Below are 142,110 nucleotides of genomic sequence, written 5' to 3' on the forward strand. Positions count from 1 at the left end.
CCGGGCCGGGCTGCAGGCGGCGCGGGCACGGCCGGGCGCGGGGCTCGCGGGGACTTTCACCTGCTCGGCGCGCAGCGCGGGGGCGGCCCGGCGGCGGGCGGGGCCTCGGCGCCCCGCGGGAGGAGCCGGCCCGGGCCCGCCCCGCAGGAGGAGCCGCTCGCCCGCGGCCGATCCGGCGTCTCCGTGACAGGCAACCCGCGCCGCCGCCGCCGCCGCCGCCGCCGCCGGCTTTTCTTCCTCGTCCCGGGCCGTCCTCGCCACTGCTCCGGGGCCGGCGCCGCGCCCAGTCCCGCTCGGGGCCGCGCGCCCTCCGTCCCCTCCCCCGGCCGGGCGCCGCGCCGCCCACTCCCGCCGCGCCTCGCGCGCCGCCCTCCTCGCCGGCAGGAATTGCGCGGCCACAGCGCCGCTCGGGTCGCCCGCATCCGCGCCGCCCGGCCCTCGGCGCCGCTTCGTGTCCCGGCTCCCGCGGCCCCGGTGCGGCCAGGGCGTCCCCAGCCCGGCGCCCCTCACTCAGCCCGTGCTTCCTCCACGCGCCGTCGCGCCCGCCTCCCGCCTCCCCTCCCCGGGGTCTCGCCAGCCCCTTCCTGCCGCCGCCGCCTCCGGAGGAACGGGTCCACCGCGGGTCACCATGCCCAGCAAAACCAAGTACAACCTTGTGGATGATGGGCACGACCTGCGGATCCCCTTGCACAACGAGGACGCCTTCCAGCACGGCATCTGCTTCGAGGCCAAGGTGAGGGGGCCACGGTGAGGTCCTGCGCGGGAGGGGGCACGTCTGAGTGGATGGGATGCACAGCCATCCTGGACGCAGAGCTGATGGGTTAGGCTGATTTGGGGGCCTTTCTGTCAGGGAGGGTGACTTCCCCTTCTCAGTATAGAATTCCGCGGGCTCCTGCCCAGAACTGCCAAAGAGCACCTGCAAAGTTTGAGCGGCATTGCTTTACCCCCCTCCGCCCACCTGCAGACTCCCCCATCCTTGCCCGCCTGAGACTGATGGAGTTACTTCCCGGGTCCCTCTTTCTGAGGAGGAGAAGCTGGTGAGTGAGCACAGCCTGGATGTGGTTCTTCAGAATAGGTTTAGGGAAGCCCTGGTGTTATTTACCTGCTGGGATCCCATGGGAGAGGTGCTTTCAGGAAGGTCTTTTAAACGGGGAAATTCCCGCTTCCTGATGGAGGAAAATAATACAGGGGTGTGTTTTTCGATTCCAGGTAATCAGGTCTAGGTGTCAGAGTCACTTCCTAAATGCCTGATTTGCCACGACTCTTGCAAGTGCCGGTCGTTGAAAGGTGGTGGGGAGTGAAAGCTGCCCATTTGCTAATTTTTTTTAAAATTTTTTTTTATTAAGTTATTGATAGGTTACAATCTTGTGAAATTTCAATTGTACATTAATGTTTGTCAGTCATGTTGTAGGTGCACCACTTCACCCTTTGTGCCCATCCCCCACCCCACCTTTCCCCTGGTATCCACTAAACTATTCTTGGTCCATAGTTTTAAATTCCTCATATGAGTGGAGTCATACACAGATTATCTTTCTCTCGCTGGCTTATTTCACTTAACATAATCCTCTCAAGGTCCATCCATGTTATTGCAAATGGAATGATTTTGTTCTGTTTGCAGCTGAGTAGTATTCCATTGTATATATGTACCACGTCTTCTTTATCCATTCGTCTGTTGATGGGCACTTAGGTTGCTTCCACGTCTTGGCTATTGTAAACAGTGCTGCAATAAACATTGGGGTGCACAGGACTTTTGGGATTGCTGACTTCAGGCTCTTTGGATAAATACCCAGTAGTGGGATGGCTGGATCTTATGGTAGTTCTATTTTTAGTTTTTTGAGGAATCTCCATACTGTTTTCCATAGTGGCTGCACCAGTTTGCATTCCCACCAGCAGTGTATGAGGGTTCCTTTTTCTCCGCAACCTCTCCAACATTTGTTACTATTAGTTTTAGATACTTTTGTCATTCTAACGGGTGTAAGGTGATATCTTAGTGTAGTTTTGATTTGCATTTCCCTGATGATCAGCGATGATGAGCATCTTTTCATGTGCCTATTGGCCATCAGTATATCTTCTTTGGAGAACTGTCTGTTCATGTCTCCAGCCCATTTTTTGATTGGGTTGTTTGATGTTTTGTGGTTGAGTTGCGAGAGTTCTTTATATATTAAGGATCTTAAGCCTTTGTCAGATATATGACTTGCAAATATTTTTTCCCAGTTAGTGGGTTGTTTTTTTGTTTCAATCCTGTTTTCATTTGCCTTGAAGAAGCTCTTTAATCTGATGAAGTCCCATTTGTTTATTCTTTCTATTGTTTCCCTTCTCTGAGAAGGCATGGTGTCCGAAAAGATCCTTTTAATACTGATGTTAAAGAGTGTACTGCCTACGTTTTCTTCCAGAAGCCTTATGGTTTCAGGTCTCACCTTTAGGTCTTTAATCCATTTTGAGTTTATTTTGGTGAATGGTGAAAAAGAATGGTCAATTTTCATTCTTTTCCATGTGGCTTTCCAGTATTCCCAGCACCATTTGTTGAAAAGACTTTCTCTTCTCCATTGTATGCCCTCAGCTCCTTTGTCAAAGATAAGCTGTCCATAGATGTGTGGTTTTATTTCTGGGCTTTCAGTTCTGTTCCATTGATCTGTGCACTTGTTTTTGTACCAGTACCATGCTGTTTTGATTACTGTAGCTTTGTAGTATGTTTTGAAGTCAAGGATTGTGATGCCTCCCGTTTTGTTCTTTTTTCTCAGGATTGCTTTAGAAATTCGGGGTCTTTTGTTGCCCCCTATGAATTTTAGGATTCTTTGTTCTAATTCTGTAAAGAATGTCATTGGGATTCTGATTGGGATGGCGTTGAATCTGTAGATTGCTTTAGGTAGAATGGACATTTTAACTATGTTTATTCTTCCAATCCATGTACATGGAATGTCTTTCCATCTCCTTATGTCGTCATCCAATTCTCTCAGAAAGGCCTTGTAATTTTCATTATATAGGTCCTTCACTTCCTTAGTTAAATTTACCCCAAGGTATTTTATTCCTTTTGTTGCGATTGTGAATGGTATTGTATTCTGGAGTTCTTTTTCTGTTGGTTCAGTACTGGAGTATAGAAATGCTACTGATTTATGCAAATTGATTTTATACCCTGCAACTTTGCTGTAGTTGTTGATTACTTCTAAGAGTTTTTCAATGGATTCTTTGGGGTTTTCTATATATAAGATCATGTCGTCTGCAAACAGCGAGAGTTTCACTTCTTCCCTCCCTATTTGGATTCCTTTTATTCCTTTTTCTTGCCTGATTGCTCTGGCCAGGACCTCCAGTACTATGTTAAATAAGAGTGGTGATAGAGGGCATCCTTGTCTCGTTCCTGTTTTCAGGGGGATGGGCTTCAGTTTTTGCCCATTGAGTATGATGTTGGCTATGGGTTTGTCATATATGGCCTTTATTATGTTGAGGTAGTTTCCTTCTATGCCCATTTTGGTCAGAGTTTTTATCATAAATGGCTGTTGGATCTTGTCAAATGCCTTCTCTGAATCTATTGAGATGATCATGTGGTTTGTATTCCTCAGTTTGTTGATGTGGTGTATCACATTGATCGATTTGCGGATGTTGAACCATCCCTGTGTCCGTGGTATGAATCCCACCTGATCCCGATGTATGATTCTTTTGATGAATTGCTGAATTCTGGTTGCCAAAATTTTGTTTAGAATTTTTGCATCTATGTGCATCAGTGATATTGGCCTATAGTTCTCTTTTTTCGTGATGTCCTTGTCAGGTTTTGGTATCAGCGTGATGTTGGCCTCATAGAATGTGTTAGGAAGTGTTCCATCTTCCCTAATTTTTTGGAATAGCTTGAAAAGGATGGGTATTAAATCCTCTCTGAAAGTTTGGTAGAATTCCCCAGGAAAGCCATCTGGTCCTGGGGTTTTATTCTTGGGGATGTTTTTGATTGCTGTTTCAATCTCTTTCCTTGTGATTGGTCTGTTCAAATTGTCTGCCTCTTCTTGAGTGAGCTTTGGGAGATTGTAGGAGTCCAAGAATTTATCCATTTCCTCTAGGTTATCCATTCTGTTGGCATATAGTTTTTTGTAGTATTCTCTTATAATCTGTTGTATTTCTGCAGAGTCTGTTGTTATTTCTCCTCGTTCATTTCTGATTTTGTTTATTTGAGCTTTCTCCCTTTTTTTCTTTGTGAGTCTGGCTAGTGGTTTGTCAATTTTATTTATCTTCTCAAAAAACCAGGTCTTTGTTTCATTTATCCTTTCTACTGCCTTTTTCGTTTCAATAGTATTTATTTCTGCTCTGATTTTTATTATTTCTCTCCTTCTGCTGACTTTGGGCTTCATTTGTTCTTTTTTCTCTAGTTCAGTTAGATGTGCTTTAAGGTTGCTTATTTGGGATTTTTCTTGTTTGTTAAGATGTGCCTGTATTGCGATGAATTTTCCTCTTAATACAGCTTTTGCTGTATCCCATATGAATTGGTATGGCATGCTATCATTTTCACTTGTTTCCAGGTATTTTTTGATTTCTTCTTTAATTTCTTCAATGATCCATTGCTTGTTCAGTAGTGTGTTGTTTAGTCTCCACATCTTTGTGGCTTTCTCAGCTTTTTTCTTGTAATTAATTTCTAGCCTTATAGCACTATGATCTGAGAAGATGCTTGTTATTATTTCAACTTTTTTAAATTTGTAGAGGCTTGCCTTGTTTCCCAACATATGGTCTGTCCTAGAGAATGTTCCATGTGCACTTGAGAAGAATGTGTATTCAGCTCCTTCAGGGTGGAGTGATCTATATATGTCTATTAAGTCCAACTGTTTTAGTTTTTCATTCAGCTCCACTATTTCCTTGTTGATTTTCTGTCTGGATGATCTGTCCGTTGATGTGAGTGGGGTGTTGGGGTCCCCTCCTATTATTGTGTTGTTTTTAACATCTTCCTTTAGGTCTGTTAATAGTTGCTTTAGGAATCTTGGTGCTCCTGTGTTGGGTGCATAGATATTTATAAGCGTTATTTCTTCTTGATGAAGTGTCCCTTTGATCATTATATATTGTCCCTCTGTGTCTCTCTTTACCTGTCTTATTTTGAAATCCACTTGGTCTGATATGAGAATTGCAACACCTGCCTTTTTTTCCTTGCTATTTGCTTGAAGTGTTGTCCTCCACCCCTTCACCCTGAGTCTGTGTTTGTCCTTGGGGCTGAGGTGTGTTTCCTGGAGGCAACAAATTGTTGGATCTTGTTCTTTAATCCATTTTGCCACTCTGTGTCTTTTTATTGGAGAGTTCAATCCGTTCACATTGAGAGCGATTATTGATGCATGTGGACTTAATGCTGTCAATCTGTCGCTCATTATCTTGTTTTCCTGTGTTTCTTTTCCTGTGTGCTTTAGACTACCCATTTAATACTGCAATTTCTTATGCTGGGTTTCTTAGATTTTTCCTTATCTATGATTTGTGACTCTGTTCTGTACTTTATTTTAGTGTCTACCTTGAAGTTTGTATCTAGAATCTCGTGTATAATATAGTCTATTCTCTGGTGGTCTCTTACTTACTTGACCAATACTGATTTAGACCCTTTGCTCTTCCCCTCCTAAATAATTATTTTCATTTTTTATTCCAACTTGTCTTATTAGTTTGTAGTTAGAGTGCTAAGATCGTCCTTGTTTTGGTAGTTTCCTTATTTTTGCCCTAATGCTATAGTTGAATATTTGCTATCCTGTTCTGGTTCTATCCATCGGTCTCCCTCGTCTGTGGCTTGTGTCCCCTTTCTCCCTTTTTTCTTTTTTCAAGTATGAGAGCCTTCTTGAGGATTTCTTGTAATGGAGGGCTTTTAGTTACAAATTCCCTTAAATTTGTTTGTCTGGAAAAGATTTAATTTCTCCCTCATATCTGAAGGAAATTCTTGCTGGATAGAGTATTCTTGGCTGAAGGATTTTATCCTTTAAAGCTTTGAATATATCACTCCATTCTCTCCTAGCTTGTAGGGTTTCTGTAGAGAAATCCGCTGACAGTGTGATAGGGGCTCCTTTATAGGTTATTGTCTTTTTTTTCTTTACTTCCCTGAGTATTCTTTCCTTATCATTCCTACTTGCCAACTTTACTATTATGTGCCTTGTGGTGGGTCTTTTTACATTGACAAATCTAGGAGATCTAAAACCCTCCTCTACACACATTTCTCCATTGATCCCTAGATTTGGGAAGTTCTCTTCAATAATTTCGTTAAGCACACTTTCTGCTCCATTTTCCTTTTCCATATTCTTGGGAATTCCTATGATCCTTATGTTCTTACTCCTCATTGAATCCATTATCTCTTGGAGATTTTCCCCATTTTTTTAAATTCTTAGTTCTCTTTCTTCCTCTGTCTGGCGCCATTCAGCCTGTCTGTCCTCGATTCTGCTGATTTGCTCCTCTCTGTGGTCTACACGGGCGTTCAGGGAATCTGTATTCTGTTTTATCTGGTCCATTGTGTTTTTCATCTCAAGTAATTCTGTTTGATTCTTCTTTATGATTTCAATCTCTTTTGTGAAGTAACTCCAGAACTCGGCTTGTTTCTCTATCTTTCTCTCTACCTCATTGAGTTTTTTGATTATAGCTGCTCTGAATTCATTATCACTTAGTTTACCTAATTCCAAGTCCTCAGGACTTAATTGTGTGTTTTTATTGTTTTCCTTCTGGTCTGGGGCTTTTATAAATTGCTGGATGGTAGAGGAGAGGTTTTTTCTCATGGTGGTAGAATTCAGTTGCAGTTACAGCCTGTCGCCACTAGATGGGGGTCGAGAGCGGCGTGTTAGCTCTCCGCCTTGGGGCAAGATGGCTGCGCCCACTGGCTTTGCTGGGGGGGAGGGGCTGTTACTCACACGCGCCGGTCTGGGTTCAGATCAGTTCTGTTCTCTGGTCTCCCAAGGCCCTTGATTTATAGGGTCCCCGTGGACGGAAGCTTCCCCGCCCCCCATCAGCGGGTCTCCACTGAATCAGCGGCAGGAGTCCTGGATGATCCCCCGGTCCCGCGGCCCCTGCCCCGCTCCTTCCCGACCCACGCCGCAGCGATCGCAGACTCTAGGGGACAGAGCGATGTTCTCTCCTACCGTTCCAGCGCCTCTGAAGGTGTAAAGCTAGGTTTATGATCCCCGCCTTCTTGGTATTGTAGGTCTCTAACGAGCTGGCATTATGTTTATTTTCTGAAATTCAGTTCTTCCAATCTTTTGTTGTATTTTGGAGGGGAGAGAATCCCGGGTCAGCTCACCCCGACATTTTGCTCCACCCCGTAGCTCTATTTGCCATTTGCTAGTTTTGTGGCGCAATGTTGTTAGGGAACCGGTGCTGGAGAATTTAGCAGGGATGACTGGAATTTTCAGCGCTGAGGCCAGAGCTCCCAGTCTTGGGGGAGGGGGCGGGGTGGGAGCCTTGGTGCTGGACCATCAGGTGTGAATAAGGCTGGCCCCGTGTGATGCGCTTCCCAGAGTGAGGACTTATGGTTTCTGAAATTACAGCTGGGGTTCACGCTGCCCATTCCCTGGGAAAAGTGCTTGGGCTCTTCCTTCATGCCACCACCCCTCTCCCCCGGTGCCATAAAGACCAGGGGACGCTCAGCACCTTCAGTGTGCCTGTCACTGATAAGTGATGGAAAGTATTTCCCTTCCAAGTCGATTGTGTCTTGCTGCTTTTGGAACGGAAGTTTTTTCGGTATGGAGACGATTTTACACTTTGTTCCCTTTTTCTCCTTCGTGACTGTGTAGATGCAGGCAGTTAGCATCTCATGCAAGGATTATTCCATCAGGTGGCTATTCCCTTCAATTTGTGACATATCTTTTGAGTGTCTGATGTGTGCCTAATGAGGTTAGCTATCTTAAGATCTTTTCCTTCTCATGGAGATGTGTGAGTTGGTGAGTCTTACCATTTTTTTTCCTGAATAGCCTTCCCCCACCCATATTTGCTAGAGCTAGAAGGACACCCCTTGTCCCCCTAGACATCAAATCCTGCAGTGGAATGCAGAGCTGAATTACTGGCTATGGCTGGGACCAGAGTGGGGCTGTAGCCAAGATCTTATCTTGCTTCTCTCAGAGTAGATCTGGATGGTCTGAGATGGGATGTTTGGGTTAAATTTTGTCCGGGCCTGTTGCTTTGGTGAGCAGGTTTTTTAAAGTATGAGTTTTTATCACAGTCATGATTTAATTTTCATGGGCATACTTAAACTGGGAAATTGGCTTTTGTCTTGTTTGGCTCACCAGTGCTCTGCTTTGCAAGAATGAGGGTAAGAAGAGAGATCAGAATTAAAGTGCTTTTAAGCCTTTTTAGTCTTTTCCCACAGTCTGCATTTGGTCCCAACCAGGTCTCAAACCCTAGCATGCACAAGACTCACCAGGTAAGGGCATGAAGTCTGATTCTTGCCACCCACAATTCTAACTTGATACATCTGGGGGGAGCCGGGGGCTGTATACCTTTCACGGACCTTCCAGGTGACTTAATGCAGGTGATCGTCAGACGGAGAAATGCTGGTACTGAGGCTTGCTTCCGACTTGCTGGAGCTTACCCTCCCTTTCCCAGCATGCAGTTTCTTTTCTTAAGCGAATGTCTGGGGGCTGCGGGATATAGTTGCTATAGTAACTTCCCTGAATTCACAGACAGTGGCACTGGGTAAGAGGAGGGGGAGCCACAGGTGGTCTAGGCAGCGTTCCCAATGCAGATCTGAAACACAGGGGACCCAGGGTTCTGCTTTGAGAGTGGTGAGGTAGAGAGGAAAGGACAGGGCTGACTTTGAGGACTGATTCCTAACGCCCAGCTCTTTGTAATTGATGCTGGACACCAGCACGTTCAAACCACGTCAGCCAGGATCTGAGCAGAGGGAAGCAGAAGCTCTTCTGTCCCATGTGTACCCGGCGAGCACTCCTCGGACTGGTTTCCACATCCCTCTAGAGCAGCGTCCGTGGAACTGCCATCACTGGGATTTCAGGGTTAAATCAACTCCACACTTGGCCAGTGTTTTGGAAAAGCACAGCCTGTAAAATAGAAATGTATTATAACTGCTTTGTCAGATAGCGTTGGAAAATGAGCCCAGGTCCTTCTCTCCCAAGGGCTGGCGGTTTTTCAGAATCAACACTGTATGGAATGACTCTTTGCATGGATGCTGCTCATTTTCAGGGTTCTGCAGAGATTGAAAGGGTATAGGTTTGGTTGAAGGGCATCTGGGTGTCAGAGGTTCTGTGCGTTGAATTATCAAGCAGCATCCTAGATGTTTTTCACCTGCCATATTTCATGTACTTCTCACTGCTTCCCCGGAGGTGGGTCTCCTTATGTCTTTTAAACGAGGATATAAACTCAGGGAAGTTGCTGCTTGCTTTAGTGCACACAGCTGTGTATAGCAAAGCCAGGGTTAAAGCTGGGAGCTTTGACTTCAGGCTCCCAAATCCAGTGCTCATTTAATAATATTTTTGGAGTGTTCACTGTGTTGGGCAGTGGTCTGATTCTTGGCTCACCAGTGGGGCACCCTCAGGTTGCTGGCCTCTTGGACTCTGATGCAGGAAATTATTCAAACTTTTAATGCTGGGCTGTTTGCAGATATCCCCTTGGGCTGGGAGCTGCTCCTAAGAGATACCCACTGTCCAAGTTCAGCAAGGGGGCCGGCCAGCTCACTGGTGGTTGCTGTTAGATGGGTGGTAAAATCTCACTTGGCTTGAAAGCTTGTGTGGCTCTGTGTACCTGCCTCTCCCTCTGCCAGAATGCCTTCCTGCTGGCTACTGCCATCAACTGACTGTCTCTACTCCTGGATGAGAAGGAGACTTCCAATGATGATGATGCAAAGGACAGTAAGAATATTAATAACATGGTGATGATGCCTTATATTTGTAGGTGATTTTCTTTTTTTGAGGAAGATTAGCCCTGAGCTAACTGCTGCCAATCCTCCTCTTTTTTTCTGAGGAAGACTGGCCCTGAGCTAATATCCGTGCCCATCTTCCTCTACTTTGTATATGGGACGCCTGCCACAGGGTGGCTTGCCAAGCAGTGCCATGTCCGCACCCGGCAAAGTGGAACGTGTGCACTTAACTGCTTCACCACCGGGCCGGCCCCTGTAGGTGATTTTTGATTTGCATGGGACTTGCACGTATGAAGGATTTTCCTTGTATGGAAGCAGGAACATTAGCGTTGTCTCCATTTTTCAGATGACAAAATTGGGGAGCAGAGAGATTAACTTGTCCAGAGTCTCAGAAGTGATAAGATGAGAAGATAATGATTATAGCTGATATTTAGTGAACACTTATTATGAGCCATGTATTGTTCCAGGTGCAGCCCCATTTAATCCTGGTGCATGGTTCTTTTCCCTGATCCTGAAGTGGTTGCTTCCTCTGTATTCATAGCACTCACTGCCTGGCCCATTCGCTGATACCTGCGTGTGTGGTACAGACTGTCAGAACTGGAAAGCACCATAGCTCACTTGATTTTACAGATGAGGAAATTGAGGTCCAGAGGGGAAGTCATTGACCCAAGGTCACACAGCTAGATAAGAGCAGACTCAGGACTCCTCCCGAGTTTCTTGCCTCAGTTTGGTTTCAGTTCCCTATTGCTGCTTCATAAACTACCTCCAAACTCAGTGGCTTAAAACAACATCTGTTTAATTTGCTCATGATTCTTGGATCAGGAATTCAGGCAGGGCTTGTCTGGGTTGTTCTTCTGTTGCATGTGGTGTTGACTGGATCACTCGGCTTCATTCAGCTGTGGCTGGACTGGGCTGGAAGGTCCTAGAAAGCTTCACTCACATGGCTGGTGCCTTGGTGGTCCTCCATGTGGCGATTCTCTCCACTGGGTAGCTTGGATTTCCTCATAGCATGTTGGCCCTTTTATTTGGCAGCTGGCTTTCAAGAGGGAGCATTCCAAGCAGTGAAGGCAGAAGCTCTTAAGGCCTGGCCTCCAGAGTTACACAGGGTCACTTCTGCCGCATTCTGTTGGCCAAAGCGGGCCATAGGCCAGCTCAGATTCTAAAGGAGGAGAAGTAGATTTCACTTCTTGATGGGGACTGTCAAGGTCACGTTGCAACAGTGCACATGGGATGAGAGAGATTGCCAAAGCCGTCTTTGGATCCCAGTCTAACACAAAATTCTGTGTTCTTTCCCCTCTGTATATCCTTCTCTGACGATATCAAGTGTTTCTTGAGGACTTTGTCTTATGCTTCTTTGTATAACCCACCCCCCGCCAACATCAGGTACATGTATAGTCGGCAGTGACCGATTATTTGTCAAGTGGAAGAAATGACCAGTTGTAGAAATCTGAAAGCAGTAAATATATTGTCATATTGCTGAGTGAATTCGTGGTTTGGGAGTTCTTGGTCAAATCTGACCTGACTTCTCTGGCCATATTTCCCTCTTTGCTAAATGACTTCCCTGGTTGATGGTTTCCATGATGTGGATTTTAGAGATTCTAATAACCCCACATGGCAGGCTGCCTGTCGATGTCTCTTGAATATACTGTCTTGAGGGCTTCCAGATTAGGACGTTACCTACATCGGCTCACCATAAATGTGGTACTCTCACTCAAGCCTAAGCTTCTAGTCCGTGGTAAAGAGCTCTCAGAAGCGACTCCACTATATCCTGGGTGTATGCACTCCTCACCCCACCCCAAACCAAGGGTCCTGTTCTCCAGGATTCTGGACCAGCAGGGCCTCAGATAGAGGATCTGGCGTATTCACTGATGTTATCATTGACGTGGAGGTTTATTTCACCTTATTATGTATTTGTCCAGATGCTTTTAAATCCATTGTTCTCTTCTGCCCAGATCACTTTGGGAGGACAGTGAGTCTCAAAGCTATAGCGCTGTCTGAAATGGGTGTCCCAAGGCGTTCCTCAACAGCCGATGTTTTGGGATTTGATGGGCAAGTCTATTTCTCCCTTAGTGGTACATTTCATAGTTTTATGGCTTTCAGTCACATCTCCTTTACCCAAAAGGTCACACTTCATTTAATGGTCAAAATCACACAGTCACGTGTAATACTGACCTTTGCCTGTCATCTATGTCCAAGACCCTAATCAGACTTATTGTTTATTATTGCTTACTCATAATGCTGCTACTTCTAAGAAGTCAAAGTCTCAGAATGCTTTCTCCATTTTACCTGCCTCCTCATACCTACATTGCCTTGAGGCTGCCCTTAGCACCCCGGTGACCTTTTTGTTGTCCTCATCCTGCCCCCTGAACAGCATGGGCCATGCCCATGACCCTGTCTGTCCCTTCCACTTTCCTGCCCTACACTACAAACTTGGTCTCTGCTACTTTTCTTCTTCCTTCCTATTTTTGGAAAAAGGACTTTCTTCCTTCCTCCCTCCCCTGCCTTCTTCCTAATAACTATTGAGATATAATTCACATACCATACAGTTCACTAATTTAAAATGTACAATTAAGTACTTTTTAGTACATTCATATACATGTGCAACCATCACCACAGTCAATTTTGGAACATTTTCATCACCTCAAAAAGAAACCCTATACCCTTTAGCTATCACCCCCTTATCTCCACATCATCCCAGCCCTAAGCAACCACGAATCTACTTTCGGTCTCTAGATTTGCTTGTTCTGGACATTTCTTATGAATGGAATCATGTAGTGTGTGAGTTTTTTTGTGACTAGCTTCTTTCACTTAGCATAACGTTTTAAATGTTCAGCCGTGTTGTAGCATGTAGCAGGACTTCATCCCTTTTTGTGGTCGTGTTCCATTGTATCGATATAACACATTTTGTTTATCCATTCATCAGTCGATGAACATTAAGGTTGTTTCTGTTTTTTAGCTATTGTGAATAATGCTGCGTATAAACCTTCATGTAAAAGTTTTTTGTGTGATAAATGCTTAGATTTGTTATGGGTAGCTAGTCAGCAGTGATATTGCTGGATCCTATGGTAACTATATTTAACCATTGTGGAACTGCCAGATTGTTTTCCAGTGTGGCTGCACCATTTTACTTGTCCACTAGCGATGTATTAGGATTCTGATTTCTCCCCGTCCTCATGGACACTTGTTATCTGGCCTTTCGATTGTAGTCATCCCAGTGGGTGTGAAGTCATTTCACTGTGGTTTTGATTTGCATTTCCCTGGCGAATAATCATAATAGAACATCTTTTCATGTGTTTATTGGCCATTTGTCTATCTTCTTTGGAGAAACGTCTGTTCAGATCCTTTGCCCATTTTTAAATTGGATTGTCTTCTTTTTTTAATTGTCACTGAGTTGTAAGAGCTCTTTATATATTCTGCATTCAAGTCCCTTTTGTAGATTTGCAACTATTTTCACCTATTCTGTGGGTGGTCTTTTTACTTTCTTGATATTGTCCTTTGAAACGCAAAAGTTTTTAATTATGATGAAGTCCGATTAACTTTTTTTCTTTTTCTCTCTCTCTTTTTAAGACCCATCTGCCCTCCATCCCCTGCTAGCTGGCCTCTCCTGAGTCTTGATTCACTACCCCCATTGCTCCCCACCCCCACCTTTGCATTGTTCCATCCTCCTCCCCACCAGCTCACTCCTCTCTTCCCGGGAATATGCCTTGGCCTTCCCTACGTGATAACTCTTCTCTCCACCTTTTTCTTTCACGTGTTGTCCTCTTCCTGTCACCGTGGTCTGTTCTCCGCAGTTGCTCAGTACTCATTCAGTCCCTGGCCGTGTCCTTCTGACTTCTATCCTGGCTACCATATAGAAGTCGTTCTGTTACCCTTCTCTGTCCTCATCCTTTTTCATTTTTCTTCCTGAGCCTCCTGTCCTTGTCCTTCTTGGAAGGCCTCGTTTGGCTCTCTGTGGGGGCTCTCCCTTGGCCGTGGCCGTGGCCAGCCCCTCTGGTGGCACCTCCTCCTCCTGTGCTGAGTGTTCTTTCCCCTCCCTTTGACCTCTCACGGGAGTGCTCCAGTGCTCCCCTCCCACCTCTTCTGTTATGCAGGTTGGCTCCTGGGTCTCTGGCTCCAGTCCAGACTCCGGATCTTCATTTCTAGCTTCCTTCTGGCTCTCTCTACCCCAACGAACTCGTTGCTGACTCGATCTCTCTACAAGCTTGAAATCAAATCTCTCTGCTGACTTCATACTTCTTTTAACAACCCCACCATCCTCTCAGGCACCCAGGCCTAACATTTTGGAGCAGTGCTTGAATCTGGTCATACAACAGCAGACTCATTAGCTGTTAACTGAGTACCTATGGTGGCGGGGCTCTGCTCTCCCATACCCCCACATCAAGTCAGTTGAATTTTCTCAGTGACATCCATCCATGCATCCTGCCTGTCCCATCTCTTCCCACCTCTGGCTAGTTTAGATGCTCACCACCTCTCACCATACTGTTTCAGTATCCTATAAACTTTTGCTCTGTTAATTTTCCTGAAATGTAATTACGTTATCCTCCAATTCAGAAGCTAAGCCTACTATATTAGATTCAAAATTCTTAGCATGATGTTCAGGGCTCTCTGTTTTTTGAATAATTCCCTTTCATTGCCCTATGCTTCAACCCAGCCGGAGTATTCACCATTCCCTAAACCCATCCTGTGATTTCCCACCCGTCTCTCAGACCCAGTCCTCATGTCACGCAGTGAAGTGGGTGCTACCAGTCCCTCCTCCATCAAAGGGACTGACCAGACCCTGCTATGGATTAAAGCTGCTTGCTCCTGTCTGATTTTCACCCCCCACTGTCCCTGTCAGGGTCCCTGTCCCTTTGCCCCTGTGTCTTCTGTAGTGCTGAGTGCATATGGAAAATGTATTTTGAATGAATGAACGTTATTTCTAAGGTGCTCCCTACACGGACTGCCAGGGCCCTCTATGTCACCTAAGAGGGGGGATGCCTCATTTGGCTCCAGTCTCCTCCCGACCCTTTCTCATGCTTAGGCCTGCAACTCTCAGTCCCCGGTGACTTGAGGGACTCTCCAGGTATCCCAGGAGGTATCCCCACCCCTACCTCAGAGAGAGCCACTTCCTTCCAAAGGAAGTGTTGAGCAAGCACTTTCCCTGAATTAAATAGGGTTTCAGTGATGGACGTGCAATAGAGTTGGAATCTTTGATTATAGAACCTTTGGCCAATTTTGGGAGTAGGTAATGGTCATTAGTGAAAAACATTTTCAACCAGTTGTGTTCTGGTTAATGAATTGATGCCTTTCCCCCATTCATTGTTTTATTTCCTTTAATTTGCTATTTTATAGTTTTTAGGACATGAATTTGGTTGGCAGCGTAACAGCAAGGATTCAGGAGGCCAACTGTGTTTGGGTTCGAATCCCGGCTCTGTCTCGCACTTGCTGTGTGACCTTGTGCCAGTTACTTAACATCCCTCGTTTAGTATCCTCATCTGTAAAAAGAGGAAACCAGTATCACATACCTCTTAGGGTTAATGAGAGGAGTAAACGAGTGATATTTGCAAATGCTGAGCACAGTGCCTGGCACAGAGTCCGTTGCTGTTCTTATTGTTGTTATTTAGTCTTACAAATTGCAATTTGTTTCATCTGTGCATGGTTTTAACCTCTGGAATTGTCGTATGCTCTGTTCTTTTATAAATCAGAGGCCCAGTAGTGTATTATCTTCATTTTATATGCCTGCTTAAAAAAATCTAGCTGTCTGATTCCCAAAGTTGCAAATCAAACACCGTGACTACTTTGTGGGCTTAAAATAGCTGTCAGCCTTGTTGGGAAGGAATAAAAAGGGGTTAACTACCTTCTGGTGCATGCCCCCATCACATTTGTTCCAGCCCTTTAATCCTCGTTAGGATTAAAAATCACAGAATCTTGTTAAGTACAGTATGTTGTCTGTCTTCCCTGTCGTTCTCTGAATTTCTTGGATAAATATTTCTTGAAGCAGAGGTAATCTAAGCAGCAGAAATCTTGCATCATGGGATTAATTAATACCTTGCGATGCTTACATTTCCCTTTTCAATTTTTATATTCAGCATCATGTTTCCTTTCAAGCACTGGAGCAGCTGGCTTTAAAAGTTACTTAAAATGGTCCTTCCAGGAAGTTCTGAGCCCAAAGTGTTGACACTCTGTAGAACGCCTGCTCCTCTAGCTCCTGCATGTGACCCGGTTGATTTTCTGTAGCACTTTAACGAGACTTGTGAGTCTTATACCCTTCTGGTCCATCCATGAGAATGGACGGTGGCTAATCCCGTTTATTCTTGAAGCTACAGTGCTTTCCAGGAGAACTGTTGAAATGATCAACCTTGAGAGTTGAATGAAACCTGGGACTCCCAACGTAGGGGTGGGCAAGAAGAGGGCACTTGCCACCCGGTGCACCCTGAGCTGTATTCGGAACATTCTGAGCTCCGTTAGCCTGTGCGTGAGCACCTTAGAGAGAAATGCTATTTGCACGCTTGCAGAATTAACATGTGTCCCGTATCCTGTGCTGCTCTTCCTGCTCGTCCTGGGTGTGCATTTCTTGTCCCTGATCTAGGCTACAAGCTTCTCAAGGGCCAAGGGGACTCCCCACGTACCTGCCTCGTGCCATCCACATCACAGAAAGCTAACAGAATAATCGCTATTATTTAAAAAGCACTTACTATGTTCCAGGCACTATGCCAGGCTCTTTCTGTGACATGATCAGTCCTCCCAACAGCCGTGTGAATTAAGGTACTCTCACTATCCTAGTTTTACAGATGGGGAAACCGAGGCATAGTAACTTGCTTACAGTCCACATTTAGTAAGCGGTAGATTCGCTGAGTCAAAGCCAGGCATTTTGGCTTGGGACATCTACTCTTAACCACTGTGCTGTGTGTCTTTCAAAACACCAGGATCTAATGTTTATCAAGTGCCCACCGCAGTCTATGGTCTATGCGTGGTGTTCAGCATTTTACATGTTAACTAATTTAATCTTCACAGTGGCCCTGTGAGGGTAGGTGTTTTTGTTGCCATTTTGCTGATGAGGAAATTGAGGCACATCTTCCTTGGTTGGATTGAATGGGCAAATGGTCCATTAAAGGGGGTGGTCTTAGCCCCTCCCGTCAAGGTTATGCCTGTGACCAGAGCCTGGTCTGCTGTGGTGGGCCAATGGGCAACAGACCACCTGAGAAGACCCCTCTGGTGGGGCATGTTGATGATCTCTAGATAGGGGAATGAGGCGATAGTGAGTAAGTGAGAGAGCGGCAGGCCTGGCAGGAGGGGAGCTTGGGGAGGCCCTTCCTTCCTGGAGAATGTTCTCTTTGGGCTCTCGCCTATGCCCTTCCTGTCTAACGGTGGCGGGGCGTTCCACTCCCCCTCAGTGCAGCTCTTCTTCCTGTCAACTTCCACACCTCTTCCTTGCTTTTCCCAGCTCCATTTCTGAGGACCAGTTCTCTCTGCTCAGAGCCCCCAGGGTTCCTCCAGGAGAGTAGAAATGCTAAAAAACTTCCAGCCCAGAAGATGTCGCCTTTTGGGTTGGAAACTTCAGCCCACACTGCACAGTGGAAAAGCCCCTTGGTTGTGTCTTTTTTTTCTATCTTGAGGATAAACTCTTCCCTTTTTGTTTTGGTCTCTTTGGATGGGAAGAGGCACTCACACGAAGCATTTTCTTTTTCTTCCAAGAGGAAGATTAATGTCTCCCATAGGCCAAGTGACAGGTAACATATTATCTCATTCCCATGCTCTTTCCTGTAAACACACATAATCTTTACTGTAACTACATTTTCAAACTGGCCCTCAATGTGTGTGGATTTTCTCTGCTTAGATTTGGCAGCCTGAGTTAAACACATTATATCCTGCTCACCCATGTCCAAAGTATGATTGAAACTTTTTTTTTTCAGTACTATTGAAACTTTACCTGTTGCTTCAAGGTCACTTAAATGCAGCTCTTTCCTCCTTCAGGTCAAGAATTTTGCAGCATCCTCAAGTGAGGGAAATCACTGGCAAATTCCTTTGATTGGATAATGCAGCTCTTCTCAAACTTTGTCATCTATCAGAATCACCTGGAAACTAATACAAATACAGAAACCCAGGCTTGTTGAAGTCACATGGGGCCTGGATCTGTGTCTTTGCTGTGTTTTCTGGTAAGAATAATGGAGTTGGAGCACTGGCTGGCAAACTTGGCTACTCATTGGAATCACTCGGGAGTTAAAAAAAATTACCGAAGGCTGGGTACTCTCAGCGATTTTAATTCGGTTAGTATGGGGTGCAGCCTTCATGTTACAATTTTTATATCTTCTATTTCTTTGCTGAGACTTTGTGTTTTTTTCATTTGTTTCAGGCATATTTGTAATTGCTTGTTGAAGTATTTTTATGAAGGCTGCTTTAAAATCCTTGTCGGATGATTCTAATTTATCTGTCATCTTGGTGTTGACGTTGGTTGATTGTCTTTTCTCCTTCATGTGGAGACTTTCCTGGTTCCTGGAATGATGAATGGGTTTTGATTGAAACCTGGAAGTTTTGGGTATTATGAGATTCTGGATCTTAATGAAATTTTCTGTTTTAGGAAGACTCCTCTGCCAGTGCGCTGGTTGGGGAAGGAGAGTGCTGCCTCATTACGGTTGGGTGGCGGGTGGAAGTCCAGATTATTTACGGCGTCAGCTGATACCCCTCTGGGATGCGGCAGGAGTGCCTCATTACTATTGCTCCGTAGCTTCCACTGATGCTCTGACTTATTATTGCTGGGTGATGGTGAAAGTTCCAGCTTGGCACTAGGCCTCCTCTTGACACCCCAGCAAGGAGGGGAGGAGGCCTTTTCCTCTCCCAGGTTGGGTGGACATCCCAGTGTCCTGGCTTCCCATTCAGCCTTCTGTGACACCACCTGGATGAAGGTAAGTTTGGAACATCTCTTTACAACCGGCTGAGAGCAGAAGTCTAGTTTCCTGACTTGGCCAATAGGGGTGAGGTTTGGGGGCACGGCTTTTTTCTGCGATGTTTGGCTGGAGTAGAGCTGTTATTGTCTAAAAGTTTTCTGTCGTGTGAGGCTGCCTCTTTCTTAGTCCTTTGGCTAGAGAAGGCTGGCTTTCCTTGGACATTTTTTTGTCTGTGTCTCTTGGTATTTCTGGGTCTCTGGCTTCTCCAGCAACCAGTCTGGGATCTGTGAGACAGAAAGAAAACCTAGGGAACACAGTTGCATGTCGTTCCTTGCATGCTGAGGTCCCTGGCTGGTCTGCCTTCTTCTCTCTGTCTTTCTGAGTCTTCTTATGCTTGTTTTCTGGATAATGCCTGGAGTTTTTGTTGTTAGGAGGAACAGGGAAAAGTATGTCTACTCTGTCTTTCTGGAAATGGGAGTTCCCCGGACATTGGGAGTTTTAAAAGCTCCCCAGGTGATTCAAATCAAATCAAGGTGCAGAATATGAGAATCTCAGGGTTGGAGCACTGGAGCAGGCAAAGGTGGTTCTGGTGGAAGGACCAAGAGGACCTGGAATCTTCCCCAAGTGGTGGTCTTTATGAAAGATTATGTACTCCTTCATAAATTCTTATCACTTAGTCACTTTCCTTCCATAGACTTAGATTTTTTTTTCTGTATGGCCCTGAGTCTGACTTGTGTTCCCTGAGTATACATTCTTAAATGCAGGTGTAGAAATAGTCTAATTGTAGAGGAAGTATTTAGTGTGCTCCTACTGTGTTTAGGGCACGGTGCTTGGTGTTAAAGTTCAGAGAGAGATGAGACAAGATGGTGACTTGAAGGAGATCACTGTAGCTGGGAGATACTGATATGTGGAAAGATAAACACATTATGTATTGAGCACACGTGTGCTGGGTATTCTCTTAGGTGTTTTACAAACGTTCATTTAATTCTTCCAACTACGCTGCATGATAGATGTTATTTTCTCCCTTTCATCATTGTGATTTCAAAGGCTCAGTATTAAGTGCCTTGTCCAAGGTCACTCCATATCCAATTCAGGGACAAAATTGGACCTCGACTTCGGCGCTGGAATGAGGCCTTGCTTTTTCCACCTGGACGTGTCCCACTAAGCTTTCTTCATGAGTGTGTCATGGGGGTGCTGCTGAGCTCATCCATTTATAATTCTCCCTGGACCCAGGACAATTTTGGAGGCAGCTGTTATTAGTGGCTTAGTCTGTGACTTTGGAATGGACCTTGTAGGGACTTGAAATGATTCCTGAGACTTAAAAATATCACTGTAGTAATTCTGTGGAGAGTGGGGTGGGGGGCAATAATAGACCTGGAGAGACTGTTCGGGAAGCTCATCCTGTACTTCAGGCAAGGGAGGGTAGTCGGTGGAATTAGGGCCCGTCTTCCTCTCTGGAAGTTGCCAAGAGGTATAAGGCATCTTTTAGTTTGGAATGAGCACATGTGTAAGTAAAGAAGGGAAGTGAGGTAAGCGAAATGGAGGAAAAGTGTGGTCTTGTGATGTGAGTGGGGGAGAGGAGGGTTTATATGTAGGCTTTTAGTATTTTTTTTTAAGGGGGAAGGAGATAAGAGAACTATAGATAATGAAGAAATGACAGAGAGGTAGGACGACCCGTACCCCAGGAGGCTTTAAATACCAGGCTCAAGAGACATGGCTTCATCTTGCCAATAGTGGGGAACAAAAATGCGTGTTCCTAGGGGATGATATAAATATATATATTTACATAATGTATATATGTGTCTACTCACACACACACAGAGTCGTGTATTAGGAAGAGGAAATGGATAAGAGCTGCTGTAAAAATAGAAAAGAGCGCTGAGGACTAGTGCTGAAGTCCAGGTGTGAGGACCTGAACCAGGACGACGATGGCGGGTGTGGAAATGAAGGGATGGATGTAAGAGAAATTACAAAGACTCGATACAGCAATCTGTCTTGTGTTCTTAGGGCCAGGCTGCATTTGGGAAGGAGAATCAGAAATTGAAAGCATCAGAATTAAATAGCCTTTACTTCCAAGGAGCTTGTGTCTTAGTGAGTCATCGCATCTCATGTGACAAAGCTTTAAACACCGCCTGTTCGACCGACACTCTAACATGTCAACTGCCTGAGCTTGAAAGCTAGTTTAACTTGCCTCATCTCTGTGTCTGGTCCTAAGCTGTTCATCATGGGTTGGGCCCTTAGCTACACTATGTCCTAACGTCCTATGTGAAATTTTGCCTTTTTAGAGCAGCCCTGATACCTTATACTAACTCAGAGTTTAGGAAGCATATTATTAGGCTGTCGATTTTTGGCAGTTTTAAGGTCTGTTTGTCTAAAATGATGAGAATGAAACTGTGTCCATATGAGCCCCTCTGTGAAATGAGAAAAGGGCTGAGTGGGATGCTGGTAAAGGTTATGAAAACATAGACCCTAGATAATTGGCAGTCTCAGCAAGCTAGGTTTAGGAGGTCCCTTTCTCCCTCCCAACCCCTTCTTGGAAATGGAAGTTGCTGAAATATGAAAACTTGAGGCAGGGATTCTATCAGTGGTGACAAATTCATAATGGGTTTCCGAGGCTAATTAGATTGTTTGGGATATTAGCAACTTCCTTCGTGTCCTTAGGCTTTCTGTCAATGCTTACTGCCTATATTGTGATCACTTCTGTCTTCTACAACCCACCCCCAACCCCAGGTGGTACCCTCTGGCTTTTGAGATCCTGAAACACCGCGTCTGATTGACTTTTGAATTTCCAGGACATAGCATAGTGCCTGACACATTATAGGTGCGTCGTTGACCTTGAATGAATAAGTGAATGAAGGAAGTTGATGTCACTGAGTATACACTGCTTCTCTACTCATTACATTTACCTGGGGGCCTTTGCTAGGAGTGGGATCCCTATTCTGCTTCTCTTGCCCAGCCCAATTGTCATCCAAGTCGTGTTGGTTGTATTTCACAAAACTGTTTTGTGGAGAGAATGTGATGTTTAATGACTTTGCCCTCCTAGCCATTCCCTTGGCAAGATGATAAAGATTTTTATAGTGTGGGTCTCAGTTTTCTTCTGCTGAAGGTGAGCTAGCCTGTGGCCTGAAGCTGGCTTTGTAGTTGTGCGATTCACCTACGGTGAATACGTCAACGCCATACTCATTTGATGAGGCTTAGCTCATCAAATACTAGTTTCTGCCCCTGTCTTCCAACTCTCTCGGGGTTCTTCTTTCTTCAATTGCTGTAGCATCATTTGATTTGTAATCTTAGCATTAACTGGGTACTTGTTTTAGCATAGGCCCCATAACAGGCGGTTGAACTGTCTTTTTTGCAGTGCTGGCAGAGGGCCTAGCCATAGTAGCTGCTCAGTAAGCACGTGTGGGGTTCATGGAATTCAGCAAGGGTTTGGTTTGTCAGGGTGAGGCTGACGTTCTCAGTGTCCTGTGAATGTCAGGTGCCTCATGACAGTGATGCCTTCTAGTGATTCCTTATTTCCTCTTTCCAGCAGTAGCTTGCAGTTGTTTTTCATTAAAAATATGTCTGAAGCACACACTTGAGGCTGCTGACTCACCTCTTCTACAGGAGAAGCCTTGATGCATTGGATCTGCCATGTGGGAGATGCAGTCACTCCTCTCACCTCCCCACGGCAGTGTACTCTTTTCTTCATGATGGTCTGTTTACTCATCACTCAGCAGGGAGGCCCAGGTCTGAGAGACTACAATGTGGCATGGAAGAGTTCTGACTGGTTGCAGGGCCAGTCCTACTCTTCTTGGATCAACAGCCTTGAACAAGTCACTTTCATCTCTTTGTCCTTCAGTCCCCTCATCTGTAAAATAAGGGGGTTGACTTAGAACCTGTATCTTAGAGGATCTCTGAGGTCCCTTCCAGCTCCAACAGTCTAATTGTACTTTAGTTGTAGTCTTCTCATGTCTTCTGCAGACCATGCCCCTTTCCCCAGTGAAGTCACATTCCAATTACTTAATGCCCACATCCTGGTTGACAGATCAGTTAGAGCAAACAGCCAAACGCAGCAAGACTGCACGTGGCGCTCACCGTGCTCCGGGCTGTGGAAGGTGCCCTCTCCCTTGGAGGCGTGGGAGGAGCGGCCTTGTGCTCTTTCTTCCCTTAGCTGTTCATCGACATGTTGCTCAAGTGGAACCCAGATAAACAGAACTTATTCATTACTTGTCTCTGTTCTCAAATATTTACACCTTTTGCTGCTGTGAAAAAAATCTCTTAAGTCTTAGTTATCAATTTTTCCCTATTGCAGCCGAAAGAGGAGAGTTTCGAAAAGCAGTAGAACCCTATAGGGTCACATTCTGCAGAAAGGCACAGGAGAAAACAAAATGCGCTGCAATCTTGGATTTTGTTGAAATTCAAGCGGGAAGAGGCCTCCGTGTGCTTGACAGCGCCAGGGGTGTCCAGCAGGCTAGGGACTTTGCCTTAAGGGGCGATATTTGTTGCCCACTGTTCAAGGGTTAGCCCTTAGCCTTACTGCCGCAGAAACCTAGTTTTCTATGGCGACAGTGCTCTGCAACCCAGCTGTACCTTAGGATCGCCTGGATAACTTACAGAATGTAGATGCCCACTACCCCTAGGGATTATTTCACATGTCTGGGCTGGGGTCCCACCATCATGGTAATTTTAAAAGCTCCCAGGTTATTGTCGTGTGCAGCCAGGAGAACTGACATACACTTACAATAGGGACATTTATGAGCAGCTCTGGGATATTCAGATGGACAAACCTGATTTTAGGCCAGAATTCCTTTTTATGGATTTAAAATGAGATATGTAATTGAATGAGTGACTGGATGTACTTGTGGATGCGAACCCAGCATTTACCTCCGGGCGAGTAAGAGAGTTGGTTTTGGAGCAGCGTAGATCTGCACCCGAAGGTTGGCTGGGTGTGTTGAATGGCAGCAGGCCAAGAGGGTTTGAGGTGTTTACCCACATGATGGTGATGGTTTCCCCCAGTGAGGCCAGAATGTTGAAAGTCTGCAGGTCAGACTGTCCCCCGCCTACAAAATATCTGGCTGGACACAGCCAGCGCTTGCCTTTCTATGTCATGCGTGACCGTGTCCAGGGCTGAACAATGTCTCCTTCCCCTTCCTGTGGTTCCTTCTTTCTGTGCCTTTATGCGTGCACACATTCTGCTACCTGGAGTGTCTTTTGGGCCTGGGAGGTTTTCTCTCTTCCTCCTCTTCTTGCCTGCTCTCTCTCATGCTGCTCTCTCTTGCCCTTCTCCTCTCTCCTACTCCTCAGATATTTTCCGCCTCAGACCTGAATCAGCCATTTCTCCAGAAAGACATGGTATCTTTTAATGCAAAATGGTGTTTCTAGACCACCATCTGGGCACTTGGGATGCTAGCTTTATTGGGTTGACCGTTGTTTCTAGACCTTTTTCAGTAGACAGAGCTGAGAAGACTACATATAAAGAGGGACTGTGAGAATGAATGTGGTAGATTTAAATGTACTGGTGAATCCATACTGATATTTCCAACCAGAATTCACGACTACAAGGGTTTTACTTAACCTCTCCTATCATCTGTTCTTTCTTTCACACCAAGACTTCTGGCTTTCCAGTACATAGGGAATGACAGAATTGAATATCCCCTAATTACTCATTTACTTTATCTCACACTACACAACTGGCAGTCTCAGAATAACAACACTAATACCAGCATCAAGTATGATACTGAAAACAGTCCCCAAACTTTCTTTGCATGTGCTGTCCCTATCCTCCACCGTTTAAAAAAAAAAAAAAAAAAGGTTGTACTAGATGATTGTGGTAGGCTGAATAATGGCCCCTCAAAAGGTATCCGGGTCCTAACCTCTGGAACCTGTGAATGTTACTTTAAAAGGTGAAGACTTTGTATACGTGATTAAGTTAAGGATCTTGAGATGGGAAGATTACCCGGGATTATCTGAGTGGGCCCTAAATGCCATCACAATGTCCTTATAAAAGGGAGGTTACACGCAGAAGAGGAAAAGACAGCGTGATGGAGGTGGAGATTGGAATGATGCAGCCACAAGCCAAGGAATGCTGGCAGCCACCAGAAGCTGGAAGAGGCAAGGGATAGATTCTCTCCTAGAGCTTTCCAAGGGAGGGCAGCCTGCTGGCACTTTGATTTCTGTCTACTGAAACTCATTTTGCACTTCTGGCTTCCAGAACTGTGAGAGAATAAATTCCTGTTATTTTAAGCCACCAACTTTGTGGTAATTTGTTATCACAGCCTTGGGAAACTAATATAGTCATGTGGCCATTACATATAATAATCTCCGTTAGTTCCTCAATAACTACATATTTAATACTGACTAATACTTATATGCATGTCTCGAGTCATTTTGGTCATCTCACGTTCATTGTCTGGTATCTTTAGGAAGGGCTCATGGGAACATTATTCCCTGATTTTTTTTTTTCGCATGTTGGCAACCTTTTGTCAAAACCACTGGATACAGAATCCTTCACATTTTCTTTATCTTAAATGTTATTACTACATCTCTTTCTGGCATGTAGCTTGTTGTAAGTCTGATGATAATCTAATTTTTTCCCTTATAATTTGTGTATAGTTTTTCTTAGATGCCCAAATGATCTTCTTCTTTCCAGTCCAGTAATTTTCCTAGAGTATATCTTGATATCCATCTGACTCAGTATTCTCAGGTACACAATATGCTCTTTCAACATGAGGTTTCAGATATTTTCTTCTTTGGGAAAGTTTCCATGAATTGTTTTTAGAATTCTGTTCTTGCTTTGGTTTTGATCTTCAAGAAACCCTCTTAACCGTATGTTGGCTCTTCTCTGCCCATCTTCAGTATTTGTCACTTTCAAATCCCTTTGATCTCTTTGTACATTTCTTTTTCATTTTAAAATCTTCCCTACTTTTCAGTATTTGTTAGGTTTATTTTTTCTTGCATTCCTTCTAGTTTAGCTTTCATTTCTAAAATTTTATTTCTGATTCTTTCTTGAATTCTGTCACTTCATTTCTGAAGTTTCATAATTCTAATTTGTTATTCTTTCTTACATAATTTAAAATACTTTTAGCTCATTTTGAAATCACATGTTATATTTTTCTGTTTTTGAATATATATCTTTTTGGCATCCTTTCGTTGTCACATCTCCAGAGATGATATTTTGCTCCTTCTTCTTTTTCTTATAGAAGTGCTTATGGAGTTGACTTGGGTACTTTTCTGTTAACTTTTAGGTGAACTTGTTTTCCTGACTTTTTTAAAAATGATGATAGGTTCAGTGGCATTTTTAACTTGACAGTTCCTCATCTGTTTTGATGTAGATTAGAAAAATGTGGTGGCTCAGTTTCCCTCTCCCACTTCTATCTCAGCCTTCTCTTTCCTCTGTCTCTGTTCCTTATCCTCAATTTTGGTTCTACTCCCAGTGGTTTCTCCTCAGTGTGGGATCCTATGCTGGTGAGTCCGATTTGAGAGTTGGTGGATGCTAGGGCTCCAGCCCGTCAGACCTGATGGTGGGCCCCTTGCCCTCCTAGTTGCAGCTGCAGCTCTGCGATCTTCCCACTGTGCGCTTTGGGGAACACCTTGGTCCTTTGGCTTCTCCTCTTTCAGGTTCATCATGTGCCCCATTGCTTCCTTTGTTTCCTCCCACGTGGGCAACAATATCGTGCTGGCTGTTGGAGATTTGTCCCCATCTGCTTGTATTCTGGAGTTTGGGAGGATGCCTTGTCACCAAATTTTGTTGAATGTTGTCCATGAACTTAAAATTTTTGTGTTTAGTCACTCTATTTTGGTAGGAATTGCAGAAGGTCCACTAATTATACTGTTACCATTTTCCAAGAATTGGGATATCACCATCTTATTTTCACCACAATAGGGCACATTGGTGACTGGGAATTAAAAGTTTTTTTTTTTTTCTGCATGGAGCAGCAAAAGGTGTAAATATTTGAGAACAGAGACAAGTAATGAATAAGTTCTGTTTATCTGGGTTCCACTTGAGCAACATGTCGATGAACAGCTAAGGGAAGAAAGAGCACAAGGCCGCTCCTCCCACGCCTCCAAGGGAGAGGGCACCTTCCACAGCCCGGAGCATGGTGAGCGCCACGTGCAGTCTTGCTGCGTTTGGCTGTTTGCTCTAACTGATCTGTCAACCAGGACGTGGGCATTAAGTAATTGGAATGTGACTTCACTGGGGAAAGGGGCATGGTCTGCAGAAGACATGAGAAGACTACAACTAAAGTACAATTAGAGTGTTGGAGTTGGAAGGGACCTCAGAGATCCTCTAAGATACAGGTTCTAAGTCAACCCCCTTATTTTACAGATGAGGGGACTGAAGGACAAAGAGATGAAAGTGACTTGTTCAAGGCTGTTGATCCAGTGTAGGACTGGCCCTGCAACCAGTCAGAACTCTTCCATGCCACATTCTAGTCTCTCAGACCCGGGCCTCCCTGTTGAGTAATGAGCAAACAGACTATTATAAAGTGAAGAGGGCTTTTGTCGAGTAAATTGAAGGGTATTCACTCTTTTGTTTTAAGAAGTTCACTGTTTCAGCTCGTGGGTTTTCTTAAAATAGAAGCACACGTAATTGGGTGTTTGTGTGGAGTAATTGAGGGGCGGAACAGAGGATATCAGCAGCAGTAGCACTGCTCTCCCAGGGCAGAATCAACAGCAGAACCTGAAGGCCTGATTTCCTCAGTCTCAGTGAACTTTTCACGCCACCAGGTGATGAATCTGGTGTGTGTTTGACATTTCCAAGAAAAGGAAGTATTTCTCTGAAAACTCTCCTGTTCGTTGTATAATAGTTTACGACTGACTTAATAAATTGACATTTATTCATCTAGACATATATTCCCTTGATGGTCTTCCTGTTTCTTTGGCCGAGGAGATAGTAGTTCACATTTGAATACCCAGGGCCTGGTACATGATTTGTGTTACGTATATTTGCATTGAGTGAATCTGTTTGCAGAAATGGGATTAATACATAAAAAGCTGAACAGACTCAAATACCATGCATTGCTGAGTAGTGAGTAATACGCCACAAATCCTGAGAAGAAGGTGCAGCATGGGAAGCCTTCCTGGGTGAAACGGTGAGGGGGCTGTGAGTACTAAGCCCTCTTCTCCTTTGCTCATGGGCACAAGCCCTTTACTACAGTACTGTGATAGTGACATCAAATGGGGGAAGACCATAGGAAAAGTGGATTTTGCCATCAGAGAAAAACGGTTCCTTGAAGAGAAGGAAATATTCATCTGCTTCTTTCTCATCTCTTACTTCTGTGACCCCTACCCCAGCCTCCTTTGTGGTTTCTCAAACACTTTCCTTACTGTATTTGGTCTTCTGATCCTTTATTTGAGATAGTTGTTGTTTCCACTTCCAGGTAGGGAAATTAGGTCCTAGTCTCTAAGTGTCATAACATCCCTTGGCTAGTGACAGGCAGTTCCACTGGTGCTCTAGAGCCCCTGCTGTAGTGCATGCCAGCTCTCAGAGCTGGTTCTGATAAAATATATCTAACCCCTCTGAGTAGACGATAAGTGGGGATGTGCCAAGATAAGAAGAGGATCCTGAGAGATAATTTCATTATTGCAATCAGTAGGTCATTTACTGAGTTCTGTGGCACGTCAGGTCCCATGCGAGGTTTTAGGGCTGCAGCCTTGAACAAGACCCTGTTGGGTGCAAGGGTCATGTGATGTACTGTGGTATCCTGCAAGCTTGGTATATCCTGTGGACTTTCAGAATTATCCAGGAACAGATGTGCAAAGGGGACTTTTTCACGTGCAGGCAGTGTTTTTGGTGGCGAGGGCTTTAGGTGTGTATTAGACATTTAATCTCTCCCTCAGGCTATGTACAGATTAGTGGAGCACATACTGTGGACACTTCTGAAAAAATTAAGCAGCCGTACAGAGTTATGCAATATGAACGGGGCCCACAGTGTAGTTTTTTGTCCTCTGGGACGTGTGTTTCTGCTAAGTGTGACTGAGAAGATGTACTCTAAGATTCCTCTGGCAGCCCAGTTATTCTCTGACTGATTAAGGCCTCAGTAGGTGTAAAGTGCTCATCCATGACCTTCCTGACCTTCCTCAAAGCGAGTTATATCAGTGTACGTATCGTAGGAGAGACCTGTGCCAATGGCAGAGTACGTAGCTTGGCTCTCAGCTGATGGGTGGGACTGAGTTGTTACCCCGCAGGAGGGGAGGAAGGCCTTGGCCTACTCTTGCCTCACCCTGAAGGCAGACTTGGCTGTCTGATGGGGTGGCCCTGATGGCATCATAAACATGGATTGGTTCTGCTCCTTCTTCCCCTTCCTCGTAGTTCCACTGACTCTAATCTTCCACTGGGACAGCAGATGGGTTGGCCGGCAGGGTGATATTTGCTTGTTTTGCAGACTCTGGTCTCATTTAGGTTTTGGTGGAGTGTGTCGAGTCAGCCTTGGTAAACTCTTGCTTGATTCATTCTTCCCCTGGAGTCCACAAAACCCGTCAAACAGAATTAGAGAACCAGACCCTAATCATGCTTGTTAGGGCTAACCATCAACACAGTCCTGTTGGTGGATGGATGGTTTAATAAACATCTGCTGAGCATCTGAGCTGAGTCTGTAGGTGTGTCCTGGGCTTGTCCTGAACCTGGCCGGGAGGTGGATGTGGACGCGTGGCAGATTCTTGGACATTTCGAGGCCGTCTCTTCCTTTCTTTTGATTTAGTTGACACCCAGGCTTGAATGAGTTTGGTGACTTATTCAAGATCACACAGCTGGTTTGGGATTGAGCCTTGACTTCTGTCTTGTTATGGTCCCTTCCAAACTGCTCCAGCTGTCCAGGTGTGGGTGGGGATGAGCCAGGTGTCGCTGTCCATTCCAGCTCTAAATCCTGCACGAGGGAGGCAGCTACAGGTCATCTGCTGCTGCTCTCAGTGCTTCTGGGAACATGGGCTGTTTGCTGTAAGGGGGACCTAAGGAAGGGGTGTGAAGCAGCTTTCCTTAAGTCCAGTTGAGGCTCCACCATGGGATTCTGCAGGGGTTTTATGTCGTGAACGTGAGTCTGACCTAACTTTCTTTTTTCATAGCTCACTGCAGGCTTCGGTAAAAATTCTAGGAGCTGTGGCATCAAGACTTATTCGAGTTTCTTAGTGGAGACTGATTAGTGACTTAGAGATGGGGCATGGCATTAGAAGATAAAGATGGGAGACAGAGAAAGAAGGTTAAATCATCTTTTGTCCTGTGTGTCAAGTTCTGTAGGGACCTTTTTAGACCATTAACCCACCTGTAAACAGGGCTCCTGAGAGTTTGGTTATTTGTGCCACAGCAAGATGGAGGACCCTGGTGTTTGGAGACCTTTTTTAGTACCAGCCTTGATGTGAACTGTTTGCTAAGATTTTGGGCAAGTCATTTCACCTTTCTCAGCTTTAATTTCTTTTTTTTTTATTGAGTTATTGATAGGTTACAATCTTGTGAAATTTCAATTGTACATTAATGTTTGTCAGTCATGTTGTAGGTGCACCACTTCACCCTTTGTGCCCACCCCCCACCCCACCTTTCCCCTGGTATCCACTAAACTGTTCTTGATCCATAGTTTTAAATTCCTCATATGAGTGGAGTCATACACAGATTATCTTTCTCTTGCTGGCTTATTTCACTTAACATAATCCTCTCAAGGTCCATCCATGTTATTGCAAATGAAATGATTTTGTTCTGTTTTGCAGCTGAGTAGTATTCCATTGTATATATGTACCACATCTTCTTTTTTTTTTTTGTGGTTTTTTGCTTGTTTGTTTGTTTTTGTTTTTTGTTTGTTTTTGTTCTTTGGAGAAAGATTAGCCCTCAGCTAACTACTGCCAGTCCTCCTCTTTTTGCTGAGGACGCCTGGCTCTGAGCTAACATCCGTGCCCATCTTCCTCTAGTTTATACGTGGAACGCCTACCACAGCATGGCTGCCAAGCAGTGCCATGTCCGCACCCGGGATCCGAACCAGCGAAGCCCGGGCCGCCGAGAAGCGGAACGTGCGAACTTAACCGCTGCGCCACCGGGCCGGCCCCTGTACCACATCTTCTTTATCCATTCGTCTGTTGATGGGCACTTAGGTTGCTTCCACGTCTTGGCTATTGTAAACAGTGCTGCAATAAACATTGGGGTGCACAGGACTTTTGGGATTGCTGACTTCAGGCTCTTTGGATAAATACCCAGTAGTGGGATGGCTGGATCGTATGGTAGTTCTATTTTTAGTTTTTTGAGGAATCTCCATACTGTTTTCCATAGTGGCTGCACCAGTTTGCATTCCCACCAGCAGTGTATGAGGGTTCCTTTTTCTCCGCAACCTCTCCAACATTTGTTACTATTAGTTTTAGATACTTTTGTCATTCTAACGGGTGTAAGGTGATATCTTAGTGTAGTTTTGATTTGCATTTCCCTGATGATCAGCGATGATGAGCATCTTTTCATGTGCCTATTGGCCATCAGTATATCTTCTTTGGAGAAATGTCTGTTCATGTCTCCAGCCCATTTTTTGATTGGGTTGTTTGATGTTTTGTGGTTGAGTTGCGAGAGTTCTTTATATATTAAGGATATTCAGCCTTTGTCAGATATATGACTTGCAAATATTTTTTCCCAGTTAGTGGGTTGTTTTTTTGTTTCAATCCTGTTTTCATTTGCCTTGAAGAAGCTCTTTAATCTGATGAAGTCCCATTTGTTTATTCTTTCTATTGTTTCCCTTCTCTGAGAAGGCATGGTTCCCGAAAAGATCCTTTTAATACTGATGTCAAAGAGTGTACTGCCTATGTTTTCTTCCAGAAGCCTTATGGTTTCAGGTCTCACCTTTAGGTCTTTAATCCATTTTGAGTTTATTTTGGTGAATGGTGAAAAAGAATGGTCAATTTGCATTCTTTTACATGTGGGTTTCCAGTATTCCCAGCAACGTTTGTTGAAAAGACTTTCTTTTCTCCATTGTATGCCCTCAGCTCCTTTGTCAAAGATAAGCTGTCCATAGATGTGTGGTTTTATTTCTGGGCTTTCAAATTTGTTCCATTGATCTGTGCACCTGTTTTTGTACCAGTACCATGCCTTGGCCTTCTCCCGGCCCACAGGGTGGCCAGTGTTTCTGCGGAGCAGGGGGCGACGATGCCTCTGGATGTCAGGGTTTGTAGAGTGCAGCCGGCCTTCTCCCCTCAGGCGATGAGTTCGATTCGAGCCTCCACAACTAGTGTCCCTGCGCAGAGTTGGCTGAGTAGCGCGGCACTTGTGCGAGCAGGCACTTAGGCTGGTGCCCCAGAAGGTGTGAGCCCCACGCCCCTTTGGCTGTTTTCCCAGACTCGGGAGAGCATCCTGGGCTGAGGGCCTCCCCGATCGGGGAGACGCGGCCCGCTGGCTCAGCAAAGCCAGGCCGTCGCTTTCACGAGACACCGCCTGAGGTCTCCTGGCAGATTGTTCTTCCCGTCTGCCGTTGTCACACTGAGGATGTGGAGGTCCCTGGGCTGGGACTGGACACTGGATTCCCAAAGGTTCAGTGGGGATCTGCTTAGTGTGACTGGCCCTGTGCGAATTTCTTTCCAGGCCAACACACCGATCCGGAGGACGACGGGGGCGTCCAAGACGGCCTGTGTTGCAGGTAACTCGGAAGAATCCCGGGACTCCATTGGAAGGGGCCATCTGGGCATCTCCAATCGAGCGAATTCAGCGAGCGCTGACTATCCCCGTTTCCCCCATGCATGCAACCGCCAAGTGTCCCTTTCCCAGAGTGCTGTGTGTTTCTCACCGTGGTCCTCAGATGGGCCAATTCCTGATCTCTCTCCAGTGTGGTCACGTGCAGTCAGATGCCGGTGGTGTGCTCATCTGTCAGCGGATGGCGTGCACTCTCCCGTTCTCTCTTTTTCCTCTCACCCAGCGGAGTACGCATGTCTGCCTCTGCCCGGTTGCTTTTCCCATGGTGGCGGCTATTTCCTGGCCAAGACAGTCATTCGTGACCAAAGTCCGCATCGTGCCCCAGTCGGGAGAGAGGCAGACCTTGCAGCTTCCAGATTTCTAGGAGTCGACAGTGGTGCCAGAGCCAGGCAGGGTTCACTTGGCAGCTGTCTCTCCATTTTCACATTTCATTTTTATTTTCTCTTTCCGTCTCTCAGATACCAAGATCTCTGGAACCAAGGAAAGATATTAGTGATTTGAACGAAACCACATCACAAAAAGTACCATTTTCACTTGATGAAAAATTCTAAAACAGCAAATCAATTTAAAACCCAAACAGAACAGTGACGGGATCCTATCCTGAAGATCAACATCACAACCACAAAGCACTCCCCAAGGTTTTTACTGCAAAGGCTGATTTGACGGGAAAAATCCCAGCCCTTCGGCCTCCAACTGCACTAAGTCACTGAGGAGACCCACACACGGTTATGAGAGATCTTAACCCTTGCTGCTCTCAGTTCCCATCCTGCACATCAGCGGAATCAGGAGCAACTGGCAGAAGACAACATGACAGACCGGGCGTTCTGTGCCACCAGCTGGGCTGTGCGAGGAGCACACAGCACTAACTATGCAGTGCTCTTGCTGACAACGTTTAACCTGAATTCAGTCATGAGGTAATCCTGAGACAAATGCAGAATTTAGACCACTGCACAAGACAACTGGCCTCACCTCTACAAACAAGGCAACGTCACCACAAGTGAGATAACAAAAAGGAGAAGAGACTTTTGGGGTGCTAAACGACTAAAAAGATTTCTTTACTCCTTTGGATCCAAAAACCTCTCCTCACCTTTTGTTGTTTTTGGTGGCGGTGACATTGCCTTGTTTGTAGAGATCAGGACAGTTGTCTGGTTCAATGGTCTACATTGTGTACTGGTCTGACCACTTCCTCATGACTAACTCAGGCCGACCCTCTTGCCAAGAGCCCTACGTAGTTAGTGCTGGGTGCTTCCTAGTGGAGCCCACCTGGAGACCAAGAATGTCCGGTGTGTCCACCTCTGTGACTGCCGTACTAGTATGGGACACGTTGTCATGGAGGGGCCTACGAGATCTCTTCATTGTAAGGGCACATTTTTTCCTTTCTATAATGAGTAAGTAATTTGGTGAGTGGTACTTTGAGAGTGTGTGAATATCCTCTTTTCTAAAGATCTTTCTCTAAAAATTTTACCATCCATTAATGACCCCTCCTGTGTGTCAATTGTCATAATCATATTTGTACATTGAAAATTTTCTAATTCGGTCTTTCCTATAAACTTGTATTTGCTGGCATTGTGCCCTGAAAAAGCACATTACCTCCCCCTTCCATAGCATTAAACTTTTGTTTTGACTATCACTGTGGACTCGTGTATTTTTTAAATTCATTGTTATAAATCATTATCATCATGAATCGTTGGGTGAATATAAATATAAATTAATATAAATATTCTTTCTCTTCTTCATATTTATATCCTAAACTCACCCATATCTTTTGGCCCATATTAACCATGCACAGTACATTGTATTTACTATATTTCTTTCTCTACCTTTTTTTTCTAGAGAACATGTGATTTCTCGATTCATTGTAACGTTTTTATACAGAATATAGACTATCTTCATTGATTTGTATTGAGAAAATGGTTCCCATTGTACAAGCAACTCAAAAATAAATCATCAGTCTGCAAACTAGCTTTTCGCCACTGAGGAAGTTCTGGCTAGGACCTCAGAGATTTTTAATAAGCTTGATACATAATTACTCAATGTATGACATTGGTATTAAGGATATTTTTAATAGCACTTGAAATCATTGCAATATGACTTTAGGCAAGTCACTTAACTTTTATTAGGTTTCAATGACCTCAGTTTAAGAAGCATCTGGATAACTTTTTTTCCTGCGACAGAATATGCTTTTGAGCTCCCTCACACAGCAACATCATCCTGCAGTTTGTATGGGGGTGTGATGGAGGTGGGGTCCCAACTTTGAAAAGTCATCTGCCCGGTCCTTCCTTCACTCAGTCATGAAAGCTTAATGGAACACGTGGAGGTTGTGGCCATCGTCACCCTTGTGAAACCACCAGCCTAGACAATCCCAGCAGAGTTACAGAGACACACATATCAGGAGGACATCCCACATTTCAGTCTCACCAACCGTGGGTAGGATGTACGTTAGGAGATGACTCTGTCTCGTGCCACACCTCTCTTCCTGACCCCAGATGCTGTGCCACTAAACACCACTGTACATGTGTGGCATATATTCTTTCTGCGCCTTGTCAGGGCCTGTATTTTCCCACATACTTCAGACAAACACAAACATAGGTCACTGGTGTGTACCTACACAGGCAGATCCGGCAACACTGTTGCATAGAAACTGCCCTTCCATCCACTCCTGTTGAATATATTGCTTGTCCAAAGGCAGATACAATTACATCATCTGATTTACTACATGTATTCAAGCAGATATATGTGAAATTTTTATATGCCTTTGACAAGTAGAAGAGATCCTATGGAATTGTAATGAAACTCATAAGTTACATACACAGAATTCAATTTTTATGGAAAGTAAAAATCAAAACAAACTACACATATCAACGGAAGTTGAAGTAAGTAGATGGAGATGCCAAAATTCACTTCAAGTTATATGAAACCCAAAATGTTGCTGTGGGGGGAAATGGAGTCAACATTATATGGGATATGTTAAGAATAACACTAACAGGTGGTTGGGATAGATATCTTTGGTTGAATTAACTTATCACAAGCTAAGTAGAGTATAGTCTCAAATTGACTCCACACTCTTCAAAGGGAATGAAAAACTGGTAGAGAGTAAAAGAAAAATGAGTAAAGTTTTACATAATTCTTTGAGGAAAAGCATCGAGGACAATTCAATGGATGCATGACCTCAATAGATGCCTCAGTAAAAGAAAGATGCTGAGAAATGTGGCTGCCTCAATGTTTTTCTCTGCACCTCCGAGCCTGAACAAGGAGAAATTCTCAGATTTGAGAAACTGTTTGGAAGGATCAGCACAGGGAAGCCAAAAGCTGAAAGGGGCTGAGAAGGATGGTCTCCTTCCTTAGAGACCTTCACAGAGGATCAGGGCAGCCTTGGAGCTCCAGCATAGAGAGCCTTGTGCTTTGTGGTCAGCGACTCTACGGTGGTGTGGGGTCTGATAAAGCTTCCTGACTTCCAGATGACCTCATTTTAGGGGACCTTATTTCCACCCGAAGAGAAGAATCACAGCCTCCTCACCTCCAGCGTTATTAAGAACAACTTTGTTTTCAACAGATCGGTTTGTTGTTCACTTATTTCTCCTCCCACCCACTTTGGGACCCTCCTCTTCCTCCTCAAGGCTGTATCTCTCCTTGCCTCCCACCCACAGTCATCTCCAGGGCCCATATGACTAAGGAAGTGGTTAACCAGACGCCATGCAGTAGAGCTGGCTCTTCTCTTGGGAGCTGCCTTTGTGGGACCATGTTCAGATGGGGCCTCTTTAGTGACCTGACCTATTTAAACCATTCTTTCCATTCAGCTCATCCACATGGATTTGGAGAAAACTGGGTCATTGATAAGATGCCTCATGCATCTCTTCCTCATCTCTTTCCATAGAAGAGGCAGTAACTATGCTCTTCCAAGAAAATATTCTGGCAGCCAGCCCGGTGGCGTAGTGGTTAAGTTCGCATGCTCTGTTTCATCTGCCCGGGGTTCACAGGTTCGGATCCTGGGTGCAGACATACACATCACTCATCAGGCCATGCTATGGAAGCACCCCACAGACAAAAGAGAGGAAGACTGGCACAGATGTTAAGCTCAGGGTGAATCTTCCTTAAGCAATATGAGGAAGATTGTCAACGGAGGTAACCTCAGGGCCAATCTTCCTCAACAACAACAACAACAACAACAGAAATCCTCCCCTGAGTGCTGAGAACCTCCAGCAGTAAGATGAGAAGAGATAAACCAGAGCTGGACAGAAGGAGCTAAAGGTTCAGATGGAGGAATCTACTCTGGGCCCTCCCGGTAGGATCCCTTCTCTGAAGGAGCGAAGCTTCCTGCCAGAAGCCACCAGGGACAAAGGACTTGCACTACAACTGCTGAGTCCTTCTCCCTTGTTTGGTTTGCTGTATAGGTCTTTACTTTCAGGTAAAACTCTCTATACATGCACACCAAGTACATAATTCACATTATAACTTTTGAGGGCCCTGGGCACTTTGTCTTCATGGGTCCCTTCATGCATAAACCATTAAAAAGTATATTCTACCACTGTTGGTATAAAAAAATGTATTATTACTATTATATGTTAAAACATTGTCTTTGACCTAAAAGAACACTGCTTTTCATCTGATTTTAAAATAAATTCAAACATTTTCCTGTGCCTCTGGTGTGGATCCCTATGGTCCCCTGTGTGCCATCATGAGATGGAGGAGGAAGGGGAGGGGGTGGAGAGGGAGGATGTGGGAAGAGTAGGAGGGGCAGAGGAGGAGGAAGAGGGGCGAAAGGAAGAGGAAGCAGAAGAGCATGGAGAGCTCAATACCAAGGAGATGCAATTCCCTGGCCCCAGAATGGCAGCCCCTGTCTCTCTGGAACTCCCCCTTACCAGATTCTGCACCCCCCCCCGACTCTGGTCTCTCCTCCTCCAGCCTCCCTTCTACCCACAGGAGCAGCCTCTCATTCCTCCTCCCACGCCCTGATCCTGAGGATTCTTTCCTTTTCCACTCAGTCTCCCCAAGCTTAGGCCCAAGTCCTTCACCCAGAGCAGGACTGTCCCCTCCCAACCACCGTCTCTCCAGGCCTTTACTTGCCAACCCTTGTCTTGTAGTTCTGGAGAGTCCAAAGCATAAACACCTCCCAGGAGAAGAGGAAGTGTGGGCCAGGTCTCCTCATGGAGTCATGGGTCCCCCTGCTGAACTGAATCCAGCCATCCCAGTTCATTCCAGTTGGATCTGTGAAGACATCAACCTTGAATGAGCGGGGAGAAGGGACACAGAAAACACACTGATGAGTACTTTAACATGTAACCTTCCATCTGTATATCCAATACATCGCCTGCATTCAGTTTTGTTTTATTCCGTTCATATGAATTGGATAATCTGTATGCTTTGCTTTATACATTTTCTTTTCTTTTTTCTTTTTTCCTCAGAAGTCTTGGGTAGGCATAACACAGGACCCCAGAATTCCACTCTTTGTTGTGTAATCTACCGTGCCCAGGACACCTGCACAAGAAGGACCATAGCCTTGTTGTGCGAAAGATCCACAGACTGTAAACAACCAAAATGTCCACCATTAATAGAATGGATAACTAAATTGTGGTCTATTTCATTAGCAACCACAATGGAAGAATCACTGATGATTGTTAAATCCATAATTCTTAGTGAACAAAGCCAGGCATGAGAGAATATATGCTATATGATTACAGATTAAAATCCAGACCTGTGAGGAGTGTGTAATAAACAAAATTATAAAATACGTGAACAAAGAATGAAACATCACGGAAATAAGATTGAGGTTACTGCTAAGGCCAAGGAGGGAGATGTGACCAGGAAGAGGCATTTGGGAAGCTTCTGGAAGCCTCGTATGTTCTAGGTATTGATCTAGTTGGGGGCTATGTTAACTTATAGCCATACATTTATGTTTTATGCAGCCTTCTGCATATTGTTTTACACAATGAAAGAAAAAATATCATTCTGTCAATGTACATCATGCCAGGAAGCACAAACTATGCTAAGTGAGCAGTTGGGTTATCTTCATCTGCACAACACTGTGAGGTGTGGGGCACCATTACAGCCACGTGACCCACGAGGAAATCATAGGATGTAGCCCCTTGTCCCAACCAGACCAGTGGTGGCACCAGGACTGGAGGAGGCCACGTCTGACAGAGACAATGCTGGCAACCACAGCCCTGACCTATCGTCCCTGGACCAACAGCGGTATCTCTGAGGAGCTTGGAACCCAGTCCATTCTAGAGCCATGGAATGAAGTGCCAAGCTTTTTGGGGTAGAGGTAGGAATAGAGAATTTTCCTAACTCGAGGAGGCTTTCAAAGCAGGAAGTGTGTGTGATAACCATGGCAGAGAAGGGAACTTCCCAGTTACCCCCAGGGATTATGTGGGCCCGTTGGGCAGAGCTCCTCAAGGGCAGGATTGCCAGAACATTCCAAATATCTCAGAGCCCTTAGACAAGCAATGCCCAAATGCAGAGGTGAGGGGATGGTGGCCTCCAACAGAAGTCAACAACCTGGGAAAGAACATACAGCCAGAGAAGAGGCAGAACCTACAGAAGATGGCCTGAGGTTCCCAGCAGCCACTTTCTCAGGTGTCCCCAAAAGCTCACCCTCCGTGGAAGCACATGGGAGAAACACACACACACTCCCTCACGGAGAGACAACAAAGGGAAAAACAACAGCTGACGCCAACAGTAGCAAAGCAGCAGACAGTGGAGACAATGGACCTGGCCAAGGCTGTTCCTCCTTTAAAGTCTGTGGTAGGCTTCGCGCGACATACAGGAGAGAACCTCACTGTCCACAGCAGGGAGTCAGCGGAAGAGCTAGAGAGGTAAATTTGAAAGGAAGGAAGAACAGATGGGGAAGAACCAAAAAGTAGAAAACGGAGCTAGAAGCTCGGGATCAAGGCAGCTCTCCTGGACTCCCAAATAGAATAAAACCCATACACCATAACTCCCCACCACATATTACAAAGTCAATTTGGTAGAGTCAGGAAAATGGCAGAGAGAAGAAAATATGAGGGATAATCGAACCAGCTTACCCTGAGGAAGCACAGCCATTTGGGGGATATCTGGGGAATCTGAAAACTTGCTTTCTGCCGCCCTGGCATACCCTTACATTCCTTACGCCGTCCACTCACCTTCTCTAGAACCACCCCCACCGCCCTGCCCCCTGTAGCCCCCCAGAGCTCCTCTACACAGAACTTGCACTCAAATTCATGCAACAGTCCTTGACTCGCTCCCAGTGGCTCAGGAACTCTCCTAGAGCAGGAGTAACGGACTTCTAAACAGCTGGCCCCGGAGCCGCGTCATCCACATGAGACACGCCCTAGGCAGGACAGCGCCGGCGTTACTTTCCTTCCGGCCCATGCCCCGCCCCCTGCGCACAACTTCCCCGCCCACTCTACCCTCCCAGCCAATGGCGGTCAGCAGACATAACAGGAAGTGACGTCCTCACCCTCCAGGTTTAGGCTGCCTGTGGAAGGTAAGGCCTCGTGTCCGTTGTTTTCTCTTCATCCAGAGATAAACTTTGAAAACGGGCTCGAGCTCTTGAAAATGAAAAGCACAATAGCAGCGTAAGTACAACAACAACAAAGATTTGCAGGATCATGCCAAGGACGTATGCTAGAGATCAGAGCAAAAATTTTAAGGGACTAAAAGGGGAAGAAAGCTACTCGCAAAAGGCGGGTCTGGTAAGTCCAGGTTTGAGGAACAGGATTTCCAGGAAGAAAGAGCTGTTAGCACAGTCACAAGCTCACCACGGAGGAGGAATTGGGAGCAGCATCCCACAGTTTAGTGGGAAGAGGCAGGGAGGGAAGGGCCACACATCTTTGTGGCAGGAGACCCCACAGAGCATGCCAAGTCCTCCATGCCTTTGGCCTCGGCTGCTGGGCACCAAAACCAGGTAAAGGCCTTTGCTACAGGATCCAGAGAAAAACATTCTAAAACACTATTTAAATTGGGTGGGATAATATCTTTACTTTGATTAATCTTTTTAAGAAATTAACACTTAATTAATTGTTTTATTGTGGTAACATTAGTTTATAACATCATGTAAATTCCAGGTGTACATCATTATATTTTGACTTCTGTATAGACTACATCGTGTTCACCACCGAAAGTCTAGTCGCCGTCCGTTACCATACACACGTGCCCCTTTACCCTTTTCGCCCTCTCTCCATCCTCTTCCCCTCTGGTAACCAACAGTCTGTTCTCTGTATCCATGAGTTTGTTAGTTTATCTCCCACATATGAGTGAAATCACTTCCTTTTCAATGTGGGTACATGAGAGTACTGTAACTTTGTCACCAACAAAAAATTCCAGTTCTTATGATATCACGTTATGGTAGCTACAGATATGTCCACAGGATTCTTGGGCTCTTTCTCTGGAGCTGGCCAAATGTGCCAAGGCAGAAGAGCCCTGGCTGAGGAAGCTTGGGGCTAGAGAGACGTTGTCGAGAGGATCAGTGCCTGCCTTCATCTGGGTAATCCATGAGCTCCTTCATCTGTTAACTGAAGGGTTGGTGGTTCAAGCCCAGTTGGTCATACTGGGTTTTGACCGATTCCAGGTTCTTTTAAGATATGCTTGGTCTGCACATTCTCTCTTAACTAGCTTGTCTCTTAACCTTATCCTCAATCTCCGTACTTTAAATCAGACGTGGAAAACTCCTGGTTGAACTTGCAAGGTTCATGTTAGTTACTGAAGGGGCTTGGTAGAAAGAATTTTGTTTTAGGGGTAACAGCAAGTTTTGGAGTTCCAGAGCCTACGTTTCTTACAGACTGTGTGAATAATCTTTCTTCCCGAGGCTGGGTTTTTACAGCTGCTCGTTTCTGGAAACCTGATGTCAATACCCTTAAGTTAAATCATCGGGAACACATGTCTTATTGAACAAGTTGCATTTTTTATTCCTTGCAGCCAGAAAAAACACACCCCGTGGTCTAACCTATGAAAGGACTTGGGCTTCGGTTGGGTGATTTGGGGAGGATGGGAGGAAGCAGAGTGTGCCCCCTAGTGAATAGTGTGGTCCGCACAGGCAGTTCTATGATTGGAGTAAAGAGGTAACAGTCATTTCCTATGGAAAGAGGAGGGTATTTGGGATTTTGTAGATTGCACAGTGACCTTGCCTTTGTCTGCGCCTGGACAGAATTATGAGATAGCATTGTTTTGTCTCATTTTTATCTAGATTTCGGAGTAATCTTGTGTGAGGCTGATGTTCTACGTCTGAGGTGATTTCCGACAGGAGAACTAAACAGTCAGGCTGTGTGTCAGAGCAGTGCAGCTGAGCAGCAGAAGCTGGTATTGTCTCTCTCACTGGAAATCCCTAAAATAGAGAAGAAGGCAGAACACTCCAGTCTCACAAGCTGTAGGGGCAAACCTGGCTGGGTAACAGTGTGACTTTGACGAAGTTTCTTGACTTGTCTGTGGCTCGATTTCTCCTTTTAACATGTGTCGGATAGGAGTTCTTCCTGCATGGTTTACATGAGACGTGCAGGTGAAGCATGGAGCCCAGAGCCTGGCACATAGTGAGTACTCAGCACATACTAGCTCTTGCCTTCCATCCCTATCAGCATTTCTTTGATCTGCCTTGTTCTTTTGAACAGCTGCGGGCCCTTTCAGGGTGCGGATGGAGTGTGATGAGTCAAGGTTCTCCAACTGAGGAACATGAAATTGGTTCCAGTGTCTATTTATACAAACAGTGCTGCAGTGGACGTGTGTATATCTGTATTTATACATCTCCATCACCGCCTGTGTAAGTGTTTCTCTAGTATATACTCCTGGAAAGAGAATTGCTCAGTTTAGAAATATGTTTGTACATACCTAATTTTTGTTTATTCCTGCCCTATGGCCTTGCAGCGAAGCTTTACCAATTCGTATTCCGAATCATTTAGGAGAATATTCTTGTCTCCACCCTCTTGCCAACACTGGATAGCATTTATTTTTGCCAACACCTATCACTTATTTTTGCCAACAATTAACCCCTTATTTAGAGATTTAACCAGTAAGCACTCTCATTGGCATAACTTATCTAACATCCTGGAAAAGCTGAAATCAATATGATTTTTCTCTATGCTCTTCTGTTTTCTGACTGCTGTGTTCTCTCAGATGATCTGGGCCAAGAGCAGTGCAAACATATCCCTCTTACTTGTTGGATGCTACTGCCTGTGGGTTCACACGCTGTTCTGGATTTTGAGGGTGAGGGGCTGGTTCACAGGAGAGGTTTGAGGTTGGGCTTACCTAACTTCCCTTGACAGACAGGCCAGGCTCGAGCAATTGGGAACTCAGTCATTCTGAAAAGTGAGGTTTCCACGATGGGGCTTGAGAAAAATACAAATTGGTAAACAGAGACGTTTGAATTTTCGTTAGAATGAGACTTTAAAAAATAGATCTTTTCTGTATTCCCAGTCCAAATAAGTGGGGAGGTTGCATTCAAAGGACTTTGTCTGGGGAACTTGCTCTAGCGGCGGCTCTCTTGCTCTCCTTGAATTGGTTCGCCCATGCTGGTAACTGGCACTTGCTATAACACCTTGTCTGGTGAGTTCAGGAGAACAAGGAGCTAAACATAATCTGCAGTAGGAAACAGAGACACCTGATGGATTCGTAGACAATGTTACGTGGAGTTAAGTGTTGTACCCTCTTTATTCTTTTAGAGGTCTGCTTGGTCACGTGAAAGAGACGTTCGTCCAGTGCCTGAAATACCCTTCAGAGTGTGTTCCCATTACAAGAGCTTGGCAATAGTCACCTGGAGTGAGCACACCATTTCTACTGTGGTCTTTGATTTTTTTACTTTATAGGGATTAGCATACATGTTTCTGAAAATTGAAAAGTCAGGAGAGTAGAGGTAAGTATCTGAATTAGTTCCTTATTGATGCATATTAACAGATTACAAAAACAGTGGTGTGAAACATCACACATTTGTTGTCTCACAGTTCTGTGGATCAGAATTCTAGAATGATGTGGCTGCGCTCTCTGCTGACAGAATTGGTCGGTATGTCCTCCCCACCTGAGTAGGTCTGATATTGATCATGTTGTGGTTCTATGTCACCTGAGAGGCTGCCCTCATGATCCCCTGTTTATCCCTGTCCCTCTTTATTAATATGATTTCTAGCAGTCACGGCATCTTTCAGCTCACCAAGGTGGCTTAGGAGAAAGCCTAGCTCTGTGGAGCCCCAGAATTGACCTCTGCCATATGTTTCTCCAAGAGGAGGCTAAAATAACAGAGGTCTTCATCAAGAAATGACCCCTATGAGGGCTGACATCCCCCAGTGATCAGAGCAGAGGAGAAAATCAAAGGACAAGGGAGACACTAAAAGTCCAGACTGGGAAGCAGAGTCCTCTTTGCGTCCCACATCACTTAGGAACTCTTCCTGGACACGAGGACATTTCCCGTTGAAAGGTGACCTTGGACAAGGGACTTGCTGTGCTCAAAGCTGAGTCATTCTTCTTACCAATGGGAGTCTCAGAGTCTCCATCCTAGGCTTTTTAAAATTTTTAAATGATGAGGCTTTTTCCTTGTATGAGAATCTCCTTGGGATTTTTGTCTGAAATGTAGTTTCTTGGGCCTTGTCCCCATAAGTTTTGAACAAGCACCGCGTTGACTCTGACGTAGGGGTTCTTTAGCTCTGCAGCTGGTGCCCAGGGGTTAGAGCCCTGTCTTCTGCTTGATATCACGTTCAATCATCCAAAACTGTAGTGGTCAATGCAGCTTCTGGACTTTACATTATACATTCTTCTCTCTTGTACAGGGGATAGACGTGCTCAAAGCAGGCAATGAAATCATCCACTGAAGCATGTGTGGTCCACGGTGGAGCTGGTGTTTGAATCTTCCGCTGCCTTTCCTCAGGCTGTGACTTTATTGCTTCCGCTCACACCTGGAATAGGATTTGTGTGGAAATGTGATTGGAGTCGAAGGCATCAGGGAGGGTTAGTTATTCTTGGAAACTGTTATTTACCCATTTGATAAATATTTACTGAATGGCTTCTCTGTCAGGCCCTTGTGGAGGCACTGGGGAGATGGGGCGAACGGGTGGACAGAGTGCCCGCTCTCTGGAAGATGAGCTTCTGGCACGAGAGCCAGACATTTTACAGATAATCATATAAATTGATTTTAATTTTGGCTGTGATAAATTTTATTTAATATTTCTGTGTTCCTTGGTCCCATGGTGTCAGCCAGGTGTGTAAACTGACTGAATATTAATAATAGGACTAAAGAACTGTGGTAAAAGATTTGTCCCTGGAAAGGTTCTTCAGCCATTTTTGTTTGAACAGTGGAAATCCTCATGTTTGATCCATTGGCTCCTGAAATTCAGCCGTGGGTTCCTGGAGGGTGTGGCAGGCAATCTGGACGGGAAGCTTGTGACCAAGGCTTATGTGGGGGCTCTGCTGTTGTCAAGCGTTGAGGCAGTGTGGGAAAATCTCCTATTCCCTCCGGGCCTCACTTTCCCCATCGGTAAGATAAGGTTGTTAGTCAAATTCTCCAATGTCCCTTCCTGTTCAGTTTTCTTCGAGTGTGTGGGAGACTGAGATGCATGTGGAATGTGCCCTGGGAACTGCGGGTGAGACCTGGCCTTGGTCCCTTCTCTGTGTGTCTCCTGTAGGAGCCTGAGCTGAGACCACATCTTGAAAACACAGAATTGAGGGAGCAGGTGGAAGAAAGAAAGTCAGCAGGCTTGGAGGATGATGATAACCCAAAGAAGATTAAGGTGCTGGTGGAGGAGGTGCGTTGGCAAAGGAGGTGAGAATAAGGACAAGTTGAGTTCAGAGAAATCAAGGGACACTGAGGAATGAGTACAGCATCCTCCACTCCTCAAGGAGCAACCTAAGCTGAGCAGTGAGGACTGGGAGAGTAACTTACTCCACAGGGAACCTGTGCAACAGCCAGGGAGACCCAAGGATGGATCAGGTTTGGTTTCTCCTGCTGGGGAGCACCAATTCCAAGAGGAGGAGGGAGGCACCCCCAAGGCTCTTCGCCAGACCCCCCAGCCTTGACCTCAGTGCTGCCCACACAGTGGACGCCCTCCAAGTAAATGTGGGCTTAGAGGGATAAATGGTGTTTGGAGAAGGGTTGGAGATGTCCATTCTTACCTTAAGCAGTTGTGCCCTCGAGTCAGGAGGGGCCAGGGTAATGGGACCCTTGCATCTGAAGCAGTGATAGTAATATTCTTTTGCATTTATAGTTGAATAAAGCTTTAGCCACAATATCTCTTAAATATTTGTTGAGTGCCTCATTTTCCTTATGCTGTGATAAGGACTGGGAGTTCGCCTATTGGTAATATTTCCCTAAGGAAATCAAAGCAGTGAGAGGAAGAACACGAACAGATGGTTTCAACAAAATGCTAGGTCTCCTCAACTGGGGAGTTGCGGCAGCCCAGATGATGGGAGGGTAGGCCAAGGCCATCTCTTCCTAATGACAGAGTGAACCATTGTCAGGAATCCCTCAGGACAATCCGTTCTTCATCAGAGCTCACCACAGGTGAGTGTCCTCAGACATGGAGAGTGTAGGGCAGACCCCATCCTAAGCAAGGTGATTTGCTACATCTTGGGAGAAAGCAGAGCATCCCTGACAGGACATTGGGGACAGGAGTGTTGTTGAGATGACTGACGACTTCCAGCCGCTTTTGTTCAATCCGTTGCACAAATGTTGCTGAGAGCCTCCTCGAGTGCTTGACTCGGTGCTAGGGGTCATGAACGCAGAGATGAATCAAAATTATCCCAACTTCCCGGAGCTCTCGGTCTAGTACCAGGAAGTCTTGAGAAGTGTAGTGGTGGTGGATTCCTTGGAGGAAGTGGCCAGTGCTACCCAGAGATGACCTCAGTGGTTTTCCTGGACCCCCTTCTGCTTTTTCCGACAGCTGGATGACCTGTCCTGACCCACGACCCTGAACCTCAGCCAGATTGCAGCCTCTCAGAACCAGTGCTTGGACTCCATGTTGGCTCCAAGCCCTCAACACTGTCTCCAGAGGAAACAGCTGATGTCACAGCTACTGACTGTGTCCTGGCCAGCTGCAGAAATAAAGAGGCAAGTTAATCCGTCCTTTTCTTATTATTTCTTATTTTTCATTTTTTCTTGACGTAACTTTGGTTTTGTCACATTTTATAGATTTCAGGTATACATCATTATAACTTGACTTCTGTATATACTACATCGTGTTCACCACCAAAAGGTTTCCATTCGCTACCATACAAATGGATGGATTTTAAAGTCATTATGCTACATGAAGGAATGCAGACATGAAAGAATACAGGTATGGTTCCATTTACATAAAGTTGTTAAAGTGCCAAGCCATCTGTAAGGACAGTGGTTGCCTGGAGCTGAGGGTTGAGGGGGTGATGGACTGCAAAGGGACAAAGGAATGCTGTGAGATAATGGAAATGCCCTGCACCTCGATTGGGGCAGTAGTTTCATTAGTGTTTATGGCTGCTGAAATGCACCGAATTGTGTACTTTAAAGTGGTGCAGTCTATTGTACCTAAGTTGTACCTCAATGGCATTCATATAGCAATGTACTGTATTTCTCCACATTAGCACTGAGTATTTAGAAAATGAAATTCAGTAAAACACAATAGAGATTAACATTCACAAATTCACAGTCATTAAATGCCTAAGAACACATATAGTGAAGATCCCTGAAAACTGTTTTTGAGAAAAATTAAAGAACACTAGATAAAGAGAAAAATATATATCAATTTCATAGATTGGAAGATTCCATATTGTAAGAATGTCAAATCAAGATTGTTCCAGTTAATATTGTAGCAGGCATTGGGAGGGGATTTACCAGTTATTTCTAAAATGTATATGGAAATCAAAGTACCTGTAATAGCCAAGACAGCCTTGAAGAAGAATTAACTGGAGACACACTTACTAGATTTCAAAAGAATTAGAGGACACACTCTACTGGATTTCAAAACTCACTTTAAAGCTACAGTAATTAACACACTATAGTATGGGTGGAAGTAGACGCCACACAAATGTATCATGTGAAAGAGCAGAGTGTAAGAAATTGCCTCCCACAATACAATTATTTGATTTTTTAAAATAAAGTCACCAAGACACTTCACTGGGATAATGAAAGATGTTTTTGGTAAAAAGCTCTAGAATGAATGAGTAATTATTTAGAAATAAATTAATATTCACAACTACCTTCTACCACACACTGAGTTAATTGGAGATGTGAAAGTTAAAATTATAAAGGTTTTGGAGGAAAAATGGACATATTCTCATGAACAAGGAATAAGCAAAGAAATCTTAGACATAACACCAAGACACTCACCGTGGATGAAAATTTGAGGTCAAACGAAACTGGTTTCTAACGCTTACTCCTCTCTCCCTAGACTGTGACCTTGGAGTATTTTTTAACCTTTTTGAGCTTTTTTCCTCAAAAGGAAAAGGATAAAACCTGGCTAATAAGATACTGCATAGGATTAAACACGGTCACTTGAACAATAATAGACGCTAAGAACAAATTTGTCTCTGAGTCCTCGTTTACCCACTTTACATGTGTAGACAGAAAGCAATTGGCAGAGAACAGACAAGATGTTCTAAAATAAGTATTTTCCCACCATTTCTAGAAAGAAGTCATGTATATACTACAAAGAATTAGAGGGGGGCAAGAGTCTTTTCAACAGCCATCCGCAAACCCAGAAGCAAGGCTAGTTTCTCTCTAAGACCAGAGATGGAAGTCTAGACCCTATCCAACCCCCACAGTCTTCTCTGTCTGGAGCGGAATGAGGAAGTCCACTAGGTTCAGAATAACCTGGACCCTTGAGTGTTCCTCAGAAAGACACTCAATCAGTTCTTCAACTCCAAAGATATTGAACAAATTTTGAAACCAGGAGAGGTCAAGGAGAAACTGAAGCACGTGACCAGGACTCTCACCTGAGTCAAAGCCAGGATAGTCATAAATACGATTTCCCAGATCTCTGCAACGGCACAGGGATGTTCCTTTGAAGTGACTGGCAGACCTGTGAATATCGGTCAGGAGGGATCCATATCAATTTATACGACTCAAAATTCAAAAATATCCCTGTACCCTAACCCAGGAAAGTTCTTATTCAAAGCAATGTGGTGAGGAAAGCATAGGTGTAAATCTTTGTAGTCTTTGACTAGATAAGGATATCTTAGATGTGACAGCTAAAGCAAGAACAGTCAATGAATAAATAGATAAATTGGATTTCATCAAAACTGAAATCTTTTGTGCTTCAAAGGATGCTAATAAGGAAGTGAAAAGACAACGCACAGAATCAGAAAAAACAGTTGCAAAACAGATATCTGACATGTGTCTAGTATTGACTCTTACAAGTCAATAATAAAAAGACAATCCAATTTATCAATGGGAAAAGGACTTGAATCGACCTTTCTCCATAGACGATGTACAAATGGCCAAGAAGCTCATGAAAAGATGTTTAACATCATTGATCATTAAGAACATAGAACTGAAATCCACAATGAGATACCACTTCACATCCACTAGTGTGGCTGTAATTAAAAGATGGGCAACCACAAGTGTGGAGGAGGATGTGGAGAAATTGAAATCCTCATGCATTGCTAGTGGAAATGTAAAACGGCGCAAACGCTTTGGAAAATGGCATGTCAGTTCCTCAAAGTTACATACAGCGTTGACATAGATGTAGCAATTCTACTCCTGGGTACATAGCAAGAGAATTGAAAACCCATGGTCAAAAACAAACTTGCACATGAATATTCACAGCAGCATTACTCATAGTAGTAAAAGTGGAAACAACCCAAATGCCCTCAGCTGAAGAATGCACAAAATGGAGTATAGTCATAAAATGAAGTCTTATTCAAGGATAGAAAGAATAAAGTACAGATAGCTGCCAAAATGTGGATGAACCTTGGCAACATTATGGCAAGTGAAGAAGCCAGATACCAAAGGCAACGTGTTTTATGATTCCATTGAGAATAGATGTCCAGAGCAGGCAAATCCATACGAGGAGAAAGTACATTAGCAATTGCCAAGGGCTGGAAGAAGGTGAGGAATAGGGAGTGACTGCCAATAGGGACGGGGTTTCTTTTGTGAGGTAAAGAAAATACTCCAGAATGAGATGGTGGTGATGGTGTCACAACCTTGTAAATAGACCAAAAGTCACTGAATTGTACACAAAACGGAGAATTTTATAGCCTGAAAATTACATCATCATCGTAAAGCAATGCGTCTTTGCACATTCCCACGTCCTGTATTTTCATTAGCAACGTGTCCCAAGTTAATAGTCAGTGGCCAGGATAGGATGCTGTTAGCCTGTTGTGAAATATGTCAGATGGAAATATATCGGATGGAAACATTAAAATCAGGAAGTTTTTGGTAGAAATGAGGTATAGGCAGGAAGCATGTACGTGGAGAGACCTGACACAGAGTGAATTGGAAAATGTGGGAGGGGGTTTGGGGTGGAGGGGCACTCTACCTGACACCTGGCTCCAGCACTTAGAGCGAGGGCACTTTGGGCTAGTCTCAGAACCTCTCTGTGTCTTGGTTTCTTCATCCGCAAACCAGGGAAAGGCCACGCTCTCCTCACAGATCGATCGTGAGGATTAGAAGTAGTATGTATGTGAAATGCTCATCCCCAAAACTGTGAGGAAGGTCGATGCTATCAGTAGGTCCTCAACCTGACTGTACATCTGAGCAACTTTAACAATAGATTCCAGGCCCCCTCAGCCCACTGAATCAGAGTCACTACAGATGAAGACTCTGGACTTGTATTTGTACTAACTCTCCCAGGTGATGCTTTTGTTTTTTGTTTTTAAATTTAAATAGGTTTAATTCCCCAATCCCAGTAAAACTAAATGCAAGGTTGTTGAAGTTGTTTTTACATTTGACCATGGAGTCATCTATGAAAATCAAATGTTTCAACTCAGAACTCTGATACACAGGAGTTCTAATGAAATAGTGAGGAAAGTGGTAAAATGTCGATTCAGGAAGGCTCCAGACATAAGAAGCAATGGTGGGCTAGAGTTTGGGCTGAGAGGAAAGATGGCTTCCTGGGAGAGACAGGAATTTCTTCCACGTCGGGCCTCAGCAGCCACAGAGTGGAAGGCGCTGGCAGGAGAGCTGGCACCGGAGATGGCAGAGATCTTCATCATAGAGTCCTTGGTGGCCTCAGAGCATAGTTGCCCCTTTGGTTATCTGCAGCTACCAGATGACCAAATGGCAGGTGCACCTTGGTGACCAGAGAAGTTTCTGGAATGCAGATTTCAGTCCCCTTGGGGGATTCCCAGAGCTATTTCAAAGGAATTTGAAGAGAGTTGGGGTTCTTAAGAAATTGGTAGGAGTACAGCCAAGAACATTCATCTTTGTAATATTGTTATAAGTCTTCGGTCAAATCCATTGTTCTTGGTTTTCCAGTGATCTTCTTACCACTTGTTGTGAGCCTATGATGCTGATAGAATTAATATTCCAGGTAAGCTTAACATTTTAACAGGGTATTCCTGTGGGATGTTTTGATCCGAAGAGGTGAATGTTTAATGGCAGAAATTTAGACGCTGCAAGGGTATGCCTCGGCAGAGGACCTCTAATTTCTCGCAACAGGTATTCCATCTCTGCTTGACATATATTTCCTTTTTCTGTTAAATTAATTTTTATTGCAGTAATACTGGTTTATAACATTATATCAATTTTAGTGTACATCATTATATTTCAACTTCTGTATCGACTCCATCAGATTCACCACCAGAAGTCTAGTTGTCATCAGTCACCCAGCATATGTGCCCCTTTACCCCTTTGCCCTCTCCCCTCCCCCCTTCGCCTCTGGGAAACAGCAATTTATTCTCTGTGTTTATATGTTTATTTGTTGTTGTTGTTGTTGTTTTATCTTCCATGTATGAGTGAAATCCTATGTCATTTGACTTTCTCCGTCAGACTTATTTCGCTTAGCATAATACTCTCAAGTTCCCTCCACGTTGTCAAAAATGGCAAGATTCCCTCTTTTTATGGCTGAGTAGTACTCCATGGTATGTGTGTGTGTGTGTGTATCACATCGTCTTTATCCATTCATCTGTTGATGGTCACTTAGGTTGCTTGCAAGTCTCGGCTGTTATGAATAATGCTCCCATGAAAATAGGGGTGCATAAATCTTTTGGAATCAGTGAGTTTGTGTTCTTTGGATAAATACACAGAAGTGGACTACCTGGATTATATGGTAGTTCTGTTTTTCATTTTCTGAGAGATCTCCATGCTGTTTTCGATAGTGGCTGCCCCGGTTTACATTCCCACCAGTAATATATGAGGGTTCCCTTTTCTCTACATCCTCTCCAACACTTATTTTCTTTTTCGTGATAGCCATTCTGACAAGCATGAGGTGATATCTCATTATGGTTTTGATTTGCGTTTCCCTAGGAATTAGTGATGTAGAACGTCTTCTCAGGTGCCTATTGTCCACCTGAATACCTTGTTTGGAAAACTATCTAAGATCCTCCGCACATGTTTTAATTGGGTTTTTCCTGTTTGTTTTGTTGTTGTTGAGTTGTATAAGTTCTTTCTATACTTTGCATATTAGCCCCTTATCTGATTTATGATTGGCAAATATCTTCTCCCAGTTGGTAATGGTCTTTTCATTGTGTTGATGGTATCCCTTGCCATGCTTAATATCCCAAGAAATAAAAGGGGGACAGTTTTGTCTCGGTGTTTTTAGACACGCACATAAGAAAGAACGGTGAGAATTATGCTTCAATATTTTTTGGAAACAGGTCGCTATCAGCAGAAGGGCAGACAGCTATTGGGAGTGGTGGCTGAAAGGTGGTCCCCAACAGTGGTGGCCTTTGGAAGAGACCAGGCAGCCTTGGGCATCAGCACAGCCTAGGCAACTGGAAGGCAGTGGCTCCTCAGATTCCATGACACCCCCACCTTCCAATTCTGTTATTGTAACACCAGACCGTTAACTGGCGAACTGAGTCCTCTCTCCATCACTCCTGTCTGGCTCTGAGTTAGAGGCGGTGCCTGTGGCTCTGAGCTCTGGCATCTTGAACCTTGTTTGGAAGTTCCAGACCCTCAGCTGTTGTGGAGTGCTGATCAAGTCGTTCTCCACCGTGAGTTAAGAAGTCTTGTTTGACGTAGTCCCATTTGTTTCTTCTTGCTTCTGTTTCCCTTGCCTGAGGAGACATGATAATCCAAAGGATACTGTGAAGACCAATGTCAAAGAGTGCACTGCCTATGTTTTCTTCTAATTTTCTGGTTTCAGGTCTTACATTCCAGTCCTTAATTCATTTTGAGTTAATTTTCTGTGTCGTGTAAGATAATGGTCTACTTTCATTCTTTTGCATGTGGCTGTCCAATTTCCCAGTAACATTTATTGAAGAGATGTTCCTTTCCCCACTGTACGTTCTAGGCTCTTTTGTCAAAGATTAGCTGTCCAGAGATGTGAGGGTTTATTTCTGTGCTCTCCATTCAGTTCCATTGATCTTTGTGTCTGTTTTCTTTCCAGTATCATGATTTTTTTTTTTTGAGGAAGTTTAGTCCTCATCTAACATCTGCCACCAATCTTCACCTTTTTGCTGTGGAAGATTGGGCCTGAGCTGACATCCATGCACATCTTCCTCTATTTTCTTTTCTGTAGGACTGGTGCCACAGCATGACTTGTTAAGCAGTGAGTAGGTCCACACCCGCTATCCGAACTGGCGAGCCCTGGGCCGCTGAAGTGGCACATGTGAGCTCAAAGCACTCTGCCTGCCAACGGGCTGGCCCCGTAATGTTTTGATTAATAGAGCTTGTAGTATATTTTGAAATCAGGGAGTACCATACCTCCAGCTTTGTTTCTTTTGTCTCAGGACTGCTTTGGATGCAGGTGCTTATTATAATGATTGACCTGGGGTAGGAAACATGGAGCTGTATAACTTTTATGCAAAAGACAAAAGCAGGACAGAGCAGAACAACAAGGATACTTTCAATCAAGTCGCTAAAGCAGGGGAGAAACTGTTGGAGGACTCTAGAATGGAAGGGGATCTGGCCCATCTGACTGCACTTTAACTTCATCCATTTTATAGCATAGACGTGAGGCCTTAGGGACATATGCCTCAGGCACCTGGCACTCCACCTTGACAACAGTGAGAGCCATAATTTCAAATTCTAGCGTGCTTTGAGTAGAAGTGAAATTTACTCTTTCTGCTCATCGATGAGACCAATCTTCTCTGAGTCTCTCACTTTACAAAGTAAGTCCTGTCATTCTTCATTCAAACTTCAACAGTGAGGTTTGAAGTCAGAAAATCTTATAAATATTCTAGCCACCTAACAAAACACCAGAAAGTTGGCAAGTCCATTCCAGTTCAGGACAGTTGGGCCCACTAGACCACAGACTTTGAGACATAAAGAAAAGAATGTCACATCCAACTGACACCAAAAGAGATTTCTTTAAAGCTTTTCATGGCTCTGACACACCAATGGCATTCCACAGTGTCGTTGAAGGATGGCGTGTCGTGGGGAGGAGATGAGCTTCCAAAGCGGTTGATGCGGTCCTCTGTCCTTTACCTTGACATGAAAGCTCGGTGGTACATGGCCAGACCCATCGCGCCCTCAGCTCAGGCGAGTGCATCAGCTAAACTGAAGAGACCAATGCCACAGGGGGTCTCCCAATTCTCCTCTTCACAAGACCCGGGTGGGAAGAGATGACAAGAAAGTGAGCAGGGCATTCAGGGCACCACTTTCCCCTGCCTGCCTGTGCCTCTCTTGTCAACCTCAGCTTCTCTGTCACTGAACCCCATCACACACATACACTGTGGGTCATCCACCATCCCTGAACCGTGACCTTGAAATTCCACATTCTGGTAGAGGACTATAACCGCAGGTCAGTAGCATGATGACAGCTCGAAGGGATCTGTCCAGCAACAATCCATCAACACTGCTCCCCATCCCTGATCTGTTCCAAATGTGAGTGAACTGAATGAAGACAAGAAAAAGCAAGGACCGCATCAAGGTTGACAAGTATTTGCAAAAGAAATGGGCACTACATGTATTCGGGATACACTCACAAACTACTGTGATCATTTTCAGAGCTGAAAAAGAGCTCTTGTGGGTTTACAATTCATAGTATGTGGATATCCGAAAGCAACAAGTAGGAAAGATAGTGTTTATGGACGTTTAAAAAACAACCACAAAAGTGGCCCACACATAGAGAAGGATTTTAGGAGGTAGAGATGTCACACTGACTTAAGTTTGAAGATAAGCCAACATGCTGCCCTAGTGAGGGGCAAGAAGTCGACACAACAGGGATGCAGCAAGAGGAGTATTGTGAGTCAGGACAGAGAATAATTTTTTAACGAAGTATTCATTCACTTAGTATTACACTCTGCTTTTGTCCCTTTTAATGGATGTAGAAAAAACTGGAGAAAGCCCAGCGAATAGCAGCATGAGAGTCTAAAAGTTTGCCATCTTTCATGTCTGGGAAAACCTTAAGATCGGTTTACATTTAGAGAGAAAGTGGGGTGACTTCGTGACGGTGCTTCAGAAGACAAACTTTGTTGGGACACTGGTTTCTCTTTCTGTTTTGAGATGCACACAGGAATGGGCACTGAGAACTATGCTTAGATATTTTCTGGAAAGAGACAGGTCGGTAGTGTCACCACGAGAGTAGACAGCTGCTTTGGGGTGATGCCCATCAGCAGTGGCCTTCAGAAAAGGCCGGGCAGCCTGGGGTAGCAGCAGGGCCTAGGCAACTGGAAGGCAGGGGCTCCTAAGATTCCATGACACCTCCACCTTCCAATTCTGTTACTGCAACGCCAGACCATTAACCGGCGCGCTGGGGCCTCTCTCCATCACTGCTGTCTGACTCTGAGCTGCAGGCGGTGCCTGTGGCTCTGAGCTCTGTCATCTTGAACCTTGTTTTGGCAGTTCCACACCCTCAGCTGTTGTGGAGTGCTGATCAAGTCGTTCTCCACCGTGAGTTAAGAAGTCTTGTTTGACGTAGTCCCATTTGTTTCTTCTTGCTTCTGTTTCCCTTGCCTGAGGAGACATGATAATCCAAAGGATACTGTGAAGACCAATGTCAAAGAGTGCACTGCCTATGTTTTCTTCTAATTTTCTGGTTTCAGGTCTTACATTCCAGTCCTTAATGCATTTTGAGTTAATTTTCTGTGTCGTGTATGATAATGGTCTACTTTCATTCTTTTGCATGTGGCTGTCCAATTTCCCAGTAACATTTATTGAAGAGATGTTCCTTTCCCCACTGTACGTTCTAGGCTCTTTTGTCAAAGATTAGCTGTCCAGAGATGTGAGGGTTTATTTCTGTGCTCTCCATTCAGTTCCATTGATCTTTGTGTCTGTTTTCTTTCCAGTATCATGATTTTTTTTTTTTTTGAGGAAGTTTAGTCCTCATCTAACATCTGCCACCAATCTTCACCTTTTTGCTGTGGAAGATTGGGCCTGAGCTGACATCCATGCACATCTTCCTCTATTTTCTTTTCTGTAGGACCGGTGCCACAGCATGACTTGTTAAGCAGTGAGTAGGTCCACACCCGCTATCTGAACTGGCGAGCCCTGGGCCGCTGAAGTGGCACATGTGAGCTCAAAGCACTCTGCCTGCCAATGGGCTGGCCCCGTAATGTTTTGATTAATAGAGCTTGTAGTATATTTTGAAATCAGGGAGTACCATACCTCCAGCTTTGTTTCTTTTGTCTCAGGACTGCTTTGGATGCAGGTGCTTATTATAATGATTGACCTGGGGGTAGGAAACATGGAGCTGTATAACTTTTATGCAAAAGACAAAAGCAGGACAGAGCAGAACAACAAGGATACTTTCACTCAAGTCGCTAAAGCAGGGGAGAAACTGTTGGAGGACTCTAGAATGGAAGGGGATCTGGCCCATCTGACTGCACTTTAACTTCATCCATTTTATAGCATAGACATGAGGCCTTAGGGACATACGCCTCAGGCACCCGGCACTCCACCTTGACAACAGTGAGAGCCATAATTTCAAATTCTAGCGTGCTTTGAGTAGAAGTGAAATTTACTCTTTCTGCTCATCGATGAGACCAATCTTCTCTGAGTCTCTCACTTTACAAAGTAAGTCCTGTCATTCTTCATTCAAACTTCAACAGTGAGGTTTGAACTCAGAAAATCTTATAAATATTCTAGCCACCTAACAAAACACCAGAAAGTTGGCAAGTCCATTCCAGTTCAGGACAGTTGGGCCCACTAGACCACAGACTTTGAGACATAAAGAAAAGAATGTCACATCCAACTGACACCAAAAGAGAGATTTCTCTAAAGCTTTTCATGGCTCTGACACACCAATAGCATTCCACAGTGTCGTTGGAGGATGGTGTGGCGTGGGGAGGAGATGAGCTTCAAAAGCGGTTGATGCGGTCCTCTGTCCTTTATCTTGACATGAAAGCTCGGTGGTACATGGCCAGACCCATCGCGCCCTCAGCTCAGGCGAGTGCAGCAGCTAAACTGAAGAGACCAATGCCACAGGGGGTCTCCCAATTCTCCTCTTCACAAGACCCGGGTGGGAAGAGATGACAAGAAAGTGAGCAGGGCATTCAGGGCACCACTTTCCCCTGCCTGCCTGTGCCTCTCTTGTCAACCTCAGCTTCTCTGTCACTGAACCCCATGACACACATAACACTGTGGGTCATCCACCATCCCTGAACCGTGACCTTGAAATTCCACATTCTGGTAGAGGAATATAACTGCAAGTCAGTAGCATGATGACAGCTCGAAGGGATCTGTCCAGCAACAATCCATCAACACTGCTCCCCATCCCTGATCTGTTCCAAACGTGAGTGAACTGAATGACAAGAAATAGCATCAGGTTGCCAAGTGTTTGCAAAAGAAAGGGCCACTACGTGTATTCAGGATATACTCATAAACCACTGTAATCATTTTCAGAGCTGGAAAAGAGCTCTTGTGGGACTAGAAGGCATAATATGTGGATATCCGGAAGCAACAAGTAGGAAAGATAGTTTACAGACATTTAAAAAGTAACAGCCACAAAAGCGGCCCACACATAGAGAAGGATTTTAGGAGGTAGAGATGTCACACTGACTTAAGTTTGAAGATAAGCCAACATGCTGCCCTAGTGAGGGGCAAGAAGTCGACACAACACAGGGATGCAGCAAGAGGAGTATTGTGAGTCAGGACAGAGAATAATTTTTTAACGAAGTATTCATTCACTTAGTATTACACTCTGCTTTTGTCCCTTTTAATGGATGTAGAAAAAACTGGAGAAAGCCCAGCGAATAGCAGCATGAGAGTCTAAAAGTTTGCCATCTTTCACGTCTGGGAAAACCTTAAGATCGGTTTACATTTAGAGAGAAAGTGGGGTGACTTCGTGACGGTGCTTCAGAAGACAAACTTTGTTGGGACACTGGTTTCTCTTTCTGTTTTGAGATGCACACAGGAATGGGCACTGAGAACTATGCTTAGATATTTTCTGGAAAGAGACAGGTCGGTAGTGTCACCACGAGAGTAGACAGCTGCTTTGGGGTGATGCCCATCAGCAGTGGCCTTCAGAAAAGGCCGGGCAGCCTGGGGTAGCAGCAGGGCCTAGGCAACTGGAAGGCAGGGGCTCCTAAGATTCCATGACACCTCCACCTTCCAATTCTGTTATTGCAACGCCAGACCGTTAACTGGCGCGCTGGGGCCTCTCTCCATCACTGCTGTCTGACTCTGAGCTGCAGGCGGTGCCTGTGGCTCTGAGCTCTGTCATCTTGAACCTTGTTTTGGCAGTTCCGGACCCTCAGCTGTTGTGGAGTGCTGATCAAGTCGTTCTCCACCGTGAGTTAAGAAGTCTTGTTTGACGTAGTCCCATTTGTTTCTTCTTGCTTCTGTTTCCCTTGCCTGAGGAGACATGATAATCCAAAGGATACTGTGAAGACCAATGTCAAAGAGTGCACTGCCTATGTTTTCTTCTAATTTTCTGGTTTCAGGTCTTACATTCCAGTCCTTAATGCATTTTGAGTTAATTTTCTGTGTCGTGTATGATAATGGTCTACTTTCATTCTTTTGCATGTGGCTGTCCAATTTCCCATTAACATTTATTGAAGAGACGTTCCTTTCCCCACTGTGCGTTCTTGGCTCTTTTGTCAAAGATTAGCTGTCCATAGATGTGAGGGTTTATTTCTGTGCTCTCCATTCCGTTCCATTGATCTTTTTTTTTATTTTTATTTTTTATTAATGTTATGGTAGATTACAACCTTGTGAGATTTCAGTTGTACATTTTTGTTAGTCATTTTGTGGGTACACCACTTCCCCCTTTATGCCCTCCCCCCATCCCCCCTTTTCCCTGGTAACCACCGATCAGATCTGCTTATCAATATACTAACTTCCACCTATGAGTGGAGTCATATAGAGTACATCTTTCTCTGACTGGCTTATTTCGCTTAACATAATACCCTCAATGTCCATCCACGTTGCTGTGAATGGGCCAATTTTGTCTTTTTTTATGGCTGAGTAGTATTCCATTGTTTATATATACCACATCTTCTTTATCCAATCATCAGTTTCTGGGCATGTAGGTTGGTTCCACGTCTTGGCTATTGTAAATAATGCTGCGATGAACATAGGGGTGCAACGGACTCTTGAGATTTCTGATTTCAGGTTCTTAGTATAGATACAGTAATGGGATGGCTGGGTCATGGGGTATTTCTATTTGTAACTTTTTGAGAAATCTCCATAGTGTTTTCCACAGTGGCTGTACCAGTTTGCATTCCCACCAACAGTGTATGAGGGTTCCTTTTTCTCCACAACCTCTGCAACATTTGTTGCTCTTGGTTTTGGATGTTTTTGCCAATCTAACGGGTGTAAGGTGATATCTTAGTGTAGTTTTGATTTGCATTTCCCTGATGATTAGCGATGATGAACATCTTTTCATGTGTCTATTGGCCATATTCATATCTTCTTTTGAGAAATGTCTGTTCATGTCCTCTGCCCATTTTTTGATCGGGTTGTTTGTTTTTTTGTTGTTAAGCAGTGTGAGTTCTTTGTATATTATGGAGATTAACCCTTTGTCGGATAAGTGGCTTGTAAATATTTTTTCCCAATTAGTGAGCTGTTTTTTTATTTCAATCCTATTTTCCCTTGCCTTGAAGAAGCTCTTTAGTCTGATGAAGTCCCATTTGTTTATTCTTTCTATCGTTTCCCTCAACTGAGGAGTTATAGTGTCTGAAAAGATTCTTTTGAAACTGGTGTCAAAGAGTGTACTGCCTATATTCTCTTCCAAAAGACTTATTGTCTCAGGCCTAATCTTTAGGTCTTTGATCCATTTTGAGTTTATTTTGGTGTGTGGTGAAAAAGAATGGTCAATTTTCAATCTTTTGCATGTGGCTGTGCAGTTTTCCCAGCACCATTTGTTGAAGAGACTTTCTTTTCTCCATTGTAGGCCCTCTGCTCCTTTGTCGAAGATTAGCTGTCCATAGATGTGTGGTTTTATCTCTGGGCTTTCAATTCTGTTCCATTGATCTGTGGACCTGTTTTTGTACCAGTACCATGCTGTTTTGATCACTGTAGCTTTGTAGTATGTTTTGAAATCGGGGATTGTGATTCCGCCGGCTTTGTTTTTCTTGCTCAGGATTGCTTTAGCAATTTGCGGTCTTTTGTTGCCCCATATGAATTTTAGGATTGTTTGTTCAATTTCTGTGAAGAATGTTCTTGGGATTCTGATTGGGATAGCATTGAATGTGTAGATTGCTTTAGGTAGTATGGACATTTTAACTATGTTTATTCTTCCAATCCATGTGCATGGAATGTCTTTTCATCTCTTTATGTCATCGTCAATTTCTTTCAAGAAAGTCTTGTAGTTTTCATTGTATAGATCCTTCACTTCCTTGGTTAAGTTTATCCCAAGGTATTTTATTCTTTTCGTTGCGATTGTGAATGGGATTGAGTTCTTGAGTTTTTTTTCTGTTAGTTCATTGTTAGTGTATAGAAATGCTACTGATTTATGCACGTTAATTTTATACCCTGCTACTTTGCTGTAGTTGTTGATTATTTCTAATAGATTTTCTATGGATTCTTTGGGGTTTTCTATATATAAGATCATGTCGTCTGCAAACAGCGAGAGTTTTACTTCTTCGTTACCTATTTGGATTCCTTTTATTTCTTTTTCCTGCCGAATTGCTCTGGCCAGCACCTCCAGTACTATGTTGAATAGGAGTGGTGAAAGTGGGCACGCTTGTCTTGTTCCTGTCCTCAGAGGGATGGCTTTCAGTTTTTGTCCATTGAGTATGATGTTGGCTGTGGGTCTGTCATATATGGCCTTTATTATGTTGAGGTACTTTCCTTCTATACCCATTTTATTGAGGGTTTTTATCATAAATGGGTGTTGGATCTTGTCGAATGCTTTCTCTGCATCTATTGAGATGATCATGTGGTTTTTGTGTTTCATTTTGTTGATGTAGTGTATCACGTTGATTGACCTGCGGATGTTGAACCATCCCTGTGTCCCTGGTATAAATCCCACTTGATCATGGTGTATAATCTTTTTGATGTATTGCTGTATTCAGTTTGCCAAAATTTTGTTGAGGATTTTTGCATCTATGTTCATCAGTGATATCGGCCTGTAGTTCTCCTTCTTTGTGTTGTCCTTGTCAGGTTTGGGGATCAGAGTGATGTTGGCTTCATAGAATGTGTTAGGGAGTACTCCATCTTTCTCAATTTTCTGGAACAGTTTGAGAAGAATAGGTATTAAGTCTTCTTTGAATGTTTGGTAGAATTCTCCAGAGAAGCCGTCTGGTCCTGGACTCTTATTTTTGGGGAGGTTTTTGATTACCGTTTCTATTTCCATACTTGTCATTGGCCTATTCAGATTCTCCATTTCTTCCTGATTCAGTTTGGGGAGATTGTAGGAGTCTAGGAATTTGTCCATTTCTTCCAGGTTGTTCAATTTGTTGGCATATAGTTTTTCATAGTATTCTCTTATGATCTCTTGTATTTCATTGGTATCTGTTGTGATTTCTCCTCTCTCATTCCTAATTTTATTTATTTGCGATTTCTCTCTTCTTTTCTTGGTGAGTCTGGCTAAGGGTTTGTCAATTTTGTTAATTCTTTCGAAGAACCAACTCTTTGTTTCATTGATCCTTTCTATTGTCTTTTTTGTTTCAATATCGTTTATTTCTGCTCTTATTTTTATTATTTCCCTCCTTCTACTGACTCTGGGCTTTGCTTGTTCTTCTTTCTCTAGTTCTGTTAGGTGTCGTTTGAGGTTGCTTACGTGAGCTTTTTCTTGTTTAGTGAGGTGAGCCTGTATTGCGATGAATTTCCCTCTTAGGACTGCTTTTGCTGCATCCCAAATGGTTTGGTATGTCGTGTTCTCATTTTGATTTGTCTCCAGATAATATTTGACTTCTTCTTTAATTTCTTCAATGATCCATTGTTTGTTGAGAAGCGTGTTGTTTAGTCTCCACATTTTTGCACCTTTCTCTGCTTTTTTCTTGTAGTTGATTTCTAGTTTCATAGCATTATAATCAGAAAAGATGCTTGATATTATTTCAACTCTCTTGTATTTATTGATGTTTGCTTTGTTTCCCAAAATATGGTCAATCCTTGAGAATGTTCCATGTGCACTTGAGAAGAATGTGTAACCTGCTGTTTTTGGATGAAGTGTTCTCTATATATCCATTAAGTCCATCTGGTCTAATTTTTCATTTACTTCTATTATTTCCTTGTTGATTTTCTGTCTGGATGTTCTGTCCATTGGTGTTAATGGTGTGTTGAGGTCCCCTACTATTATTGTATTGTTGTTGATGTCTTCTTTTAGTTCTATTAAGAGTTGCTTTACAAATTTTGGTGCTCCTGTGTTGGGTGCGTATATATTTATAAGTGTTATGTCTTCTTGGTGGAGAGTCCCTTTTATCATTATGTACTGTCCCTCTTTGTCTTTCTTTATCTGTTTTGCTTTGAAATCTACCTTGTCTGATATTAGTATAGCGACACCTGCTTTCTTTTGTTCATTATTAGCTTGGAGTATTGTTCTCCATCCCTTCACTCTGAGTCTGTGTTTGTCTTTGGGGCTGAGGTGTGTTTCCTGGAGGCAGCATATTGTTGGATCTTGTTCTTTGATCCATCCTGCCACTCTGTGTCTTTTGATTGGGGAGTTCAATCCATTTACATTTAGAGTGATTATTGAGATGTGGGGGCCTACCACTACCATTTTGTGTCTTGTTTTCCGGTTTTCTTCAATTTCCTTTGTTTCTCGTCCCATGGTTTAATCTGTTCTGATGAAGAGCTGCTACTCTCTGTTGTTGTCCTTCTACTTATCTCCTCTGCTCTTGGTTTTGTAGCCCCTTTCCTTTTTTGGATTTTTCAGGAATGAGGGTATTCCTGAGGATTTCCTGAAGAGGAGGTTTTGTGGCAATGAACTCCCTTAATTTTTGTTTATCTGGGAAAGTTTTTATTTCTCCATCGTATTTGAAGGATATTTTCGCTGGGTAGAGACTTCTCGGCTGTAGATTTTTGTCCTTCAGATTTTTGAATATATCATTCCACTCTCTTCTAGCCTGTAAAGTTTCTGCTGAGAAATCTGCTGATAGCCTGATGGGGGTTCCTTTGTTGGCTAGTTTCTTTTGCCTGGCTGTCCTTAGTATTTTCTCCTTGTCGTTGACTTTTGCTAGCTTCACTACTATATGCCGTGGAGTTGGTCTTCTTGCATTGATAAAGTTTGGAGATCTATTGGCTTCTGTCACCTGAAGATCCATCTCCCTCACCAGATTTGGGAAGTTCTCAGCCATTATTTCTTTGAATAGGTTTTCTGCCCCTTTCTCCTTCTCTTCTCCCTCTGGTATACCTATAATCCTTACGTTGCATCTCCTAATTGTGTCTGATAATTCTCGGAGAGTTTCTTCATTTCTTTTTAGTCTTACTTCTCTCTCCTCCTCTGCCTTCGGCAATTCTATATTGCCATCTTCCAAATTGCTAATTCTTTCCTCCATATTATCGGCCCTACTGTTCAGAGCATGTAGATTTTTCTTAATCTCCTCTATTGTGTTCTTCATTTCCAGTATTTCTGTTTGGTTCTTCTTTATCGTATCAAACTCTTTTGTGACATAGCTCCTGAACTCGTTGAGTTGTCGGTCAGAATTCTCTCTTAACTCATTGAGTATTTTAATGATGGCTGTTTTGAAGTCATCATCATTTAGGTTATATATCTCATTTTCTCTGGGATTGTTTTCTGTGTATTTGTTATTTTCTTTCTGTTCTGGAGATTTAATGTATTTTTTCATATTGCTTGATGTTGTTGATTTGTGCCTCCGCATAGAGATAGAGTTTAGTTGCTCCTTTCACTTGTTTCTGCTGCTGCGGTGGGGGAGCAGCTGTTTATACTGCACCAACCAGGAACCCTATCTGCAGTTGCTAACTGGGCCTGGGCCCCTCCTCGTAGTCACAGTGGTCCTTTGGATTCCCTCCTCTGCCTTGGGGGCTGTCTCAGGGGGGGTTCAGGCTGCTGGTGCCTACTGTTGCAGCCCACGTAGACGTGCTCCCTCCTTGGTGTCTGCAACGGTGTTATGGGCTTTTCCAGCGGCCAGGGGTGGGATCACTTATATTTGTCACTCCGTCGCTGTCAGCACCCACAAAATCTCACTTGTCCACTATGGGTCGCAGGAGAGCTATTGGCATCTTCTACAGTCTGTGGTTAGTTCACCTAGCTATGCTGCTTTTGTCCCAGGTTCTTCCAGCCTTGTGGCTGCCGGATGGGTGCTTTCTACTAGTGCTGTGCAGAGGCTTTCCCTGAGGCTGCTGTGAGCCTGTAGGGTTTCCCCCTAGGCTATGGAGCTGGGTCGCTGGAACTCCCCCCAGCCCCAGTCCTGTTCCCCAGGAACTCGGGGAGCCCTTTGCCCTGTCTTGGGGGATAGCCAGAGATCCTGATTTCAGTGGTAGCTGGTCAGCTGCTGCCCTGCCTGATATTCTCCTCTCCGGGACCCTCCCAGTATTGTGGATGCTGGGCGTGGCCCCTCCGCTAATAGCAGAGAGTTTTGTCTGCTGCCCGGGCAGAACTCTGGAGCTTCCCCTCCGGGCCGCGGAGCTGGCCTCTGGAGCTTCACCCAGCCCCAGTCCTCTCCAAGATCTCCGGCAATCCCTAGCCCCACGGGGCGGGCAACGGCAGCTGGAGGTCACTTCGCCCTCTGGGGTTCTCTCCGGGACTTTCCCGGAGTTGTGAATGCTGGGCATGGCCCCTCCACTAATGGCAGACAGAGAGCCCTGTCTGCTGCCCGGGAAGAACTCCAGAGCTTCCCCTCCAGGGCGCAGAGCCGGCCCCTGGAGCTTCACCCAGCCCCAGTCTGCTCGGAGATCTCCGGCACTCCCTAGCCCCACCGTGCAGGCAGTGGCAGCCGGGGGACCTCCGTACCCTCAGAGACTCTCTCTGGGACCCTCCGGGCGCCGTGAGCAGCAGGCGGGATCTCCCCGCCAATGGTGGGGAGAGACTCTCCCCGCTGGCCCAGGTGTGCAACTCCAAAGTTTCCCTCTGCCTTTAGGAGTAATGGCAGGAGGTTTAGGTAGGGTTCTCGTCACCTGTTTCCACCGTCGCTCCTCTGTTGTGTGCTCGCTCCTGCCCTAGATGTGTGTTGATCTTCTGGGGGCATCCGTTGGAAGAAAGCCGCTTGCAGGTACTAGGCTGTTGGGTCGGGGTCGGAGAGTTTTCACCTATTTCCACATCCTCCCGGAGGAAAGTCCGTCCGCCTTTCGATGTATAGTCGTGTGGGTCTCTCAGACGTCCTGAGATGCTGTCTGGATATCCTTTGTTAAGCGATAAGTGTCCAAATAATTGTAGACTCGAAGGGGGAGAGACAAAGAGGACTACTCATGGCGCCATCTTGGATCGAGCTCCAGTTCTATTGATCTTTGTGTCTGTTTTCTTTCCAGTATCATGATTTTTTTTTTTTGAGGAAGTTTAGTCCTCTTCTAACATCTGCCACCAATCTTCACCTTTTTGCTGTGGAAGATTGGGCCTGAGCTGACATCCATGCACATCTTCCTCTATTTTCTTTTCTGTAGGACCGGTGCCACAGCATGACTTGTTAAGCAGTGAGTAGGTCCACACCCGCTATGCGAACTGGCGAACCCTGGGCCGCTGAAGTGGCACATGTGAGCTCAAAGCACTCTGCCTGCCAATGGGCTGGCCCCATAATGTTTTGATTAATAGAGCTTGTAGTATATTTTAAAATCAGGGAGTACCATACCTCCAGCTTTGTTTCTTTTGTCTCAGGACTGCTTTGGATGCAGGTGCTTATTATAATGATTGACCTGGGGGTAGGAAACATGGAGCTGTATAACTTTTATGCAAAAGACAAAAGCAGGACAGAGCAGAACAACAAGGATACTTTCAATCAAGTCGCTAAAGCAGGGGAGAAACTGTTGGAGGACTCTAGAATGGAAGGGGATCTGGCCCATCTGACTGCATTTTAACTTCATAAATTTTATAGCATAGACATGAGGCCTTAGGGACATACGCCTCAGGCACCCGGGGCTCCACCTTGACAACAGTGAGAGCCATAATTTCAAATTCTAGCGTGCTTTGAGTAGAAGTGAAATTTACTCTTTCTGCTCATCAATGAGACCAATCTTCTCTGAGTCTCTCACTTTACAAAGTAAGTCCTGTCATTCTTCATTCAAACTTCAACAGTGAGGTTTGAACTCAGAAAATCTTATAAATATTCTAGCCACCTAACAAAACACCAGAAAGTTGGCAAGTCCATTCCAGTTCAGGACAGTTGGGCCCACTAGACCACAGACTTTGAGACATAAAGAAAAGAATGTCACATCCAACTGACACCAAAAGAGAGATTTCTTTAAAGCTTTTCATGGCTCTGACACACCAATAGCATTCCACAGTGTCGTTGGAGGATGGCGTGGCGTGGGGAGGAGATGAGCCTCAAAAGCGGTTGATGCGGTCCTCTGTCCTTTACCTTGACGTGAAAGCTTGGTGGTACATGGCCAGACCCATCGCGCCCTCAGCTTGGGCAAGTCCAGCAGCTAAACTGAAGAGACCAATGCCACAGGGGGTCTCCCAATTCTCCTCTTCACAAGACCCGGGTGGGAAGAGATGACAAGAAAGTGAGCAGGGCATTCAGGGCACCACTTTCCCCTGCCTGCCTGTGCCTCTCTTGTCAACCTCAGCTTCTCTGTCACTGAACCCCATCACACACATAACACTGTGGGTCATCCACCATCCCTGAACCGTGACCTTGAAATTCCACATTCTGGTAGAGGAATATAAACGCAGGTCAGTAGCATGACGACAGCTCGAAGGGATCTGTCCAGCAACAATCCATCAACACTGCTCCGCATCCCTGATCTGTTCCAAACGTGAGTGAACTGAATGACGACAAGAAATAGCATCAGGTTGACAAGTGTTTGCAAAAGAAAGGGCCACTACGTGTATTCAGGATATACTCATAAACCACTGTAATCATTTTCAGAGCTGGAAAAGAGCTCTTGTGGGACTAGAAGGCATAATATGTGGATATCCGGAACCAACAAGTAGGAAAGATAGTGTTTACGGACACTTAAAAAGTAACAACCGCAAAAGCGGCCCACACATAGAGAAGGATTTTAGGAGGTAGAGATGTCACACTGACTTAAGTTTGAAGATAAGCGAACATGCTGCCCTAGTGAGGGGCAAGAAGTCGACACAACACAGGGATGCAGCAAGAGGAGTATTGTGAGTCAGGACAGAGAATAATTTTTTAACGAAGTATTCATTCACTTAGTATTACACTCTGCTTTTGTCCCTTTTAATGGATGTAGAAAAAACTGGAGAAAGCCCAGCGAATAGCAGCATGAGAGTCTACAAGTTTGCCATCTTTCACGTATGGGAAAACCTTAAGATCGGTTTACATTTAGAGAGAAAGTGGGGTGACTTCGTGACGGTGCTTCAGAAGACAAACTTTGTTGGGACACTGGTTTCTCTTTCTGTTTTGAGATGCACACAGGAATGGGCACTGAGAGCTATGCTTAGATATTTTCTGGAAAGAGACAGGTCGGTAGTGTCACCACGAGAGTAGACAGCTGCTTTGGGGTGATGCCCATCAGCAGTGGCCTTCAGAAAAGGCCGGGCAGCCTGGGGTAGCAGCAGGGCCTAGGCAACTGGAAGGCAGGGGCTCCTAAGATTCCATGACACCTCCACCTTCCAATTCTGTTATTGCAACGCCAGACCGTTAACTGGCGCGCTGGGGCCTCTCTCCATCACTGCTGTCTGACTCTGAGCTGCAGGCGGTGCCTGTGGCTCTGAGCTCTGTCATCTTGAACCTTGTTTTGGCAGTTCCGGACCCTCAGCTGTTGTAGAGTGTTGATCTAGTTGTCCCCAACGGTAAGTTAAGGATTCCTGTGTAAACACCCCTCTGGCCTGGTGAAACCGTTTTGTCTTTGCTTGTTTTTCACTCATTATATGTTTGGGTTTCTCTGCCCAGTCTCTGGCTCTACCTCTTCTGCCAACATCACCATGGCCGTGTGTCCTCACGCTTTGTCTGATCCGAGGGCAGAGTTGACCCTCCAGGAGTCCAACCAGGAATTGCGTTCACAGCTGGCACAAAGCAAGCAGGACTTCCAAGCCCTCATGGAGGAATTCCTTGTATCCGAAGCTGCTGCCTACTCCCTGGCCACCGAGCTGCAGAAGCACAGTAAGTCTCCCAGGGCCGTGCTCCCCAGATGGGTGAGTGATCCCTGTCTGCCCTCTAGGACACTAAAATTTCTCCAGACTTTATCCTCTGGTCCCTTTGTCAAAATAACTTTCATTCTGACCACAATCCAGAAAAGTCAGAGGTAGGTATTTTGCCCTCATTTTGCTGGGGATGGAGAAACTGATGCACAAAGAGTTTAGCAACTTTTTCAGATTTGCAGTGTGGTATAGGGCGGCTTTAGAATTCGAGTCCCAGACATCGATTGCTGGTGCAGCCACACAATTGCGTCTTCCTCTCAGGAAAGGGCTGCACTGTTTCTCTCAGCATCCTCTCTGTCCTTTACCACATCCTGCATCGCTCTGGGCCTAAATGTCTGGGACAAGTGAACTCCCTCAGTTTAAGCTCCTCTGAGGTCCCATGGGCAAAGCACTGTGCTACTTACATTGGGAAACAGATGATAGTAGCTGCTTTATAGGAGCTTAAAGATGAATATGCTCCTCACCGAAACTGTGCTATCCAGGAGTGACACCATCAAAACAGGGAATGCCCTGGTGAGAGGGAAGCCCTCTCTTCCAGGGCACGGGCTCTTCTTCCTGAGTCTGAGGAAGACGTTTGACACCCTGTGGTAAGGTTGGGGCTGTTTCTATGGAAACCAGAGAATCTGTCCCACCACCTGTGTCTCCCGCTCAGCTGGTGAACCCTCAGGGATGCAGGGCAACCAACAGGTCCAGGTGACCTTGAGAGTCTGGGCTATGAGACCTGTGGCCAAATTGAGGCCACGAAGTGAGGTAGGTGGGGGAGACCACTAGCCCCAGGAAAACTCAAGCCAGTGTGTGAGGCAGGCCCTTCCCTGCCCCAGTCAGCCTCAAAACTGGAAGCTCGATTGCCTGCTCAGTGAGACTGGGCTGTAGTGACGACAAGAACCGTGACAACCAGGGCATGTGCACAGCAGAGTGTTTAGAAGGATCTTGACAACTCGGAGCCTGAATTGGGGTCGTTTCCTACAATTGCTTTTCAATAAGCCATTGAGGGGGGAGTAACTAAAATGACTGACACAGAGAAAATCAAAGCCTGCCATTTAAAAAGTGAAGAGATGAGCTTTCAGGAAAGGACAAACGAAGTTTTATTTACATCCTGCCTTAGAATCACAGCGTAACTGTAGGAAACACATTTTGAAGCTGATGAAGAAGAAAGATATCACTTAAGACCTGGGTGTCAATGTAACACGGTGCAGTGGTGAAGAGCATGGACTCTAGGCCAGTCTTTCTGGGCTCCAATCCAAGCTGTGTGTCTTTCTGTGCCTCAGTTTCCTCCTCTGTTAATACGGTGCTGTCATGGTACCTACTTGTTTGAGTTGTTGCAATGCATCACATGGATGATTTCTGTAAGTCCCTGTCACAGGGTCAACACTATTTGTTAGTTCTTCCTTCTATTGCTTTTAATTTAACACAAACTTTCTTAGTATCTGTGCACGTTTCCTTCAGAAATTTATGGGCAAATGCATAATATTTTACAGGGTTGAATCCATATAAACGTCTTTATCTTGGATGTACTTGACCTTGAAATTCTGAGCTCAAGGGAACCAACAGTCAGTAGAGTCCACCGGGCCTTCCCAAGCACACAGGCAATCACTACTGCACGCGCCTGCTTGGTGTTTCACTTAAGAGGCTGCGAGGCTTGGTAACGTGACTAAGGCCCACGACTCAGGGTCAGTCTCAGGGATGGGAATTCTGCCTTTGTCAAATAGAAGTTAATGTATCTAGATACTTTCTGTGCCTTGGAGCTTCTCTTTCCTCAGCTCTAAAATGGGGAGTAACCCAATGCTGTGTAGTAGTTTGGAGGCCGAGGAATAAGATGCGGAAATCCCAGTGTGGAGCCTGGTACTGGGCATGGACCCTGCTTCCTCCCTTGAAGGCAGTGACCACAGCAGCATGGCCAGCTTTCCACTGAGGCAGGGCTCTCTGTCCTTTTTCAGAGTGTGGAGAGTGCAAAGACATCATTGAATCCGTGCTTGGGGACAAGCTGCCTTTTGAGGAGGGGAAGCTGGCAGAGAAGTCAACGCTAGCCAAGAAGCTCAGGTAAGGAGGGCTGTGTGGGTTTATGCTGGTGGGTAGCTGTGGGAAAAGCTGAAGTGGGGCAGGGAGCAACTTTGGGCCAAGAGAAGGCAGAAATGTACACGGCAGGCGCTTGTGTTCCAATGTTTATAAAGCAACTAGGGAAAAATAATTGGAAAATTATGGACTCCAACTATTCAGAGGCTCACTTACTCTTTTTTTTCAAAACTGTTCATTTTTGAACTGAAATTCACCAAACACGAATTTGCACAAATTGAGGTGAACAATTTGGTGGCATTTAGTACGTTGACAGTGTGCCATCACCCGCTCATTTCCCTTTAATCACAATCACCGCCTGTCTCACGAGGGCTTGTTGTGTTTTCTTTCTAAAGAATTCTGTCTCCTTGATCCTGTCATTCTCGTGTTCTTTCCAGCTAACCCAGCTGTGCTCGTGCACATTTCTGTGTCTGGCTTTGTGTCCATTCACTGCAGAATGCACCATGTGTATTTCAACATACAAGCGGGCATGGCTGAAGGGGGTAACTGAAGAGACACGTTTTTAAAACAGGTTTAGGAAGACACCTGGTTTTGTTGACAGCAGAAACAATGAGTAGGATGTCCAGGAATCTGACGGGAGCTCTCTCTGATACAGAGGAAACCTGTGACTTACCTTCCTCTTTCTCTTTGCCACAGGCAAGTCGCCACACATTGGCCAGAATTCTCTGAGGACTCCTTGGGGGCAGTTCTCACAGAAATCTTGAAAATCTTTAGAATCTGTCACTCATCCCTTTGGACTCTCAAGTTTTCTCTTCTCTCCCACCTTAGGGAATCCAATCTCCTAATTCACGAGCAGGAGCAGCAACTGGCCTATCTGCGGCACAAGTTACAGGAAGGGCGAGAAGTGTGGGCCCTGCTGAGTCAGCACCTCAATGACCTGCTGACACACAACGGCTCTGACGACCACCAAGGGCAGGGCTTCCGCCAGCAACTGGCTGAGGGATATAGGCTGGCCAAGCACCTTGCCCACATACTCGGCCCAGGTAAGGTGGCCACAGGCCCTCACTGCACTGAACTTCTCCAAGATGCCTGGCTCACAAGACCCTCCACACCTCCCCTCGTAATGTTTTGACAAGCTGTCCCAGTTTGCATGTTGCATTTGGGACCGTGGTAGGACCAGGACTGGCTAGGTGGGCGTAGAGAGCAGATATGCCCAGGGTGGAGGTCATAGTGGTGCAAGTGTCAGCTTCCTTCCTGATGGACTGTGACCTTTAGGGTACGAGGCCGTACCTACCTACTGTCAGAGGACACAAAGGAGGACGTGACAGGAGGCAGCTTGTTTGAGTGAAAAGAGCCTTGGACTAAGGGTGGCCATTCCCAGGCTCCAGCCTGAGAGCTGACGGTACTAACACTGGGTGAGAGATTGATTTTTACTTCATCCGTATCAATCTCCTCAGCAGTAAAATGGATCCAATAATCTGTTCACGGTAGCTGTAGTCATCAAACGCAGGAATGTCTATGAATGCACTTCAGAACAAAGCAAGCCCCTCGCTCTGTGGGGTTGGGCAAGGTACTGGATGTGGTAGAACTTGGTGGTAGAGAGTTTAGACTGGAGACCTTTCCGTAGAGAGAATTTCCCTCCACAACACACAGAAGCCAACTTGGAGGGCCCTTAAAGTCCCCAGATGAGGTATGTTGGCTTGGGTTCTTTCTTGTCTCCTTAGAGAAAAGACGAGGGTCTCTGTGAGAGCTGGGAAGGGATATAGGGCCTGTGCCTTTGGCAGGATTTGTGGCAGAATGGAGCACGCAGTCACAGAATTCAAGATGGAAGCTGGACAAGTACCCAGTGATATGAGGAACAAAAGACAGCTTAAACTTTTGCCCAATTTCAGGCAGAGTCTGCAATGATGGTGATCAAGTGGATCACAGACACACCGCCTGATGAATCAGAAATCCATGCTGGGGCAATGCTTTCAAGACAATGCGCTAGGACTTCAAGACCATACAGACTCCTGCACAGATATTTATGTCTCTATGGCTGTTGAGGTCACTGCGTTTATAGAGGTTAAAGTGGGAAAGAGCTAACTGGACATTTCTGAATTTATTTGCAGGGAATAACGAAGACAAGGAAGACGAAAACACACAAGGCACACTCACTCATAGGTGACAATGAATAATCTGGTGCCGGTAATGGGCGGGGAAAATGTGGAGACAGTATCAGAAAGAACAGTAAGTGAGGGGAACAAAGTCACAAGTGCCAGAGGCAAGAGAAGGAAACGTGGAGGTTGTAATGATTTAATTCACTCAACCAACAAGGAAAAGGCTCTGTTAACTTCAATGTCACTCATCTCTATGGACCTGTAAGTCTGACACAAGAGAACGCAACACCCTTAGGAAATCATGCACATAGAGAAAAGGTCTATTTTCTCCTGCAACAAAAATCAGGGTGAGACGCATATCTAACTGCTACACATTAATGATGGTCTCTGGAGGGAAGTAAACTAGCAGTGCAAAAAGTAAAGGGATGATTAACCGCATTAAACAACAAAAATGCAGTGAGATGAGAAAAATGTACCTGTTCTGTAAACAGTCAGAGAAGGAAGCATAGAATGCAGACCATCATGGAGATTATACAATGAAACAAGAAGGGACTTCATTAGAAGGGGAAATATGATGATCTCAGATATAGGGACATCAGGAAGTGCTCGCTCTCCCCATTTCCCCATGCAGACAACCGCCAAGTGTCCCTTACCCAGAGTGCTCTGTGTTTCTCACCGTGGTCCTCGGATGGGCCAATTCCGTGATCTCTCTCCAGTGTGGTCACGTGCGGTCAGATGCCGGAGGTGTGCTCATCTGTCGGCGGATGGCGTGCGCTCTCCCGTTCTCTCTTTCTTCTGTCACCCTGCGGGGGACACATGTCTGCCTCTGCCCGGTTGCCGTTCCCACGGTGGCGGCTATTTCCCAGCCAAGACGGTCCTTCGTGACCCAAGTCCGCATCATGCCCCAGTAGGGAGAGAGGCAGACCTTGCAGCTTCCAGATTTCTGGGAGTCGACAGTGGTGCCAGAGCCAGGCAGGGTTCACTTGGCAGCTGTCTGTGCATTTCCACCAACTGGATGCAAGAGTGTTGACGCCGCCTTTAGGGTCCTCTGAGTGTGTGGGTGTGTGATGACTCTTGTGGAGTGGAGGCGCTCGTCCTCCTTGCTCAAGAGCTCATTTTCTGCTCGGTGCTCTGAGCAAGCTCTGCTCGCTCTCTCCTCCTCTGTCTCTGTCTGTGTGTCTGTCTCTCTCCCTCTCTCTCTCTGTGTCTCTCTCTGTCTGTCTCTCTGTCTCTGTCTCTGTCTCTGTGTCTGTGTCTGTGTCTGTGTCTGTCTGTCTGTCTCTCGTCGGCTCACGCTGGATCGCTCGCTCTCTCGCGCTCTCTGCCTCTCTCCCTGCGCGCCCCACCCCCCCGGCCCTCTCTGTCTCTGTCTCTGTCTTTTTCCAGCTCTCTCTCCTGTTCCCACTTCAACTGCGGCCTGGCCCCAGCCAGAGGAGGATTGTGTGATCTCCCTGGCTGAGCCCTTCCCATTGCTCTTCTGTGAGCAGACCCTTCCACCTTCCAGGGAAAGCAGCTCTAGGAATGTGTGTTTCCCAAAGCCGCTTGTCTCCACTTGAGCCCTCCCTCCGCCCACAGGCTCGGCAGGGATGTGCCGCCCACGGTCGAGCCTCCGCTCCCGAGAGCGTGCCTGGAGGAATACTCCTGGACCTGCGCCACGGACGTCGGCCAGTCCGAGTCCTGCTGGACTCAGTCGAGCAGTGCCGTCTTCTGCTTCCAGGGCCTGGCCGTCTCCTCCCTGGCAGACACCCCCAGTGAGTATTGCCGCTGTGCAGGGGATAAGGCTCCAGCTGGACTCCCTGGGCGGTCGGTGTCCTTGGCATGCCAGCCCTCGGGCTGTGCAGACAGACACATTGAAGGGAATCAGGCTGGAGGACAGAGTTGGAAGCACAGACGGGAGACGCTTGAGGGAGCTGCGCTCCCTTCCTTCTTGCCAGGATGCGCCCAGGTGCCCCTGGCCCCAGTGACACATCACGGGACCCAAAGCCGGCAGGACAAACTCAGCTCCCCTGTGCCGCACGTAGCGCCAGGGCAGGTGTCTGTCAAACATCCCCGCTGGCGTGAAATGTCTCCTCGCACCTTCAGTGCTCTAACTTTCACGCCTGAGGCGTGTCCCTCCAGATTCTAGGCCCACCCCGTGCGCCTGGCCTCCTTGTGGACATCTGCCTCCGAGACGCCTCCCGGGCTTCACTCTTGTGGGCCCCACTCTCCGTCTCCGTCACGTTGGCCTCTCTTCCGAAGCAGTCCTCGGAAGAACGCCCCTAGCCACCTGTCCCGTTTCCCGTGCTCCCGTGTTTCCCGCGTGCGAGCCTAGGCCTTGGCCTTCTCCCAGCCCACAGGGTGGCCAGTGTTTCTGCGGAGCAGGGGGCGACGATGCCTCTGGATGCCAGGGTTTGTAGAGTGCAGCCGGCCTTCTCCCCTCAGGCGATGAGTTCGACTCGAGCCTCCACAACTAGCGTCCCCGCGCAGAGAAGGCTGAGTAGCGCGGCACTTGTGCGAGCAGGCACTTAGGCTGGTGCCCCAGAAGGTGTGAGCCCCACGCCTCTTTGGCTGTTTTCCCAGACTCGGGAGAGCATCCTGGGCTGAGGGCCTCCCCGATCGGGGAGACGCGGCCCGCTGGCTCGGCAAAGCCAGGCCGGCGCTTTCACGAGACACCGCCTGAGGTCTCCTGGCAGATTGCTCTTCCCGTCTGCCGTTGTCACACTGAGGATGTGGAGGTCCCTGGGCTGGGACTGGACACTGGATTCCCAAGGGTCGAGTGGGGATCTGCTTAGTGTGACTGGCCCCGTGCGAATTTCTTTCCAGGCCAACACACCGATCCGGAGGACGACGGGGGCGTCCAAGACGGCCTGTGTTGCAGGTAACTCGGAAGAATCCCGGGGCTCCATTGGAAGGGGCCATCTGGGCATCTCCGATCGAGGGAGTTCAGCGAGCGCTGACTATCCCCGTTTCCCCCACGCACGCAACCGCCAAGTGTCCCTTTCCCAGAGTGCTCTGTGTTTCTCACCGTGGTCCTCGGATGGGCCAATTCCGTGATCTCTCTCCAGTGTGGTCACGTGCGGTCAGATGCCGGAGGTGTGCTCATCTGTCGGCGGATGGCGTGCGCTCTCCCGTTCTCTCTTTCTTCTGTCACCCAGCGGAGGACGCATGTCTGCCTCTGCCCGGTTGCCGTTCCCACGGTGGCGGCTATTTCCCGGCCAAGACGGTCCTTCGTGACCCAAGTCCGCATCATGCCCCAGTAGGGAGAGAGGCAGACCTTGCAGCTTCCAGATTTCTAGGAGTCGACAGTGGTGCCAGAGCCAGGCAGGGTTCACTTGGCAGCTGTCTGTGCATTTCCACCAACTGGATGCAAGAGTGTTGACGCCGCCTTTAGGGTCCTCTGAGTGTGTGGGTGTGTGATGACTCTTGTGGAGTGGAGGCGCTCGTCCTCCTTGCTCAAGAGCTCATTTTCTGCTCGGTGCTCTGAGCAAGCTCTGCTCGCTCTCTCCTCCTCTGTCTCTGTCTGTGTGTCTGTCTCTCTCCCTCTCTCTCTCTGTGTCTCTCTCTGTCTGTCTCTCTGTCTCTGTCTCTGTCTCTGTGTCTGTGTCTGTGTCTGTGTCTGTCTGTCTGTCTCTCGTCGGCTCACGCTGGATCGCTCGCTCTCTCGCGCTCTCTGTCTCTCTCCCTGCGCGCCCCACCCCCCCGGCCCTCTCTGTCTCTGTCTCTGTCTTTTTCCAGCTCTCTCTCCTGTTCCCACTTCAACTGCGGCCTGGCTCCAGCCAGAGGAGGATTGTGTGATCTCCCTGGCTGAGCCCTTCCCATTGCTCTTCTGTGAGCAGACCCTTCCACCTTCCAGGGAAAGCAGCTCTAGGAATGTGTGTTTCCCAAAGCCGCTTGTCTCCACTTGAGCCCTCCCTCCGCCCACAGGCTCGGCAGGGATGTGCCGCCCACGGTCGAGCCTCCGCTCCCGAGAGCGTGCCTGGAGGAATACTCCTGGACCTGCGCCACGGACGTCGGCCAGTCCGAGTCCTGCTGGACTCAGTCGAGCAGTGCCGTCTTCTGCTTCCAGGGCCTGGCCGTCTCCTCCCTGGCAGACACCCCCAGTGAGTATTGCCGCTGTGCAGGGGATAAGGCTCCAGCTGGACTCCCTGGGCGGTCGGTGTCCTTGGCATGCCAGCCCTCGGGCTGTGCAGACAGACACATTGAAGGGAATCAGGCTGGAGGACAGAGTTGGAAGCACAGACGGGAGACGCTTGAGGGAGCTGCGCTCCCTTCCTTCTTGCCAGGATGCGCCCAGGTGCCCCTGGCCCCAGTGACACATCACGGGACCCAAAGCCGGCAGGACAAACTCAGCTCCCCTGTGCCGCACGTAGCGCCAGGGCAGGTGTCTGTCAAACATCCCCGCTGGCGTGAAATGTCTCCTCGCACCTTCAGTGCTCTAACTTTCACGCCTGAGGCGTGTCCCTCCAGATTCTAGGCCCACCCCGTGCGCCTGGCCTCCTTGTGGACATCTGCCTCCGAGACGCCTCCCGGGCTTCACTCTTGTGGGCCCCACTCTCCGTCTCCGTCACGTTGGCCTCTCTTCCGAAGCAGTCCTCGGAAGAACGCCCCTAGCCACCTGTCCCGTTTCCCGTGCTCCCGTGTTTCCCGCGTGCGAGCCTAGGCCTTGGCCTTCTCCCAGCCCACAGGGTGGCCAGTGTTTCTGCGGAGCAGGGGGCGACGATGCCTCTGGATGCCAGGGTTTGTAGAGTGCAGCCGGCCTTCTCCCCTCAGGCGATGAGTTCGACTCGAGCCTCCACAACTAGCGTCCCCGCGCAGAGAAGGCTGAGTAGCGCGGCACTTGTGCGAGCGGGCACTTAGGCTGGTGCCCCAGAAGGTGTGAGCCCCACGCCTCTTTGGCTGTTTTCCCAGACTCGGGAGAGCATCCTGGGCTGAGGGCCTCCCCGATCGGGGAGACGCGGCCCGCTGGCTCGGCAAAGCCAGGCCGGCGCTTTCACGAGACACCGCCTGAGGTCTCCTGGCAGATTGCTCTTCCCGTCTGCCGTTGTCACACTGAGGATGTGGAGGTCCCTGGGCTGGGACTGGACACTGGATTCCCAAGGGTCGAGTGGGGATCTGCTTAGTGTGACTGGCCCCGTGCGAATTTCTTTCCAGGCCAACACACCGATCCGGAGGACGACGGGGGCGTCCAAGACGGCCTGTGTTGCAGGTAACTCGGAAGAATCCCGGGGCTCCATTGGAAGGGGCCATCTGGGCATCTCCGATCGAGGGAGTTCAGCGAGCGCTGACTATCCCCGTTTCCCCCACGCACGCAACCGCCAAGTGTCCCTTTCCCAGAGTGCTCTGTGTTTCTCACCGTGGTCCTCGGATGGGCCAATTCCGTGATCTCTCTCCAGTGTGGTCACGTGCGGTCAGATGCCGGAGGTGTGCTCATCTGTCGGCGGATGGCGTGCGCTCTCCCGTTCTCTCTTTCTTCTGTCACCCAGCGGAGGACGCATGTCTGCCTCTGCCCGGTTGCCGTTCCCACGGTGGCGGCTATTTCCCGGCCAAGACGGTCCTTCGTGACCCAAGTCCGCATCATGCCCCAGTAGGGAGAGAGGCAGACCTTGCAGCTTCCAGATTTCTAGGAGTCGACAGTGGTGCCAGAGCCAGGCAGGGTTCACTTGGCAGCTGTCTGTGCATTTCCACCAACTGGATGCAAGAGTGTTGACGCCGCCTTTAGGGTCCTCTGAGTGTGTGGGTGTGTGATGACTCTTGTGGAGTGGAGGCGCTCGTCCTCCTTGCTCAAGAGCTCATTTTCTGCTCGGTGCTCTGAGCAAGCTCTGCTCGCTCTCTCCTCCTCTGTCTCTGTCTGTGTGTCTGTCTCTCTCCCTCTCTCTCTCTGTGTCTCTCTCTGTCTGTCTCTCTGTCTCTGTCTCTGTCTCTGTGTCTGTGTCTGTGTCTGTGTCTGTCTGTCTGTCTCTCGTCGGCTCACGCTGGATCGCTCGCTCTCTCGCGCTCTCTGTCTCTCTCCCTGCGCGCCCCACCCCCCCGGCCCTCTCTGTCTCTGTCTCTGTCTTTTTCCAGCTCTCTCTCCTGTTCCCACTTCAACTGCGGCCTGTCCCCAGCCAGAGGAGGATTGTGTGATCTCCCTGGCTGAGCCCTTCCCATTGCTCTTCTGTGAGCAGACCCTTCCACCTTCCAGGGAAAGCAGCTCTAGGAATGTGTGTTTCCCAAAGCCGCTTGTCTCCACTTGAGCCCTCCCTCCGCCCACAGGCTCGGCAGGGATGTGCCGCCCACGGTCGAGCCTCCGCTCCCGAGAGCGTGCCTGGAGGAATACTCCTGGACCTGCGCCACGGACGTCGGCCAGTCCGAGTCCTGCTGGACTCAGTCGAGCAGTGCCGTCTTCTGCTTCCAGGGCCTGGCCGTCTCCTCCCTGGCAGACACCCCCAGTGAGTATTGCCGCTGTGCAGGGGATAAGGCTCCAGCTGGACTCCCTGGGCGGTCGGTGTCCTTGGCATGCCAGCCCTCGGGCTGTGCAGACAGACACATTGAAGGGAATCAGGCTGGAGGACAGAGTTGGAAGCACAGACGGGAGACGCTTGAGGGAGCTGCGCTCCCTTCCTTCTTGCCAGGATGCGCCCAGGTGCCCCTGGCCCCAGTGACACATCACGGGACCCAAAGCCGGCAGGACAAACTCAGCTCCCCTGTGCCGCACGTAGCGCCAGGGCAGGTGTCTGTCAAACATCCCCGCTGGCGTGAAATGTCTCCTCGCACCTTCAGTGCTCTAACTTTCACGCCTGAGGCGTGTCCCTCCAGATTCTAGGCCCACCCCGTGCGCCTGGCCTCCTTGTGGACATCTGCCTCCGAGACGCCTCCCGGGCTTCACTCTTGTGGGCCCCACTCTCCGTCTCCGTCACGTTGGCCTCTCTTCCGAAGCAGTCCTCGGAAGAACGCCCCTAGCCACCTGTCCCGTTTCCCGTGCTCCCGTGTTTCCCGCGTGCGAGCCTAGGCCTTGGCCTTCTCCCAGCCCACAGGGTGGCCAGTGTTTCTGCGGAGCAGGGGGCGACGATGCCTCTGGATGCCAGGGTTTGTAGAGTGCAGCCGGCCTTCTCCCCTCAGGCGATGAGCTCGACTCGAGCCTCCACAACTAGCGTCCCCGCGCAGAGAAGGCTGAGTAGCGCGGCACTTGTGCGAGCGGGCACTTAGGCTGGTGCCCCAGAAGGTGTGAGCCCCACGCCTCTTTGGCTGTTTTCCCAGACTCGGGAGAGCATCCTGGGCTGAGGGCCTCCCCGATCGGGGAGACGCGGCCCGCTGGCTCGGCAAAGCCAGGCCGGCGCTTTCACGAGACACCGCCTGAGGTCTCCTGGCAGATTGCTCTTCCCGTCTGCCGTTGTCACACTGAGGATGTGGAGGTCCCTGGGCTGGGACTGGACACTGGATTCCCAAGGGTCGAGTGGGGATCTGCTTAGTGTGACTGGCCCCGTGCGAATTTCTTTCCAGGCCAACACACCGATCCGGAGGACGACGGGGGCGTCCAAGACGGCCTGTGTTGCAGGTAACTCGGAAGAATCCCGGGGCTCCATTGGAAGGGGCCATCTGGGCATCTCCGATCGAGGGAGTTCAGCGAGCGCTGACTATCCCCGTTTCCCCCACGCACGCAACCGCCAAGTGTCCCTTTCCCAGAGTGCTCTGTGTTTCTCACCGTGGTCCTCGGATGGGCCAATTCCGTGATCTCTCTCCAGTGTGGTCACGTGCGGTCAGATGCCGGAGGTGTGCTCATCTGTCGGCGGATGGCGTGCGCTCTCCCGTTCTCTCTTTCTTCTGTCACCCAGCGGAGGACGCATGTCTGCCTCTGCCCGGTTGCCGTTCCCACGGTGGCGGCTATTTCCCGGCCAAGACGGTCCTTCGTGACCCAAGTCCGCATCATGCCCCAGTAGGGAGAGAGGCAGACCTTGCAGCTTCCAGATTTCTAGGAGTCGACAGTGGTGCCAGAGCCAGGCAGGGTTCACTTGGCAGCTGTCTGTGCATTTCCACCAACTGGATGCAAGAGTGTTGACGCCGCCTTTAGGGTCCTCTGAGTGTGTGGGTGTGTGATGACTCTTGTGGAGTGGAGGCGCTCGTCCTCCTTGCTCAAGAGCTCATTTTCTGCTCGGTGCTCTGAGCAAGCTCTGCTCGCTCTCTCCTCCTCTGTCTCTGTCTGTGTGTCTGTCTCTCTCCCTCTCTCTCTCTGTGTCTCTCTCTGTCTGTCTCTCTGTCTCTGTCTCTGTCTCTGTGTCTGTGTCTGTGTCTGTGTCTGTCTGTCTGTCTCTCGTCGGCTCACGCTGGATCGCTCGCTCTCTCGCGCTCTCTGTCTCTCTCCCTGCGCGCCCCACCCCCCCGGCCCTCTCTGTCTCTGTCTCTGTCTTTTTCCAGCTCTCTCTCCTGTTCCCACTTCAACTGCGGCCTGTCCCCAGCCAGAGGAGGATTGTGTGATCTCCCTGGCTGAGCCCTTCCCATTGCTCTTCTGTGAGCAGACCCTTCCACCTTCCAGGGAAAGCAGCTCTAGGAATGTGTGTTTCCCAAAGCCGCTTGTCTCCACTTGAGCCCTCCCTCCGCCCACAGGCTCGGCAGGGATGTGCCGCCCACGGTCGAGCCTCCGCTCCCGAGAGCGTGCCTGGAGGAATACTCCTGGACCTGCGCCACGGACGTCGGCCAGTCCGAGTCCTGCTGGACTCAGTCGAGCAGTGCCGTCTTCTGCTTCCAGGGCCTGGCCGTCTCCTCCCTGGCAGACACCCCCAGTGAGTATTGCCGCTGTGCAGGGGATAAGGCTCCAGCTGGACTCCCTGGGCGGTCGGTGTCCTTGGCATGCCAGCCCTCGGGCTGTGCAGACAGACACATTGAAGGGAATCAGGCTGGAGGACAGAGTTGGAAGCACAGACGGGAGACGCTTGAGGGAGCTGCGCTCCCTTCCTTCTTGCCAGGATGCGCCCAGGTGCCCCTGGCCCCAGTGACACATCACGGGACCCAAAGCCGGCAGGACAAACTCAGCTCCCCTGTGCCGCACGTAGCGCCAGGGCAGGTGTCTGTCAAACATCCCCGCTGGCGTGAAATGTCTCCTCGCACCTTCAGTGCTCTAACTTTCACGCCTGAGGCGTGTCCCTCCAGATTCTAGGCCCACCCCGTGCGCCTGGCCTCCTTGTGGACATCTGCCTCCGAGACGCCTCCCGGGCTTCACTCTTGTGGGCCCCACTCTCCGTCTCCGTCACGTTGGCCTCTCTTCCGAAGCAGTCCTCGGAAGAACGCCCCTAGCCACCTGTCCCGTTTCCCGTGCTCCCGTGTTTCCCGCGTGCGAGCCTAGGCCTTGGCCTTCTCCCAGCCCACAGGGTGGCCAGTGTTTCTGCGGAGCAGGGGGCGACGATGCCTCTGGATGCCAGGGTTTGTAGAGTGCAGCCGGCCTTCTCCCCTCAGGCGATGAGCTCGACTCGAGCCTCCACAACTAGCGTCCCCGCGCAGAGAAGGCTGAGTAGCGCGGCACTTGTGCGAGCGGGCACTTAGGCTGGTGCCCCAGAAGGTGTGAGCCCCACGCCTCTTTGGCTGTTTTCCCAGACTCGGGAGAGCATCCTGGGCTGAGGGCCTCCCCGATCGGGGAGACGCGGCCCGCTGGCTCGGCAAAGCCAGGCCGGCGCTTTCACGAGACACCGCCTGAGGTCTCCTGGCAGATTGCTCTTCCCGTCTGCCGTTGTCACACTGAGGATGTGGAGGTCCCTGGGCTGGGACTGGACACTGGATTCCCAAGGGTCGAGTGGGGATCTGCTTAGTGTGACTGGCCCCGTGCGAATTTCTTTCCAGGCCAACACACCGATCCGGAGGACGACGGGGGCGTCCAAGACGGCCTGTGTTGCAGGTAACTCGGAAGAATCCCGGGGCTCCATTGGAAGGGGCCATCTGGGCATCTCCGATCGAGGGAGTTCAGCGAGCGCTGACTATCCCCGTTTCCCCCACGCACGCAACCGCCAAGTGTCCCTTTCCCAGAGTGCTCTGTGTTTCTCACCGTGGTCCTCGGATGGGCCAATTCCGTGATCTCTCTCCAGTGTGGTCACGTGCGGTCAGATGCCGGAGGTGTGCTCATCTGTCGGCGGATGGCGTGCGCTCTCCCGTTCTCTCTTTCTTCTGTCACCCAGCGGAGGACGCATGTCTGCCTCTGCCCGGTTGCCGTTCCCACGGTGGCGGCTATTTCCCGGCCAAGACGGTCCTTCGTGACCCAAGTCCGCATCATGCCCCAGTAGGGAGAGAGGCAGACCTTGCAGCTTCCAGATTTCTAGGAGTCGACAGTGGTGCCAGAGCCAGGCAGGGTTCACTTGGCAGCTGTCTGTGCATTTCCACCAACTGGATGCAAGAGTGTTGACGCCGCCTTTAGGGTCCTCTGAGTGTGTGGGTGTGTGATGACTCTTGTGGAGTGGAGGCGCTCGTCCTCCTTGCTCAAGAGCTCATTTTCTGCTCGGTGCTCTGAGCAAGCTCTGCTCGCTCTCTCCTCCTCTGTCTCTGTCTGTGTGTCTGTCTCTCTCCCTCTCTCTCTCTGTGTCTCTCTCTGTCTGTCTCTCTGTCTCTGTCTCTGTCTCTGTGTCTGTGTCTGTGTCTGTGTCTGTCTGTCTGTCTCTCGTCGGCTCACGCTGGATCGCTCGCTCTCTCGCGCTCTCTGTCTCTCTCCCTGCGCGCCCCACCCCCCCGGCCCTCTCTGTCTCTGTCTCTGTCTTTTTCCAGCTCTCTCTCCTGTTCCCACTTCAACTGCGGCCTGTCCCCAGCCAGAGGAGGATTGTGTGATCTCCCTGGCTGAGCCCTTCCCATTGCTCTTCTGTGAGCAGACCCTTCCACCTTCCAGGGAAAGCAGCTCTAGGAATGTGTGTTTCCCAAAGCCGCTTGTCTCCACTTGAGCCCTCCCTCCGCCCACAGGCTCGGCAGGGATGTGCCGCCCACGGTCGAGCCTCCGCTCCCGAGAGCGTGCCTGGAGGAATACTCCTGGACCTGCGCCACGGACGTCGGCCAGTCCGAGTCCTGCTGGACTCAGTCGAGCAGTGCCGTCTTCTGCTTCCAGGGCCTGGCCGTCTCCTCCCTGGCAGACACCCCCAGTGAGTATTGCCGCTGTGCAGGGGATAAGGCTCCAGCTGGACTCCCTGGGCGGTCGGTGTCCTTGGCATGCCAGCCCTCGGGCTGTGCAGACAGACACATTGAAGGGAATCAGGCTGGAGGACAGAGTTGGAAGCACAGACGGGAGACGCTTGAGGGAGCTGCGCTCCCTTCCTTCTTGCCAGGATGCGCCCAGGTGCCCCTGGCCCCAGTGACACATCACGGGACCCAAAGCCGGCAGGACAAACTCAGCTCCCCTGTGCCGCACGTAGCGCCAGGGCAGGTGTCTGTCAAACATCCCCGCTGGCGTGAAATGTCTCCTCGCACCTTCAGTGCTCTAACTTTCACGCCTGAGGCGTGTCCCTCCAGATTCTAGGCCCACCCCGTGCGCCTGGCCTCCTTGTGGACATCTGCCTCCGAGACGCCTCCCGGGCTTCACTCTTGTGGGCCCCACTCTCCGTCTCCGTCACGTTGGCCTCTCTTCCGAAGCAGTCCTCGGAAGAACGCCCCTAGCCACCTGTCCCGTTTCCCGTGCTCCCGTGTTTCCCGCGTGCGAGCCTAGGCCTTGGCCTTCTCCCAGCCCACAGGGTGGCCAGTGTTTCTGCGGAGCAGGGGGCGACGATGCCTCTGGATGCCAGGGTTTGTAGAGTGCAGCCGGCCTTCTCCCCTCAGGCGATGAGCTCGACTCGAGCCTCCACAACTAGCGTCCCCGCGCAGAGAAGGCTGAGTAGCGCGGCACTTGTGCGAGCGGGCACTTAGGCTGGTGCCCCAGAAGGTGTGAGCCCCACGCCTCTTTGGCTGTTTTCCCAGACTCGGGAGAGCATCCTGGGCTGAGGGCCTCCCCGATCGGGGAGACGCGGCCCGCTGGCTCGGCAAAGCCAGGCCGGCGCTTTCACGAGACACCGCCTGAGTTCTCCTGGCAGATTGCTCTTCCCGTCTGCCGTTGTCACACTGAGGATGTGGAGGTCCCTGGGCTGGGACTGGACACTGGATTCCCAAGGGTCGAGTGGGGATCTGCTTAGTGTGACTGGCCCCGTGCGAATTTCTTTCCAGGCCAACACACCGATCCGGAGGACGACGGGGGCGTCCAAGACGGCCTGTGTTGCAGGTAACTCAGAAGAATCCCGGGGCTCCATTGGAAGGGGCCATCTGGGCATCTCCGATCGAGGGAGTTCAGCGAGCGCTGACTATCCCCGTTTCCCCCACGCACGCAACCGCCAAGTGTCCCTTTCCCAGAGTGCTCTGTGTTTCTCACCGTGGTCCTCGGATGGGCCAATTCCGTGATCTCTCTCCAGTGTGGTCACGTGCGGTCAGATGCCGGAGGTGTGCTCATCTGTCGGCGGATGGCGTGCGCTCTCCCGTTCTCTCTTTCTTCTGTCACCCAGCGGAGGACGCATGTCTGCCTCTGCCCGGTTGCCGTTCCCACGGTGGCGGCTATTTCCCGGCCAAGACGGTCCTTCGTGACCCAAGTCCGCATCATGCCCCAGTAGGGAGAGAGGCAGACCTTGCAGCTTCCAGATTTCTAGGAGTCGACAGTGGTGCCAGAGCCAGGCAGGGTTCACTTGGCAGCTGTCTGTGCATTTCCACCAACTGGATGCAAGAGTGTTGACGCCGCCTTTAGGGTCCTCTGAGTGTGTGGGTGTGTGATGACTCTTGTGGAGTGGAGGCGCTCGTCCTCCTTGCTCAAGAGCTCATTTTCTGCTCGGTGCTCTGAGCAAGCTCTGCTCGCTCTCTCCTCCTCTGTCTCTGTCTGTGTGTCTGTCTCTCTCCCTCTCTCTCTCTGTGTCTCTCTCTGTCTGTCTCTCTGTCTCTGTCTCTGTCTCTGTGTCTGTGTCTGTGTCTGTGTCTGTCTGTCTGTCTCTCGTCGGCTCACGCTGGATCGCTCGCTCTCTCGCGCTCTCTGTCTCTCTCCCTGCGCGCCCCACCCCCCCGGCCCTCTCTGTCTCTGTCTCTGTCTTTTTCCAGCTCTCTCTCCTGTTCCCACTTCAACTGCGGCCTGTCCCCAGCCAGAGGAGGATTGTGTGATCTCCCTGGCTGAGCCCTTCCCATTGCTCTTCTGTGAGCAGACCCTTCCACCTTCCAGGGAAAGCAGCTCTAGGAATGTGTGTTTCCCAAAGCCGCTTGTCTCCACTTGAGCCCTCCCTCCGCCCACAGGCTCGGCAGGGATGTGCCGCCCACGGTCGAGCCTCCGCTCCCGAGAGCGTGCCTGGAGGAATACTCCTGGACCTGCGCCACGGACGTCGGCCAGTCCGAGTCCTGCTGGACTCAGTCGAGCAGTGCCGTCTTCTGCTTCCAGGGCCTGGCCGTCTCCTCCCTGGCAGACACCCCCAGTGAGTATTGCCGCTGTGCAGGGGATAAGGCTCCAGCTGGACTCCCTGGGCGGTCGGTGTCCTTGGCATGCCAGCCCTCGGGCTGTGCAGACAGACACATTGAAGGGAATCAGGCTGGAGGACAGAGTTGGAAGCACAGACGGGAGACGCTTGAGGGAGCTGCGCTCCCTTCCTTCTTGCCAGGATGCGCCCAGGTGCCCCTGGCCCCAGTGACACATCACGGGACCCAAAGCCGGCAGGACAAACTCAGCTCCCCTGTGCCGCACGTAGCGCCAGGGCAGGTGTCTGTCAAACATCCCCGCTGGCGTGAAATGTCTCCTCGCACCTTCAGTGCTCTAACTTTCACGCCTGAGGCGTGTCCCTCCAGATTCTAGGCCCACCCCGTGCGCCTGGCCTCCTTGTGGACATCTGCCTCCGAGACGCCTCCCGGGCTTCACTCTTGTGGGCCCCACTCTCCGTCTCCGTCACGTTGGCCTCTCTTCCGAAGCAGTCCTCGGAAGAACGCCCCTAGCCACCTGTCCCGTTTCCCGTGCTCCCGTGTTTCCCGCGTGCGAGCCTAGGCCTTGGCCTTCTCCCAGCCCACAGGGTGGCCAGTGTTTCTGCGGAGCAGGGGGCGACGATGCCTCTGGATGCCAGGGTTTGTAGAGTGCAGCCGGCCTTCTCCCCTCAGGCGATGAGCTCGACTCGAGCCTCCACAACTAGCGTCCCCGCGCAGAGAAGGCTGAGTAGCGCGGCACTTGTGCGAGCGGGCACTTAGGCTGGTGCCCCAGAAGGTGTGAGCCCCACGCCTCTTTGGCTGTTTTCCCAGACTCGGGAGAGCATCCTGGGCTGAGGGCCTCCCCGATCGGGGAGACGCGGCCCGCTGGCTCGGCAAAGCCAGGCCGGCGCTTTCACGAGACACCGCCTGAGGTCTCCTGGCAGATTGCTCTTCCCGTCTGCCGTTGTCACACTGAGGATGTGGAGGTCCCTGGGCTGGGACTGGACACTGGATTCCCAAGGGTCGAGTGGGGATCTGCTTAGTGTGACTGGCCCCGTGCGAATTTCTTTCCAGGCCAACACACCGATCCGGAGGACGACGGGGGCGTCCAAGACGGCCTGTGTTGCAGGTAACTCAGAAGAATCCCGGGGCTCCATTGGAAGGGGCCATCTGGGCATCTCCGATCGAGGGAGTTCAGCGAGCGCTGACTATCCCCGTTTCCCCCACGCACGCAACCGCCAAGTGTCCCTTTCCCAGAGTGCTCTGTGTTTCTCACCGTGGTCCTCGGATGGGCCAATTCCGTGATCTCTCTCCAGTGTGGTCACGTGCGGTCAGATGCCGGAGGTGTGCTCATCTGTCGGCGGATGGCGTGCGCTCTCCCGTTCTCTCTTTCTTCTGTCACCCAGCGGAGGACGCATGTCTGCCTCTGCCCGGTTGCCGTTCCCACGGTGGCGGCTATTTCCCGGCCAAGACGGTCCTTCGTGACCCAAGTCCGCATCATGCCCCAGTAGGGAGAGAGGCAGACCTTGCAGGTTCCAGATTTCTAGGAGTCGACAGTGGTGCCAGAGCCAGGCAGGGTTCACTTGGCAGCTGTCTGTGCATTTCCACCAACTGGATGCAAGAGTGTTGACGCCGCCTTTAGGGTCCTCTGAGTGTGTGGGTGTGTGATGACTCTTGTGGAGTGGAGGCGCTCGTCCTCCTTGCTCAAGAGCTCATTTTCTGCTCGGTGCTCTGAGCAAGCTCTGCTCGCTCTCTCCTCCTCTGTCTCTGTCTGTGTGTCTGTCTCTCTCCCTCTCTCTCTCTGTGTCTCTCTCTGTCTGTCTCTCTGTCTCTGTCTCTGTCTCTGTGTCTGTGTCTGTGTCTGTGTCTGTCTGTCTGTCTCTCGTCGGCTCACGCTGGATCGCTCGCTCTCTCGCGCTCTCTGTCTCTCTCCCTGCGCGCCCCACCCCCCCGGCCCTCTCTGTCTCTGTCTCTGTCTTTTTCCAGCTCTCTCTCCTGTTCCCACTTCAACTGCGGCCTGTCCCCAGCCAGAGGAGGATTGTGTGATCTCCCTGGCTGAGCCCTTCCCATTGCTCTTCTGTGAGCAGACCCTTCCACCTTCCAGGGAAAGCAGCTCTAGGAATGTGTGTTTCCCAAAGCCGCTTGTCTCCACTTGAGCCCTCCCTCCGCCCACAGGCTCGGCAGGGATGTGCCGCCCACGGTCGAGCCTCCGCTCCCGAGAGCGTGCCTGGAGGAATACTCCTGGACCTGCGCCACGGACGTCGGCCAGTCCGAGTCCTGCTGGACTCAGTCGAGCAGTGCCGTCTTCTGCTTCCAGGGCCTGGCCGTCTCCTCCCTGGCAGACACCCCCAGTGAGTATTGCCGCTGTGCAGGGGATAAGGCTCCAGCTGGACTCCCTGGGCGGTCGGTGTCCTTGGCATGCCAGCCCTCGGGCTGTGCAGACAGACACATTGAAGGGAATCAGGCTGGAGGACAGAGTTGGAAGCACAGACGGGAGACGCTTGAGGGAGCTGCGCTCCCTTCCTTCTTGCCAGGATGCGCCCAGGTGCCCCTGGCCCCAGTGACACATCACGGGACCCAAAGCCGGCAGGACAAACTCAGCTCCCCTGTGCCGCACGTAGCGCCAGGGCAGGTGTCTGTCAAACATCCCCGCTGGCGTGAAATGTCTCCTCGCACCTTCAGTGCTCTAACTTTCACGCCTGAGGCGTGTCCCTCCAGATTCTAGGCCCACCCCGTGCGCCTGGCCTCCTTGTGGACATCTGCCTCCGAGACGCCTCCCGGGCTTCACTCTTGTGGGCCCCACTCTCCGTCTCCGTCACGTTGGCCTCTCTTCCGAAGCAGTCCTCGGAAGAACGCCCCTAGCCACCTGTCCCGTTTCCCGTGCTCCCGTGTTTCCCGCGTGCGAGCCTAGGCCTTGGCCTTCTCCCAGCCCACAGGGTGGCCAGTGTTTCTGCGGAGCAGGGGGCGACGATGCCTCTGGATGCCAGGGTTTGTAGAGTGCAGCCGGCCTTCTCCCCTCAGGCGATGAGCTCGACTCGAGCCTCCACAACTAGCGTCCCCGCGCAGAGAAGGCTGAGTAGCGCGGCACTTGTGCGAGCGGGCACTTAGGCTGGTGCCCCAGAAGGTGTGAGCCCCACGCCTCTTTGGCTGTTTTCCCAGACTCGGGAGAGCATCCTGGGCTGAGGGCCTCCCCGATCGGGGAGACGCGGCCCGCTGGCTCGGCAAAGCCAGGCCGGCGCTTTCACGAGACACCGCCTGAGTTCTCCTGGCAGATTGCTCTTCCCGTCTGCCGTTGTCACACTGAGGATGTGGAGGTCCCTGGGCTGGGACTGGACACTGGATTCCCAAGGGTCGAGTGGGGATCTGCTTAGTGTGACTGGCCCCGTGCGAATTTCTTTCCAGGCCAACACACCGATCCGGAGGACGACGGGGGCGTCCAAGACGGCCTGTGTTGCAGGTAACTCAGAAGAATCCCGGGGCTCCATTGGAAGGGGCCATCTGGGCATCTCCGATCGAGGGAGTTCAGCGAGCGCTGACTATCCCCGTTTCCCCCACGCACGCAACCGCCAAGTGTCCCTTTCCCAGAGTGCTCTGTGTTTCTCACCGTGGTCCTCGGATGGGCCAATTCCGTGATCTCTCTCCAGTGTGGTCACGTGCGGTCAGATGCCGGAGGTGTGCTCATCTGTCGGCGGATGGCGTGCGCTCTCCCGTTCTCTCTTTCTTCTGTCACCCAGCGGAGGACGCATGTCTGCCTCTGCCCGGTTGCCGTTCCCACGGTGGCGGCTATTTCCCGGCCAAGACGGTCCTTCGTGACCCAAGTCCGCATCATGCCCCAGTAGGGAGAGAGGCAGACCTTGCAGCTTCCAGATTTCTAGGAGTCGACAGTGGTGCCAGAGCCAGGCAGGGTTCACTTGGCAGCTGTCTGTGCATTTCCACCAACTGGATGCAAGAGTGTTGACGCCGCCTTTAGGGTCCTCTGAGTGTGTGGGTGTGTGATGACTCTTGTGGAGTGGAGGCGCTCGTCCTCCTTGCTCAAGAGCTCATTTTCTGCTCGGTGCTCTGAGCAAGCTCTGCTCGCTCTCTCCTCCTCTGTCTCTGTCTGTGTGTCTGTCTCTCTCCCTCTCTCTCTCTGTGTCTCTCTCTGTCTGTCTCTCTGTCTCTGTCTCTGTCTCTGTGTCTGTGTCTGTGTCTGTGTCTGTCTGTCTGTCTCTCGTCGGCTCACGCTGGATCGCTCGCTCTCTCGCGCTCTCTGTCTCTCTCCCTGCGCGCCCCACCCCCCCGGCCCTCTCTGTCTCTGTCTCTGTCTTTTTCCAGCTCTCTCTCCTGTTCCCACTTCAACTGCGGCCTGTCCCCAGCCAGAGGAGGATTGTGTGATCTCCCTGGCTGAGCCCTTCCCATTGCTCTTCTGTGAGCAGACCCTTCCACCTTCCAGGGAAAGCAGCTCTAGGAATGTGTGTTTCCCAAAGCCGCTTGTCTCCACTTGAGCCCTCCCTCCGCCCACAGGCTCGGCAGGGATGTGCCGCCCACGGTCGAGCCTCCGCTCCCGAGAGCGTGCCTGGAGGAATACTCCTGGACCTGCGCCACGGACGTCGGCCAGTCCGAGTCCTGCTGGACTCAGTCGAGCAGTGCCGTCTTCTGCTTCCAGGGCCTGGCCGTCTCCTCCCTGGCAGACACCCCCAGTGAGTATTGCCGCTGTGCAGGGGATAAGGCTCCAGCTGGACTCCCTGGGCGGTCGGTGTCCTTGGCATGCCAGCCCTCGGGCTGTGCAGACAGACACATTGAAGGGAATCAGGCTGGAGGACAGAGTTGGAAGCACAGACGGGAGACGCTTGAGGGAGCTGCGCTCCCTTCCTTCTTGCCAGGATGCGCCCAGGTGCCCCTGGCCCCAGTGACACATCACGGGACCCAAAGCCGGCAGGACAAACTCAGCTCCCCTGTGCCGCACGTAGCGCCAGGGCAGGTGTCTGTCAAACATCCCCGCTGGCGTGAAATGTCTCCTCGCACCTTCAGTGCTCTAACTTTCACGCCTGAGGCGTGTCCCTCCAGATTCTAGGCCCACCCCGTGCGCCTGGCCTCCTTGTGGACATCTGCCTCCGAGACGCCTCCCGGGCTTCACTCTTGTGGGCCCCACTCTCCGTCTCCGTCACGTTGGCCTCTCTTCCGAAGCAGTCCTCGGAAGAACGCCCCTAGCCACCTGTCCCGTTTCCCGTGCTCCCGTGTTTCCCGCGTGCGAGCCTAGGCCTTGGCCTTCTCCCAGCCCACAGGGTGGCCAGTGTTTCTGCGGAGCAGGGGGCGACGATGCCTCTGGATGCCAGGGTTTGTAGAGTGCAGCCGGCCTTCTCCCCTCAGGCGATGAGCTCGACTCGAGCCTCCACAACTAGCGTCCCCGCGCAGAGAAGGCTGAGTAGCGCGGCACTTGTGCGAGCGGGCACTTAGGCTGGTGCCCCAGAAGGTGTGAGCCCCACGCCTCTTTGGCTGTTTTCCCAGACTCGGGAGAGCATCCTGGGCTGAGGGCCTCCCCGATCGGGGAGACGCGGCCCGCTGGCTCGGCAAAGCCAGGCCGGCGCTTTCACGAGACACCGCCTGAGGTCTCCTGGCAGATTGCTCTTCCCGTCTGCCGTTGTCACACTGAGGATGTGGAGGTCCCTGGGCTGGGACTGGACACTGGATTCCCAAGGGTCGAGTGGGGATCTGCTTAGTGTGACTGGCCCCGTGCGAATTTCTTTCCAGGCCAACACACCGATCCGGAGGACGACGGGGGCGTCCAAGACGGCCTGTGTTGCAGGTAACTCAGAAGAATCCCGGGGCTCCATTGGAAGGGGCCATCTGGGCATCTCCGATCGAGGGAGTTCAGCGAGCGCTGACTATCCCCGTTTCCCCCACGCACGCAACCGCCAAGTGTCCCTTTCCCAGAGTGCTCTGTGTTTCTCACCGTGGTCCTCGGATGGGCCAATTCCGTGATCTCTCTCCAGTGTGGTCACGTGCGGTCAGATGCCGGAGGTGTGCTCATCTGTCGGCGGATGGCGTGCGCTCTCCCGTTCTCTCTTTCTTCTGTCACCCAGCGGAGGACGCATGTCTGCCTCTGCCCGGTTGCCGTTCCCACGGTGGCGGCTATTTCCCGGCCAAGACGGTCCTTCGTGACCCAAGTCCGCATCATGCCCCAGTAGGGAGAGAGGCAGACCTTGCAGGTTCCAGATTTCTAGGAGTCGACAGTGGTGCCAGAGCCAGGCAGGGTTCACTTGGCAGCTGTCTGTGCATTTCCACCAACTGGATGCAAGAGTGTTGACGCCGCCTTTAGGGTCCTCTGAGTGTGTGGGTGTGTGATGACTCTTGTGGAGTGGAGGCGCTCGTCCTCCTTGCTCAAGAGCTCATTTTCTGCTCGGTGCTCTGAGCAAGCTCTGCTCGCTCTCTCCTCCTCTGTCTCTGTCTGTGTGTCTGTCTCTCTCCCTCTCTCTCTCTGTGTCTCTCTCTGTCTGTCTCTCTGTCTCTGTCTCTGTCTCTGTGTCTGTGTCTGTGTCTGTGTCTGTCTGTCTGTCTCTCGTCGGCTCACGCTGGATCGCTCGCTCTCTCGCGCTCTCTGTCTCTCTCCCTGCGCGCCCCACCCCCCCGGCCCTCTCTGTCTCTGTCTCTGTCTTTTTCCAGCTCTCTCTCCTGTTCCCACTTCAACTGCGGCCTGTCCCCAGCCAGAGGAGGATTGTGTGATCTCCCTGGCTGAGCCCTTCCCATTGCTCTTCTGTGAGCAGACCCTTCCACCTTCCAGGGAAAGCAGCTCTAGGAATGTGTGTTTCCCAAAGCCGCTTGTCTCCACTTGAGCCCTCCCTCCGCCCACAGGCTCGGCAGGGATGTGCCGCCCACGGTCGAGCCTCCGCTCCCGAGAGCGTGCCTGGAGGAATACTCCTGGACCTGCGCCACGGACGTCGGCCAGTCCGAGTCCTGCTGGACTCAGTCGAGCAGTGCCGTCTTCTGCTTCCAGGGCCTGGCCGTCTCCTCCCTGGCAGACACCCCCAGTGAGTATTGCCGCTGTGCAGGGGATAAGGCTCCAGCTGGACTCCCTGGGCGGTCGGTGTCCTTGGCATGCCAGCCCTCGGGCTGTGCAGACAGACACATTGAAGGGAATCAGGCTGGAGGACAGAGTTGGAAGCACAGACGGGAGACGCTTGAGGGAGCTGCGCTCCCTTCCTTCTTGCCAGGATGCGCCCAGGTGCCCCTGGCCCCAGTGACACATCACGGGACCCAAAGCCGGCAGGACAAACTCAGCTCCCCTGTGCCGCACGTAGCGCCAGGGCAGGTGTCTGTCAAACATCCCCGCTGGCGTGAAATGTCTCCTCGCACCTTCAGTGCTCTAACTTTCACGCCTGAGGCGTGTCCCTCCAGATTCTAGGCCCACCCCGTGCGCCTGGCCTCCTTGTGGACATCTGCCTCCGAGACGCCTCCCGGGCTTCACTCTTGTGGGCCCCACTCTCCGTCTCCGTCACGTTGGCCTCTCTTCCGAAGCAGTCCTCGGAAGAACGCCCCTAGCCACCTGTCCCGTTTCCCGTGCTCCCGTGTTTCCCGCGTGCGAGCCTAGGCCTTGGCCTTCTCCCAGCCCACAGGGTGGCCAGTGTTTCTGCGGAGCAGGGGGCGACGATGCCTCTGGATGCCAGGGTTTGTAGAGTGCAGCCGGCCTTCTCCCCTCAGGCGATGAGCTCGACTCGAGCCTCCACAACTAGCGTCCCCGCGCAGAGAAGGCTGAGTAGCGCGGCACTTGTGCGAGCGGGCACTTAGGCTGGTGCCCCAGAAGGTGTGAGCCCCACGCCTCTTTGGCTGTTTTCCCAGACTCGGGAGAGCATCCTGGGCTGAGGGCCTCCCCGATCGGGGAGACGCGGCCCGCTGGCTCGGCAAAGCCAGGCCGGCGCTTTCACGAGACACCGCCTGAGGTCTCCTGGCAGATTGCTCTTCCCGTCTGCCGTTGTCACACTGAGGATGTGGAGGTCCCTGGGCTGGGACTGGACACTGGATTCCCAAGGGTCGAGTGGGGATCTGCTTAGTGTGACTGGCCCCGTGCGAATTTCTTTCCAGGCCAACACACCGATCCGGAGGACGACGGGGGCGTCCAAGACGGCCTGTGTTGCAGGTAACTCGGAAGAATCCCGGGACTCCATTGGAAGGGGCCATCTGGGCATCTCCGATCGAGGGAGTTCAGCGAGCGCTGACTATCCCCGTTTCCCCCACGCACGCAACCGCCAAGTGTCCCTTTCCCAGAGTGCTCTGTGTTTCTCACCGTGGTCCTCGGATGGGCCAATTCCGTGATCTCTCTCCAGTGTGGTCACGTGCGGTCAGATGCCGGAGGTGTGCTCATCTGTCGGCGGATGGCGTGCGCTCTCCCGTTCTCTCTTTCTTCTGTCACCCAGCGGGGGACGCATGTCTGCCTCTGCCCGGTTGCCGTTCCCACGGTGGCGGCTATTTCCCGGCCAAGACGGTCCTTCGTGACCCAAGTCCGCATCATGCCACAATTCGGAATAAAATACACCCGAAAGCCCAGCTTTCTCTGAGTTTACCCTCATGCCAGAGTCAGTTTACCCTTTGTCTGCTTCGTTTATGTTCCTGCCCACTCTATTCAATACTATTCATGCCACCCTTCTTCTTTTCTGAGTTTACCTTTTTCATGTCTCTCGTCTCCTGGTATACTCAATCCTCTCTCTCATCACATTTTTTCCCTCTTTCTCATGATCTTTTCTTTTCGTCCATCCTCTAAGCTGTCTCTGCTGGGTCCTTTTTCCACTTTCTTTCCCTCTTTCTCCTTTTCTCCCTAATGATCTCCCTCTCTCTCCTGTTCACTTTCAAACCACACTCTCTTCCTAGACAGGGCCAGTTTCCTTTTTCTCTCTTGATGGGTGCCTTAACTCTGTTTTAGGTGATCCCACTCTCATCCTTCCCATCCAAACCGTCCCTTGGTTTTTGTCTTTCCTAATGCCTTTTTTTTTATCTTCACTCATCTCTACCCCAACAGCCTCAGCAGCAATCTGCTCTATATGAAAGATAATGGATTCCCCAAGGACGCCGTGAATAAATATTTTTTTTCTCGTTCCATTGAACATGACCTGTCCTCCTCCTACAGACCTTACAGTGATTCTTCATTGTCATTTGACAGACACGAAATCTTCCAAACCCTGGATGCAGAGGGTGAGTACTCCCATTGTAAATGGCACAAATTCCTTGTGGTTTTCTGCTAATGTCTATGTTCTTTGAATCCAGCACCCTGCATTGGCTGAGAGGTGCATCCCTGCCAATGGGTTCTGTAGACTCCTTCTAGTTTGAGTTGTGCTCCTGCAGTTAATTTTAAGAAGCATCCTGTGGTCGGATAATTTTCTTCTTCTAGTCTCAACTCCTGTCACCTGGCATTTCTCACAACTGCAGACTGTTCCTATCAAGTCAGGTTCAAGAGGGGAAATAGAGGGATAATGGAAAAGTCTCAGCCATCATTTTGTTACCTGGAGGAATTTGTGAAAAACCTCTCTTTTTCACCCTAAGAATTCTCATACTCATGGAATGATGTTGCTACTTGTATTTCCTCAGTAGTTTTGTACAAACTCTCTGGCTTTCCACACAGATTTGCTTTCTGCTCTATATTTGCAACATGTGTTACATGGTTCCGGAGCTCAAAGTTTTTCCCCTGGGGTGCCTACCCGCTTCTGAAGCATTTGGATACGAGATCCTGAGCACCAAATCCTGCCTGTTTCTGTGTTTTCAATGAAGCCAAAGCTCTCATTCTGATTTTTCATCCTCCACCAATGGCCATGGGTTTCATCCTTTGTGCAACACCATTGATTTATTCCATGTGGAGGTTGTAGTTTCAATCACGTGTCTAGTCTCTGCGGTATCATCTCATGTAAACTATCAACAGCCTGTGTACCTGATGGGGGTATTGGCCTAATTTATGAGCAAAGCACACAAGCTTCCCTATCCATTATCTCCAGAAAAGTCCTCCCTGGTGAGCAAGATCCCACTGGGGCCGCCATTTCCTCAAGCCGGGAGATTCAAACACACTTTTCATCTCCTCTCCCGGAGGCGATCTTCCGGACTTCTCTTCTGGGCGAGGTGGTTGGATTGTTAGGAGCCTTTACTCATGAAATCATCTTGTAGGAAGAGCCAGAAACTCTGTGGTGTTCCTGACTCTCTCTGACTATTTTATAGTGAAATCGACCATGAACAACTTGTCCTTCAACCTTTTCGGGTCAGTAAGGGCCTTTTCACACTGGACCGTCCTCTTTCCTGTTTCCCGTTCTTCCCGAGGTGCAGAGAATCGAAGGCTTTCTGAGGATCACAACAATTCATGACTGAAAATGTCACACAGGTCTTTTGTGTCTGTTGTGTGCCACGCCCCTCAGCAAGTGAGCTCCGTGGACACTATAACCCATTCGGTCCTCACAGCGCCGCTCTCAATAGGTGAGGTATCTCATGTTGGAGCCGAGGGCACTGAGGCTCAGCAAGGTCACTTTGCTAGCCCCAGACCCCCAGTCAGTGCACAGTGGGACTGTGGCCCCCGTTTGGCCTGACTCCCCTGCTCAGGCTCTGTCTCCTGCTCTCAGCAGTCAGAACATCAGGGACTAAGCGGGGATGGTGCTCACCCTCTTCCTTGTGCTTTGTTCCAAACTATGACAAACAATTTTAAACTTAAACAGAAAAGTTGGAAGACATCCAAAGAACTCCTGTTTCCACTCATGCCGATCTGCCAGCTCCTACCCTCTCCGAGCACTCCGTCCTGTGAGCAGAGCCAGCGGCTCACCCAGGCCCTCCCAGGGGAGCTGCAGCTCCATGAGGAGCTCTCTCCGTGGAAAATCAGCCAGGGCTGAGAGATCTGTCTCCCCAGCCCCTGCCCTCGGGGCTTTTCTGCTCTCACTTAGAGTTGTCCTGCTGCCCTTGTAAAGCTGCACAGCTCTGTCTCGGTTACCCTGACAGCCAGGTCTCGGTCCCCATGAGGAGGATGAGAAATGCTCAGACACACCTCAGAAGTGAGATGTGTGTGATGGGGCACGGCCTTGCCAGGCCATCGTTCAAAATGCAGCAGGAAAGGACAAATTGCCCCATGCAGATGGGCTGAGATAAGTGAAGAGATCACCTAAATTCTACACGGACCCGTCCTGTGTTGGGGTTCGCTGATGACAACATGTAAACAGTGTGTATGGCAGCAGAGGGGCTACAGGCAGTACAGGGTACAGCCCGAGAGAAGTCCTTGTGGAAAAAGACCTGGAAGCCAGAAGAGGCATGTGGCGCAGGGCTGGGGTGGGGGCTGGAGGGCAGGCTGATTCCAGAGGATTTATCTAAGGGAGGTGTGGGAAGCGATGCTGTAGAAGAAAGAGGGGCCAGAAGAGAGAAGGAGGGAGTGCAAAGGAGGTGCAGAGTTGAGAGTGTGTAGCAGAGAGGGGAGAGGAAGTTCCCCCAGCAGAGCAGGCACAGGATGGGGCAGGATCTGGGGTAAGAAGGCGGGTGAGACATTTGCCGGTGAGAGAGGATGGAACCAGGGAACGCACCTTGAGGGAGGCTGGATGGAGCACGGACAGGAGTCAGGAGAGTCTGTGATCTGGAAGACGAAATGGCAACAGACACACAGAGACATTTCTATGGAACAGTGAACCCTTGGTGAGAATGAGGATGGCTAGAGGGCAGGAGAGAGGGGAGCCCTCGCAGTGCAGAGCAGGCCCTGCGGGCCAGGAGCCCGCCTGAGTCTGACCTGGACTGGCCTGAGGCTATTTGAAGTCTTTGTTAGCCCCCTTTCTGAGAGTATGTGTTCATTTCACAGTCAAAATATACACGTTTATTAGGGAGAACTGCCCAGCCCCCACCGAGGGGTGTGGGACACAGGATTGAGCGCTCTCTTACCTCCCTGAAGAACCACAAAGTCTGACTCTGTAGCACTTCTCTGTCCCTAAGTTTCCAATCGGGGACTCAGACCTCTACTACATGTCCTGTAGCTGCCGGTGCCCTGCGTGGCTATAGATATTTACATGTGTGGGTGGGTGGAGGGCAGTCAAAAATTACAGACAAAGCTGCTCAAAAGGCCGCAGAACTTTACAAAACTTCGGATAACTCGGTCCCTGTTCTACGGTTTCCCAACTGTGTCTTCTACCGGCCCTGAAGACTTGTGGCCGTCCTTCTCTCCCTGTTCTTTTCTACTGTGGGTACACATCAACATCGCTTTCTCCCCCATGTCCTAAGGCCTCTCTAGAACCTTCTCTCTAAGCTATAGGACTAAGTTAATGACAACAGATTCACAGGCATGACTTCATCCTTGCATCCAAAGTCCTCTGGACTCAGTGGGTTTCTCACTTCTGGGACACTGCATCCTGTCACCTGCCATCTCAGCATCCCCAGGGACACATGTGAAGCTGACAGCTCCTTCATGTACATGAGGTCTGCCTTTTTTCTTTGGGACACTGGGTGGTCTCCCTGACAGGCATGGACATTAGAAATGGGTGGGTTCCCAGGGCTGAGGAAAGGAAAGCTGGGATTGGTCTCACTGAGCCCTCTTCTCCTTTCAGCTCCCACCCTGGAGGCCGGTCACCGAGGGCCTTTGAGGACATACTGGAGTTTCCAAAGGCCAGAGCTGCAAGCTTCACAGACACAGCTGCAGCCAGGCACCCAGGTGACCAGTTATCTGCTGCTGCAGCTGGACCAGTTGGACTGTGGTGCCGGCAAAGCCAGGCTTGGCCTTTGCTCCACCACCTGGAGCTTTAGAGCCCACGATCCCTTCAGAAATCAGTGGCCGCTCTTCCAAGGTGAGAGAGAAAAGGGGAATATGAAGCTCTGGTCCATTGTTAGTCGTCAGAGGGTGGGAGCCGGGAGGTGATGGGCCTCTCCCACACCTCCTGGCAATCTCATCACTACTGGGTAGTGTGAGTAAGATCAAAGAAAGAGAAAATATGAAAGTGTCGCCATTGGCCTTACCTCACCCATGGACTTTCAGTGGCCTTTCTTGTTCTGGCCACTCTGCTTATTTGATGTCCCTCCTGGGTGGAGGATTAAGTCCCAGTACGATCATGAATGACAATGGATCCTGTTGGCTGTGGTTTTATTTTTCAGGACTGGGTTTCGATGCTTCCCTCAGAGGAAAGAAACCTCCCAAGCTGGAGGGTGATGCTCTTGAGGGCTCAGCTGCCTTAAGTGCCCAGAAACAGAAGATTATCAAAAGAAAACTGCTCTTCAACAAGTGGAGGATCACATGCAACTTCCCCAGCCTTCAGCTGAGGGTACTGAGGTAATCACATCGCTGGCTCTTAGATGCACTTATGCCTCATGGCTCTCTAGCTAAGATTCTAGCTCAATCTCCCGCTCTGTCTTCTCTTCCTCATTTGTTCACTCCAACAGCTGATGCGACCTCTGTCTGGCCTTCCCTCTGTTTTCCATGGGGGCTGCCACCCTGCCAGGCCCTTCCAGCTCCATCTCGTTTGCTCTCTGAACTCTGCTGTGTTCCTGTCGCTGCTGTCCTGATATTCCCTCTCTGCTTTCATCTTAGCCACGGGGAAGCCTGAGCCCATGGTCCTCCTCATCACAAGAGCATCATTGATGCCGCTGAACACAAGGCACTTTGCCTGAAATCACACACTTTCTTCATTTCTTTGCCTTCCCTTCCCAGCTTCCCCAACTCCACTGCCTCTTTCTTCTCAATGAATCACTCACACATGGATCTTCCTCCTGAGTCATTTTGGGAATCTGACCCAGGACAACCCTTAACCGTGGACTTCTCCATGTGAAGAAGAAGAAGAAGTGTTAAAACTGAGGACAAAGAGCCCAGATGACAAAAACCAAATGAGAACCTGGGTCACAGGTGGGAGTGCTGGACTGGCCTGGAGCCAGCTTTCTCCTCGGCCCACATGTGCAGGCCTGTGCTAATGTGCATGGGGCTTCCAGGGACTCAGCATCCTCACCTCAGGGCCTCATTGGAGCTGGCATTAACACTGCCCTGTAATAAGCACCTGGTGAAAATTTAATTAAGATCAGTGCCTTGACCTCCCAGCTGGCGATTCTCATTTAAATTGTCAGGAGTGGGGTTTGGGCTTCAGTAGATTTCAAAAGCTCCCCAGGGATTCTAACATGCAGCTAGACTTGACAAGGACCATTCCTCTACGATGATCTCAGGTTCAGAATAGAAATGCCCAGAATGTGTGGCTGCTTCCTTAAAAAGCCTGAATATCCATCAGCCATTGAGGGGATTTGTATGCCTCTCTCAACAGCACTCTTTGTACAACGTGGAAAAAAGTGAGAAGATAAAAGAGGTAGATGAATGGATTAGACTTCTGACCTCCCTTCTTTGAGGAGAGTTTCCCCCACTTTTCTGAAGACAAGATAAAACAGCAAACGAGCATTTCATTGAAAAACAGTGCACAGAAAACCATACCTCCCTTATTACACATCATAAAATTTAGTATTTTCTTTAATATTTTTCATATAAAACTAGAAGTTCCTATTCCATCCAATTGATTTCAAGTCCCATGCGTTCAGCACTACAGTTTGAGAATTTTAGTATTGATCAATTTTTGTCGTTAAGTAAAAGCCCCAAAGAGAATCTTTATGCTCATTCCCTTAAAGAGAACATAATAGTAAGTAACAGCTGAAAGTCAGGAAAAGATTGCATGTTTATGCTTCTTATGCCATTCTTTCCACTGGCATAAAAGACTAAAGGAGAATCTTTCTCTATGCAGTGCTTTGTGGGGAATAAAGGGGTGGGGTGGGAGAGAACATAGTCAAACCAGGTGCCTCATGCTTCCCCTTCGGAGTTTTTGGTCTAGATGTTGAGAATATTCCTAGAAATGCCCTAAGGTGTATCCTGGTGTGGAATCAACGCTAAAGAATGAAGGAAAATGCATGGGGCCATGGTTACCGTCCCTGCTCTCTTTTTGTTAATTCCATTTTGAGTTTCTCCTTCTTTGGTTCTTTCCTCAGTCTCTTTGGAGAAGAATTTCTCTGTAAAACCTTTTTTCCCGTTGAGCCAAAGTGATGCAACAGTGTCTGTGGTCTGTGGACACCTCCAGATCGGAGCCCTTCCTCTCACCTTCCACAAATTATGGAAAGGGCCTGAGGCCTGGGTTCCAGTTCAAGCGTTGTGCCCCTCCTCCTCAGAGCACTGGGACGTGGAGTTAAAGAGGGTGTGCTTCTCTGCCCAGGGTCCTCTCGTTCCGACAGCAGTCTGTTTCTGAATGTGGGGGGTGGATGCTAAGCACATCCCTCCCTGGGAGGGGTGGGAAAGCCATCACTTTGCTCCACACTGAGGGGCTTCAGGAGTGAAGTGGCTGCTGAGGAAAGGCTGGTAGGGCTCTGGCTAAGGCTCTGCAGCCGCTCTGAGCTGGGATGTCACCAGGCTCCTGGTGGGGTGAGGACAGGGTGTCCCTCGATGCTGCACCACAGCCTGGATGGAAGTGCAGGGAGGTGTTTCTTCTACCTTGTGGCTCTCACTTTCCCCTTCAGCGGCCTGTGCTCCTCCTTCAGCTCCTCCCCTCAACAGGAGCTCAGCTTCCTGCTGGCCTCTGTCACCACATAGCCATCCCTCCAGGCTCAGCTATCATTGGGACCTGCAAAGACTCACATTTCATTTGTATTTTCTCTTTCTGTCTCTCAGATACCAAGATCTCTGGATCTAAGGAAAGATATTACTGATCTGAAAGAAACCGCATCACAAAAAGTACCGTTTTCACTTGATGAAAAAAATCTGAAACAGCAAATCAATTTAAAACCCAAACAGAACAGTGAAGGGATCCTATGCTGAAGATCAACATCACAACCACAAAGCACTCTCCAAGGTTTTTACTGCAAAGCCTGCTTTGATGGGAAAAATCCCAGCCCTTTGGCTTCCAACTGCGCTAAGTCACTGAGGAGACCACCGCCTAGACCCACACACGGTTATGAGAGACCTTAACCCTTGCTGCTCTCAGTTCCCGTCCTGCACATCAGCAGAATCAGGAGCAACTGGCAAAAGACAACATGACAGACCGGGCGTTCTGTGCCACCAGCTGGGCTGTGCGAGGAGCAGACAGCACTAACTATGCAGTGCTATGGTGACAACGTTTAGCCTGAATTCAGTCATGAGGTAGTCCTGAGACAAGTGCAGAATCTAGACCACTGCACAAGACAACTGGCCTCGCCTCAACAAACAAGGCAACGTCACCACAAGTAAGATAACAAAAAGGAGAAGAGACTTTTGGGGTTCTAAACGACTAAAAAGATTTCTTTAGTCCTTTGGATCCAAAAACCTCTCCTCACCTTTTGTTGTTTTTGGTGGCGGTGACATTGCCTTGTTTGTAGAGGTCAGGACAGTTGTCTGGTTCAATGGTCTACATTGTGTACTGGTCTGACCACTTCCTCATGACTAACTCAGGCCGACCCTCTTGCCAAGAGCCCTACGTAGTTAGTGCTGGGTGCTTCCTAGTGGAGCCCACCTGGAGACTAAGAATGTCCGGTGTGTCCACCACTGTGACTGCCGTACTAGCATGGGTCACGTTGTCATGGAGGGGCCTACGAGATCTGTTCATTGTAAGGGCACATTTTTTCCTTTCTATAATGAGTAAGTAATTTGGTGAGTGGTACTTTGAGAGTGTGTGAACATCCTCTTTTCTAAAGATCTTTCTCTAAATATTTTACCATCCTTAATGATCCCTGATGTATGTCGATTAACATATTTGCATTTATACATTGGAAATTTTCTAATCCGTTCATACCTATAGCCTTGTATTTGTTGGCATTGTGCCATGAAAAAGAACATTCCTTCCCCTTCTATGCTATTAAAATTTTTGTTTTGACTGTCACTGTGGACTCATGAATTTTTTAAATTCAGTGTTATAATCAGCATCATCATGACTGACTGGGTGGATATAAATATAAATTAATATAAACATTCTTCTCTCTCTCCTTCATAGTTACGTCCTACAGTCTCCCATACGTTTTAGGCTGTATTACCCACCTGTAGTAGATGGTATTTACTATTTTCTGTTTCCATGTTTCTGTGTGTGTGTTTCATTTGATATTTAAGAACTGTGTAGCTAGTGCTGTATATTTCACTAAGTGTTTTTGATATCTTAGTCCCTTACTAACTTGTCAAACTTCTAATAATTGTTTTACGAGTTTGAAATGACATCTTTCAACTGCAAACTTTTACCACTGTGACCATCCAGGACATTTGTTCTGTTTTTCTCTTTTCTTCCATCCTTCCTGGCCACTTCTCATAGAATTGTTTCAACCCAGTTAAAGGTATACCATTGACACACTGCTTTTCTCCCCTTGGCCCCTTCCAGATTTCTGCTTTAGATCTACAGTTAAATGCATTCAGTGACGACCAGCTGTTCAAAAGTCCCAATTTCCTCAGTCCTCTCTTGTTGGGTGGAGTTCATCCTGAAAAGACTCCTCAAGATGGAAGCAGGACTCCCTGAGTGTTGTATGTGCCACACTCTTTTCTGCTGCCTTGACACAGGGACAGCTGGGTGACTATGAAGTACTTGCCCACGATGACTGTCCCTGAGTTTTTATAGGGTATTGTCCCGCATTGTTGTTCTGTTGAGGTGTAAACATAGATTGATTTTCTCTCTATTGTATGTGAATTGGCTTCTTTGAGGAGCAGAGGGGTCTGGAGCTTCGCAGGAAGTTGTTTCCTTTACTTTAAATCTGTCAGTTCCAGGAGGCGAGGTCTTAGAGTTGACCACCCCAGTTCTGTTTCTCCCCGGATCTAGACTTTCTCTCTGATCCTTTTGCAGCATCTTTTCTTCATTTCTCTTCTGTTTGATGCTTCCATTTCTTTATTCTGTGTCCCTTATAGTATTTTTAGACAAATATGTTGCCCTTATGAACCTTGTCATTTAGCCTATTTTTCAGAGAATTTTCTTTTTCTCCCATTTTTCCCTAATTTCTGCCAAGTCTAATTTCTCATTTTCTGTTTCTTGTCCACTTCTCTTTTGAGTTGTGTATTTCTTATGTGGTTTTGTTTTGTTCGTGTGTACAAATGCTTTGTTGGGCACGTTTAACTCAGATTCATTGTATGTCATTTTAGAGTTTTCCTATGCTGTGTGATTGATCTGGAGAGAAATCCTTTCATGAGCTGAAATTTTTGACTCTCTATTTCTGTTCTTCTCTTCTGTCACCTTGGAACACATGTCTGCTGTGTGATTTGCATGTCAACATGCCTAAGTTTCCCTGAACGAGAAACCAAAGGTCTATGTAGGAAGGTTGGGTGCTTTGAGTGGCTAAGTTGATTTCTCAGGTCTGGGTCTCTCTCTTTGGGGCGATTCTAACGGACATAAGGTCTGGGGGGATAGGCGTGGCGTGTTCTGATTCTGAGGTCCTATTTTCTTCCAGGAGGACCTTTAATTCATACCAGTTGCTTCAAATAGATTCGCAAACACTGCCAATTCGAATTGAGAACCACAGGGCTTTTACTGAACGTTTGTTTTTCATCTAAATCTCCTCCTCTAACACCAAGCATTGTGCGTTAAGGACACAGGGAGTAGTAGAATTAGAATATCCCACAACGTTTGCTTTTCCCACATTATACAGACACACGAATAAAGATGATAGCAGCAACACCACTAGCAACACGATTGAGAAAAGTAGCTTTTGGTTTTCTTACTGTCCTGGGGTATAGATAAATTATTGTTTTAAAGTCTCGTGGAATAGTTCTAATCCATTTGGTTGTTCTATAACATTTTTGCACAATTAGGTTCATTTGGTACATTGTGTTTTCAATGTCTAAAGGCCAAATGTTAAAACTTTAATTCGGTTTTATATGGTTTGCAACTCATATCTAAACAAAGTATATTCCAAATAGTCTAGCCTTGACACTCAGATCTGCAAACTCCTCCACGGCCCAGGTGGAGGTGAATCAGGGACTCCTGGTCTCCACAGAGGCTGGAGTCTGTAGCCAGGATTCCTCTCTCTGGCTGAGTTTGGGAGGAAAGGATGAGATTTCCCAGAGTCAGTTTCAAAGCTCAGCCTAACAGCAGTCCTCGTGTCCAATGGAGACTCAGGAGCTAGAAATTCTGCATAAGATCTGAACAAGTTAGACTAGAATATGTTAAAATTCTGAATAAAATAGACTATTTGAATAAACTACAGTACTTCCAATTCAGGTCTCGACCTGTCCACCCCAAAACTAAGACAGTCAGTAATGACCCAGTTAGCGCCATCACAGGTTCTTGTACCTACAATGTCCTCACGAACGGACCATCAGTCCTGTGAACACTCCTCGTGGTCCAGGATGTAGTGGACGCAGCTTCTGCCTTTTACCCCGAAGCCCCGGGGTAACCCTGACGAGGGGGTGGCACTGGCTCGGTCGCTGGGTCCCTTGATGGCGATGCAGAGGCCTCCGATGCTGAGCGGCTGGGCAGAGCTGCACGAGGGCCGCAGGGGCACCCCAGGCTCCGGTCACCCTGATATGCCTGCATTGTCCCTGTGGACGGCGCCACTGAGAGAACCCGCCTCCTGCGTCCCCGCCGCCTGAGGAAGAGGCAGAAGAGCGCCGGGACATGGCTGGGAGGCGCAAAGGGCGGCAGAAGCAGAAGGGATGCGGGGACCCAGAGCGGCCGGCGGCACGCGGAGCTCCCTTCCCAAGACGGAACCTTCTTCTCCGGAAAGCAGGAGGGAGGGGGACACAGGGCGGGACACCGCGTCCCACTCCCTCCGCGTCTAAGGCGCGAGTTTGCTTTCCAGGGGACCCTCTGTCTGCGGGCCGCTGGAGGAAAAGTGGCGGGGGCTCGGCCTGATGGGACAGTCCCGCTGAGATGTGCCCTCGGGTCGCTGGAGGCCGAGTCCTGAGTGCGCGCGGCGAAGGCACCGAGCGGACGCCCGGGGAGCGCACGGCCTTTCCAGTCCCCGCGCCCGGGACCCGCGCCGCCGGGCGCCGCCCTCCCCCCGGGCCCAGTGCGATTCCTCCGCGACGGAGGGGTCGCCCTGACTCCCGTGCTCTCTGCCGTCTCTCTGGGTTCGCACGTCGGGGAACGAGATAAAATCCATCATAGCGACAGGGAAGGGCTTTTAGGCTTCCCCGAAATCCACCTGCTCTGCCTGGATCAGTAGAGTTTCCTGCTCTGCGGTAAATTATCTGGCAGGAAAGAAAAAGTTCCTTTCCTTTTCTTTGCAGTTGCCCTCTTCCCACTGCCCTGGGAGCTCTGATGATCCCCAGAACACGACTTGGGACTTGCTAGAAGTGCTTCTCCCTCCTCCTCTTGGCGCCCGCGCACCCCCCGCGTCTTCCTTGCTGTCTCCATCACCACCCCTTTTCTCCAGCTCCCTCCATCTCCTCTCCTTCCTCCATGGTACCTCTCCTCCTCCCCCTCCCCCTCCCTCTCCTCCTCCTCCTCCCCCTCCCCCTCCCTCTCCTCCTCTTCCTTCTCATCCCTTACTATTCCTCGCCCGCCCTTCCTCGCTGTCTTCCTCACCACCCATTTTTCCCTCACTCTCTCCATCCTCTCCTCTCCTCCCTCTGCTCCTCTTCCCTCTCCTCCCTGATCCACCGCCCCTGCGCCCCCACCGCACACGCTGTCCAAACCAAGGTAGGAAGGGGCCACCACAGACCACCACAGGCTGAGAGGGCGATGAGGGATACATGTCTCCTTGGTGAGAGCCCTCTGGGGGTTCTTGCTGGAAGACAGAGTGAGGCGGCCCCAGCTGAGTGGCGGAGCGTCCACAGCCAGTCCTCGAGGCCTGGGGAGGACGGGCTGATCCAAGGTGACCCCGTGCCTGGGGTGACCCCTATTTAAATAGGCAGCCTCTGAGGGACATTGAAACCAGTGGGAGACCTTGTCCTCGGCCAGCCTTTCCGGTGGAAAGCCCACGGCGCCTCCTTGTGGCCTCCGCAGGGACGGCGTGCTGGGATTCGCCTCGCCCAGGATGCTGCAAGGGCTGGTCCAAAGAAAACCCATCCTAGCGCCCCATTTAGACGGAGAAGGTCCGCTTGGACAGAGGGGCTCACCCAGAGACTGTCTCCAACTGCCCTCCTGGCGCTGTTGGGAGCTTGGTCTCCAGACCGGGGGCGCTGCCTACTCCCGGGTACGGGAACCTCCGGCGGAGTCTCAGTGCCTCTGACTGCTGAATCGTCCTCCTGTGGCGCGCCAAGAGCCGCCTTGCCCAAGGGAGAGCTCCCAGTCCAAAGGGCAAAATCACACGGAATTGCCGGCTTCTATCTGAGACAGACAGCCCTCCTCTACTGTGAATGGGATTCGGGATTCGAACGGAAGCTGCCAGAGCCCCTACACCTCGCGCCGTGAGCACAGCGCCACCCACGACCTGCGGCGGTGTGGTTGGGTGTACCCAGGTGACAGCGTTTTCTTCTGGGCTCTTTCCGTAGTGGCTGTATCTGCATCTCTGTCTCTGTTTCTCTCTCTCCCCCGTCACTTTCCCTCCCTCACCTTCTTTCTCCTCTTCAATTTCCGGGTTCACCCCCACTCGCGCCCACCGGCATCCCCCAGACTGAGGCCCTGCAGGGTCCTGGGTGGGAGCTCAGTGCGGTTGCAGGTGGTGCCCTCTAGATGTTTCTGCAGTCGGAACATTTCTATGATTCAGCTGCCAGCATTAAAGTTTTAAACAACGGCCACTTTGGAAAGCCTTTCCCATCCTCCTGTCCCGGAGTTCCTCTAGGACTAAAAACACGTAGTCCACAGTGAAATGCTTGGTCCCTCCCGGCACCCTGTGGCGAATGCCTTCCTTAACTGAGCATGTATTGGGTGCCAGGCCCCCCTCCAGGCGAGGGTCTGCATGGTGAGCAAACTCCAGTCCCTGCCCCGTGGAGCTGTCCTCTGGAGGCCAGGAGAGGGCGACAGCGCTTTGGCGGCACAGCCCGCTGGTGTCCTTCCCACGTGTGTCTTCCCCTTCCCTGGACCTGGGGGGAATCCAGGTGAGCGTGACAGGTGAAGTGCAGGGAAGAATGGCAAATGAATGACTTTGGCGCAAGAGGCTGTGGTCTCACCTGAAGCGAGGCGGCTTCAGAGGTGGTGCTTTGACCTTTCAGGCAGCAACCTCATCCTTTGTCTCTCACTTCCTGCCCTCGCTCTCCCTTGCTCCGTGGGCGCAGGTGGGGCAGCGGGCGGATCTCAGCCCTGAATAGTCACAGAGTTCTGCTCTGCACGGTGTTTTCTCCTGGTCCTTATCAGATGCCATTGGTCTCTCTGCAACATTTGGGGCACCGAAGCCAACTTGACCTGCCTGATGCAAACATCTGGATTCCAGGGGAACTACCAGGGCCAGTGGCTGAAGGCACAAGCATCGAATCACCAGCTCTTCAGACTCCAGGTTGGTGCCACTCAACACTAGTATTAACCACACCATTACAGGATGCCACCCACACGTAGATTTGTGGGTGTGGCATCCTTACTTTTGTTTTTTAATTAATAGACATTTTTTATTGAGGTAACCGGTTTATAATATTGCATAATTTAAGATATACATCATTATATTTCGATTTCAGTGTACTCTACATCATATTCACCACCCAAAGACTACCTACCATCTTTCACCCTACACATGTGGCCTATTACTCCTTTCTCCCTCCTCCCCTCTGGTAATCATACAGTATTTGACTTTCTCTGTCTGACATTTCACTAAGTATAATACCCTCAGGTTCCGTCCATGTTATCACAAATGGCAAGATTGCATCATTTTTTACAGCTGAGTAGTATTCCATTGTGTATATCTATACCACATCTTTACCCATTCATCCATTGATGGGCGCTTAGGTTGTTTCCACGTCTTGGCTATTGTGAATAATGCTGCAATGAACATAGGGGTATAAATATCTTTTTGCATTTGTGTTTTCATGTTCTTTGGATAAATACCAAGAAATGGAGTGGCTGGATCATATGGTAGTTCTATTCTTAATTGTTTTAGGAACCTCCATGCTTTTTCATGGTGGCTACACCAGTTTACATTCCCACCAGCAGTGCGTGAGGGTTCCCTTTGTTCCACATCCTCTCCAATACTTGTTATTTCTTGTCATTAATTACAGCCATTCTGACGAGTGTGAGGTGGTATCTCATTGCAGTTTTGCTTTGCATTTCCTTAATAATTAGCAATGTTGAACATCTTGTCAAGTCCTTTCGACGGTCTGTGTTTCTTCTTTAGAAAAATATCTGTTCCAATCCTTTGCCCACTTTTTAATTGCATTGTTTGTTTTTCTGTGTTTGAGTTGTATGAGTTCTTTATATATTTTGGATAGTAACCTCATATCAGATCTAGGATTTGCAAATATCCTCTCCCAGTTAGTGGCTGGTCTGTTTGTTTTGTTGATGGTTTCCTTTGCTGTGCAGAAGTTTTTTAGTTTGGTCCCATTTGTTCATTTTTTCTTTTGTTTCCCTTGCTTGGTCAGACACGCTATTCAAAAAGATACTGCTAAGTTTGATGTCAAAGAGTGTACTGCCTAGGTTTTCTTCTAGAAGGTTTCTGGCTTCAGGTCTTACATTCAAGCCTTTAATCCATTCTGTGTTAATTTTTGTGCATGGTGTAAGATAATGGTCTGCTTTCATTCTTTTGCATGTGGCTGTTCAGTTCTCCCAACACCATTCCTTGAAGAGACTTTCCTTTCTCCATTGTATTTTCTTGGCTCTCTTATTGAAAAGTAGCTGTCCATAGATGTGCAGGTTTATTTCTGGGATCTCAGTTCTGTCCCATTGATCTGTGTGCTGCTTTTGTGTCAGTATCACGCTGTTTTGATTACTATATCTTTGTAGTATGTTTTGAAAGCGGGGCATGGGACACCTTCAGCATCATTCTTTTTTCTCAAGATTCTTTTGGCTATTCAGGGTTTTACATTGTTCTCTATAAATTTTGGTATTCTTTGTTCTATTTCTGTAAAAAGTGTCATTGGGACTTTGATAGGGATTGCATTGAATCTGTGGATTGCTTCAGGAAGTATGGATATTATAACTATGTTAATTCTTCCAATCCATGAGCAGGGAATTTCTTTGCATTTCTTTATGTCTTCTTTGATTTCTTTGAACAATGTATTATAGTTTTCACTGTCTAGGTCTTTCACCCTTTTGGTTAAATTTATTCCTAGCTATTTTATTCTTTTTGTTGCAATTGTAAATGGGATTGTATTCTTAATTTCTCTTTCTGCTATTTCATTGTTAGTGTATAGAAACACAACTGACTTTTGTCTGTTGCTCTTTACCCTGCAGCTTTACTATATAGACGTTACTTTTTAGAACAGTTTTGTGTTGACAGATAAATTGAGCAGATAGTATAGAGTTCTCACATAGCCCCTGTTCTCCCTCACACAATTTTCACTATGATGGCATCTTGCATTATTGTGGTACACTTGTTACAATTGATGAACCAATATTGATACTTTATTATTAACTAAAGCCCATAGTTTACATTAGAGTTCATTCTTTGTGTCCCACAGTTCTATGGAGTTTGACAGGTGCATCGTGTCACGAATCCCCCAGCACAGTGTCATGCAGAATAGTCTCACTGCTCACCAGTCCCGGCGCTTCCCTTGTCCACCCCTCCTCTCCTCCTCACAAACCCACGGCGACCACAGACCTTTCCACTGTCTCTGTGATTTTGCCTTTCCCGGAATGTCCTATAGTTGGCATCATACAGTGTGTAGACTTTTCAGACTGGCTTTGTTCACTCAACACTATGTGTTTAAGGTTCCTCCACGTCACTTACGGCTTGATGGCTCGTTTCTTTTTATTGCTGAACACCATTCCATTGTACAGATGTACCTCAGCTTGTTTATCCAGTCACCTAAGGAAGGACATCTCGGTCCCTTCCACTTTTTGATAATTATGAAGAAAGCTGCTATAAGCACTCATCTGCAGATTTTTTTTTAAAGATTTTATTTTTTTCCTCTTTCTCCCCAAAGCCTCCCAGTACATAGTTGTATATTCTTCGTTGAGGGCCCTTCTAGTTGTGGCATGTGGGACGCTGCCTCAGTGTGGCCTGATGAGCGGTGCCATGTCCGCGCCCAGGATTCGAACCGACAAAACACTGCAGTGGAGCGTGCGAACTTAACCACTCGGCCACGGGGCCAGCCCCACTCATCTGCAGATTTTTGTATGAACATAACTTTTCATCTCATTTGGGGAAATACCAAGGACTGTGATTGTTGGATCAAATGTAAGAGTATGTTTAGTTTTGTAAGAAACTGCCAAACTGTCTTCTAAAGTGGCTGTGCCATTTTTGTGTTCCCATCACTAAAGAATGAGAGTCCTATTGATCCATATCCTTGCCGACATTTGGTGTTATCAGTGCTTTGAATTTGAGTCATTCTAATGGGTATAGATATCTCAATGTCGTTTTAATTTGCAGTTCCCTAATGACAAATGATTTTATGCATCTTTCAGAGGTTTCTTTGCCATCTGTATTTCTTTTTTTGGCGAAGTGTCTTTTTAGATCTTTTGTCCATTTTTTAATTGGGAAGTTAGCTGTCTCATTGTTGAGTTTTAAGAGTTCTTTGTATATTTAGGATACCAGTCCTTCATCAGATATGTGTTTTGCAAAGATTTTCTCCCAGTCTGTGGCTTGCCTTTAATTAGCTTAACAGTGTCTTTCACAGAGCAGAAGTTTTTAATTTTAATGAAGTCCAACTTATCAATTTTTTCTTTCATGGATTGTGCTTTTAGCGTTATATCAAAAAAGTCATCTCCAAACCCAAAGTCACCTAGATATCCTTCCATGTTATCTTCTATAATTTTTGTGGTTTTTACACCTTACGTTTAGGACTATAATCCACCTTGTCAAAGGAAGAAGGTCTCTGTCTGGATTCTTTTTTTTTCAATGTAGGTGTCCACTTGCTCCAGCATCATTTGTGGAAGAGACTACCATTCTACTTTCTCCATTGAATTGCTTTTGCTCCTTTGCAAACATTAATTGACTGCATTTATGTAGATCTATTTCTGATTTTGTTCCATTGACCTATTCTCTGTGTTTTCACCAGTTCCACACTGTTTGGATAACTGTAGCTTTCTAGCAGGTCTGGAAGTTGCTAGTGTCAGTCCTTTGGGGGTTTTTCTGATCTCCATCCTAAGAACCTGCTCAAGCACCTGCAGATAAAACTCACAGAAGTGTGGGGACTCACCCCCAAGTCTGGGCCCCCAGGAGTTTTAAACTCTCAACTATTCCACACTCAGCAGCCAGCAATTGGTCAGTTACCATTTAAGTGTCCCTAACAGTTGCTGGCTCCAGCAGCTCTGTTCCCAATGAGCTGTCATTCTCTGCATTAGCCTGTCTCGCTAGTGTTTGGGTGGCATCTCCTTGACGTTCTCAAAATAAAAAATATTAGCTTAGGAAACTTAGGAAGTCACCCAGTTTTTCCTAAGACTTTCTAAAAAAGACAGACCTTTGAAATGCAATGCTATCAGTTGCATAATAAAAGCTCTCCCCCAAAATAGGAAAATACGTAGGAAGAAAAGGTTGATTCTATTATTGGGAGAGGGAGGTAAATATTTCTCACAGAACTTGTTAACTCTAGGGTAGGAATGACGTCAAAGATTTTAATCATCAGAGGGGTTTGTACTGAATGGAAGGTTCCCAAATTGCCATCCAAAGGTTGCAGCAGGTCATGACACATTCCTGTGGTTGGCAACAACAAAAAAATATAAGAATGAAATGCTGGCTTTTCCTTGAAACTACATATATTCAAGCTAAAAAACTATAATTAGTCTGCGATTGTGTCCTTTCTATTTTGTTGTCATTGAAATATCTTTCATGTGAAATGATATTGATAATAGATGTTTGATTTTTGCTTTTTAACCTCTAGTTGGCTAATTTTAAAATTTTGTAACTTTATGTTGTTTCCCAGGGAAGGAAATGAACTTGATGATAAGTTCTAAGTCTAGGATTCTGTGTTGAGCCTAGGCTCTCCCTGAGAAAACTGAAGTTCTCATCTCCTTTGGGCAAAGAATGTGGACAGAGGACACTGCTGGGCTTTCCTCATAAAGGACTCAGCAGCAATTCTCAGAGAGTTTGAAAAACAAGCCCAGGATCCCCACATAGCAGTGAATTTTTCATTCCAGGCAGTCGAGGAAGAAGGGAGGAGTAAGAGAAAGCTCCTATACCCCTGTGGAAGGAGAATTCGGGGGCTGTGATCAAGTCGATGATTCAGTCTCCCATCCCTTTCTCTTTGGGGTTTAATGCTCGAAGGGAAATAGAAAGTGATCATTAGGACAGTGACTTTCTGCATCTCGGTTTTATCTTTTCAATGACGATGACCAGATTGTGTTCTCTGCTATTTTTCTTCCTAGCCAGGAGAGGGGTCAGTGCCCATGAGTCACTTTCTTAGGAGCAGCAATTCCTTTCTGTTAGTGGTTCAATGGAGAAGAGGTAACAGAGCTGTGCTAAGATATTCCCAGCAGCAGGGTCTGCCCTGGGTCGCAGTGGATGTCTCTGAGCTGCAGAAACCCTTCAGCATGCTGTGGGCTTCAGACCTGGGGAGATCATTTCTGAGCCTCTGGTAGAGTCTTTTACTGTTACTCCTTTAAGTGGTCTCTCCTCTCACACCCAGTCATGTGACATCCTCTTCTTCCCAGCCTGACTGTCCAAGGATAGGACCCTCCGAGGAAATGAGGGTGTGGAGAGGAAATAAGAGGAAAAAGCAAGAGGGCGCCAAACCACCTAGCAGAAAAGTACAGAGAAGTGGGGAAAATAACTGTTTTCCATCACAGGGGTGCTGGGACAATTTGAAATCAATATAGGAAAGAAAATTAAACAACTCTTACCTCATAATAAATACAAAACTTAATTACAGGTGGATTGTAGATTTATATGTGAAACATAAAACAATAGTGCTTCTAGAATATTACATAGCTGAATATCTTCATGACCTAAGAATAAGGAAAGCTTCAATAAGACACAAAAGGAAAAAGAAACAATAAGTTGCAATTCATTATAATTAAGAACCTCTGTTCATCAAAGATACATAAAGAGAGTGAAAAAGCAAGCCACAGAGTGGGAAAAGATTTTGTAACACATAGCAAAAGGCTTGTCTCGAGAACATATAAAGAACTCCTAAAAATCCCACACGGCATTATCATTGTTCTGTGCGGTCGAGTTGGTTGTCAAAGGAAAAAGTCTCAGAAGACCTGGGTCTTGAACTGTGGAGTCTGACAGGCTGGCTCCCTGTAACGTCTGTCAGCGTGCTTCGCGGGCGCCTTCATCTTGGTTATTCCAGGTCTGCGCCATTGCCCTCCTCAGAATCTTTGTGTTTACAGGTTGTCGTCTAGATCTCACACATTACTTGTTAAATTCATCTCCAAATATTTCATCTTTTATTGTTATTGTAAATGGAATCTTTTCTTCCATTCTGTTTACTAGCTTGTTATTCACGTATATAAGAAAGTTATTGATTTCTGTATGTGCTGCGTCTCATGGCTCACTGTGATGGGTTTGCTCTTGGTGCTAAAGGGGCAGGAACAGATGTACAAGGATGGAAGGGTTTCTCCTCTAAAATTGCAAGAAAGTGGAACCAGAAGCCAAAGTCCACTGCAAGCCTACTGTATAAAGGAGAACAAAGGCATCCAATAATTCAAGTGGCCCAGGCCAGGCCAGGCCTGCAGAGAAGGAAAGGACAAAATTGCCCGTGATAATGCTCAGTGTGCTGCTTAGTGAATTGTTCAGCCAAGTGGAGACCAAAATATCTAAGGGACTTGTTATCAGTTGAATTGTGCCCCAAAAGATGTTGAACTGCCAACCCCAGTACCTCAGAATATGACCTTATTTGGAAATAGCGTCTCCGGCGAGGAGAAGTTCAGACGATGTCATTAGGGTGGGCCCTAATCCAGTGTAACTGGTCTCCTTATGAAAAGGGGAAATTTGGGCCCAGAGACAGACCGTCATGTGAGGATGAAGGCAGAGATCAGGTGCTGCATCGACAAGTGAAGGAACGCCAAAGATTGCCAGCGAACAACGAGAAGCTGGGGGCGAGCCGAGGACAGACTCCCCCTCACACCCCTCAGAAGTCAGCCCTTCTGACACCTCGATCTCGGATTTCCAGCCTCCAGGGCTGTGACACCAATTTCTGTTGTTTAAGCCACCCACTGTGTGGTATTTTGTTACAGCAGCTTCAGCAAACTAGTACAAGATCCTAAGTGGGAAATAGAAACTCTAGGACAGTGGTTCTCAGTTGTGGTTCCCAGACCAGCAGCATTAGAATCACCCAGGAACTTGCTGGAAGTGCACACTCCTGGGTCCCTCTCTGTATCTGCTGAATCGGGAACTCTGGGAGTGGGCTCCAGCAATGTGTTTTAATAAGCCTTTCAGATTATTCCGATGCACGGTACAGCTTGAGAGCCACTGGTCTGAAGAAATTCCCTATTCTTGGGCAGCTGGAAGGACTCTGAAAAATGGGAATCCAAAACTGTTGAACCAGACATAGCTTTATTCACAGTGGGCTTCTTTCTCAACGTTTTTTATTCTGGTATAATACACATGACATAAAATTTACCATCTTAACCATTTTTAAGTGTACCATTCAGTGGTATTAAGTAAGTTCTTACTGTTATGCAACCGTCACCATCATCCATCTCTGTAACTCTTTTCATCTTGCAACACTGAAACTCCATACCTATTAAACAATAAATCTCCATTCTCCCCCGCCCCAGGCCCCGGCAACCACCATTCTACTTTCTATCTCTATGATTTCATTACTCTAAGTACCTCATATTAGTGGAATTATACGGTATTTGTCTTTTTGTGACTGGCTTACTTCACCTAGCGTAACGTCCTCAAGGTTCATCCATGTTGTAGCATATGTCAGCGTTTCCTTGCTTTTTAAGGCTGAGAAATATTCTGTTGTATGTATATACCATATTTTGCTTATCCATTTATTAATGGACATTGGGTTGCATCCACTTTTTAGCTATTGTGAATAATGCTGCTATGAACATAGGTATACAAGTATACCTCTTCAGGACATGCTTTGAAATCTTTTGGGTATATACCCCCAAAGTGGAATTTCTGGGTCATATGGTCATTCTACTTTTAATTTTTTGAGGAACTGCCTTACTGTTTCCCACAGGAGCTGTGCCATTTTACATTCCTACCAACAGTGCATGTGTTTTTCTCCACATCCTCTTCAACACTTGCTTTTTGTATGTTTTAATCATGACCATCCAAATGGGTTTGAAGTGGTACCTGCGTTTATCTAGTGATTAGTGGTGTAGAATATCTTTTCATGTGCTTATTGGCCTTTTGTATATTTGTATACAAATTTTTTCTCCCACTTTTTAATTGAGTTGTTTGGATTTTTGTTGCTGAGTTTTAGGAGTTCTCTGTATATTCTGAATCTTAATCACATATCAGATATATGAGTTGTGAATATTTTCTACCATTCCATAGGTTGTCTTTTTCTCTGCTAATAGTGTCTTTGGATGCACAAAATTTTCCCATTTTCATGAAGTACAATGTGTCTGCTTTTTCTTTTGTTGCCTATGCCTTTGGTGTCATTTCCAAGATACTATCGCCAATTTCAACGTCATGAAGATTTTTCCCTCTGTTTTCTTCTAAGAGTTTTATGGTTTTAGGCCTGACATTTAGGTCATGGATCTACTTTTAGTTAATTTTTGAATATAATGTAATGTAAGGGTCCAACTTCATTCTTTGGCGTGTGAATATCCAGTTTTCCCAACACCATTAACTGAAAAACTTGTCCTTTCTCCATTGAATAGTCTTGGCATCCTTGTCTAAATCATTTCACCACATGTGCAAGGGTTTATTTCTAGGCTCACTGTTCTATTCTGTTTGTCTATATGTCTGTCTTTATGCCAGAATCACACTATTTTCTTTTTAAAGATTTTATTTTTTCCTTTTTCTCCCCAAAGCCCCCTGGTACATAGTTGTATATTCTTCATTGTTGGTCCTTCTAGTTGTGTCATGTGGGACGCTGCCTCAGTGTGGTTTGATGAGCAGTGCCATGTCCGCGCCCAGGATTCGAACCAACGAAACACTGGGCCGTCTGCAGCGGAGCGTGCGAACTTAACCACTCGGCCACGGGGCCAGCCCCGGGAATCACACTATTTTGATTACTGTAGCTTTGTAGTATGTTTTGAAATCAGGAAGTGTGAGTCCTCCTGTTTTCTTCTTTTTCAGGATTCTTTTGGCTCATCAGGGTCCTTTGAGATTCCATATGAATTCGGGATGGTTTATTCTATTTCTGAAAAAAAAAATATCATTGGGATTCTGGTAGGGAATGCATGAAATCTGCAGATCACCTTGGGCGGTATTGATTTCTTAACAATATTAAGTCTTCCGATCCGTGAGCATAAGATGTCCTTCTATTTCTTTATGTCTTCCTCAATTTCTTTCAGAAATGTTTTATAGTTTTCAATGTACAAGTCTTTCACCTCCTTGGCTAAGTTAATTCCTAAGTATTCTATTGTTTTTGACGCTATTGTAAATGGAATTGTTTTCTTAATTTCCTTTTCAAGCTGTTCATTGTTAGTGTATAGAAATGCAACTGATTTTCCTGGGTTGACTCCATATCCCACTTCCTTGCAGAAATCATTTATTAGTTCTGACAATATTTTTGTGGAGTCTTTAAGGTTTTCTACATCTAAGATCATGTCATCTTAGAGGTAGAAAATTTTAGAAATTTTACTTCTTCCTTTCCAATTTGAGTGCCTTTTATTTCTTTTTCTTGCCAAATTTCTCTGGCTAGAACTTCTTGTACTATGTTGAACAGAAGTAGAAATGCATCCTTGCCTTGTTTCTTATCTCGGAGGAAAAGCTTTCAGTTTCACCACTGAGTATGATGCTCACTGTGGGTTTTTCATATATGACTTTCATTATGTTGAAAGAGTTTCTTTCTATTCCTGTTTTGTTTTTATCATGAAAGGGTGTTGATTTTTGTCAAATGCTTTTCCTGCATTGCTGGAGATGATCATGTGGTCTTTATCCTTCATTCTGTTAATGTGGTGATTACATTGATCGATTGTTGTATGTTGAGCCATCTTTGCTTTCCAGGAAGAAATCCCCCTTAGACATGGTGTATAATCCTCTTAATATACTGATGAATTCGATTGCTAATATTCTGCTAACATTCTGGGGATTTTTGCATCAATGTTCATAGGGATATTGGTCTGTAAGTTTTCTTTTCTAGTAGCATCTTTGTCTGACGTTGGTATCAGGATGCTGCTGACCTCATTGAATGAGTGAGTGTTTCCTCTTCTTCAATCTTTTGATAAGTTTGAAAAGGATTGATGTTATTTCTTCTTTAAATGTTTGGTAGAATTCACTAGTGAAGCCATGAGATCCAGGGTTTTTCTTTGTCAGGAGATTGTGATTATTGATTCAATCTCCTTAGTAGTTATAGTAAGATTATAGTAAGACCTATAGTTATAGGTCTATTCAGATTTTCTATTTCTTGGTGATTTAGTTTTGGCAGGTTTTGTTTGTCTAGGAATGTGTCCATTTTATCTCAGTTATCCAACTTGCTAGCATGTAATTTTTCGTAGTTCACTCTTATACCCTTTTGCTTTCTGTAGAATCAGTAGTAATTCCCCTCATTTCATTTCTGATTTTAGTAATTTGAGTCTTTTCGCTTTTTTCCTTAGTCCACCTAGCTAAAAGATTGACAATTTTGTTGAGGTTTTCAAAGAAACAACTTTTGGTTTCCTTGGCTTTCTCTATTCTTTTTCTATTCTCGATTTCATCTATCTCTGCTCTAATCTTTATTTCCTCCCTTCTGCTAGAGTTTGGTTGAGTTTATTCATCTTCTATTTCCTTAAGTTGTAAAGGTGGATTATGGATTTGAGACCTTTCTTCTTTTTCAATGTAAACATTTTCAGCTATAAAGTTCCCCCTTAGTGCTGCCCTTGCTGTGTCCCATAAGTTTTGGTATGTTGTGGTTTAGTTTTCATTTGTCTCTATGTATTTTTAATTTCCCTGGTGATTTATTCTTGATCAATTGTTTGCTTAAGAGTGTGTTGTTCAATTTCCACACATTTAAAAATTTTCCACTTTTCCTTCTGTTGTCAACTTCTAACTTCACCCAGTTGTTGTAGGAGAAGATACTTTCTATAATATCTATCTTTTAAATCTATTGAGACTTAATTTGTGGCCTAACCTGTGGCTTTCCTAGAAAATGACCCATGTGCACTTGAGAAGAATGTGGATTCTGTTTTTGTTGGGTAGAGTACTCTGTATCTATCTGTTCAGTAAAGTTCATTTATTGTGTTTTCAAGTCCTCTATTTCCTTATTTCTCTTCTCTCTGTTCTGTGCATTATTGAGAGTAGACTAGTAGACTATGAGAGCAGACTAGTAGAGTATCATTGAATAATAGTTTCCAAATATTACTGTAGAACTATTTCTCCTTTCAATTATGTGAATCTTGGCTTCATATATGTTTAATGGGCTGTTATTAGTTGCATAAACGTTTATAATTGTTATATATTCTTGCTGTATTGAATCATTTATTAATATATAATGTCCTTTGTCTCTTGGGATTTTTTTTATTTAAAGTCTATTTTGTCTGATATTATTAGAACCAATCCTGCTCTCTTTTGGTTACTATTGGTATGGAATATTGTTTTCCCTTCTTTCACTTTTAACTTATTTGTGTCCTTGGATCTAAAGTGAGTCTTTTATAGAGAGCAAGCAGTTGGAACATGTTTTTTTAATCCATTCTGCCAATTGGAGAATTTAATCGATTTATATTTAAAATAATTGCTGATAAGGAAGGACTCACTTTGTTTTCCATATGCCTTATAGCTTTCTTGTCCCTCATTTTCTTCATTACTGTCTTCTTTTGTATTTAGTTGATTTTTTGGTAGTGAAAATTTAAATTCCTTGCCCATTTCCTCTTGTGCATTTTCTACGGCTATTTTCTTTGTGGTTCCCATGGAGATTATATTTAACATCCTAAAGTCATAACACTGTATTTGAATTTATACCAGCTTAACTTCAATATCATACAATAACTCTGCTCCTTTAGAGCTCTGTCCCCATCCATTCAGTTGTTGATGTCACAGAATTACATCTTTATACCTTATGTGTCCAAACACATAAACTAATAATTTTGGAATGCACTATTCTCTTAAATAGAAAACAAAATGTATTGTCAGTGTTTGAATAATTTACATATATATATGTGTCTCCCCCACCATCCCCCTCACTTCACCCTCCCTCCCGCTGCACTCTTTGAGTCGGGGAACGTGTCTTAGTTTTCTTTACGTCTGTTGCAGAGTTTACCACAAGGCAGTGATTCTTCAGCAAAAGTGCCTGAAAACTTCTTTTTAATGAGTGTGTGAAATAGAATTGAAGTAGACTTTTTTAAACCCTTGAGAATGCAGTATAATAAAAGCTAACAGGTATTAAGCAGTTAGTATAAGTCAGGAATTCTTTTAAGGGCTCTATATAATATTTCATCTAATTTTTATGGAAACCACATGTGAGGAGTTTACTATTATTATCTGTATTTTAGTATTATCTTTATTATCTGTATTCAGTAAAAGGAACTGAGACTCTGATATATGAATAGCTTTCCAAGGGTCAGGTGATTTTAGGGAGCCATGATGTGGGCTAATTTCATCTAAGTCCAGAGCTTAGATCTTTAACCACTTCACTCCACAGGTGTGAGGCACAATGAAAACAATGACAGCTGAAAACTTTCCCAGTTGAGAGATCTCTGTGGTCACTCCAGGGTAGAAGGGAGAACAATGAAGGGAAAGTCACCTTCTCAGAAAGGTCCTTCCTGACATTCTTTTCTGGAGTTTGGGCTGCTCCTCCAGATGTCCTCATCTGAGCGCTTATCACCTTGCACCAAAATAGCCTGTGGATTCCACCACTGGCAGCTGTAGAATGGGGCTCATGGGTCTCCTCTATCACTGGACCCCCAGCCCTTAGCCTAAAACCTAGTACGCATTCAATAAATATTGTTGGAATGAACGCATCAAAGAATACGTGAAAAAGAAGAAATGCTCCCTCATCTGTCCCATCACTGGTCTGTGCACTCCCACACAGGAGGTGGGTCACATACAGGGGAACACCAACCAGAGCTGAAAACTTATTCAGGTTCCCTGACGTCTTCTCCATTTGGAGGAAGAGCAGCTGAGAGCAATGAGGGGCAGAGATGTCTGTGTTTGGGGATAGAGAATGCAGACAAAAGGAAAAAATAGAGGAAGAAAGGTGGTAGAGAGCTATTAACAATTTCTGACCCAGGGCCACATCTATCAAGTTTAAACCAAGATAAATCTCCCAGATATTTTCACAGCAAACTTGCTCCCCTTCCTCATCCCCTTCTTCCCATTTCTGTCCTTCTTCTTCTTTCCCTTCTTCTCTTTCTCCTCCTACTGTTCCTTCCTGTTCCTCCTCTTCTTCTAATGTCCGCAAGGCCTAAGGACTGTGGACTTCATGTTCTAGCCAGTGAGTGGTAATTGACACTTGGGGTGGAGAGAACTGGAGGGGCTTGTTACATCAGATTTGCATCCGAGAGGAAAACACAATAAGATGTCTAAGATTTAGTCATGGGTCAGGACTGACGTCACCAACATCCTATCTGCACTGATAACACATTTGAGATGATTTGGCTACTTGGCTCCTTTTGTATAAGCACCTGACGATAGGAGCACAGGAGCAGTCAAACCACAGCCCAGGAAAAGTCACCATCATCACAGGACTCCCAGTCCCATCCATCCCCAGGGAGCTTCCCCCACAACTGCAGCTAGAATATACCAGATCTGGTTACTGGGAGTATCTCTTTCCTTATGTAGTGCTCCCCTTAAAAGAAATCGTTCTTTTTGAGGATCTTCAGGTTAAGGATGCAAATGGATCAGTCCGTCTGGATGAGTTAGGAAGGGTTAGGATAAAGTGCTTCCCCCTGCCTTTAATTCCTCTGGCTATTTTAACGGCTACTTGAAAGAGGGGTGAGGGGTGACCTGCTCCTCTAGCAAGATTCCTGAGCCCTAACATTCCAAGCACACAAGTGGTTAAAGTAGAATCAACCATAAGAATAGACATTCTTTTGAACTATGTTACAGTGCTTCATCGTCTGCAGGAAAAGAATTCACGAAAACACCAACCTTGAATTAATGTGATTTATTTTCCTATCCTCTGCCAATAACATTCTACTTACTAGGTAAGTTGTTCCCCATCCTTGGGATCCCCTGGTTGGGAGAAGACGTCTGGGTCCCATGCCGAGGAGCTCTCACTGATAGATGAAAAGCACAGCTGCCTCAGTTGTCTCCAGCCTGTTGCTAAAACTAGCATGAGTTCTGTATCTATGCCAATCAAAACCACAGAAATCCCCCCAAAACTGCAAGGGGTCAGCTCTGGGGAGAATCCTCCTCCACCAATGCAGTGCTGGGAAATAAGGAGAGCGAGACATGGTCATGAGAGGTCTGTCAGTGAGGCCAACGACATCTTAGTGGGACTCTCTGGTCCTCATCAGACTTTCCACTGGCAGCGTTGATCTATTCCTCACGTAAAAACCTCTCTTCCTTTAGCTCTAGTGATTTCATTACCTCATGGCTTTTCTTCAACTTCTCTGAACATTCATCCTCAGGTTCCTTGGCTGGGTTCTTCCTTCATGAATTCCGTAAGTGCTGTTCCCTAATAGAGGACACATCTCTCTCTCCCTTGTAGATTGCATGACCCCTTTGGCTTCAGTTACTAATAATTAACTGATGGCCCCCAAAATCTCTACTTCCAATCCAAATATTTCTTGTGCTGAAGACCTCAAAATCCGGCTGCCACCTGGATGTCCACACAAGTACCTCAAGCTCTACATGACCAAAGGAGAGTCCATCATATCCCTCTTTACCCCAAAACCAGTTCATCAAGCAGACATCATGACTTGATAAATGACCATCAGTCACCCGAATGAAGATCATGGGGCTATTCTAAACTTATTCCCTTCCCATCTTCTGTATTCAACTGGTCACAAATTTAAAATCTTTAGGATTCATCATTACCCACCATTCATCCCCAAGCACACTGCTCTACTTCAGGCTTTATCTGGACTATTGAACCTAACTCAATACTGGTCTGCTTGTCCCTACTAGGGTACGTCACCACTGTGCAAACAGCATGATCTTCATAAGATATAAAGATGACCAGGTCAGTCTTCCCTTTAAATAATTTAATGTTCCCATCATCTACAGCATAAAGTCCAAAATCATCTTCATGATGTAAAAAGTCCCTCCATGATCTGGCTCCTGTTACATGGCCAACATCAGCTCCTGCCTCTACTCGACATACGTCCCATGCTCCAAATTTACAAAACATCTTCCTGCTCCTACAACATGGCTTGCTTTCTCTAACATTAATGATTTGGAATGTGCTCTTCCCTCAACCTAAATTGCACTGATACAGCCTAAACTTTTGGACACCACTCAAGGCATAGCTCAGAAGTTACCTTTCTTGCAGTTGCTACCCCTGACACCCCAGCAGAGTCAGGGCTCCTATAGCCCCTCATTAATATTTCTATATACCTTGGATGCATCAGACTACAATTGTGTGTTTGTGTGAATGCCTGTCCTACTACCTACTGAGCAAGGAACATGCCATATTCATGTCTCCCACAGCAGCACAGCATAGGTGCTCACTGCGTGCTTTGTTGAGGTGCATGCAGGCACATGTACACACTATATTACACATGCTTTGGGCCACGGTTGAAAGGACCCATGAGAGCCAGGTTGTCACAAAGAGAATTAAGGCACAGAGACCCACTTGTTTAGTGTCCCCACACTCATCATTCCCCCATCGGATCCCAGGTCCTCCTAGGCAGCAAAACTGCCTCATCCTGAGTGAGAGAGGGACAAGCTGATGGCTGAGGAAAGAAAAACAGGATCTTCAGGGTCAACTGCCTCAGCTAAGTCTCAGAATACATGGCTCTTGACCCCCACCCATTGGCGATAGGTGGTAACTGTGACCAAATAACACCAAGATGCAAAAAATCAGTCATTCCCTCTAGCAATATCAAACACTATATTAGATCTCCAGACCAGAGAGAAGATGACAAGTCTCCAGAAATCAGTCCTGAGGACACAGAATATATAATCGAAATGACTAAGAATTCAAAATACTATCAAAGATAGACATGTTGAAATGCTCCAGATAGTGGAGAGAGAACTAAGACTAAAAATAAGTGAAAAAAGTCTCTGAGAAATATCTGATTCAGGAAATGCAACATAAGAATCATAGGTATTCAAGAAGGAGAAGAGAAGCAGAATGAAGTAGAAAGCTTGTTCAAAGAAATAATAGCAGAGAACGTCCCAAACCCAGGGAAGGAAATGGAAATCCCTGTGGAAGAGAATATCAGATCTCTTAAATATGTCAATGTAAAAAGACCTACTGCAAGGCAGATAGCAGTGAAACTGGCAAACGTGAATGACAAAGAAAGAATACTAAGGGCAGCAAGGCAGAAGAAAATAACCTACAAAGGAACCCCCGTTAGGCTTACAGCAGATTTCTCTGCAGAAAACTTACAGGCTAGGAGAGACTGGAATGACATGCTCAAATCTTTGAAGGACAAAAGCTTTCAGCCAAGAATACTCTATTCAGTGAAAATATCCTCAGATATGATGGAGAAATAAAAACTTTCCCAGACAAACATAAGCTAAGGGAGTTCATAGCCACAAGACCCCCGCCCACAACAAGAAATCCTCAAGAAGGCCCTCATACCTGAGAAAAAAAAAAAAAGGAGAAGAGGGTTACAAAGCACGGAGTAAGGAGTTAAATGGGTAGACAGAATAAGAGCAGGGTTGCCAGCACTCAAGTATAGCATGTAAGAGAAAGGGAAGGAAAATAGCAAAAACAAAGATAATCTCGTCATTTTAACCAGAAACTCATAACACAAGGTGGAATAAGATGTGAAAGAAATAACTTAGGAGGGGAAGAGGAAAAGGACTGAATCGATTTAGTCTAAGGAAATAAGAGGCCATCAGAAAAGGGACTATCTCATCCACAATATTTTGAATACAAACCTCATGGTAACCACTAAAGAAAAAAGCAGAACAGAGACACAAATAATAAATAAGGAGAAAACAAAGAAACACAACATAAGCAATTACATATCTCGACTGGTAGACCAAAATACACAGGATGAGAAACAAAGGAAATGCAAGAAAACTGGAAAACAAGTGATAAAATGGCAGCATTAAGCCCTCATATATCGATAATCACCCTAAATATAAATGGATTGAATGCTCCAATAAAAAGACACAGAGTAGTGAGTTGGATTAAAGAACAAGACCCAAAAATATGTTGCTTCCAGGAAACACATCTCAGCTCCAATGACAAACACAGGCTCAGAGTGAATGGATGGAGGATGATACTCTAAGTCAATGGCAAACAAAAGAAAGCAGGTGTTGCAATACTTATATCAGACAACGTAGACTTCAAGATAAGACAGGCAAAGAGAGACAAAGAGGGGCAATGTATAATGATCAAAGAGACATCCCATCAGGAAGAAATAACACTTATAAATCTCTATGCTCCCGACACAGGCGCACCAAAATACATAAAGCAACTTTCTCCCTCTTCTCTAATTGTACCTTCTGATTCCAGCTGCACCATGGTGGTGACCCAGACGAGCAACCATGGAGATCCTGGGAGGGTTGTGGAGGATCCTTGGGGTTACACTTGATAATTCTTTACAAACTTACCCAGGAACAGATTGTTTTCTAGATTTTGCAGAATCAAGTATTTATAAATCAAACAATCGTTCTTTTTATTTTTCTGTCTCTCATAGCAGAACTTTACTGCCTAATTATCCTAAAGTGCTGCCTTGGCAGGGATGACTGGCCCCCAAATTTGTGCTCCCTTCCAAGGTGAAGAGTTACTGCTGGCAAGCAGCTGTCCAGCCACAGACCCCGGGTCTCAGTGTCTAGTGCACGTGGGAGGGACCATGTGACTAGTCCTCACCAAAAGATCTTGAGCAGAGGTGATGTGTGTCACCTCTGGCTGAGCCGGTGAAGTTCCAAGTACATGGCCTTTCATCTCTCTCTTTGATTGTCATCTGTCTGCACGCAGAGGATCCGGCATTGGTGACAAGGTAGAATCACAAGACAGAAGGAGCTTGGATCCTGAGTCACCATTTCAGAAGAGAGCTGCCCAGAAGAGCTGCCTGACCAGGAATATCCACTTCAAATTTTCGTGAGCGAGAAATAAACGTTAATTGCCCTAAGTTGCTGAGATTCAGGATTGTTTGTTACAGCAGCTACAATCAGTTACTCTGACTCGAAAACTTTCTTCCTTAGAGTGAAGATGAGGGTGAAAAAGACAATGGGGGTAAAGGAGAGGACGGCCCCATTGGTCACATATGTAAGAAGAACACAGATAACTAGAAACCCAAGTGCCTAGAGTTCCATACTTCATATGTGGAATCAGCATCTCTAATTGTCCTGCCTAAAACGACGGTGCTCAGATCTAATACTCATCAAGCTGCAGTGTGCTGGCCTGCACAGAGGTTTAGAACAAATGAGTTAGGGTCCTTTAAGTTTCTTGTGGCAGCAGAGTGCCTGCCAAATAGAAGCACTCGATAAACGTTTGTTGAATTGGATTGTTTGAGAGTCAGATGTGAAACGATTACTCACAATACAAGATAAGTGTCCAAGCAGGGCTACCGGAACAGATGATAGAACAACCAGTTTCACTTACACATGTCAGTGGTTGGAGGAAAGCTCACAGTTTCTGGCTGTCTCTACAGAACAAACACACAGCACAGGGTTCCTTATACTTCTTGGGTAGAAATGAAGCCCACAGCTTGGGCCTCACCTCCTGTCAGTGCTGCTCTGGGAATTCCCAGGCCTCCCTGACTTTTCTGCTAGTGGTCCCATCCGAGTCACCCTTTGCCGGCCCCCTTTCCTCCTTCCTCCTCCCCTCTACCTCCTGCTGCATCCTCGCACTGCCCCTCCCAGCACCTCTGCTCTAGTAAGGCTGGGGCTTCTTGCCCTCACCAGGGAGATGTTCTTGCCTATTTCCTGCTTGGCTTCCAGCCCCCACTGCTCACCAAGCCCTCTGAGCCCTGTGCTTGTCTTCTCCATCCTTTGATGAGAGGGCTGCACTGTGGCTCCTGGGACCAAGAGGGAGGAAACCAGCACCCCTCTCTCCAGCTGACTGTCATCTCTCCACTACTGCCTTCTGCTCACACTTTTCAAGTTCACTGAAGAGGCTCCCTGGGGAGCAGTCATTTGGCATGGCCTGTGGGCTCCCTACTTCTCATAAGAAGTCAGGCCTGGGTCCAAGGAGTCAATGCCTTTGAGATCTTTAGGGGGAGTTTGGGTTTAAAACACATTTTGATATACTCAAACATGTCTCATGATCTTTAAAATAAAAAGGTGAATCCAAAGTATTCTGTAAAATTGGGGTGGAGGACGGGGCCGGTCCAGTGGTGCAGTGGTTAAGTTCACACATTCTGCTTTGGCGGCCCGGGGTTCATCAGTTCAGATATGGTGTGGGGACATGGCACCGCTTGGCAAGCCATGCTGTGGCAGGCGTCCCACATGTAATGTAGAGGAAGATGGGCATGGAGGTTAGCTCAGGGCGAGTCTTCCTCAGCAAAAGGGAGAGGAAGATTGGCAGCGGATGTTAGCTCGGGGCTAATCTTCCTCAAAAAAAAAAAAAAAAAAAACGATTGGGGTGGAGGTGGCCCAGGGGGTTCATTTCTCAGGCTGTTTCCTGATCTTGTCTTCTCAGTGGAGCAGTTCACCACCACTCACTTCGGCCCCTGGAGGGCACCAGAGACTGTTTGCTGTACAGAGAACAGTGCCTAGATGGAAACCAGACAGGTTCTGGGGCAGCCATCAGCTGTGTGACCAATGGCCAGAGTCAGCGTCTGGCCAGCTCTGGAAGCCCAGGCACAGGCATATCCCTGCAGAGTTCTGCAAGGCAGGTAGATGATAACTGGGGTACCAGGACGATGACAGGACCCAGAAGGCAGAGTTCTAGCTCCAGCTCTGCTATCAGCTAGCTGTGTGGCTTTGAAAAGTCACTTAACTTCTCTCGACTTTAGTTTCCTCTTATGTAAAAAGATGAGGTGGAAGGAGGTGACCCAAAAGGTGTCTTCCAGCTTCAGAGCTTTCAATTGCTCTGAGTAAGAAAAAAATGGGAAATGATAGAACAGCATGGATTCTTATTTCCTGGAACCTTTGAAAATGTCCCTGTCCTGGTCCCAGACCTCAGTGTGACCAGGAGCAGGCATGGCAAGATGGCTGGGATGGCAGTAATGTCAGAGCTGAATGACAAGGGAGGAGAATGAAGCTCAGGAGATAAATTGGGGTTGGAAATCTCATGAGGTCTCCCTAATCCAGGATCCTGGCCATGCTAGGAGCAGGATCTGGAGGAAGATCGGGTAACCTTTCTGTAACCATCCCCACTTATCCAGCTGTGTATGAAATAACAGCCATGAAGCACAGTATAACCCAGACCTGCTCGGTAGTGTTCAGCATCCCTCAGCAGCCTGGCTGAAACATGGGTGGTCATCTCGATAGTACTCTGAGGCACAGATGAGCTTTCCTAGACAAGTCATTTCCACACTCGGGTTGTGCATGGTATTTTGGTTCACACCAACTCATTGGGGTAGGGAGATGAAATGCACATATGTAGCATTGTTCCTAAATAAATGAATGAAAGAGTGAGCACTGAGTGGGAGAGTCTTGGCTGTGAGGATAGTAAAGGCAATTCTGACCCACGCACGGCTCTTCAGAGTGTCAGTCTCTCGCTCCTGAGCAGAGAGAACACAGTGGCTGGTCAATGGGGTTTAGTCCGCTGTCCCAAGTGGTGCTCGTATGTGGGTTAAACTCAGAGTCCAGGCTGTCACAAAGGACTCTAAAGAGACTGTGGCGAGTGGGGAATGGGGAAAGGTGGTGTCTTATGTTGCAAATGCCAGAGGGAGAAGTAGAGGCAGCACGAGATGTTCTGAATGCAGGGAAAAACGTATTATCACTCTGTTGGGGGCGATATCAAACATTTCACTCCTCGTCTTGCAGGTATGTCATGTGGGACATAGGTCAGTAAAGCAAGATGGCAGTGTGGGGAAGAGGATTACTTAGCAAGAGGCATCACGGCAGTGGATCCCTGGACGCCTTTCTGAGAGGGCACTGCCCTCCCAATTTAGAGTTCCCCACTCTCCCGAGGAGCCATAAAGAAGGCAAGGAAGGCAAGCACCCTGTCTTTGCTCTTGGCTTTGCCTCTTTCCAGAAAACCCCTTCCATCAAGGGAGCCACTGGCAGATAGGTCTACAGTGGAACGGGGTAGAGAGTCAAGGACTAAAGGGAAAGAATGCACAGAAGGCGTGGGTAGGCATGGAGGGCTGGCCTTCAGGCCTGGCTCCACTGCTTATGCTTATATGATCTTGGGAAAACCCCATAACCTCCCTGACTGATCCCTAGTTTCCTTACCTGCACAATGGGAACCATACTCAAACCTGCCTCAGAAGGTTCACACGAGGATTAGGTGAGATGATGTAAACAAAAGGGCTTTGCAAACTATACGGGCATGGTAAGAAAATAAACTATTTTTATCACAACAGACAGAGGTGGTGTGTGTGTACCCAGAGCACCAGGATTCTTACTATTCTTGCTTGGTGGGTCTTTGGAGACCCCTGCAGCCTTGCCAGAACCACTTCTACTGGGTGACTGCAGGTGGTAGGGAAGTAAGTTTCTGAGTGGGCTCAAGAGCATCCGTGTGTGGCCTGAATCCTTGCATTGTCACCACTAAGCCTGGTCTGGTCTGCAGAAATCACCTTTTGTACTGGGCTGGGAGGAGACATGGCGAGGTTCCTGCAAATTTTCTGCTCATTCTGTATATTAGCACAGGAGACCTACTTCTATTTTTGCCATGGTGACCCACAACTTAGTTGACAGCCAGCAGTGGTGAGAAGAAAACTTTATTGCTTTGTAGCCCACAAGGCCATGAATGCCTCCCTGGTGCCAAGAAATCCCGATGCCATGGTCGTAGGTCCAGGCAATACAGACAGGCACAGGTGTGGACGCAGAGTCTGGAGGAAAAATCCTGGGGGTCAGACGAGACAACACAGTCCCAAAACACGTCTCTGAAAGGCTAGATGGGTTGTCTTGTCTCAGTGCACCACCAGAGCCACTGGGATGTGCATCTGAGAATGATAATGAATATTTATTGAGAGTTCACAATTTTTATTGAGAGTGCCTGGAACCACTAGTACTTCACACGCATGATCTCATCATTTTCAAAGTTTTATTTTTTTTTATTGTGGTAAAATACATATAGGGTAAAATTTGCCTTCTCCACTTTTAAGTGTACAATTCAATGGCATTAAGTACATTCACAGCATTATGTAATCACTACCATGCCCCATCTCCAGAACCTTTTCATTATCCCAAGCAGAAACAATGTACCCGTTAAAATATAATTCCCCATTACTCTCTCCTCCCGGCCCCTGGCAATCTCTGTTCTACTTCCTGTCTTTACAAATTTGTCTATTCTAGGTATCTTATATAGGTGGAGTCACGCAATATTTGTCCTTTTGTGACTGGCTTATTTCACTTAACATAATTCCTCAAAGTTCACCCATGTTGTAGCATGTGGCAGAATCTCATTCCTTTTTTTGTTTGTTTGTGTTTTTTTTTGGTGAGGAAGATTCACCCTGAGCTAACATCTGTGCCAATCTTCCTCTATTTTGTATGTGGGTTATTGCAACAGCAAGGCTTGATGAGTGGTGTAGGTCTGCACTGAAGATTCAAACCCATGAACCTGGGCCACCTAAGAGAAGTGCACTGAACTTAACCACTAGGTCACGGGCCGGCCCCCAGAATTTCACTCCTTTTTTTTTTAAAGTTGAATAATGTTCCATTGTATGTATATACTACATTTTGCTTACCCGTTCATCTTTTGATAGATATTTGGGTTCTTTCTACCTTTTGGCTCTTGTGAACAACACTGCTTAAAACTTTTTGCTTTTACTTAATGGAAAATTCCAAACATATAGAAAAGAAGACAAAAAAAATACAATGAACCTCGATGTACAATTATCAACTCATCAACAATTATCAACTCATGGCCAATCTTGTTTCATCTATAGCCCCACCTAAGTCCTCCATCTCATATTACTTTGAAGCATATCTCAAACATAGATATACCATTATTGTTTCCATTTTACAGATGGGGAAATGAAGGCACAGAGAGCTGAATTATCTTACCAAATTTTCAGAGTTTATAAGTGATGGGGCCAGGATTTAAACTCAGGCAGTGTGACAGCTGAGCCCATACTCATAAGTCTTTGCTACAGCTGTGTGGATGTGTGTTCACATATATACACACATGCATCAGGTCAACTTTGGGCAAAATTGTACATTTGGAAAAGTTTTCCTCTTCCTACATCTTTTCCCACACTTGGATGCCATGTGGAATTTGCAACAGATAGGCATGAGTCTGAAGTCTTAGTTCTTAGTCACAAGTAGAGTCAGTGATCCCCAGCCTCCAGAGTTGTTGTGAGGATTATATGAGATAAAGTCAGTGAAAGTGCCAGGCACCTCCTAGCATGTGTAGGAGATCATTATGAATGCATTCTCCCCTCCTCGGGGGTGCGGGTGGGGGGCAGGCCCACCTTCTCTGTAAAGAAGTGGACCTCAAAAAAAACATGTACTATCAGAATAACTGTCAAATGTCAATATGTAACCACTGCTGGGGGATTTGTGTTGTAAAATAAAGGATTTTATCTTTTTGCCTTGTGGTGTGGTGCGGGGTGCGAGTGAATACAGAACAGAGGTGAAGCAATTACTTCTTGCCCCTGAAATCGTGTAAATGAGTGTATGCATGTATGTGTACGTGCACAAATGTGTAAGACAGGCCCCTGGATAAGTTCAGGTTTCATTCTCTGCACAGAACATTACACTGTCTTTCTTTTCTATAAGGAATTGTGACCCTGAAACAAGTAACTACTTTTTCTATCTCCTTTTCCTCTTTTTGGCTAAAACCGGATCAAAAGTATTTTGTTGGGACCCCCTGTCATTTTTCTGGCCCAAGGATACAAAGCCACAGGATGGAGGTCTGAGCTCAGACAGATCTTGGCAAGCCCAGCTCATCCCCTTGTAAACCTCTGTGGCCAGGCCCTTTGGGTTAATTTGGAGAGAGCCTGCAGAACTCAGTGGACAATTGAGCAGGACCCACAGGCTGACCACAAAGAAGTCTCAGGTAACCTCCAAATGCATCTGCAGAGGAGGCTGGAGGGGCCCTACTGCCTCAAGTACATTAAGTGATGGTTAGCAAGAGTCGGACTGGCTGTGTCCTCTGCCTGCAATGCCCTTTTCGGATCTTGCCCATGGAAGTAACATAATCCTTTAATGCCAAGCTCATATACTGCCTCCTCCATGAAGCTTTCTCTAGATCCCCTCTCACCTCCCACCCCCATCCATCCCTGGCTGCCATACAGAGTGATTTCTCTCACTCTGAACTCTGTGGCATCACTTTTATACGCTTTGAGGCACTTTTATTGCTTTATTTTTGTACTCCCTGAATACCAGTCTTAACTCCTTGATGGAACAAAGTGAGTTCCTCGAGATCAGGAATCATTTCATCTATTTCTTTGTACTCTTCTGAGCTGTTCTCAGGACACACCATCAGCAACCAATAAAATCTGTTGAATAAATGATGTATCTCGCAACAATGGCACACAGTAGGCACTCAGGAAATGCATGCTGAATGAAATAACATCCATCCCCAGTATCTGGGAAACATAAGTCTTTTTACCCTATTCTTGATGTTCAGATGGAAAGTAGTTTCATATAACCTTTCAGGCTCTAAAATCTGTCGAAACTTCCAAGGAAATAACTGTAAAAACTGCCTTGAGGGAGCACCTGAGATGGTCTCAATTGGGGTTTCAGGTATGCTAATATCCCAAAGTGTGTCCTTTTTCTTTGTCTGTCTGTTTAATATCCCAACTGGTCTCCAGAAAACCTCGAAGGCTCATAAGGTGGAGTCCACGTGTGATGATTTAAGATAGTCTCAATTAGAACATCCGATTAATTAGAAATTTCCTGCTCATCAGCAGCATGATTACTGATATTTGTAGCAGTGACCCTGCAGTCCTCCAAGAAACCGAAATACATCATTTAAAGAAGTGTTACAATATCTTCAGAAACATGCTTTTTAAAAACAATTTAAACCATTTGGAAATGGACAATTCAGTGGCATTAAGAACATTCCTGGGGCCAGCCCCGTGGCCGAGTGATTAAGTTCGCGCCGCTTCAGTGGCCCAGGGTTTCGCAGGTTTGAATCCTGGGCGCAGACATGGCACCGCTCATCACGCCATGCTGAGGCGGCATCCCACATGCCACAGCTAGAAGGACCCACAACTGAAAATACACACCTATGTACTGGGGGGGCTTTGGAGAGAAAAAGGCAAAATTTTAAAAAAAATCTTTAGAAAAAAAAGAACATTCCTGTTGCTGGACAACCATCTCCAGAACTTGTCATCATCCCACACAGAAACTCTGTACCCATGAAACTGTAACTCCTCATACGTCCTCCCTTCAACCCCCGGTAATCTCTATTCTACTTTCTGTCTCCACGAATTTGCCTATTCTAGGCACCCCGTATGAATGGAATCATATACTATTTGTCCTTTTGTGACTGGCTTACTTACATAACATCCTCAAGGTTCATCCATGTTGTAGCATGTATCAGAATTTCATTCCCTTATGGCTCAATAATATTCCACTGTATGTATATACCACATTTCGTTTATCCGTTCACCTGTCAATGGACATTTGAGCTCTGTTGCCCTTTTGGCTATTGTGATAATGCTGCTACGAACACAGGTGTATAAATATCTGTTCAGAAGTATGCTTTTTATCATAGACTTGTTCTTATTCTCATAGGTGAACATGATATCCATGGTAACTTCCCACTAACCAGAAAATTTGACTAATATGCCATTCCACCATTAGGCTTGATAAGGACTTTTCTTGGAAGATGTGGTGGATGCACAATAGACAGCGATAGGAATGATGCCTCTGTCTCATAGATTGACACGGGCCACAAGGAGGCAGATGACTGGGCCACAGTAGCACATTAGTAATGTGCCCAGCACATTAGCATGGACAGTCAGATCTGCATTAAGAAACTCCACTCCACCCCCAGCCTCACCCTGACCATGTCACTGTTCTAGCTGGTAGACTGGGCTGCTTTTCCAAAAAGGTACGAACTTGAGGAACATTTGTTCTGAATTAAACTTGGCTGCAGTTAAAGTGTTATCATGTATATGAAGTTCAAATTACAGAGGCCTCCCTTGGCCAGTGAATGGCACAGCACGGCTGCTCAGAGAGGTGGAAAATTCTGAGGCTCCCTCCAGCACTGTTTCAGGAAAAATGCTCTGAGTGGTGTGGAGAGGGGCCAGCTGGTGATGTCAAGGGATTTATAAAAGAGATTACAAGACCTTTGAAGGGAATGAGGCAGTTACTAATGATGGAAAACTGCTAAAGCTGGATCTGGATAACGCTCAACACTTAATTTGCTAGTTATCCTGAAATGCTTGTCATTTTTAAAAAACATATTGTGCCACTCCCTTTGTGTGTAGTTCAAGAGACAACATTACAGTACTGTGAGAAGAACCTGTTATGCTAATCAAAGTCTGGGGTAACTGAAACTGAGCTTGCTGAACACAGAAAGCCCAAAGTGGGCAATCCAGGACCCGGCAGGGAAAATTAAATGCCCAAACACACCTGGATGCACTGTACATCTATATTTTGCCTTCTTCCTTGTTTTTTGGGGTTTTTTTTCAAAACACACTGGTGGGGAGTCTGGATGATGCCTTATTTTTTAAGCAGCAACAAAGCTGCTTAAAAGCTTTACACCTCCAAAGAGAGATCTGAAAATATTTACTTATATTGCATTTCCAAGTGTTTCCATAGTCTTTTCACAACCCTCCTGTCATCTTATCTTAAGAATGCGCGTTTTATAAAGAGGAACCAAAATCAATTACAATGACAGGATAGATTTAGTTGAGCAGACAAGCTTAAACTTTAATAGCTGGGCTTACTTTGGGATTTAAATAGATAACTAATGAAAATAGTTCCAGTTTTAGGACTAGAGATCTAAGTTTGCAGGGGTAAAAGTGAGGGCCTTAAAATCAATTTTTGGCAGAGCTGCTAAACTTCTTTGCCATCATGGAGCACTGAAACAAATGAACAAACAAACAAATAAACCAAACAAAACCAAACAAAGGACCATATAACTCATAATACTCAAATTGTCCCCCAGTAAAAAGGCCCAAAAAAGTGGGCTGGAAGCAAGAATTAAAAAGCATGTGGAAGTGAGCAAAGTGGAGGTACTTTGGGACCTATGATCCTGAGGCATAATCGGTTGCAGCTTTATCTGTTTTCTTCACTCTTTATCTGCGGGTACAGGAGAACAGTGCAAAGACTATATACTCTTAGAACATGGAAAATCCAATTGTCTGCTTTAGCGCCAGACATTTTTCAATTGTAGCTTAAATAAAAGGGTCAGGGAACATACATTGTTTTCTATTCTATTTTGGGGGGAGGGGTGGTAGGGGAGTAATCTTTCTGAATTAGCACCCTGGGTCACATCCAGTTCAAACATTTCCCATGGAGTGTAGTCATCCCAGCCTGGTGTTGAAGGCATCCCCCTGCTGCTTCCAGACTCACTGCCAGGCTCATCACCAACTGCGCTCCAGTAGGAATGCTCTAGCCTGTAAGCCTACCTCCTCAAGGTCCCCTGAAGACACTGTGCAGATTCTCCATGTCTTCTGCCTTCCTCCTGCTGTGTTATTAAAATCCTCTTTTTCAAGCCCAACTCAAGCCTCACCTCCTTCTTGAAGTCTTTCGGGACTACGCCAGTCACTACGATCTTTCTCTTTCCCTTACCTCCCATGACACTTACAAATGGTGCCTTTGATTTTTATACGTAGATCGTACCTAGATTACCTCCTGCGCTTAAAGGTGTGCATCTCATTAAGGGTGTGTATCTCTGTTATTTGCCCTGCTGCCTCTGGGAATTACAGCAAGAATAGGCGTTAAATATGATCTTATTGTCTTTGACCAAAAGGCTTTTTGACCAAAAGCTGTCGAATCAATAAATATTTCTTGCCTGAAATATTAAGCAGGGCCAAGAAACACAACTTTTAACTTTAACTTGAAAAATAATCTTCTGAATTAGAAAAGCAGGGGATGTTTACACTATCCAGGAGAGATTATTAGAAGAATCTCCTTGAGAAATGGAGCTCGAACCCTGTCAGAAACCCAGTCTTCTTTCTCCAACACAAAATTCTTCAGACCTTGCTCCTTTCTCTAGATCTCCTAATTCCTCACAAGTTTTTCAGGGGAAAGAAGGCTGTTAGGTAGCCTGCAGACCCTCTGAAAATGGCCATAACCTGCGATACTGTTGGTTTGTTTGCCTTTCTGGTCCAGGGATGTTGGGGAAAGGTACAAAAGGAGCCCCAGCGACTGCTTCCCACTCAACCGGCTTCCTTCCTTCTCTAATTTTGTCTGCACTCACAAGCTGTTGAGGAAAGATTGGAACCCAAAAGGCATTCCCATTTGGAAGTCAATTTGAAAGAACACTCAATTTATAAAAGCAGAATATGCATAATTTGGTAGACAGAGAAACTTACCTTTAAAACAGAAATAAACGCCTCAATAGGAATTGCGGCTTGCCTTTAGTATAGAGGCATAAGTGGGGGGAGTCAGTTACAATTAAGGGAAAAAAATAGGCAGGCCAGCATGAGAATATGCAATACCTTTTAGAATAAGCTTTCTTATGGGGCAAACGTCTCAAATTATTGCTTTATTACTTATGTGATAAAAGATCATAATAAGCCAAACTTGGAGTAGAGACCATTAGTGATAAAGGATGCTATTTTTCTTTTTTGTTTTCTGCAAAGAAATCACTTAATATCTTTATCACCACCTTGTAAAATGGGCTAATTTCTAACTCTGTATGCCTCAGGGAGACACTGTCAGGGAAAAATGGTGCCATGGGAGGAAATCATTATGTTGTTAATATTTAATATTATTTACACAAAGATGTTGTGAGTTCTATCCATGTGTGTATCTGAGCAGTATTGAGAAAGCTGACAAAGTCCTCGTTCTTTGTTGGTTATACTCAAGCAAGGATTCCTAGGATTGATTGCGTTGAGCTACCCAAGTTACTTCCCTCTCTCAGCCTCAGTCTCCTCAGCTGTAAAGTGGGAATACTGACAGTACCGACCTCATACAGTCAAGTGAGACGATGCACAGGAAGCGCTTAGCATAGCAAAGCAGGCATTTTACGACCAAAAGCCAATTAATTTCCTCAGTTATAAATATGTGCTACATATACAGTTTGCCGTCAACTTATTTATAAACCATCACTGTGTGATTAAAAGATTACTGAGTTAGGAGCTCTACTCTATAGTGATGACTAGGCAAATTAATCAATCTCTCCAGGTTTCTATTTCCTTGTCTTTATAATGAAGGAGCTGGATTAGAGGATCTCTGAGTAACTTCAGTTCTAAAGTTCTGTGATTTAGGATTCTTTTCACTTCCTTTCTTTTTGAAGATTGGCACCTGAGCTAACATCTGTTGTCAATCTTTTTTTTTTTCTTCTTCTCCCCAAAGCCCCCCAGTACATAGTTGTATATTCCAGTTGTAGGTCCTTCTAGTTGTGGCATGTGGGATGCTCAGCAGGGCCTGATGAGCCGTGTCATGTCTGCGCCCAGGATCCCAACAGGCGAAACCCTGGGCCGCTGAAGCTGAGCAAGCGAATTTAACCACTTGGCTACGGGGCCGGCCCCCTCAATTCATTTTTAAGCAAAGTTTTAATGAAATTTAACACAGGAAGTATTGTCTGCTTTAGCAATTTATATGTTAATGAAATGTACTTCAGATTAAAATTGCATTATGCAATATTTAAAATACAGAAAGATTTGGAAAATGATGCATGTACCTGTCATTCACTTTAAGAAATAAAACTTCATTTTCCAAAAAAAATAGATGATTTGGAAATGCTGCGGGTGAAATTCAGTTATATTTAAAGGTACAAAAATAAGATTGAAATCACTGCTTAATAGAAGGAAATAAGTTTAGTTGCCCATTGTTTCTGAAAAAAAGGTGTTTTTATGTCTGAGTGCCTCTGACGTTACACTAGATGGAGGCCAAAGCAGAGAACAGGCCTCTCCTTTTTGGGACATTTCATCTAACTAAAATGCAATGAATACAGTTTAGCAACAATACACACCTAAATCAACCATCGCCCCTGAAGTTGATATGCGTCTCATTTGCAATGAGAAGCCTTTTATGGCAATCCAGGCCATGATGGAAACACCTCTTGACATAGCATTGGATTCAAATTCTGGCTCTTTTCCTTTCTAAGCGTGTGACCTTGGGCAAGTTATGGAACCCCTCTGGGCCTCAGTTTCTTCATAAAATGGGGCTAACGTTAGGGTTGTTGTGAATATTAAATAAGATTGAGCTAAGGCTCTAAGAGCAAGGCCTGACACATGGAGAAAGCTCAATGACTATTAGCTATTTATTATTACCCAATTCCATAAGTAATTATTGGATTTCTACTATATAGCAATCTCTGTACCAGACACTGAAATACCTTTGGGGCATCAGCATTTGGTGTCTGATCTACAAACAATGTGTTACAGAGTTAGATATGAAATTCTGGTAAATTCAGCAGTCCAGTGGGACCCAAGTTAATCTAGAAAAAAGGCTGGCTGGAGTCAGAGGGCTTTTTAAATTCAGGCGAGGATATGAAATGGAAATGAAATAGTTACTTAAGGTCTTGCCTTTAAGTTGAGTTCCTGTGCCAGGTCTCAGAGAGCGCATTACGATGCATACTAACGCCCCCGTGACATTCAAAGAGTCAAACATGCCTGATTAGACTTTCATGTCCTGTATCTATAAAAAGGTTATCGGTGCCTTTTCTCAGTGCAAATTATTTTTGGCTCTTACTAATATTTATGAATATAATAAAGTCCGTACAGCATAATGTATGTGATTACTTTGTTCCAGTCATCAGCTTGCTTTTATTTAAGGACAAATCCCAGAAGATGCTGCATCTTGGCCCATAATTTCAGCAGATAGGGAGTAGGCAATACATAGGAAAGGACAATTGTACTTTAGCACTATGGGACAAAAAGAGAAGCATAGTCATGGCAATAAAGCATTCTCTTATACTATCAATTTATCACAGAAATGATGTAGGAAGACATGCCTTTGCAAACAATTTCATTGTGATGCTTCCTGGTGACCCCAAGCCTTGCCTATACAACAAGCAATCAATGTTTGGTTTGCAAATTGCAAACCTTGAGTGGACGTGCCCACAGGGCATTAAAAGCGGGTTTAAGGTGAATTCAACAGGAGCTGACCATTTGTTCAGTGACATCAGGGTGGACTGGCTTTGGCACCGGCCTGTTTGGTTGCTTTTGGTGACTTTGGGGTAATATTAAGGAAATCGTAGCCGTCATGTACCTCTCTCTATGGGGTTTTGACAGATACTGAATATTTGGTCACTAACTCCTCCTACCGCCCCTTCATTTGCACATTTTTCACAGTTAAGAAACTGAACGTATAGTTTATAACCCTTCCATGATACCATCTCTTTTAAGTTTGAAATAATTAGGCAACTTTTCTCAAAAACTCTTGATGTAAAGGAGAAAAGCGAATGTCTCTTAATAACAGGCATCTTGAACTCAAGCACTTGCTAAGATAGAAAGAATACTCTAACAGCCAGAATTAACTTGGAACCTCATGTATCCCTACCCAGTACAGAAGGTTGTTGGAGCAGAATAAAAAGGTTCTGGATTCTCTTGTCCCTAGGTATCCTTTTTTGCCTACCCCACTTCCACAAGGCTGAAGGCTTTTAAATACTAAAATCATCCCAAAAGGCATCCCCTCCACCCGCTATTACACAAGTCACAAATCACTGCTCAAAGGAACAAAATGCGCCTGCGATAGTCCCCCATTTGGGTGCAGTCTTGATTCTGCAGAAAGATGAGACTCAGAATTCATGATCTGGATATATTTGGGCCCGGACTTGGGCCTTCCTGCTAAAACATAAAAACCAAAACAATCCACACCGCCCCTCGCCACCGCCAAAAACAAAAACAAAAACGCCCAGGCGCTGCGGCTGCTCACTCTTAGCAGCCCGGCTCACAATTTGACTGCAACGAACCAAAACAGGACTGAGCCCGGCTGCGTCCGACCCCGGCCTCCGGGCGCCAGGCCGAAGTTCCCCGGGCCGGGCTGCAGGCGGCGCGGGCACGGCCGGGCGCGGGGCTCGCGGGGACTTTCACCTGCTCGGCGCGCAGCGCGGGGGCGGCCCGGCGGCGGGCGGGGCCTCGGCGCCCCGCGGGAGGAGCCGGCCCGGGCCCGCCCCGCAGGAGGAGCCGCTCGCCCGCGGCCGATCCGGCGTCTCCGTGACAGGCAACCCGCGCCGCCGCCGCCGCCGCCGCCGCCGCAGCCGCCGCCGGCTTTTCTTCCTCGTCCCGGGCCGTCCTCGCCACTGCTCCGGGGCCGGCGCCGCGCCCAGTCCCGCTCGGGGCCGCGCGCCCTCCGTCCCCTCCCCCGGCCGGGCGCCGCGCCGCCCACTCCCGCCGCGCCTCGCGCGCCGCCCTCCTCGCCGGCAGGAATTGCGCGGCCACAGCGCCGCTCGGGTCGCCCGCATCCGCGCCGCCCGGCCCTCGGCGCCGCTTCGTGTCCCGGCTCCCGCGGCCCCGGTGCGGCCAGGGCGTCCCCAGCCCGGCGCCCCTCACTCAGCCCGTGCTTCCTCCACGCGCCGTCGCGCCCGCCTCCCGCCTCCCCTCCCCGGGGTCTCGCCAGCCCCTTCCTGCCGCCGCCGCCTCCGGAGGAACGGGTCCACCGCGGGTCACCATGCCCAGCAAAACCAAGTACAACCTTGTGGATGATGGGCACGACCTGCGGATCCCCTTGCACAACGAGGACGCCTTCCAGCACGGCATCTGCTTCGAGGCCAAGGTGAGGGGGCCACGGTGAGGTCCTGCGCGGGAGGGGGCACGTCTGAGTGGATGGGATGCACAGCCATCCTGGACGCAGAGCTGATGGGTTAGGCTGATTTGGGGGCCTTTCTGTCAGGGAGGGTGACTTCCCCTTCTCAGTATAGAATTCCGCGGGCTCCTGCCCAGAACTGCCAAAGAGCACCTGCAAAGTTTGAGCGGCATTGCTTTACCCCCCTCCGCCCACCTGCAGACTCCCCCATCCTTGCCCGCCTGAGACTGATGGAGTTACTTCCCGGGTCCCTCTTTCTGAGGAGGAGAAGCTGGTGAGTGAGCACAGCCTGGATGTGGTTCTTCAGAGTAGGTTTAGGGAAGCCCTGGTGTTATTTACCTGCTGGGATCCCATGGGAGAGGTGCTTTCAGGAAGGTCTTTTAAACGGGGAAATTCCCGCTTCCTGATGGAGGAAAATAATACAGGGGTGTGTTTTTCGATTCCAGGTAATCAGGTCTAGGTGTCAGAGTCACTTCCTAAATGCCTGATTTGCCACGACTCTTGCAAGTGCCGGTCGTTGAAAGGTGGTGGGGAGTGAAAGCTGCCCATTTGCCAATTTTTTTTTAAATTTTTTTTTATTAAGTTATTGATAGGTTACAATCTTGTGAAATTTCAGTTGTACATTAATGTTTGTCAGTCATGTTGTAGGTGCACCACTTCACCCTTTGTGCCCATCCCCCACCCCACCTTTCCCCTGGTATCCACTAAACTATTCTTGGTCCATAGTTTTAAATTCTTCATATGAGTGGAGTCATACACAGATTATCTTTCTCTCGCTGGCTTATTTCACTTAACATAATCCTCTCAAGGTCCATCCATGTTATTGCAAATGGAATGATTTTGTTCTGTTTGCAGCTGAGTAGTATTCCATTGTATATATGTACCACATCTTCTTTATCCATTCGTCTGTTGATGGGCACTTAGGTTGCTTCCACGTCTTGGCTATTGTAAACAGTGCTGCAATAAACATTGGGGTGCACAGGACTTTTGGGATTGCTGACTTCAGGCTCTTTGGATAAATACCCAGTAGTGGGATGGCTGGATCTTATGGTAGTTCTATTTTTAGTTTTTTGAGGAATCTCCATACTGTTTTCCATAGTGGCTGCACCAGTTTGCATTCCCACCAGCAGTGTATGAGGGTTCCTTTTTCTCCGCAACCTCTCCAACATTTGTTACTATTAGTTTTAGATACTTTTGTCATTCTAACGGGTGTAAGGTGATATCTTAGTGTAGTTTTGATTTGCATTTCCCTGATGATCAGCGATGATGAGCATCTTTTCATGTGCCTATTGGCCATCAGTATATCTTCTTTGGAGAAATGTCTGTGCATGTCTCCAGCCCATTTTTTGATTGGGTTGTTTGATGTTTTGTGGTTGAGTTGCGAGAGTTCTTTATATATTAAGGATATTAAGCCTTTGTCAGATATATGACTTGCAAATATTTTTTCCCAGTTAGTGGGTTGTTTTTTTGTTTCAATCCTGTTTTCATTTGCCTTGAAGAAGCTCTTTAATCTGATGAAGTCCCATTTGTTTATTCTTTCTATTGTTTCCCTTCTCTGAGAAGGCATGGTGTCTGAAAAGATCCTTTTAATACTGATGTCAAAGAGTGTACTGCCTATGTTTTCTTCCAGAAGCCTTATGGTTTCAGGTCTCACCTTTAGGTCTTTAATCCATTTTGAGTTTATTTTGGTGAATGGTGAAAAAGAATGGTCAATTTTCATTCTTTTCCATGTGGCTTTCCAGTATTCCCAGCACCATTTGTTGAAAAGACTTTCTCTTCTCCATTGTATGCCCTCAGCTCCTTTGTCAAAGATAAGCTGTCCATAGATGTGTGGTTTTATTTCTGGGCTTTCAGTTCTGTTCCATTGATCTGTGCACTTGTTTTTGTACCAGTACCATGCTGT

The 142,110-nt window shown here is 47.3% G+C and overlaps 1 protein-coding gene and 1 long non-coding RNA gene across 6 annotated transcripts; one reads left to right on the forward strand and one right to left on the reverse strand.

The window, feature by feature from the left end:
- Positions 1 to 370: 370 nt before the first annotated feature.
- Positions 371 to 102,106, forward strand: LOC138924051 (neuroblastoma breakpoint family member 6-like). 5 transcript variants are annotated; one of them, XM_070266814.1, is made up of 36 exons: positions 39,734 to 39,957; positions 41,448 to 41,787; positions 41,866 to 42,014; positions 42,913 to 43,103; positions 43,192 to 43,250; positions 44,008 to 44,185; positions 44,860 to 44,996; positions 46,114 to 46,280; positions 46,362 to 46,506; positions 50,695 to 50,801; positions 67,604 to 67,813; positions 69,789 to 69,891; positions 70,693 to 70,907; positions 71,976 to 72,027; positions 73,539 to 73,714; positions 74,766 to 74,820; positions 75,867 to 76,042; positions 77,094 to 77,148; positions 78,195 to 78,370; positions 79,422 to 79,476; positions 80,523 to 80,698; positions 81,750 to 81,804; positions 82,851 to 83,026; positions 84,078 to 84,132; positions 85,179 to 85,354; positions 86,406 to 86,460; positions 87,507 to 87,682; positions 88,734 to 88,788; positions 89,835 to 90,010; positions 91,062 to 91,116; positions 92,163 to 92,338; positions 93,390 to 93,444; positions 94,321 to 94,493; positions 97,850 to 98,086; positions 98,391 to 98,565; positions 100,924 to 102,106. In XM_070266814.1, exons 11-36 carry the CDS (start codon positions 67,636 to 67,638, stop codon positions 100,943 to 100,945), a joined length of 3,234 nt encoding a protein of 1,077 aa, XP_070122915.1. In that variant the 5' UTR covers positions 39,734 to 39,957; positions 41,448 to 41,787; positions 41,866 to 42,014; positions 42,913 to 43,103; positions 43,192 to 43,250; positions 44,008 to 44,185; positions 44,860 to 44,996; positions 46,114 to 46,280; positions 46,362 to 46,506; positions 50,695 to 50,801; positions 67,604 to 67,635; the 3' UTR covers positions 100,946 to 102,106. The 5 variants fall into 5 exon arrangements, with proteins under 5 accessions (XP_070122919.1, XP_070122920.1, XP_070122915.1 ...); XM_070266818.1 differs by lacking the exons at positions 39,734 to 39,957; positions 41,448 to 41,787; positions 50,695 to 50,801; ... (2 more) ...; positions 75,867 to 76,042; positions 77,094 to 77,148 and adding exons at positions 371 to 733; positions 50,619 to 50,673; positions 67,456 to 67,503 and having other exon boundaries at positions 43,057 to 43,103; positions 44,860 to 44,979; positions 94,429 to 94,493; XM_070266819.1 differs by lacking the exons at positions 39,734 to 39,957; positions 41,448 to 41,787; positions 50,695 to 50,801; ... (2 more) ...; positions 75,867 to 76,042; positions 77,094 to 77,148 and adding exons at positions 371 to 733; positions 50,619 to 50,673 and having other exon boundaries at positions 43,057 to 43,103; positions 44,860 to 44,979; positions 94,429 to 94,493.
- LOC138924052 (uncharacterized) lies at positions 35,091 to 39,607 on the reverse strand. The gene is made up of 2 exons (XR_011438614.1): positions 39,307 to 39,607; positions 35,091 to 37,489 (listed from the first exon to the last, which is right to left on the reverse strand). It is a non-coding gene; the product is annotated as an uncharacterized lncRNA (long non-coding RNA).
- Positions 102,107 to 142,110: the final 40,004 nt, after the last annotated feature.

This window comes from Equus caballus, chromosome 5, assembly GCF_041296265.1.
Source record: "Equus caballus isolate H_3958 breed thoroughbred chromosome 5, TB-T2T, whole genome shotgun sequence".
Taxonomy (NCBI): Eukaryota; Metazoa; Chordata; class Mammalia; order Perissodactyla; family Equidae; genus Equus; species Equus caballus.

What these genes read in the sequence shown, in the direction of transcription:
- LOC138924051 (XM_070266814.1), top strand. Translation starts at nt 67,636, where the DNA reads ATGGCCGTGTGTCCTCACGCTTTGTCTGATCCGAGGGCAGAGTTGACC. An exon ending in CTCCCTGGCAGACACCCCCA is followed by an intron (nt 78,371 to 79,421) that starts GTGAGTATTGCC and finishes ATTTCTTTCCAG; the next exon opens with GCCAACACACCGATCCGGAG. An exon ending in CAAGACGGCCTGTGTTGCAG is followed by an intron (nt 84,133 to 85,178) that starts GTAACTCAGAAG and finishes CTCCGCCCACAG; the next exon opens with GCTCGGCAGGGATGTGCCGC.